Source organism: Homarus americanus, unplaced genomic scaffold, assembly GCF_018991925.1.
Source record: "Homarus americanus isolate GMGI-L3 unplaced genomic scaffold, GMGI_Hamer_2.0 scaffold45562, whole genome shotgun sequence".
NCBI classification, from domain to species: Eukaryota; Metazoa; Arthropoda; class Malacostraca; order Decapoda; family Nephropidae; genus Homarus; species Homarus americanus.
Window position 1 is genome coordinate 5060530 of NW_024744839.1, and position 144179 is coordinate 5204708.

Genomic DNA, 144179 nt, shown 5'->3' on the forward strand with positions numbered 1-144179 from the left:
CAGTCATTTGTATATTACTCTTATAATATATAGTATATTCAAATTTCCTCCACCGTTCTGTTCTTTCCAAACAATTCCTATATTCATATTATCATATCTGTTTTGATTTTTTTTTCATATCACAGCAAATCACCCTTGACAAACACTATTACCCTTCCCCATTTCCTGTGTTCTTTTACCAGTATGAAATAATTTGCACTCCTTAATTTGACATTCAATAGATATAACTTGTGAATCTGTTACTCAAATTTCGAGTAAAAGCTATTATATCCACCAGTGTACTGCACACTGCGTACATACAAGTGCTCTAATTTCTTTCATCTTATTTCTAATACTGTACTTCTAGTGCTCTGACTCTTCCCTCAGCCGAGTTTTGGGCTTCCTGACTAATTTCGCGTCTTTATCTTTCTTTTTTTTTCAGTTTGTTACCTTTACATAACACATTCCCGTACCCACTGCAGACTTTTCACCTAGAGTTCCTGTATAGAGTAGCGATGATTAATATATAATATATATATATATATATATATATATATATATATATATATATATATATATATATATATATATATATATATATATATATTCCTAAGTGTAAAATGTGACTCATGAACAGTGTGCTATATGACGTATTCAGGTAATAAAGACCTGTGAAAAAGGACTTTGTTTGTTGTCGGTACACACGTGGATATTGAGTTTAAGTATTTTTCTCTTAATATTTTCTCATCAGTTCTATATTATCACTGAAAAGTAAAATGCAAAGCGAAATACTGCACAGTATTATAATTTTCAATGTTGAGGAATTTTCAGCCACTGGATTTGAGAAACAAATGCAAATTTTAGGAACGTTTAGAGTTAGACCAATAGTGGTTAGAAAAATGACGTCTTAAACGCCAAGAAATGAAATTTATTGCTGTGCAATAAATTTCATGGAATGATAACAATAAAAGTTATACCTATTTCAGTAGTCCGTTATATTTTTAGGGCAATTCTTAAAACCCCCATAACTCAGAATCTGCAGTACAGTATATATAGGCTATTTTTGTTTCTCATTTTCCTAAGTATACCAAATGACACTTCATTTTTTTCGTTTGATTAAAATAGGCTTGGCTACCAAGATTAGGGTTGAACCCGTTACCAGAAATAAAATTTTGTTTTAGTTGAGGTTGCTGTGTGACTCAGAACACCTAATGCATAATACTGTAGTTCTTTCTCACATCTTTAGCCTTGCTATTATCCCAGGATGACTACACTATTAAGCAGGGCCGGATTAAGCTTAATAGGGACCTGAGGCACAGATCAACTTGGGGTCCCCTACCCTCAAGGTGTATATATATATATATATATATATATATATATATATATATATATATATATATATATATATATATATATATATATATATATATATATATATATATATATATATATATATATATACACTTCATTTTTAGTCCATATAATACGCGGACTTTGAACATATAATCAACGACCTCACCAGCCAGGAATCGAACCCTCGACCTACTGGATGGGACTAGGGAACGCTAATCCCATCCAGTAGGTCGAGGGTTCGATTCCTGGCTGGCGAGGTCGTTGATATATATATATATATATATATATATATATATATATATATATATATATATATATATATATATATATATATATCAAGAACAAAATATACCAAAATTTATCATGATTTCATCAATATTAAACTTCTGCAAAATAACACAATCAATGTTCATAAGAGACAGAAAATTGAGACGTTGCTAGGACATCGTTGAACGAAGTTCATGTTTTATATGCTTCAACTTCGAGAATGTTTGGATTTGGGGGCCCCTTAGAGTCGGGGGGGCTGAGGCCAGTGCCTCATGGTTAATCCGGCACTGCTATTAAGTTACGTTTATACCTGTGAGAAAAGTGTCGCAAGTTCTCTGTCGGACAGCAAACTCGCCAATGTAAACACTTCTGCAAGGACTGTTGCGAGTCCTGTCACAAGTTTTTGTGAAGTGCTCGCGCTCGCTGGTTTAAACGTGTTAGCAAGGTCTGGCGCAAGTGCTCGCAGGTGATCTAGACGTGGTAGATTTTTTGTGCAAGTTTAGTGGGAGCTAAGGTGTCCTACTACCAGGATGTCTTCCGGCGAAAAATGGTCTAATTGAGACACTAAAATGTTAATTTCCCTGTACGAGGAAAATGCATTGCTGCGGAACGTTAGATCGACGGACTACAGAAATAGGGTGAAGAAGCATGAGGTGTTCAAGCGCATAGGTGAAACAATGAATGTTGATGCAAATGAAGTCTCTAGGAAAATACATAACTTGCAGAGCCAGTTCAACCAATTATTGAAGAAACTAAAGCAGAAGAAAAGTGGTTCTGGAGCAGACGAAGTATATGTGTCAACCTGGTCAAACACCACCGATAATATGGTAAGTACATTTTTTTTATGAACGTTTGTGAAGTAAATGTTGATACAATAGTCACCCATCAGTTAATTTGCTTAAATCATTTCATTCTTTCATATGACACGTAACTTTATTACCTAAAAGCATAGATGCTTATATTAATTGTTGTAAGCATTAACCTAACTTAACCAACCAATAACAAAACCTTCAAGCACATTTACAGCTTTTTCTCTGTACCCTCACTGGCATGGTGCAAGGTAAGTGCAGCAGCACATCTCACAGCTCTGCACCCACGGCCGTGGCATACCCACTACAGACTGGAGAAAGAAAATTCCCAAACCAGAACTTGCGACACTACTTATACTCAGACAATGTAAACAAATCTGCGAGAACTTGCGCGCATTTAGCCGACAGTAAATCGCACGACAGTACTTGCGACATTTTTCGTGCTTTAAGGCTGCATTACACCAAGTCAATCAAGTCAAGTCAATCAAGTCATTTGACTTGACTTGACTCATGTCTTACTCATGTTTTAACTAAGGGATGTATCGCCCATTTTGGCAATAATTATATTTACCGACTAGACATGATACTGACAACTCTGTCGTCTTGTTTCAACCCATGTTGTATTGCTTCCCTCCCTTATCATATCTGTATATCAACGCCACTGTAAAAAAAGATTATATACAGTACTTCTAATATAAATGTAAGCAAATAAATAAAATAATAGCGAAGTGATAACCGTGGTAACATTCTGATATGTTCTTATTACCACTATGTTATGCGTACTATTCCAATTGATACTAAATGTTGCATAATAGTTCCTTGAGATAAATGTACAGTATACTGTATATCAGGTGCCTTCAAGAGAGCTCAGGCTCTCAACTGGCTCAGCCATGTTAATTCTGTTGTTATTACCGACTCTGTATCTATGTTTTTCTGGCTAAATAAAATGTTTTAATATCTGTTTCAACGACGTGACGAGAGTTTGTGTCAGAGGAGCTAACATTTCCACTTACACTTTTTACCTACTTGCTTGGCAATTATAATGCTCTTCAACATATTATTTATATATAAACCTAAAAATAAAATCGAATCTACTGCACAGTATCTTGTATAAATTAATCATATTTCTATCGGTCACCTCGTAATCATTGTAGTAACCATTATGCTGTACCCTCCTGTGTATTAGTTGAACGTGATGGAATGATTTTTACTCCCTCGAGCGCGATGACTTAATATTGTGTACGAGTCTGGCAGCGCCTGGTAGTAGCTGGTTCAATCTGAGTGATGGAGGGCCGTTACCACCATACTGGAACTCCATTGTCACCGCCCCTACAAACAACCACTTCGCACAGTGCTATCCCTCGTGTATGAATAAACATTATAAGAACGTAGTTTTACATTGTAGTTTCGTCTTTATGTCATCCACAGATGCATGTCATTGTAGATACATTCTGCTTTTTTATATATTTATCAGCAATGAACTTCAGCGAAACGCTTGGAAGAACCACAACAAAAGGTTGTCTCGTTCAAAGGCAATATATTTCAAATTACAGTTCAGACTCAAAAGTGGGTCTGAGAGCTTTTGTGTGCGCTTTAATATACATACGTAATGTGGTATTCAATTGTAACATTTGTTTATTGTTGTCTTATAGAAAGCAAAACCAACATCAGTTTACTTCATCTTATATGAAATAACCGAATGAACATTTCAACCACGGCGAGGAAGGTAAAACATTTAATTTCCAAATGTATCAGATTTTGAACTTAATTATTTTATTTATCAACAGCGTTCTTTTTGTCTCCACTGAAACACACCGAGTCTTCTTGTTAACTAAAGTAGCTAAAGCTGTCAAGGCATATATGAATCCAGACATATTATTAAAGAAACAAACACCAAATTTTTATAGTGTTTTTCAGTTAACATAAGAAAAGAGCAGCAACACCACCGTCACTTACCGGTACCTCTGGAAATAGCGGTAATATTAATGGTAATGAGAATAATTATCATATTAGTAACATGGTACTAAAGATACTAATACTGCAACTACCATTATCACTAATATATAATTAGAATGATATCGATGGTGTTACAGGTAATATTACAAACGATGAAAATAAAATAACAAAATTAATTAAACTTAATATTTTCCGTAATAATTTTTTTCTTTCTTGACAACTCTTAACACTTGATATTGACGCTGAACAATGCTGGCACATTTGGGTTATATTTCGTATATATAATCCAAATTCGCCGCCTTATTAATTACACAGCTCTCGCTTCCAGTTTCTCATCCTTTCATTATTGTCACGTGCTACCCGTGGAGAGGTGAACGCGTGTATTGTCCGTCTGTATCTGTATTCTCACCATTATCTTATGATCTGCCCTCCCGAATCCTTCACATTTGATGCAGAAACTCATTACATGGTTCATCAGAACTGATTAACATATTGACACGTTCCGGTGATTTGCTGCCTTCTCCCGAATTTTGATTGGTTGAGGCTCCTGAACATTATTGCGGCAGGCACATAGGCAGTCTCTGACAGTTCTGTTCTCCAAAGGGACAACATATTTTATGGCATTCATATTGAAACTATAACTGCCGTGAATGCGTGCTTTGGGTTTCACAAAAATGTCACAACATTACTGAAATTATTGAAAATATTGAAGTTACTTTTTCGTTTCTCGGTAGTGAAATAATTGACAATATAATATGTTTTATTAGGTTATAAAAGATTGAATTCTATTTTACTGAATGAAGTCAGTTTTGGTATTCTTTGAACGCTTTAACGGAAAATTCTAGAATCACGTACGCCACACCGTTCACTTCCATGGTATAGCCTCCTTGTGATCACAGAAGACAATGATCACCCTCCGTCTCCGTAAGATTTTGAGTGAGTACGATAGTATTCATCATCATCAGACAGAAAAAGCCGACGATTTAGCAGCTACTTTACAACATTTCTGTATACAGTTTCGGTACCACATACACTTTACAAGTTAATTAGCTAACTTCTTCAAAATTGTTAGGGTAGGGCAATCGATTGTGTGTTCACTTGTGGAGGGCAAACCACTAATCCTTCCCAAACATTAATAAACCCAAAATATACACAACCATATATAGTATAGCTGCAATTATTGTTGTTCGAAATAAATAATATACGAGTATTCTTTCATTATTATCATATTACCCCATTAGTAGGCCATCGATGGTCTCAGTGGTGTACAATTACTGATAAACGATAGCTGTAATTACTGTGTATTAAGACAAATGAATAACCCTATGATAACATTTAATGCACATTGATACATAATCTATAAAGGTGTGTAATTATTTAAAATAAGAAGTACATTAACCCCTTGTGTTCGGTGTCGCCTCTTAAGCTCAGTAAAGTCGTCTGGCGGTATGTACTGTACTAGGTAGCCACACACAGTATCAAAGGTGGCGTCCCAGTAGTGAAGTTATTATTATCGTAACGTAAAGACAGTTATTGGAGACAACTGACAAGGCAGACAGTAATAATTCTTTAATCATCACAAATAAGATAATTGGTTTAATATGTAATGTTGTTATACGTTATAAAGGAAAAACCTTTGTTATAGTAGTCACAGCTTTGTTAAACTAGGTAAATAATGTATACTGTATATTGCCGAGGAATGGGGGGAGGGGGTGGAAGAGCTCTCGTTCACTTGCAAATTTCAGTCACAAGTGTTTTGTTTGGTTCTACATATTACGAATTATTTAAGCTCTTAGTACTATGTGGATTTGCATAATGTATATCCGTTATATGGCCTCAAGGTATAGTTGTATATCCAGTATCTAGCCTCATGTATAGCCTGATATCTGATATACATGGATCCATTGAATTCAGCATCCGGTACATCTCGACAAAATATACGCCCAGACTACAAAATTTTCCTCTAAAACCTCCCAAAAGTCGCTGTGACAACCACTCCGTCCCCGAAGACTATTGTGATCCCAAGAGCACAGAATTCTCCCCAAGAAGCACCGAGCATACCACCAAAATACCCAATATATGGGGAGTCTTGATAGTGAGGTTCCTTGGGTTTGGCTACACTCATGACAAGCTCCTCGTCCTCTACTCCTTTATGATCAACATATAGAAAGTTTTGACCACTGTCCGGTCCTCCGCTCCGGGTGTCCAAAATATCAACAAAGCAGTGTACACAATGTTTCAGAAAATAAACAAATGGATGAGGATTCGCCAAGGTGTGGTGGTGGTGGTGTGTTCCTGGTCACTCGGGCATCGTGGGTTTCTTTATAACGGGAGTGGGAAAGAGTGTGAGTGGTCTTGGAATAAGAAGTAAATGGAGAGAGAGGACGAGATAAAGGAAAATAAAAGGGATAGACAGAGATGAAGAGGAAGAATTCAAGTGAAGGAGAACGGGAGAGAAAAAGAGAGGCGTAGGGGAAGAAGACACATAAGAGGAGGGGAAAAAGAAAGAGAAGTGAAGGAGAGAAGAGGAGAGATGTACGGGAAGAAGATCAACAAAAAAGAATAAGAAGGAAGAGAGAGAGAAATAAAGAGCGAGTATACACTAGTTTCTCACCAACTACAACACTGTTTACTTGGGGTAATTTCCAAGTCAAAGAGCAGGAGAGTTATGGCATGTCAGCTGTGAGACGGTAGTGTGTAATTCAGGTGAACACTAATGAGGGGGTGACAATTTAAAGGTATATTTTATTCATTATTAAGATGCTCGTGCCAGGGGCGAATATTTATGTCAGTACAAACCATTCTACGTTTTATTTTTTTACTTCAGATAAAATAAAACAGCTGCTATTTTTTCGTAGACGTTATTGTTACCATGAACTTTGATCGGTTTATATACTGTAAACATACGATGATCCCAGACTAGCAACACTGATAGGTTAATTAGAGGATAACATTGTTTAAACCCAAACGGGTGAAATTGAACCGGCAGAGCGGCCACTGGCAGGTAAAACTGGACCAACACCGCGGCACCAGGTGAGCGTTGCGATTAACCAACCAAACTATAAGCTGTAAAAGAGTCAGCTTGTGGGGTGAAGAGAAATGGTCTGGTAAGATTAAAACGTTTATTTTCGTGTTCCACTTCGGTGACGTAAAAGTGTTCTGGGATTTTTTTTTTATTTTTTTTATTTTTATTTTTTAAGTGAGAGGATATACAGTACTCTACTTTTTGTGATGAAAGGATACTCCAGTAAAGAAAACACACACACACACACACACACACACTCCCCTCCCCACACAGGTATCACGTTCACCTTCACTACAAAACACTCCCTGTAGTACGAGTTTACCGGCTTTGTTTGCGATTCGATCATTATTGCATTGCAGGTTTTGTTATTCATTAAATAAAAGCTATTTCCCAGCTATTGCGCAGGTGTGTTCATTTTGCAGGGTAATGACTAAAACAAAAATCATCCCAGAATCCCCTGAAAAACCTCCAACAGCTATTTGGAAACAATGTAGGGAAGGTGTGGAATGTATGCGTGAATCTCTACCTGCCTGTTACATGATCTGGCGCACCGTGCGGGTGTTATCATGACTGAAATACCACACCGTGTAGAGTTATCAATGTATAACCAGATCCATCATTCACCGGTGTGTGGCTTGGGTCGTGACCATATCTTTACAGTATTTTAAAATATTTGTTATTGACTTAATTGATTTTCAACATGGAGGTAGGTCGAACTTTTGGGCTACTCTGTAGACATTTGCGTTGATATTGATTTTTTTTGTGAAAGTGTTTGTATGTGTGCAGGTGTCAATGTATTTGCGTTTGCATGTGTGGGAGCGCATACAATGTGCGTTATATATACTATATTAGTATATTTGTGTTGATACATACATTTACTGGAGCGACTAGGCGCCTAGAGCGAATAAATCACCGTCATGCACGATTCCATTACCAATAATTTATTCTCGTGTAAAGTTAGGGTAGTAATGCCGAAAAACTCCCTCTACAGGGTTGAGGTCGAGGTGTGTGTGGGGGGGGAGGGGCTTGAGTGATCCAACATGAAGATAATAAGTTGAGGATGTAGTAAGGCCTTGACACACCACCGTCGTTACCAGCTGGTAAATAACTAGGAAGGAATAAGTGAGTTTCATTGGAAGAACAAAGTTAGTCACTACAAATCTGTACCGGTATTCAAGCATTTACAAGCTAATGTGAGCAAAGGGGAGAAATGAGAAAATGAAACCGCTCGTTACCGTGATCTTATTAGCTGAGTTGGTTGCCAACACAGCTGTGAATTTTAAGGAACGTAGATACTGAAAACCAGCTGTACAATATTTGTTATGCTACAATATCTTCACCCGGGTTGACAAACTGACTGACTTGTCAACTAAGTTACCTTCCCTTCTCCATGGGGAGGAGGCGGGATAATAATAATTTGACATCATGCCCGGATATCATTAACTCGAGATGATGCGCGAATCAAATTTATCCCTGTAATTAGTAAAGAAAAACTCTGAGTCTGTGAAACAAAGTAGAAACTAATTAACTTGTGACTCATCTCTGCTGTCCCCATATCTCTCAATACACGTTTAATTAACAATGATGCACATATACATATATATATATATATATATATATATATATATATATATATATATATATATGTATGTATGTACATGTATGTATGTATGTATATATTGTATATATATATATATATATATATATATATATATATATGTATGTATGTATGTACATATATATATATATATATGTGTGTGTGTATGTATGTATATATATATATATATATATATATATATATATATATATATATATATATATATTGTATATATATATATATATATATATATATATATATATATATATATATATATATATATATATATAATATATATATATATATATATATATATATATATATATATATATATATATATATATATATATATGTGTGTGTGTGTGTGTGTGTTTGTAATTATACTTATCAATAATATTAATGGAATGATCGAAGTATTATGAAAGCGATGTGCAAAAATCACGTGTGTATGAGTTTGGGAGTCCGTGTCAGCGGTTTATATATGTTAGGTTCAAAGGTCGAAAAACTGTGGATGTTTTCCAAATAACCAGAAAGCGAAATTTTGCACCGTGGGTTTTTTCCCAACAGCATTTTGAGCGATTTTTAAATTCCTCTAACCTAATGTAGTCTAACGAAACCTAATCTAACGTAACCTAACCTAATTGAACCTAGGGCGTGATCTAACCAAACCTGATTGAACCTAACCTAACCTAACCTATAGAGAATTTTCGCATTCTAGTTATGTTGAAAACGTCCATTTACTCATGGCTTTTCTTTTTTTTGTCTTTTAGCCTAACACATACATTTCGTACTCGTAATATCAAACTTGATTCATGACAATCATTAGAGGTAAGAGTTACATTCACTTTGTGTGTGAACTAAGTGTGATTAGTTTACCTTTACTGTATAACTTTTCACGGTCCCTCCCCTCCCACATGCCCCTAGGTCGACAAAGGATCACTTGTTTTAAGCTGACGATGTTGGAGGAGCGAACAAAACATTTATATCCACAATTTGTAGGTTATGATAACGAATTGGTAAAAAATGTTACTGACGGGCGAATTGGTTGTTTAACTCCAGTTTTCTCCTGAGTTCATCTGTCTTGATATAACCTTCACACCAATGGTCGGATATATTTCTATAAGAGTGGTCGCTTCAATACTGTAAACATCATTTATGTGTAAGAAAGAGCTAATGTCACCATAAGAGTGAGGCTCCTATACGATATTTTTTCATGTAGTATTCCCCACCACCGCCACCCCAACCTGTTTACATCCGTGTGTGTGTGTGTGTGTGTGTTTTACTGTCGTCCCCTGTGTAAACAAAGATGGAGCTGGAAAAAGAAAATAGTTGTGGGTTTTTTCTTTGACTTACTGTACATTAAACGTTAGATAGATGTAAGCTCAGCGTTAAGACCTAAAATAGTTATCAAGTCTTAACAACCGATAGACTTGATAAAATTAAAGAACACCTTCAGGGGTAATATTTAATTTCACTGTTACTCTATGCTCTTAATGTGGAGAGGATGTTGTGTGTAAGCTTTGTATAGATGACCCAGGGAAAAGTATTCACGGCAGTCGTTCTTGTGTGAAAGTGATGTGGGTGACATAGGAGAGAGTATTTATTGGAGAAAGTGGAGAGGATATTGTGTGTGGTGGCATTAATGAAAGTGTTCAGTGATGCTTTTAATGATATTGTGATGGAGATGACATGGGAATAAGACATCCAGTGACACACATTTTCAAACAAGACACGACAGGGCGAAGCTCATAGAGACATTCAAAATTCTATAAAAAACAGATGGAAAAAGGTAAACTCAGCTCACTTCACCAAGATATCAAGCGCTACAAACACAGGAGGTCATATTTACAAGTTCGCTAAACTATCATGCACAACGCCAAAAGGAAGTACTACTATACGTATAGACCCACGGAACAGTCTACTTACAGAAGCAATGGAAGCAAGAACAGACGTGGGCTTCAAAATAACCCTGAACAAGTGTATCAAGAGGTGCGGGGATCTACACCTACGCCGGAGGAAAATCTATACCTAGCTTTATAATAGACGACAATGTTACGAGAGACGGGCGCTGCTTGTTTGAAAGGGAGAGAGAGAGAGAGAGAGAGAAAGGTGGTGACGAGCTGTTTCTTTCAAAGGGAGACCCAGAGGGTGGAGCTGCTTGTATCAACAGGAATGAAAGAGAGAGAGAGCAAAATGAACTGCTTGCTTCAAAGGTAGAGAGAGCCAAATTAGCTGCTTGCTTCAAAGGGAGAGAGAGAGAAGCTGCTTGCTTCAAAGGACACTGAATACTACTGTTACACCAATCAACAACATGAAGGTGAAATTAGTGTAAGGAGAATGGAAACTGGTAAAAAACACAAATGTAAGCAAGAAAACTCCAATAATAAACAGGGATAATGTAAGCAAGAAAACAATTGCAATAAACAAGGATGATGCAAGAAAAAAAACACCTGTATAGTGTTACGCAGGACTAGCATAACGTCTTTCTCAAGTAGCTAAGTCATTAGGATGAGAACCAAGAACAAAGAAACCTAACAGTATTATCGGTCACCTCCTTGGGAAGATTATTTACGGGCGAAGCATCGGAGACATCAACCGCAAAATCGATGTTGAAATAGAGAAAAAACTGCAAACAAACTGATCTGTTATGAAGCTCAAAAAGATAAAATTTCTAGTTGGGGAAGAAAATGTTGAAATGTCACTTGGTCAATTATAACTATGCATGTGAAACACGGATGTTCACTGAGACGTCAGGGATGAAAACGAGGGATTTGACAGTGCGTTGTGTGAAAATGAAGGACTGGGAGCTGTTGAGAGGAGCTCAGACTACAGCCGAACAAATGGAGCTGCAGGAGGTGAAGCCGACCACTGTTTCCTTTATTCTTATGGTGTAGACGCAGCCACCAGGAAGGACATGTAGTGGAGAACGTCTGGGAGTGTTTGTGGCGGTTGTTAACAGGGAGGTGGGCGAGGCAGAGAGTATTTATTTACCTTTGATCGAAAGTATCAGACAAATAAGAAAACTAAGACCAAAATATTCTATTTGTTTACCGGTGTTACGATTGGCGTCACCTTACATACCTGGCTATATCCAAAACCAATGGAAACTTGGGTAAATAATGTATATATATCTTTGTACAGAACTACACTTGACGGGGGGTGGTATGGTGTAAATCATTTATGACACTAACCATCCACTCCTAGCCTACCTTAACGCAACCCTGATTTATTTGTTGGTTAGGAGAGTTAGGTTAAATTAGGTTGGTCCCTGTCGTCTTAAATGACTCAGTCGTAGCTTCCGCCTCTTGAGGTTTGTTGACACGCCTCCCACCCTTCATGTGGTGAATTTCACGTTATTTTTGGAAGTTTACAGTCATTTTGGATACGGTGCCTTATTACATGTCATGGAAATCAGTTCTTCTATCATAGGATTTATTTTTTAAATGTTTCAATGCTTTTGTGCTTTGTTGAGAACGAATATACCTCAACCAATGGATCAGTGTGTGTGTGTGTGTGTGTGTGTGTGTGTGTGTGTGTGTGTGTGTGTGTCAGCCCCAAAGTTCTTTCAGAGATTCAATTATTTAGTGCTTTACTAATTATATGTCTTATTATTTTTCAGGTGAGAAAGTCGAAGTTCAAGGAGGTAAAGACAACATGGTGTAGGTAAGTGTGTTATCTAGTTATTCTCTATGTTATTTTCACCCACTGTTTATGTTTATCGTCCTTCACTTGGTGTGGAGGGTTGGGGGAACTTCAGGAATGTAAGGTTTTCTTCCGTGCGCTTGGTGTGTCAGTAACTCCCGTCTAAAGCAGAATGAGTCACAGTCTTAAAGATATTAACTAACTCACAATGGGTCCAAGTCGTGATGATTAAGTTAGGACAGGGCCTCCTATTACGACCGGGGCCCATTATGACCAGCCGCCCCAACACTCACAAGCCAACGCCACCTCTGCGTCAAGTGCCTCCTAAACATTGTCCTCAGCATGTTACAATTTCCCCTTTGAAGAGACTTTTTGAGTAGTGTGAGGAAGAGAGGGAATGGATAAAGGAAATGTATTAGGAAGGAGCAAACACGAGGGGAAGGGATCAAGGAAGAGAGAGATTGAGGGAGTGGTATGGGGGAGTTAACAGGTGGAGTGGGAGGTGAAGATAATCCTGGTAGCTAATATTAAATTATGTAGTTTATGCGAGGAATGTAAACAGTTTTATAGTGTAAGTGAGGATATGATTTATGGACGACATGTATGTGTGTGTGTGTGTGTGTGTGTGTGTGTGTGTGTGTGTGTGTGTGTGTGTTCCCTCTCCACCTTTCATCCTTTACCTTTCCCTCTCTGGACTTCCTTCACCTGCTTCACTCTCATTAACATCTGACCCTTCTTTGATGATTCTCTAACCCCTTGATCTATCCCACACAAGAGTTAGAGAGAAGTAAAGGAAATAAGATAGCTAGCACGACCATGGCGAATAAAACGACATTAGATCCCTGTTGATTATTTCATTGGTTCAATTTGTACGTTTTTTTTAATGAATTTGACAAGAAAAATATCTGTAATGTTTTTTAATTAAGGACTTTGATAAAAACAGTAAACTTAACTATTTTTTCTTCAATATAAACGTGAGATCCAACTTGTGTACATTTAGTCTTATGATACTTAAAAGACTGTCCCCAAATAATGAGTCTCCCTCGCTATAACACGGTCTTGTGAGTTAATACCTCGCTATAACACGGTCTTGTGAGTTAATACCTCGCCATAACACGGTTGTGAGTTAATACCTCGCTATAATAACACGGTCTTGTGAGTTAATACCTCGCTATAACACGGTCTTGTGAGTTAATACCTCGCTATAACACGGTCTTGTGAGTTAATACCTCGCTATAACACGGTCTTGTGAGTTAATACCTCGCTATAACACGGTCTTGTGAGTTAATACCTCGCTATAACACGGTCTTGTGAGTTAATACCTCGCTATAACACGGTCTAAGGTATAGTTCAAAATATCAAACTTAGAAAATTATTTAGTAAGGGACAAAACTGCAAGGAAGCCAAGGCTTTAAATTGGCATATTGTAAAAAAACAAAAACAAAACCAGGAAATTTTCACAAGTTTATCCAACTTCATTAGCCAACAAAGCGAGGCACGAGGACTACCAGTATTGTTCAATGAATGGACATGTAGAATTATAGAAACTGGAGTAAGAATACATTTACTGAAACAAAAAAATGGTTTACATTGAAATTAGCGTTTGGTGAAAATAGTAACACCCAAGTTATTTATGACACTTTAATGTGTCAAAAATTGTTCATATAAATCATGATTTAAATGTTTCAAATCATTTGATTTACATCACTGCCAACCCTGGGTACATTACCGCCTCCTCCTCGCAGGTTTGAGAAGTAAATCTCTAACTCTAGTAATGAAAGGCAGGGAGAAATATTAAGTTATTGAAGAATTCACTGTTACGAAAAGTTGGTGGGTGATCGATAATAATTAATTAAGTAATCAGTGATAGAAATTATCAAATAAATTAACGAGAAACACGTAAACTCAGCACCTATGGCTTCAGTTCCCTATACCCGAATATTCCTCATGGCAGTCTGAAGTAGCGCTAGAATCTATCACTAACAGATGTTTCTCTTACTTGAAAATTAAATATATTACAGCAAACAAGACTATTTTAAGTGTGCGGATCCTATCTTGAAACACAATAGAGGTACGCCATGAGAACAAACCCTGGCCAACTTGTTCCTTGATTATTAGGAGTTCAACTACACGGAGAACAACACTCAAACACAATATGGGACAGGAAAAGGATATCGCTGACGTTATTTCTGCAGCAGTGACAAAATATTTCACAATCAAAAGTGATATCTACCGCGGCGAACTGACATTAAACAGAGACAATGACTAACACAAAAAGGCTTAATTTCTAGATACTCACAATTACGCAGGGTCAATGAGGTCCTCCTCCTTCTCCTCCCTCCACATATTCAACACGTAATGTCCTCCACGTTATCAATGAAGGGGAAGTGACCCCCCCCCCGTGTGCATCCTAAACAGTTTATACAGTGTCGCCTTATGTAAGGTTTAGTCGCCACCCTTGTTATTCTCTGGCAAACCTTCACCCGTGACAACCAAAAAACCAACACCCACTCCCAAGACTACCCTCATTCTCGTCCACAACTGTAACTGCTTAATTACAGGTCATATTTATAACGATTTGTAGATAAAAAATATACCGATATATAAACAAAAGCATACATATGTAATTGCAAATATGAGTATTAACACCATGTATATTTATATATTTTTTTCCGTCGTCGGGTGAGTGTGGTGTATACAGTGTCAGCCTCAGTATGTCATTAAGGTTTAGTCGCCACCCTTGTTATTCTCTGGCAAACCTTCACCCGTGACAACCAAAAAACCAACACCCACTCCCAAGACTACCCTCATTCTCGTCCACAACTGTAACTGCTTAATTACAGGTCATATTTATAACGATTTGTAGATAAAAAATATACCGATATATAAACAAAAGCATACATATGTAATTGCAAATATGAGTATTAACACCATGTATATTTATATATTTTTTTCCGTCGTCGGGTGAGTGTGGTGTCAAGGAAGTCAGTCAGTCAGGGAAGTCAGTCATTCAAGGAAGTTAGTCAGTCAGGGAGGTCGGTCATTCAGGGAGATCGGTCATTCAGGGATTCAGGGAGGTCGGTCATTCAGGGAGGTCGGTCATTCAGGGAGGTCGGTCATTCAGGGAGGTCGGTCATTCAGGAGAGTCGGTCATTCAGGGAAGTCAGGGAAGTCATTCAGGAAGTCAGTCATTCAGGGAGGTCAGTCATTCAGGGAGGTCAGTCATTCAGGGAGGTCAGTCATTCAGGGAGGTCAGTCATTCAGGGAGGTCAGTCATTCAGGGAAGGTCAGTCATTCAGGGAGGTCAGTCATTCAGGGTAGTCAGTCATTCAGGGTAGTCAGTCATTCAGGGAAGTCAGTCATTCAGGGAAGGTCAGTCATTCAGGGAAGTCAGTCATTCAGGGAAGTCAGTCATTCAGGGAAGTCAGTCATACAGGGAACAGACTGAAAACACTCTAGTCACAGAGTTTCCAAGCCAGTGTCATTAACATGTTTTGTATGCAAACTGCCTACATAACGGGGGACCACTATAGTAAAATGTGGTGAGGGTGGCGGCAAACTGGGGATGATCCCGGGCCCCAGCAGCCTGCAGGTGGCGGCAGTGTTGAGTTAAGTAGGTGGTCCTCACTCAGCCTACACCCCTCTGCTACCTCACGAACCCCGGCCTTCCTCCACCACCACCTCACCCCTCACTTGCTCACCCTCTCTCAGGACCACACACATACAGTACTTGTCTGGTTGAGTTTACTTCTGCAGTAGTTAGATGGTTGCAGCTTTATGTTGTATGGTAGTTGGCATTAAAGTGAGAAACTTTGACTCTTAGGTGCTATGTTGCTTAACTGAATTAGTTGAGTTGGTGTGTATGTCTTGGGGTGATTACGGCAGGTAAGGTGAGAAAGGTGTACACTTTGCAGCTCAGGTGAATCTCCCTCATTATTGCGTTATTGCTTTCCCAACTTGCTTTAGCCGAACTTTGACCTACTTGCTCTTTACTTCCTGGCTGACTTACCCGCCCGCACACCCACCCTTCAAATACAATGCAAAAAAATAATGTAAATACCTTTTAGATTGATTTGTGATTTTAACACAACGAAGCCTTGTATTTTACCTGACAAAGCCTCAGTATTGTGTTTAATTATTAAAATATTGTAAATATTTTGTGTTATTGTATTACATGACACGTTCTTAAAAGCAGGCGTATCGGGTTGAAAAATACCAGGTTAACTATAAGTGCAGGGCACATGAAACGTACGTACAGTACCTACAGTTGCCTCCACATAATGGTACCACAGCCCGGGAGTGTGTGAGGGCACAGGTACGAGATGCGGCAGTGCTGCGTCGTAGTCAGGAGCGTCAAACCGTGGATTACCTAGTCGCTCAGTCGTGGCAACACAACACTGCTCAATAACATAACAAATAAAGCAGCCATGTTATAAGTGCTCTTCAACATTGGTGTGTGGCCACACAGAGTAATATCACTGTTTCTCGCCCATTCCTTCAGCCTTGACTACGGCGCTGCGATGCCACATCTGGTACCCGAACCCTCATACACTCCCAGGGTGTGGTACGTTCATGTGGAGGCAACTAACATGTGTGTGTATGTGTGCGTGCGTGCTATCAACTTCAGGGACACGTCAGGTCACACCAGCCTCCCGAAGTGGAAAATATATCAGGCACTGGTCATTATACTGTGGGAGTATTCCTCGTAAAAATCTGTAAAAAAAAGAGTACTCCTAGACGCTGTTTACCGAGAGGAATCCAGGTGGCTGCCTGTAGATTGATACCCAGATACATCGTTAACACTTCATACTGTGAAATAAAATTGGGTATAATTTAATAATGACTGCAGACAATACGGAGAATTATAAGCGTTTTATTAGTACGTCAGTAATTATATTACTGCTTACTACAGAGGCTTCAGTGGATTATAATGAATGTTAAGCTAAGGGTTTTAGAGAAGGGTATTTTCGAATAGTAAGTATTATTAAGTAGCAGATTATAGTCAAACTGGACCTGGCCTCCTCACTGCTCTGGTCCTTGTTATTCTGTAATACTCTGCTTTAAAAAAAAATGACAAACATAAAGTCGTTCTTGTGGTCTTACGTGAACGTATTAAACGGCCTCAAGTTAAATTGTTTTACATAAACTTGTTCGAGAAAATTTAACTTTAGCCTGATTTAAGCTGCTAGTTTTTGAGGATAACAATAACGTAGATAATTTTCGTTGATAAGTTTTTGAGGAAGTTTGGAGGAATTAGAGGAAGCGCAGGAGGAGACAGACCTAAGCGGTACAGTACAGTATACACGTAGGATTAACAACACACTGATGGAGAAAATAAAAAGCTGAACCATTGTATTACTTCCACTGTGATTTCGAGGGACAAGTCTTATGCAGACGTTCACGCACCTCACCGCCTGTACATATAAATTACCTCAGTAATCTCCTGCCCACTTACTAGTTGTTGTGTTCAGCCACTCGAAAAAGCGGCTTATGCCTCTGAGTTAATGATCACAGGAGAGTGGAGGGAGAAGCGCCAACATTAAGTGCTCCATTACGCTGTAGGTGAGGAGTGGTGGTGAGGGGGGCTAAGAAGGTTAAGATAAAGGGGAACCAACATCAACAACATCATCTGAAGGGGAGGTTTGTAGGGATGGGGGGGGGGGTAAGGTTCAAGATGTAAAGGGATGTGTCTAGGAGAACGATATGGCAGATTTTTCGTGGGTTTTGAAGGTTATGGGTTGAATTTTGCAGGTGGAAGGTGTAGTGTACGTGTACGTTTCAACTTTTTTCTTCAAAAGACATTGGAACCTTCATATAGCTCCCACCAGCCCATCAAATATTTTCCTGACATTGAGACGGCCCAATCCATCCCAGTACAAGAAACTTTGTCCAGAGTTGCTAGGACGTGTTTCTGGAGGGACGGTGCTAGAGGGGGTTGCTAGGACGTGTTTCTGGAGGGACGGTGCTAGAGGGGGTTGCTAGGACGTGTGTTTCTGGAGGGACGGTGCTAGAGGGGTTGCTAGGACGTGTTTCTGGAGGGACGGTGCTAGAGGGGGTTGCTAGACGTAGCTTTCTGGAGGGGACGGTGCTAGAGGGGGTTGCTAGGGACGTGTTTCTGAAGGGACGGTGCTAGAGGGGTTGCTAGGACGTGTTTCTGAGTGGACGTGCTAGAGGGGGGTTGTTAGACGTGTTTCTGGAGGGACGGTGCTGGGGAGGGGTTTGCTAGGACGTGCTTCTGAAGGGACGGTGCTAGGGGGTTGCTAGGGTGTTTCTGGAGGGACGGTGCTAGAGGGGGTTAAGGGACGTGTTTCTGAGGGACGGTGCTAGGGGGGTTGCTAGGACGTGCTTCTGGTGCTAGAGGGGGTTGCTAGGGTGCTCTGGAGGACGGTGCTAGAGGGGGTCTGTTGTGACGTGTTTCTGGAGGGACGGTGCTAGGGGGTTGCTAGGACGTGTTTCTGGAGGGACGGTGCTAGAGGGGGTTGCTAGGACGTGTTTCTGGAGGACGGTGCTAGAGGGGTTGCTAGGACGTGTTTCTGGAGGACGGTGCTTTAAGCCTGAGGGACGGTGCTAGAGGGGGTTGCTAGGACGTGTTTCTGGAGGACGGTGCTAGAGGGGGTTGCTAGGACGTGTTTCTGAAGGGACGGTGCTAGAGGGGGTTGCTAGGACGTGTTTCTGGAGGACGGTGCTAGAGGGGTTGCTAGGACGTGTTTCTGGAGGGACGGTGCTAGAGGGGTTGCTAGGACGTGTTTCTGAGGACGGTGCTAGAGGGGGGCTGTTAGGACGTGTTTCTGGAGGGACGGTGCTGAGGGGGGGCTGTTAGGACGTGTTTCTGAAGGTGTTAGAGGGGTTGTTAGGACGTAAGCTTCTGGGGGTGCTAGAGGAGACGTGTTTCTGAAGGGACGGTGCTAGAGGGGTTGCTAAGGACGTAAGCTTCTGGAGGGACGGTGCTAGAGGGGTTGCTAGGACGTGTTTCTGGAAGGGACGGTGCTAGAGGGGTTGAAGGACGTAAAGTTTCTGGAGGACGGTGCTAGAGGGGGTTGCTAGGACGTGTTTCTGGAGGACGGTGCTAGAGGGGGTTGCTAGGACGTGTTTCTGAAGGGACGGTTAGAGGGGTTGCTAGGACGTGTGTTTCTGAGGACGGTGCTAGAGGGGTTGCTAGGACATGTTTCTGGAGGACCTGTGCTAGAGGGGGTTGCTAGGACGTGCTTCTGAGGGACTGGAGGGGGGTTGCTACGGTGCTAGAGGGGTTGCTAGGACGTGTTTGAAGGGACGGTGCTAGAGGGGTTAAGGGGACGTGTTTCTGAAGGGACGGTGCTAGAGGGGGTTAGGACGTAGCTTGACGGTGCTGGGAGGGGGTTGCTGGACGGTTTCTGACGGTGCTAGAGGGGTTGCTAGGGACGTGTTTCTGAAGGGGACGGTGCTAGAGGGGGGGGTTGCTAGGACGTGTTTCTGGAGGGACGGTGCTGAGGGGTTGCTAGGACGTGTTTCTGGAGGGCGGTGCTAGAGGGGGTTGCTAGGACGTGTTTCTGAAGGGACGGTGCTAGAGGGGTTGCTAGGGACGTGTTTCTGGAGGGACGGTGCTAGAGGTTGCTAGGACGTGTTTCTGGAGGGACGGTGCTAGAGGGGGTTGCTAGGACGTGTTTCTGAAGGGACGGTGCTAGAGGGGGTTGCTAGGACGTGTTTCTGAAGGACGGTGCTAGAGGGGGGACGTGTTTCTGGAGGATTTATGCTAGAGGGTTGCTAGGACGTGTTTCGAAGGGACGGGGGCTAGAGGTTGCTAGGACGTGTGTTTCTGAGGGACGGTGCTAGAGGGGGTTGCTAGACGTGCTTCTGAAGGGACGGTGCTAGAGGGGGTTGCTAGACGTAAGTTTCTGAAGGGACGGTGCTAGGGGGTTGCTAGGACGTGTTTCTGGAGGGACGGTGCTAGAGGGGTTGCTAGGACGTGTTTCTGAAGGACGGTGCTAGAGGGGGGTTGCTAGGACGTGTTTCTGAAGGGACGGTGCTACGTGTTTCTGAGGACGGTTGCTAGGACGTGTTTCTGGAGGGGACGGTGCTAGAGGGGGCTAAGCTAGGACGTGTTTCTGAAGGGACGGTGCTAGAGGGGGTTGCTAGGACGTGTTTCTGAGGGACGGTGCTAGAGGGGGTTGCTAGGACGTGCTTCGGAGGGACAGGCTGCTGGGGTTGTTAGGACGTAAGCTTGGAGGGGGCTAGTTAGGACGTGTTTCTGAAGGACGGTGCTAGAGGGGTTGCTAGGTGTTTGAAGGACTGCTAGAGGGTTGTTAGGTTTCTGGGGGTTGCTAGGACGTGTTTCTGGAGGGGACGGTGCTAGAGGGGGTTGCTAGGACGTGTTTCTGAGGGACGGTGCTAGAGGGGGTTGCTAGGACGTGTTTCTGAGGACGGTGCTAGAGGGGGTTGCTAGGACGTGTTTGGAAGGGACGGTGCTAGAGGGGGTTGCTAGGACGTGTTTCTGGAGGGACGGTGCTAGAGGGGGTTTAGGACGTGTTTCTGGAGGACGGTGCTAGAGGGGCTGCTAGGACGTGTTTCTGAGGGACGGTGCTAGGGGGTTGCTAGGACGTGTTTCTGGAGGGACGGTGCTAGAGGGGGTTGCTAGGACGTGTTTCTGGAGGGACGGTGCTAGAGGGGGTTGCTAGACGTGTTTCTGGAGGGACGGTGCTAGAGGGGGTTGCTAGGACGTGTTTCTGAAGGGACGGTGCTAGAAAGGACGTAAGCTTGAGGACAGGGACGTGTTTCTGAAGGGATCGGTGCTAGAGGGGTTGCTAGGACGTGTTTGGAGGGACGGTGCTAGAGGGGTGCTAGGACGTGTTTCTGGAGGGACGGTGCTGCCAGGGGTTGCTAGGACGTGTTTCTGAAGGACGGTTAGAGGGGTTGTTACGACGTGTTTCTGGAGGGACGGTGCTAGAGGGGGTTGCTAGGACGTGTTTCTGAAGGGACGGTGCTAGAGGGGGTTGCTAGGACGTGTTTCTGAAGGGACGGTGCTAGAGGGGGGTTGCTAGGACGTGTTTCTTGAGGGACGGTGCTGGGGAGGGGGGTTGCTAGGACGTGTTTCTGGAGGACGGTGCTAGAGGGGGTTGCTAGGACGTGTTTCTGGAGGGGACGGTGCTAGAGGGGTTGCTCGGACGTGTTTGAAGGACGGTGCTAGAGGTTGCTAGGACGTGTTTCTGAAGGACGGTGCTAGAGGGGGTTGCTAGGGACGTGTTTCTGGAGGGACGGTGCTAGAGGGGTTGCTCGGACGGACGTGTTTCTGGAGGGACGGTGCTAGAGGGGTTGCAAGGACGTGTTTCTGAAGGGACGGTGCTAGAGGGGTTGCTAGGACGTGTTTCTGAAGGGGACGGTGCTAGAGGTAGTTGAGGTGGTTGCTAGGACGTGTTTCTTAAAGGGACGGTGCTAGAGGGGGTTTGTTAGGACGTGTTTCTGAGGGACGGTGCTAGAGGTGAAGGACGAAAGCAGAGGGGGTTGCCTTAGGACGTGTTTCTGAAGGATCTTGGTGCTTGAGGGGCTGCTAGGACGTGTTTCTGGAGGGATCTTGGTGCCAGAGGGGGCTCGGACGTGTTTCTGGAGGGACGGTGCTAGAGGGGGTTGTTAGGACGTGTTTCTGGAGGACGGTGCTAGAGGGGGTTGCCAGGGACGTGTTTCTGAAGGGCCTGTGCTAGAGGGTTGCTAAGGGCTAATGTAATTTAGTATTTTTAGGTTAGATAACGTTACCAGGAAGCGTTGGGAAGGTATGTTTCAATGGGGACGATATTAGTAGCAGAGACAAGCGGTAGTGGACAGTAGACAACAATTTAGCATTGGTAATGGGCGGGTGCAAGGCAGTGTGGGGGTGAGTGACGGCGGACACAACAGATCTTAATTATCAAGTTTAAAGTAAGAAGGGAAAATTACCTGGCACCAACTACCAAATAGACCAACTCCATCACGCACTGTGTTGATGCAGCGAGATGCTCTCTTTGGGATTATTCTCCTTCTGTCTCTGTTTCTCGTTCTAAATTTGCCATCCATTCTTCCTTACTTTAATCACACTTCTCCTTATCTCTAGTTATTTTTACATCACGTCGGCCGTCCCCCTCCCCCGTTGGTTGTGTTTGGGTTGGTTACGTCACAGTCACTACTGATAAGGGTGGTAGCTTTTCTTATTCTGGCGCAATCAACAGACACTCATGCACGCACTTTATATATATATATATATATATATATGCAAGTAAATCACTGTAGGTGCGCGTGATATATATATATATATATATATATATATATATATATATATATATATATATATATATATGTTATATATATATATATATATATATAAGCAATGGACTTGTTACACGAAAGCGTAGTTTCACAACGAAGAGGAGAACCAGGGAAAACACAAACATCTTGACTAAGTTGGGTTTCTATAATCGCGAACGTTTCGGAAAATAATTTTCCATCATCAGTCTAGAAAACAAAAGTTTTTAAAAGTTTTAAAATACAGGTGATATACAATAAAAGCGTAACATTATACCAAAAATTAACCTTCCAATAAAATTTATAGAAATTAAAAACCTTCCACAAAGATTTATAGAAACCTGAAAGAGGCACTCCAATTTAAAACGGACAAAAACACGGGTTAGACGGAGAACTGCACAGGCCCAGCAAATCGGCCAGGCAAGATCTTCTCTGCTCCGAGGTACTACGTGAACCTGACGATGAGGCTGACCTTGTGACCAGACGAAGGTCGTAAGGCTGTATCCAGTCACATGCCCTTAGCGCAAGCAACTAATTCTCCATGTCCTAAGTTTGTTTTTTGACTCCTTAGGAATCAGGGGGTGACACGGGTCGTCCGCAGACCAGTGAGTGGTGTTCTTATCGTCACCTTCGCTGAATGGGGACAGGCCCAGCAAATAGCCAACATAACATAAATTAACGGGATCAAGATACTAGTGGAAGCTCACACAGAGGACAACTTGGTGTTGGGAGTCATCTCCCACACCTAGATAGAACACCTTGACAAAGAAGAACTGGCCGAGCTGATCGGAGACCAGCTCTCAATATTACGGAAGCTGACCAGCGCAACTGCACTGGTTGGATACCCAAAGAATCTACCAAGCACCGTATTGCTGGGGTGGGAGAACATCCCAGTACGACCATATGAAAGAAGACCAACAAGATGTTACAAATACCGGAGGTATGGCCATCTGGCAGGGAAGTGTCGCTCGGGAGGTCTGTTGCAGTTGCGGGACACCCGGGCACCAGCACACCAACTGCTCGGCGGCAGCTTGTGGTGGCCCTCACTCCTCCTCCGACCTGGAGTGTCCCAAGTGGGGGGAGGAGTGTAGGGTGGATAAGCTGCGAAGCAAGAAAAACTGAGTTACAAGGAGGCTCTCCTTGTAGTGAAGACCGAAAAAAGAATCAAGACCACAGAAAACAAGCCAAAATTAAACAAGACCGAAGAAAAGGATTTAGTAACATTAAAATCATCAGCGTTTTTAGACTTACGAGAATATACCAGAACAAGACCAAGAAGAAGAATGGAAATTGAAAAGCAAAAAGATCAAAAGAAGAAGTCCAAAGAAAACGACTCAGAAAAAAGAAACATTCGGCAGAAATAGCCTAAAGGCGAAGTGGCCAGTAATCCCCAAAACAAGTACAAAACATAAATGGCGAGAGACCTACGTACAAAGCTAAAATCAGGAAAAATATGTGAAATAAAAATATACAGGGGGTATTACCTTAATTTAGACAAGCCTTAGTGCGAAAAACACAACAATCCACAGGAAGCCATATGACAAATGGATGGCTTTACTTTATACTGATGCAAGGCTTCCATAATGAGGAGGTCCGTCTCACAGTTGCTCCTTTACTAAGAACTGAGAAATCAGACGGCGAAAACGGGTGGTCATGTTGGTAGGCGTGGTTACGGATAGCTGAATGTGGTGGTTGTGTGATTAACTGGCCTGTTCGGACGGAACGGCCCAAGTGTTCTGTGCTATTTAAAGATTAGTAGGGTCATTACCTAATACCTGACCATTGTGGACCTGGTCTCACCCTCCTCTGTATATATACACCTTGATTTGTATTTCTTTCCCTAGTCTGTACTCACCCCTGAAGATGTGAATTACACGAAAGCGCTTGGGAACTTCGTGTTTTCTTCTTTCCTTGTGGTTATCAGCATATATATATATATATATATATATATATATATATATATATATATATATATATATATATATATATATATATATATATATATATATATCCAGGAATTCCCGTAGTCGGTACATTAGTGATTTTTTATGGGGAGGAGGGAAGCATCTTGAGTGAGAATATTAGTGAAGCTCTGTTAGGCCGTAATGAAGGGTAGTGTATTTATGAGGATGGTGGTGTGAGTTTTGTGAACACCACCACCAACACAGGAGACCCGAATAGCGGTTCTGGAGGCTGGATTTTGTTAGGTTACATTAGGTTGGACTGGTGATGTTAATCAGAGAGATAGCTGGTACGAGCCGAGGGAAGTCCATTTAAATTGTTGTTTAACTCTGTTAGCAGCCTTTAATTGTGTCTGCTACACTTACTACAACTGGTGCTGTAGTAAGGGGGGGGGGCGATTCTACGTCTGGATGACGGGGGAGTCGGACATTACTGTAGGTACACTTTCTGTGTCTGTCTATGCGGAATTTCTTCTTAAATTAAGACATACACTAAATACATAATATGAATATATTACTGGATATCCTAAGTTAAATTCTGTATTGCGTGGATGGTTACAGCAAGAAAAATACATTTCTTGCCCAAATAATTTAATTGCACACTGTAATTTGTGCTCCGAGAGCACAAAGAGTGTATTGTGTATTATTACAAAACTCGATGGAATTCCCCATAGCTAATGTTGAGGTCGTTTTAAACAGACAAGTGTGGGAAGGGGACGTAAGTCATTATGACTTCATTTGACAAACAAATTTAACCCAGATTAATAAAAATAAAAAATATACCAGACCGTTGGGTCAGGTGAGGTTGGGTCATATTTTATACATCCATATTTTACTTACACCCGTACCAACTAACTGCTCACTTGAGATCTTGGTAACTTTACGCTCATGTGAGATACGGTACAATATCTCCACTCACAGAAAACAACTCAAGAACGCCTCTGGGTTCTTTGTTAAGTTAATCCTTTAGTTTTATGCTATAATAACCCAGCGACCATACAACGGATCTTCACCCAAATAAGACTTAACTTGTACTTACTTAAAGATAGAGATGATACACTTGAATTCCTCTAGTTTTGTACACACAACAATTAAACGGCTGCATCACTGTTCCAAGCCAGACATTGTAAGGTCCGCGGGTACTCGTGGGATTCAAGAGATGAGGAACGAAGAGTGAGGGTGTAGGTGAAGGGAGTTATCTGTCACTACTGGCTTCTGGTGACACTTTTCATGCTGTCCAGTTTATGGTAATGGTGAACTTTACATACAGTTTCTTAATACAACAGAAAATACTATAATGTTCTTACCAAAATGCACTACATGCTCCCTTGAGTTTATTTCCGTGTTGACCAGTAATATATGTACCATTTTCAGTATATTTAAAGTTTGAAGTTTGTAAGCGGACAGAGCCTTGAAGCAGAGGGAAATTACGGTTTCTAAATATAGGAAAGAACCACATAAACTTCATAAATAGTAAAAAAAAAGTCGTAATCTCTATAAAAATACCCAACACAGAAGGTGATTATGGAACATGTTTTGATTCCTTGTGCAGAAACTCATTTGTTCGTTTAAATCGCCATGGTGAAAGTGAACGAAGAACGTCATAAGGTGCTTCTCGTCGATCAGCCTTTACAATGTGTCGTTCACCGGTCCTACGGAAATATTTTCATCACTTCACTGTCGCTCCTGACGCTTTTACACCTTAAATCCTGTCGTAGGTTAGATTCCCGTAACGGTAAGGTTTGTGCGCCCAGTAAGGTTTTTTACCTATATTATTGCAGTTTCGACCAATACACGGCCGACTGTTTTAACCATTCTCAACCTTTAGATCTCCTTATTTGGAGTATTTCTAACCCCTATTTCAACCAGGGGGCAAAGAATAGTAACGTCGGAAATTGGTGGGGGGGGGGGGCAAAAACGGGTACTTTCCCACGGAAATAAAGGTCAAATTTGATTAAATCACAGAAATACACAGGATAAACTAATTTCTAAAGTACTAGGGCATATTGGCCGAAACTGCAATTTTACCTTTTTTTTGTAATGTAATGTATAGAAGAAGATAAATCTGGTGGAAAAAGAATGAAAAATCACGTTGAATTTGAGCAAGACGCGACAAGCTGGGTGGGGCCACAGTGCCTTCTGCGCCTCGGTAAATTATCAACCAAATCACTGAACAAAACCTGATTTTAAGCACTAAAGAACGACTTAGTGTTAAAGACAACTGGTAGTCACAAATAATAGTCTAGGAAATATTACCGAAACAAACTGAACAAACCACATCTCTGGCGGTGTTCCTGGGGGCGTGGCCTATACTTGCTGCATCTTTAAGTTGTTTTCCCTCGCACCGCAGTCACAGTGGTTATATGTACAATTACACTAGAACAAAGCTTTTAATGAAAATCGCGACGAAGAAACAAAATAACATCATCAAGCGTGCGAGCCAAACACCTGTATCTCCTCTACCGAAATGCGAGGCGAGGTGAGCCATTCCATACCTACATTACTTTTATTTGGACAAAAATGAACCAGTGAACGAATCCGAAAAAAAAATTGAAGTGATTATAAATTGTAGTTCGTTCTCTCTGTGGTGATCGAGGCCATCGTTGATTTTTGTTCTCGTCTACCTGCTGAACAGTACCTCGATAGATACGTAATTTATGCATAGTACACGCTTCGGAAGTGATGTATCGAGTACTTGTAGATTTTGTTGGTGTAGAAATTCATGCTTCATGTTGTATTGAGAGACTGCACATACACTGATCCATGACCTAATTCGTACACTCTTTCGACAGTTAACATCACTCGAAAGCAACTTATCCAATATCAGTAACGTCCTTATGTTCTGTATAACGCACTGTTTTATCACTGGGTTGACTTGTTGGGTAGATATCTCATTGTATCAACACACACACTGTTTTAACTCCTCCTGTTGTCACCTGAGATCTGAACTGACGAAAGAAACACAGGGTCGACCAATCCAGTGTTTTCCCTGTATCACGTGACCTATTCAGACCAATTAGAGCATATATTCGTCGACACAACTCGCTGGATCACCTCTTGTAAGCTAAGCCACTCAAAGCCATATATCCTCATGCGTTAAGGGTTGCTCTGCGGTTACTGATGTCGAATTTATACAGTTCAGTTTAGTTATTATGCCGATTTCCCTTACAATCTGAAGATTCCTGTAATAGGCAATGACACCGCTCCAGGTATATGACATTAATGAACACGTTGCTCACATGGATGTTACCTCATCGTGTCTCTCGGCATGTCTTTAGACCCTTTCGTAAACTGTATAGTACACTACATTTTTTCTACGATGTGAGTTATCAGTGCTTTTCACGAAGCAAATTTTTGTGTATTGATATCTCGGTAAAGTAATTCCTTAAATTAAACATTTTCTACAAATAGTCGCCTCTTTATATTAATTTGAGGAAGGATTGCCTCATGTTACTGGAAATTATATTTAGTTTACAATCTATCCTTATTACTCATTGTTTATCACACCGTAGAGTAAATAGAAGAGCCAACAGCATCAGCTAATACGTAGGTGTATATGACACACACTACCGTATCGTGGTAATGAGCTTGCTGTCAGGTAATATCCGTGGTTACATTATTCAAGTTGAGTTACGGTACCGCCTCCAGGGCAAGCGTCAGTGTATCCATTTACAGCCAAGCATTACTACCTGGCGAGTGGCAGCTGAACCTACTGTAATTAAATATACCTTGCCAGTATAATACATTAATTTGAATACCAATAAACAGATAGGTAGTAATCGGTGTATATTGGTACTTTATGGTATTTTATGTATTGCTCGCTTCTAGTCGTATCGGGACACTTTCCTCTTTATAAAATGTTGTAAAATTATTGCAAACTATGACAAGAATAATATAATTATGGTATAAACACAACTGCAGCTAATTCTATTTCCAAGGAGGGTTCTAGGAATAATTATCCCTGAAATAATCGAGTATTACCAGGGATCTGTACGTTCATATGCAAGCTGAAGTGACCACACACACACACACACACACAGTTTAGTATCAAACTGTGAATTAAACGCAAACTAAGACTTTCAGAGTGAATTTAATTTATGCAATAATCCCGTTATGGATTACACAAGTTGTAGCAGAGGCAGGCAGCCGTTCTACACCATTTAATAAAATAATAACTCGGTAACATCTCTTCATTCTATGTGTCTTTGTTTTCCCTACCCTTTCTACCCTTAACTGACATTTCTTTTATTTTTCTCAGTGCTCTTTCTTCTCTCCTCCTCAGAATATTTAATCTTCGTGTGTATTGTACAGTACAGCCACCTGCACCTGGTACAGTGGCTGGCAGGTGTTCTGGGAGTTAGCGTCGCAGAATATTGAGGTGAATTGGCAGAAGCAACCTCCATAGGGGTCAGGTAACGGTGTTTAGAGAGGATTTAGCCTCTATATAAGAATAATGATACTTCCTGTATAACGTCATTACCTACTGTCTGATACATGTTGGATGGCGGTGGTGTGACGTAAGGGGTGGGGGAGGAGGAAGGTTGAACCAACTTATTTTGTGAAGGTATCCACATCACCATATTATCGTCTTATTTACACTATCCTCCTCGGTCTGTCAATTATGATATTTCCTATTTAATTTCAATTAACATATAGAACAACATATATGACGTTACTGCCTCTTATATGCTGTATTATGTAGTCAGTATATTCTTAACAATTGTGTAGCTGGAGACGTTTTATGGGGGAAGAAATGCTGTCCACATGCGTGTGTCGTATGCCAACACAATATTATATATGAGTTGTATAAATAATACTGTACTCATCAGAGGCGATGCAATTTGTCGTCGCGAAAGTTAAATTTTACAGAGACAGGTGGTGTGGTATTTGTTCAGTCTCTCTAAGGCCTCTTAAAGCTGACCCTTGACGACCTATAACAGTGATGACATGAATTAGTGTTCCTACAACACCTTTACGGAGTTATTCTAAGGATGATACATTATACAATTCTCCATTGGACATTCTCTTTATGAAATGGTCTGACTTACTTAGGTTTGTTGACGGTATGAAAGTTTATTGCGACATTTTAGATAGCCATCAGAGCCAACTATCTACCATATTTACGAGTAATTAATGGCTCTGCAACTAGGGATCGCAAATAATGTTTGCCTCTCTCGCCCACCAATTGAGGAAAAAACGACTGTAAAAATGTTAGCCAAGGATATTCATCAAAATGATTTTGTGAGATTTTTTCCTCTTCTAGATACATAAGGTAGTTGGTAACTGTGTGCAGGACGCCGGGTATTCAGCAGTAGATCATATTACATGCTGTCTCTGCTGTGAATGACGACACACTTCCGCTAGCATATACACTGGCAGGAACAAACGGAAAAGCTGTAGTTCAGTTTTAAAGTTCGAAGTTCACGCTGCATTTTGATTGATTGATTGTATTGATGATTGGTTTTTATTTATGTGTATTTTATGTACATACACAACTGCTTATACTATATAGGAGAAAGTTTCGTACAAGTACAGATAATAGTAATATATTATGAACAACTGGAGGAGGGGCGTGTGTCCAGCTGTCGCCCCCCAGCGGCGTATTGTATTTCCTGTAAATTGTTATTCTTGATGAGATAGATGATTTATAAATAGTATATATGTTTCGCCCATTGGTTGGAAATTTGGGGTCCCCTGCACCAAAATATCCTCCCCATTCTACTGTCAGGCGGGTGTTGGATCTTGTCACAGACTCATAAGCACAGTATAGTTATGATAAACCCGCTCTGCATGTGCACCTGTTGCTTTCGGCCTCTGTACATTATAGAAGCACACACACACACACACACACACACACACACACACACACACACACACACATTTTACGTGGTTCACTGTGGCGGCATTAGTTACAGTATATCTAGGCGGCTGGTCGCGAGTGTTGGGTTCTGATCGTACTTTGGTGTTTTAGATTATTATCGTTCTTCCCGCTTTATACATTTTTTTCTGTACTGTTGTTTGAGTGACATTGGAATGTTATGACACACTACTCACGTTGGTGTAAGTCCTGTACTGGGGGAGATATACAGACTTTCTTCTATATATTATTGTACATTAAGTAACATCAAAGGTAATTTAGAATGTTTGTGTTTAATATTCACACACAAACATACAAGTTCGATGTACTCAACAAGAGGACCTTGTTCTTCACCCCGCACCAACACGCTCAAGTTATCACTGAGAAACGTCATGTGGTGTAGATTGTTACCTGTTGGTATAAACTCTGGCATGATATCTTCAGGTGTGTTAATTAAGAGGGAGATACGCTACTTATCAGAAATTGAGTAGGTCGTTAAAATAATTATTAATTAAGAATATAACTTATTTTAATACATTTGCAGTTCCTGGACAAAATTATTTAATAAATATGTTGATCTCACAAAAAATTCCCCAAAAATATACCGCTGGTGGCTACGAAAATGTTTAAATGAGAATGAACCTAGAAATTTGTGGTTAAAGTCAGTCCTCGGTGAGTCTTTATTTTTTCTTTCTTTTAAAATATTTTCCCACAGAACTGAAGATTATACACATTCTGGCTTCACATTAAATCCAATACCCAATGTGAAGATCTGTTAGTGTGCCTTCTAGTACTCACATTTTTTTCTTCTTAAGTGTGTGTGTGTGTGTGTGCTTGTTAACCCCTTGAGTACGATAACTTACCCCCTGAGTACGATGATTTAACTCTTTCAGTCAATAGTCATCATATTAAAAGGGTTATGCCTATGAGTACTAATAAATGTTTATAACTGGGCTAATTCGTTGTACTCAGGGGGTTAGCATCGTACTCAAGGATTAAAGAAATCTTACTCACTGGACTAATGCATTGTACTCTGGAACTCTGGAGGTTAGCATCGTACTCATGGTGTTGCGAAATCTTATTCACTGGGCTAATTCATTGTACTCTGGAGGATGACATCGTACTCAAAGAATTAAAAAACTTATGTTTACAAAAAAGTAGAAATTTAAAACTTATAATATTGTGTTGTTATCGTTATTGGTTTGTGCCATTGGTGTTCAAAATTGGCAGCACGGTTATCTCTATAAATATCTTCAGGGGTAACCATATATGACCAGACTGTGTTAACCCGTAGCAGATATACCACCACCCATCACCCATCACCCACCATCCCCCACCACCACCACCACCACCACCACCACCACCACCACCACCACCACCATCACCCACCATCCATCACCCACCACCACCCATCACCACCACCACCACCACCACCATCACCACCACCACCACCACCACCACCACCTCACCACCACCACCACCACCCACCACCACCACCACCACCACCACCACCAACAAATAGCTTTTATGAACTTTATCTAATTTACTACAAAGGTCTTGTCGATAGCAGCGGTATTGCTCCTAAACGCTAAAAAGATAACCAGTTAATGAAGATATCGGCAAAGATAATTACACCTGGAGTCTTATTTAATTAATATGTAAGAGAATAAAAAAACAGTGTTTGACCCTCTTGTTTAAGGTCAGAGGTCAGGCAGGGGTGTAGTTATTAGATACTAACACGATATTTTTTCTTCTGGGAGTTCCTTCTCGGCCCGTCTCTCTCTCTCTCTCTCTCTCCTTACCTTCGTCTTCTAAAGGGGAGACTGATAAAAGCCTTAAGAAGAGAAAACAGCAGCAGAAGAAGTGTAGGGGACTTAGCAGGCCATCTATATTGTGTGTGTGTGTGTGTGTGTGTGTGTGTGTGTGTGTGTGTGTGTGTGTGTGTGCAGCAAGTATCATTACCCAACACAGCACAGCATTGCCATCACAGCACAACCAGTCGATGTCATGTAGCAGGTGCTGAATCACCACTGACACCATTATCATTACACCACTGCCACCACATTGACATCACTGATACAGATGCTTCTCTCTACTGACACCTTCATCACCACCACCACCACCACAGATACCACCACTGACACCATCACTGGCATCACTGGCGTCACTGACACCACCACTGACACTACACTGACACCATCACTGATACCACAGAGACTGCCTCTGACAACACACTGACACCACACTGACACCATAACTGACACCACACTGACACCATCATTGACACCATCACTAACACCATCACTGACACCACAAGTATCGAGAATAGCACTCGCACAAGGAACCTGATGAGCTATGCCGTTACTGTCCTTTGACTCAACAGCAACGGCAGCAGCAGCAGCAGCAGCAGCAGCAGCAGCAGCAGCAGGAGACGGGGCGAGACAGAAGAGCTATTGCTCCGCCACGCCTGGGTTCGCCCGTTCAGAGGGTCATGGCTCTAATGCTCCTTCGACAGCAGCCAACTGAACACATTTATAAGACTTTGTTGCCCTCGATACAAGCTTTAGCCTTCACCCTCCACCCCAGACACCCGTTCCAAAGTGTCGCTAAATGTCTTAAATAGTGTTCGAAAGACCTATAGGAATTCTTGATGTCAATACTTTTATGCTGGAATTGGCTGTAATTGCATTCTAAATAATATATATATATATATATATATATATATATATATATATATATATATATATATATATATATTATATAGACAAACTGAATATCATATTGTGGTGTAACTTGGTATGATAGCAGAAGAGAATGGCGGATGATGCCATTAAATTTTTGTTTCAGCGGTCACATACCATCGGTGATCAGCAGGTTCTGTCCCTCCTCCGTCAAGTAATGACCCTTGCACTGAAGACTCCACTCTGCGTTTATCTATTCCTTTCATTTCCACTCCATCTTCTCTTGCCTGATCTCCTCTCGCCTCGTTTCTATCACTACCTTAAATTCAGAACTGGAAAGTCTTCCCCGGGGAGGTGGACGTAACCTGGCGAATCTTATGGCTTGTAAGGTTCAATTTCTTCCCATTTTTCTTGTAAAACTCCTCATGACTTATCTTGGAAGTCTCGCTTAAATAAAATTGTTAAATCTGCCTTAAAATTACTGGGAATTTTGTTCAGCCGTTGAAGAATGTTTTTACGTAACCTATAACAGGACTGATTCACCCCTATTTGAAGTTCTCTAGCTTTGGGTCCTCATACCTACTTAGCAAAAGTTCATTCTGAGGCAGTTCACCTTGTTATCTTTCTCCTTCTGACTTCAATTACGGTGTCTGCTCAAAATGTGGCCTCTGCTGTCCCACCGCTGCTCAGTAATGCATGAAAGTCCTCTGTAAGCAACTCGAGAATGGATCATTGGGAAACTTTTTTCCCAGCGGCTACTAAACTGTGGCGCTCTACCTCCTCACATCTTGGCAATTAATCATCACCCGTTCCTCTTAAAACGCAAAACTTCCTCCATCTGAGAAGTCTGGTACTCGTTCTTCTTTTCCCCTCCACTTTATCCTGCAAGGACAGGCATTGATGAGGACTTCAGCCCGTGACTGAAGATATATTATAATAAAAACTGCTGCCAGGTTAGTGCTTTGAGAACATAAACGACACTGAGAGACACACGGTAGAGTATACCTTCATTATCAGGCAGTCCTCACACAATCACTACCCACATGCAGCACCACTCATATTTTTATTTGGTTCTTTATGGTTTCTGCCTGTGTACTGTACAGCCATTAATGCATAATTGACTTGTTTAGTATATACCTGAAATCACACACCAAAGACACATATACATAATATGAATATCACTTACGATTACACTAAAAGTAGCGTAAAAGATGAAGCAATGTTATTATTTGTATCGTGACTAGGAAAATTACTTACACGATAATCCAACATAACAGAATATGGAACACGACTGCCTGTAATGATCCTGTTCATGCCAGTACACACACACACACACACACACACACACACAACTGTCTCTCTGTCTATCACACTGTCTATCTCACTGTCTGTCTGTGTCTCTTAAACCGAGACATCATCAAATCGTTGCACGTCTCCTGTTTCTCGGTTATACTTGTGTCAACTTCCCGGATTCATTAGTAACTTTGGCACTCACCAAATGTCGACGTCAGGGATGTGGGGCTGGCTTTTTTTTTTATTATTGTGTGTCCAACTTTTAATGCTATATCAGTTTACGGATGATGGAGGAACGTCTTACTTGAGGTGTTATAATTTCCTGTTAATGTTATGTGAATGGGATGACGGGAGAGTTAACTTTGATTATAGGTGGTGTTGAATTGATGACAGGTGGTGTTGAATTGATGACAGGTGGTGTTGAATTAATGACAGGTGGTGTTAATTTAATGATAGGTGGTATTAAGTTAAACAAAAGTGGTGTTAATTTAATGATAGGTGGTGCTAATTTAATGATAGGTGGTGCTAATTTAATGATAGGTGGTGCTAATTTAATGATAGGTGGTGTTAAGTTATAGATAGGTGTTGTTAAATTCATGATAGGTGGTGTTATTTTAATGATAGGATTGTAAAAAAAAATGAAGGGCCAATATTATGGAAAAAAGGACATTGATTTGATATTACTTGTTTATTTATTGTAGTGGGGGATAGTAGGGAAGGGGGAGAGGCAGATCGTATAGTGGGGGAGGCAGATCGATAGTGGGAGGGAAAGGCAGACTGAGTTAGTGGAGGGGGGCCGGGCAGACTGGGATGGTGGGAGGCAGGACTTGGGATAATAGGAAGGATAGAGTGTTAGGATCAATAGTGGGGAGAGGGGTGAGACTGGGATAGGGGGAGAGGGGTGAGACTGATAGTGGGGAGAGGGTGAGACTGGGGATTACTGGGGGAGAGTGTTAGACTGGGATAGTGGGGAGAGTAAGAGACTGGATAGTGGGGAGAGGGGTGATCCTGGGATACTGGGGAGAGTGGTGAGACTGGGATGGTAAGGAGAGAGGTGACCACTTGAGGGGGGGGGTATGAACGGGGCTTAGGGGACTACACCATTGGTACTACAGTGTTTTTAAGTGTTGACTCCACCTGGTACCTCCGACCCTAAGATCCACCAGGTGAGCGTAAATAATGTGTCTTCCCCCTGACTTCTCTCCTGGAGCAACACGAGGTAAGGCAGTTCTTGTAGTTTGTTTATATTTGTCATTTTTTTTTCTTTTACGGTTAGGTTAAACATAATAGATTATTGATAGAACGTCTCTAGAGGATTTTTTTTTTTTTTTTTGCGAGGTGCCTAGTGTCGATAGGGATGCTTATGGGTCTTGTCTGTCTGTGTCCAGTGTTGATAGGATGCTTGTGGATCTGATTGCCTGTCTGCCTGTCTGTCTGTCTGTCTGTCTGTCTGTCTGTCTGTCTGTCTGCTGTGTCCAGTGTTGATAGGATGCTTATAAGTTATTTATCTTAACCTGTAATGAGCCACAAGTAAGACCGCCTCGCTTACAGCTCCTCGATAGGTTATACGTGGGATAACTCGCCTACCTGTAGAGTCAGGTGAGTATTAATTAACCTTTATATACGTGATGGATGACAACTGGTGATCATTATACTAAAATATCTGTTCCAAGTTACGGTGACGATTAATTCATTTACCAGAAGATATAATGAGTTTGATTGGTTTTGTTATTTTTGTTTTCCTTCTGTGGTGTATCTGTTGAAGAGTAGTAGTAGTAGTAGTAGTAGTAGTAGTAGTAATAGTAGTAGTAGTAGTAGTAGTAGTAGTAGTAGTAGTAGTAGTAGTAGTAGTAGTAGTAGTAGTAGTAGTAGTTTGTGTTAATTTCGTTTTATTTGTTTATCGGTTTCGCTCCTTTTGTTTCCTAAGAGCTCACTGTAATATTTGGTGTGTGGTAGTTTGTCGTCCAATAGTGTCCGACCCTATGAGCACACACCACCTATAGCTGAGTGTGTCCCGGGACCAACGAAGCCATGTAGCCGCCAATGGTCACGTTAGGTTCAGTAATGCTATTTGGCTGAGTGGACGGTGGTGGGTGTTGGGAGGGTGGTGGGTGTGGGGTGGGTGGGGTCACGAGCGAGGTGTTACAAGGCTGGGGGGGTGGGTGGGTGGGGCAAGATGGGTGGGTTGAGGTGGGTGGAGGTTGAGTTTTGGTTAAACAGTTATAAGGCGGGTAGTACGGGTGAGGATGGGGGATGGGTAGAGATGTGGGTGAGGATGGATGGCGATGTGGGTAAGGATGGATGACGATGTGAGTAAGGACGGATGACGATGTGGGTGAGATTAGATAGTGACGGGATGAGATGGATGAAACTGTGGATGAGGATGGGTGTAGATGGGTGAGTTAGGTGGTGTGGACACATTTTTTTATTTTTTATTTATTATTATTATTATAATATTTTTTTTAACGGGGATTAGCCCACCCGGGCACAGGTCACTGACCCACTTCAGGGCCCGGAGGGACGAAAATGTAATAATAATAATAATAATAATAATAATAATAATAATAATAATAATAATAATAATAATAATAATAGTAATAATAATAATAATAAAAAGAATTAATAAAAATTATAATAAATAAAATAATATTAATAATAATAAAAATAATAACCATAAATAATTAAAGAAAAAATCAATCATGAGTGAGAAACGACATACATTATGTATGTTGTGTTGTCGACAGTAAGAGAAACAATTGAGACCCTGCAGTTGTGTGTAAATGAGGCAGAAAGTCAGATCAGCAACCTGGGACTTGGTCACAATTTTTGTGATGCCATATGGCAGCAGGGTCTACCAGTAGACAACACATTATGCTTCCAATATCTTCTCAGGCGGTAGTACCTCCCTGTTTGATAGCTGCCTACTACCTACTACCTGGCCAGTTGTCTATGTCTTTGATGGTACGGCCACACACACACACACACACACACACACACACACACACACACACACACACACACTTACACTCACACTTCTCTCTTTCCCTCCCTCCCTCCCTCCCTCTGTTACTGTAAATTACATCCTCTTGCCTCCCTCGTTTGATTAACTTTTTTTTCCCGCTGTAATTGACCCTTTTAAGATGTAACAAATAAAATACGGTTAATGTATTTATATATATTTTATACATGTGCGTGCTTATGTACTGTACAGTGTACTTGTAGATACATATTTTAGTTTAATAAATGAGAGCAATTGATTAACCTTCCATCAGATAAATATTCGAGCTGTTTCACGAGATCTTGACGAACGGAAATGAGTTGGACAATTTTCACAAACACTAACATTTTGTATCATTTATATTTTCCATAGTTATCATTATCTTTCGTTTGATCTCATATTATAGGTGTTGTTGATGTCGTCTTATGAGGGGGCAGGTCGTACACGACGGCATACGACGTAAAACACCATTTGTTAAGAGGGAGAAACCGAGCTGTAGTGTAGTTTGTATGATGATATGCCTTATATATACGAGTGTAACAATGTGAGGACTGGGGAAGATGTTAAAGGGCAGAGGTTTGCTATCGAGAGGTAGAAATAGTATGATAATTAGGAGATAACTATTATTTTATAGTTGTGTTGTTAATGGAAGAGAAACATTAGTGGGGTGTAGGGACGTGGCGTAGTCCCAAGAGAAAGTGGTGACATAACCAAGGATGTTCAGTTAAACTTCTGGTGACTATTACATTTAGCTTAGTTTGTTTCCTCTTTGGCTGATGAGTAGAGGGAGGACAGCTCTGACGAGAAGTTTGAGGTAGGATGCCGTGATGGTATGGAGGTTGGAACAACTTCCAGGGAACATGGCAGGTGAAGTTTACCTTGTTTGTGAGGCAGCCAGGCAGGATTGCTGGATCTCTGGACTGTACTTGACGAAGATTGTTTACAACTAACTAACACGCTGCCTGTATCTAGCATCTGAAGGAACGAAAACCTCGGCCTACTTGTATGTTTTGTTTCTTATATATATATACGGCGTGTGTGGGTGGTGTGATGTGTTCCCTCCGAGGGCCATAGGTCACAAAGCGGAAACCGGAAGAGTCTGTAAGATCGCTACGTAAACTTGTGTTAATTTGAAGGCAGATAAGCATTTTTCTCAATTCATTAATGACAATCTGAGCGTGACGGGCGGAGGGAATACAATACAGTGTCATTCTCCTGCCCTCAAGGTCTTGGTTCGGGCCTGAGGTCTCCCCAGTAGCCCCATCTGTGAGTCGGGTACCATGCTTTATACATGAAGAAGCAAGGGCGGTCGAGTACTGTGCCGGCCTCACTGCCTCCTCGTGTACAGATGCTTAGTATTCAGTGAATGTATCCGTCCTGTCCCTAACAAGCCGAACTCTCAGGCCTTTGGGACTCTCACAAAGTTCTTACCAACACAGCCGTTTGGGGGACATGAATAGGTGTTACAGAGAACTGTTTATTACCTTCATTGAGCAGCACTTGATAAAATGTTCCTCATCCTCGAAACATTGTCAGTTTGATAAAGAAAGGCGACATTGGGATGACTAAACAGATCCAAAAGGCTTTATCTTGGGATGAAGGACCAATATGGTAGGAGAAGCTCACGGTGTAAATAATGCCACATCATCTTACTGCACCAGCCTTTGAGTGAATGGAGAGCTATAATGACTACGCCTCATTTAATATCAGACTGTACCGTCTCAAGCCTTCACCAGCGAGATGTTTTTGGCTGCAGTGTGTGTGTGTGAGATGGTTATATATCCTCTAAACTCGAGGTATACAAGCCTCCCTTTTATTAGGGTTTCCACCATAACGACAGACATCGTACAATAAAGTTTTATGGAGGAGTTAATTAGGATCCTTTGGGTGTGCGGTACTCAAGCCACCGCCATCACGTCATCATCTCTAAAGAATCCTTGTGTTGCTCCTTGGTGCATGTCAGTAATCTACGAGGACGTCTTAAATACTAAGCTACAGAGAATAAAGTAATATTTATCTTTTTCATGAATATATATATATATATATATTTTTTTCTTTTACATTGACACCAGAACCAATAATTAGTTTATTCACATTTTGGAATATTTGTTCATGTTGTGTTTTGCTTTTGGTTGTCCTGTGTGAGTAGTGGCTCTCCTCAGTTTAGTCACGTCAGTCTAGAGAGGTAACCTTTATGTTATCACTTTTCACTGATAATACTCGATGTGTATTCTTGATAAATAACTCGCTATGTTTAAGTCACATAATTATATTCTCACTTCAGACCCATTACCAGTAGTTAGCCCCCTCTCACTACTTAACCCTTCTAAAAATATGTTTGACACCTTGACTTGACTCAGTGGGATTATCTTTGAATTTTATTTTCTCTACTTGTTTCGATCGCCTTGTACAGGTGATCACGGCAGGTGTGGAGGTACACCCACTAAAAAATTATTCCGCACCCTTGGCTCTGATACACCCCCCGCAACGATCACTGGTACAGAAGCCGTGATTACGTGGTATGGTTGGTACCCCTGTCTTTCTCTCTCTCTCTCTCTCTCTCTGTATGTGTGTGCGTGTGAAAGTAATATGATGGTTTCTGTAGCCACGTGTAGTATTTAACGGATAATAAACGGGAATACATAACGTGTTAGTACGAAAGTCTCTAAACGGCATAGCATTACCCCACTGTAATATAATAGTCAAACCCACAATCTGTATCAATGTGTGCATGGCAACCAACGAATCGGGGTGACATTTATGGATTTCTTACATTGAGAGAGGCAACGACTTAAACCCACATCATTACAAAGTGTAGATGATGGAAAGTATGTAAACGATCTGTAATATAAGACCACGTGCATAAAGAACACAGAATATTTGTGTATCGTAGTGGTGATATAACATTAAGCGCAGTGCTGACATGATTATGAAGTAAGGAATGGGTCACGAAACGAGGTATGATATTTCTTTAGTCTGCCAAACATGATAAGATTAGTAGGTCCACCAGGGGGGGGGGGGTGATTCGTAGTGAAATTCATGTGAGACAAACATTGTTAGTGTTAGCGTAGACTTTTGCCACAGTAGGTTCGTTATCTGAATACAATGTATTGAATATGTTGGAAACGAAACTGGTTCAACCTACATTGATTTGAGCTTCGGAGCGAACAGTAGGAATCGTAATGTTTATTTTGAATCATAACTATGTCCGACGAGATGAAAACCTCGGAGAAGACACGCGCAGCAATCATTGCACTACACGGTGTGGGCCTCAGCAATGGTGAAATTGCTAGGCGGGTTGGCGTGTCCAAGCACACCGTAGCCCAGTGGATGCAGTGTCGAAACTGGGGAGCGGGCAGGCCTCGGTGCACAACTCAGCAGGCCAGGGAAACCAACCATACACAGTACCTCAGGAGTTTTTAAAAAATTCTCGTGTGGTTTGTCATATTGTATCACGCCGTAAGGGTGCCGAATAATTTTTTATTGGGCGTACACATTCCATTCTCACTCTCCAACTCTCGGTCCTCTCACTGGCCAGCCGTAGGTTTGGATTTACTTCGAAGCAGAAACTATACACAGGCTGTGGTAAGACTGACTTTGAGTATAGCCCATCACCTGTCTGCACTGCCTCTAACACAGTTGTTTTCATAATTTTTTTCGGCGTTTGTGGGTTTCTCTTTACCACTACGAGTCTGTCAGTTGTTGTTGTTATCATTCTTTATAGTTACCCAGAGGCACCACATAGGCTTCATCACTGTTATAGCTGTCATCCATTATACACAGCCAGGACCATTAGACAGTTTCTTCGGTGTTTATTAAGTTATTTAGCGATCATCCTTTAGACAGACCCCGAAGTATTAGACAGATTTATTACTACAATAAACAACTTCGTGGGAACATTGTACAAACAGCGACATTTTTTTTCTTTAATTTCGAAAGCTCTTAAGGGGATTTCACCAGATCACCTGAAGATAAGCCTCCCAGTTTATTTCACTAGATGCTTAAACACCCTGATCTACCTAAGATGGTTATATTATTGTTAGCTTAGGTTAGGTTAGGTTAGGTTATTGTTCGCTTAGGTTAGAATTAGGTTGGTTTACTCTTAAGGTGAAGTAAGCTGGGGGCTAATCTTCAGGTGGTACAGTCCTCATGACCTAATGCTGTCACTCTCCATCAACAGTTGTGAAACGCAAGGTCTGGACTAGTGCCAAGAGACACTTGATAAAACAGGTCGTTAACTCTTCTTCTGTTCTGGTGTAATATCTTGGACACACACACACACACACACACACACACACACACACACACACACACACACACACACACACACACACACACACACACACACACACACACACACAGTCACCACCTGATAACAACTTCACACCCTTCCCCCTTACACATATCTCCCTAATACTCTGATTCAATTTGACCGAATTAAGAGCGAGATCCTGTGTATAAGCCATTGGTGTCTCGTTTTATCCGTTTCTAATTAACTCTGGCTAGGGGACGGCGTGGCAGTCAACCTTGTAGACAGTACTGAAGAACAGGCAGTTAAAAATGACGTCTTGGAGGAGGACTGACAGTAAAATCTTTCAACTTGTGAGAAATATTGAGGAACTGACAGTCATAAGTACTTCTTGGGAGGACTATTAAACCAGTGACAGTAAATCTCTCTCTCTCTCTCTCTCTCTCTCTCTCTCTCTCTCTCTCTCTCTCTCTCTCTCTCTCTCAGCCAAGATAACACTATTAAACTAAGCCTCAATCTCATTTTTCTCTCACTCTCTTTCTCTCCATCACACCTCAGAAGCCAGGGGACGCTAAGACACCTCAACACTGCTTGACTGAGGAGTAAATGCCTATAGAAGGTGACGTTGTTGATGTTATAATGTACGAGTACAAATATGCTGTAATAACTGTGGTTTCTGTGTGCAGGTTCTAGGTTAGCACATAACAGTAGTGATGTAACTTTGTGATGGTGGAGCCGATGATAATGGTGATGACTTAATGATAGTATTGATGAGGTGATGACGTGGTGGTGATGGTGGTGGTATGAGTGCAGGAGTAGGTTCTTGTTTTAACACCTGGCCATTTCTTGTAATAGTTCGTCCCTCTGTTTCCAATTTGTGATCATACGTCAATATGGTGACCAGAAGTGTTTTTTTTTTAATTATAGTTGGGGCACTAACAAAAATAAAGTAAAATTAGATAAAAGATTGGAAAACATATATATTCACATGGAAAGTACCTTTAAAGTACTGTCCTGTATTATAATCAAAAAATTTAATTGAAGATAAACTTTAAACACCATATTGACAAGCGCCTTTCAATTCATGCTAACACACTATGACATAAAGTCAACAAAAATTTGTCAACTATCCTCATTGGCTTGTGGAGTTTTGTGTCCAGCTCTTGAAGGTGTCCGCTGTGGGCACACTGGACAGCTGGCGTGAAGTAATTTATTATTGGGATGAACAAAAGAAAATAAATATTGAGATGATTTGCTGATATGAGTTCTTGCATGACCAGTATTATAATACACCATTAACCAGTACTGACTTGGTCACTGTAAGACAGATCTACAGTGAAGTATTTTCCCTTTCATTTTACCTGCTAAATCCTTATGTCGTATTTTCTATATTTCTCAATGAACTTTTTTCTCTGTTACGTTTATTCTTTTCACTCAACATCCAGGTCTCGTGAAACCACTCCGCTGTTCCGTTTCTTCTCTTCCAGTATTCCTCTCTTTGTCGCTTTCAATTTTGTAATGTTGTTCTTAAAGTGCCATCCAGTACAGCATAATTATGAACAACCATTTGTGCTTTTGATTTCAGTACCGTATTTTTATATTATTTTGCTCGCATAATTAGACCATGTCTCGCTTTGTTAACTTTTCTTGTTCATACAAGACAGTTTTTATGTTAATTCAGACCTGCGCGCGCACACACACACACACACACACACACACACACACACACACACACACACACACATACACACACACACACACACACACACACACACACATTAAACGTGAACTCATTCTTACTTAATTGTAATGAGGAAAGAGAAAACACGTGTTATCCAGCCTGAGAAAATTTATTGTGATAACTAATTGGGAGAGAGAGAACAGTGTACGGTGCAGCCTACAAGAGTGAGCAGCAGCGTGCAGCTGAATGTAGCAGCCGACACAGCCTTCTACACCTGCCGCGGGAGATAGTGTGAAGCTTCCTTCAGAGGAAGTGTCACACCGTAACTCCTGAAGCAGGGTGTGAAGTATGGCACCTGCTACACGTGTACACGACATCAACAGGAAACATCTTTAAAGGACACTGGATGGCTTATGTTTGACTGTACATAATACAACGTCCCATTACCTGCATGATACCGTGGAGAGCCAGCCAGCCTACCTGCTGACCTGGCTCATGCTCGCTCCCCACAACCAAGGAGGGAGAAAAATATATTCTTATCATTACATATACTTTTATTTTAACATTCACTGATAATTCCCTTGCAGCTCCTTCACTCATGATGTTTTTTAAATACAGCTGTTATCATTCTTTGAGTTACGTTTAGGTGGGTCTTTGGCAGGTGAACAGAAGGGTAGGAGTTCTGGTAGTGAGTAGTGATATTGTGAGGGTTCCGTACGGCGGCGGACCTCGCTATCAAGGAACTGCAATGAAGCTGTGAAGGTCAAGGTAAACATAGTGGGTCGCCCGCAGTGCCTCTATATGATCATGGACTTTATGTGGTTGAAAAAAGTACATTTTTATTACTGCTCTAGACGTAGATATCTTAGAGACACAGATGACAGTCAAGAAGCAACACCAGAATATAATACGTATAATATTATATTCACATATCATTATATTTATTAAAATATCAACACAAACAGATATAGTAAATGAGGCAGTCGCTCACTGTCCCAGGAGAAGGGGAGTTACAGGAGTGCATATTAACAGATTCTATTTGTTGTGAAAGCTTCCTCAAGGCCCAGTAGGTAGGGTGAGAGTGGCGTGGGACCTTACAGGCGTAGCTCCAGCAAGGTCACATGGTAAAGGTGAAAACCCAGGTGACGTCAGTTTCCTCGTGTCGTCTGCTCTATAATGAAACAGTTTACACATGTTTGAATCAGGAGACTTATTTTTGTGGTATTTTTATCGGTGTTGAAACCACTTGGCGTTCGTAAAGTACCTGACCGGGGTGAGAGAAAAACATAGAAGATAAGGATGAGGGAGAGGATGGAACTAAGGAGGAAAGGGAGGTGAGAGAATCAGACAGGAATGGATGTACAGACTTGGGATAAAGGAGAAATGCAGAAATACAGAGAGGAGGAGGAAGAGGAAGGCGGGGCGCACCGTCGCTGTAAAGACTCAACGGGGTCATCCTTCACAGGGGGGGACTTGGGATTTTGAGGAGCTAATGGTTGTTGAGGACGGGAGGGGAAACGTTTATTTGAGTGAGTAATAAAGTTAAAGAGCTGAACACAGAATTCGGTATACCTGCCAGGTTGTCTACACACATACTTGTGATTCTGAATAAATTAATGTGTTACAAAAACTCCAATTTATCTAGTTACATATTTCTTTGTCTATGAACACAAGTTTCATTTGGTATTGGTGGCTGAGAGAACAAATAAAAGCTTTAAGGTTTTGTTAATGAGGCCGTTGTGGATTGGTGTATCTCGTTGAGAGGTGAGCGGGGTTGACGAGTGAGGAGAGTTACTGTGGGAGGTTGAGGGCAGGCTGCACCATCTCGGCTGCGCCTTCTTCGGGGACTGATCGCTTGTACATGAACCGCTTGTCGTAACCGGAGCCGCTGATCCTGCTGTTGGCTCCTTCAGCTGTGCGCTCCAGCATCTGCAGGTAGATAGAGAGGGCGTCAGGGAATGTATGGACGAGATGACTTTGAGTATAGATGAACTCCATACAGGAACACACACACACACACACACACACACACACACACACAGCATCAATGAATAAACAAGAGGGATTATCCTGTTTGTGTACCTGTATATATGAACTCTGTACAAGATTACCAAAGGTGGGGCATGAATCAAGAAACCTGACTTGTGTGTGTGTGTGTGTGTGTGGGTGTGTGTGTGGAACAATCTCTTGGTTGGACTTGGTTCATAGAAGGGGGAAAAGTTGTAAAATAGAAGAAAAAATACGGTTGGCGGAATTTGATATATATATATATATATATATATATATATATATATATATATATATATATATATATATATATATATATATATATATATATATATTAAAGTCAGGTAGTTTTCATTTGTTATTAAACTCGATAAAAGCTGAGTTTTCTCCCTTTCTGAATTTTATATTTACCACGCGAAAGTCTGAAATAAAACGTACTCAGTAAATAAGTCAATACTCTGTACACAAGAAGCAGCAGCAGAGAGAGAGAGAGAGAGAGAGAGAGAGAGAGAGAGGGATACCACTACTCATTTGGCAAAGGTCTGGTAGGTTTTGGCTCCCCTCACCGTTAATTTGTATTCTTGGCTGATCAAACACCAAAACTTAGATTGTATTATCAAACTCCACATAACACAGGTGATGATACGCTGGTCTGCCACATTTTATTATTCGGTCCGACCATTTTGGGTTCGTTCTCATAACTTTGTCTGTAATATCATTTTTGGTTTTATCTGCTCACTTGTTATATATTTTTCACATTTGTTTTAAATTGTTTTGCGTGAAGGTTCTGTCAAAATTGTTGGTCTCGTTGCCTCCTGCATTATAAGATGTTTGTCACAAAACTTTAAAGAAATATTAGATCTGTGTGTGTGTGTGTGTGTGTGTGTGTGTGTGTGTGTGTGTGTGTGTGTGTGTGTGTGTGTGTGTGACTACTCTCCCCATATTATCAGTGACGATGTGAAAGTAGAGAATAAATTTAAAGTTCTGTTAGCCAACTACACACTCCCCAGTACCTCATATAGTACATATAGTTAAGAGAGACACAGCGAGGCTAAGGTGTCCTCGCTCCACCACCCACACGTGGAAATAATGAAAATGGTAAGGCCTTGTGGGTGATACATGTACCAAACAATATTTATTGAGGCCTTTGTGCACGTCGCTTCAAGGTTCTTATGAAAAAGTAAAACCTCTCTTGTTTACCTCCCGGACATGGCCACGCTATTGCCGTGTTCACTCTGGCATTCTGGAAATTTTACGCGCCTTCTTCACTAGGTGTGTTATCACGCCAGCACAGTGGACGCCGCTCAGTAAACAACTTCTCCAGTGGTTTCGTAAAAGAGGCCAGTTTTGAGTGGACGGCCGAGTCAGTAAAGGTGAGGTGGGGGGCTGACGTGGCCTGGTTCAACTAGTTACACCATACTCTGATCATCTCATACCGCTGAATGATCACGCCAGGATTTCGTTATTACCTGAAGAGCTGTTTAACCCAAATTTACTACTTTACAACCTAAAACATTACTTTACTTCACTTCAGACATTAAAGCATTTTTGTCCCTATCACGTGTGGCATTTGTACTTAACATGGGTGTAATGTTTAATGAAGTTTTGTTCATTTTGATAAACTGTATTTAGTAGTATTTATTTTTCGTAAGTAGTGTTTATAAATATTTAACGTAAATTCTATCGATAGTTTTCTAATAATTGTTGTGGTTAAACTAAGAAATATTTGCCAGTTCAGTAGTGTGCAGAGAGTCTGTGTGGAGAAGCTTAAGTTATAGCACTGTAACCATGAGTATGTAGCCTCATAGTGCACCATCTGGTCGTGTCATCGTGATAATTAGAACTCAACCTCCACATTCATAAATTATTTTAATCTTTCTATTATTATTATTATTATTATTATTATTATTATTATTATTATTATTATTTATTCCACTATTTGGTACAAAACATGGCATTAAATAGATACACATGCATATTGCCCCTGACTCAGTATAGGTGTGTCGACTGCTGTTCACTTCCTCACCGTTTGCCTCACTAAAAACAAGAGGACAAGTTATGGTGATGTGTGTATATTGCTGGCGGGTGATCAGATGAAGTGTGGTACAGTATATGACTTTCATGACACTCGTGGGATTCGGTTATGTTAGCTGCATGTTGAGTGGTGAGTTCGTTAGTGTCACCTGTTTTCTCCTGTGAATTCCTTGATATCAGTACGATTGTTTTTTCTGTCTTGTTGCCATTTATACACTAGTGAAATATAAAGGGTTATGTATTGAATATTTTTCGTTAAAGATAAGTGAATAAGTAGATATATGAATAAATGATATGTGGTAAAAACTAGTTAGGGTTAAGCTGATTCCCGGGGTCTGCTAGACTCAGGCTTCTCAAGAGTTGGTCTCATTTAGTTTCAAGTGGCGACACCAGTACTGAGACAACACTCATGGTTATATTTTAACAGACACTAGTGAGAGTAAAATAAGCTAGCTACGAGAGGGTCGGTCCATAGAACACCGTCATTAGAGTTTCATCTCTATCTAATGCAGCTGATCATATTCAGGCTGAAGCTGTAGTACTCTTACAGTAATGTTATAATACTTCGCAATAATCTCTTGGAAGACACAATATGAAGGAACTGTTTAAAAGGCAGAAGTTAGGTGAGACACAGTGTGGTAATGGCTGGGAGGTAGAGAGTTGCCGGGGCACGGAGGTGGATCACTGTGGCCACACTCGTACACACTCCACTCTGGCGCCACACCTCGGTATCTCACCTTATTGTTAGATTCAATAACTGGGACAACTGTTCACTGTCCACCTCGGGAGTTTATTTAAATGTTCTTAACTGATTCATTTGTCAGGAAAATAGTCAATAGTACAGTTTAATGATGCCCCAGTGTCGACTATATACTACAGTATATTATGTTGGCGATAGTTATTGAAAATTGGAAGGTTAGTTTCGCTCTTATTTTGTCTCACGCCAAATTAATTGCGTGACATTATAATAGACTGGCGTGAAGAAATTGGTAGATGAGGGGCCACAGAGCCACGATCTGCCTGTTAAGGGCTTTGGGGGGACTCAGGTTGGCTTAATGGGTGAGCGGGTGTGTGAGAGCCAGCTTACACAACGAGGGGCGCCGCGTCTCTCATCCTTTGATTTAAATTTTGATCTTCTCTTTTGTCTTAGTCCTCCATTTGTTTATCAATTAGAATTTTAATAATTTCTCCAGAGGGATATTTTTATATCTTATTTTAAAACTCTTAAGGAAACTGAGGTGGACACAGTTACCGTCAGCTGTTCTTATGATAACAAACTGTTACTGGATCTGACTTGTATTCAGTCCAGAAATAGAGACACATTCTCGTATATACCAAGACAATACTGCACATTTTGATAACCGAGTGTAAAAGTTTATCCTAAATGCCAAACAATCAGCCGGTACAATTTTTAAAAGTTAGCGCCGTGTATTGTAAAAGTGGACAATCTCACGAGGCTGCGGGCATGTCAGGGGTGTAGGCCAAGTCCCGGACACCACACATGATGGACATAATTTCTGGATCATGTTCTGTGTCGATTTTTTTATTTGTCAGTTTAAATAAGAAAATACATCAGTTGTGAAAAATAATTTAAATTACGCGGAACATTTCATTATATTTAAGGCTTCTACGCTAATGGTTCCACACACCATTAACACAAGCAGTGACTATCTGAAACCATATATAATTCTCAGAGGTGTTCTCAATTACGTTCCTAGAGACACTGTTAAACGTTTATTTGATTCTGTTTTAATGTATTTTTTTTTAATACTACTGAAATATGGTACCGGTAACAGAAGTAACATCGCCCAATGGAGGAGTCAACCAATCCAGTTTGATCCTCTCCACACCATGGCCTACCTTCTCTGTGGCTGAAACTGAAAGATTTATTTTTCCCCTTAACTTGTAATAAGAAGATGCATCGAGCCGAATAAGTTCAGCTACGACAAAAGGTAACGGTTAAAATGATATTGAAAGTGGACTAGAAATCAACAGGTGTCTTATACCCAGTACAGTATAGGAAAAAAATATTAAGTGTCTGAGTCAAGATCTGATGGAGGTCGATCGCATCTGGTAAAGTATATTTGCTATCGATTCTTTATCCAAGTATTCAGGATTAATTAATTTTAGAATGAAGCTTCGAACATAGTAACGCAGTTGATTTTTTTTTAATTGAATCTCTAAAATAGTTTCAGAACGGTTACACGTTAAGGTATCACTCCTATCACCCGTAGTTGAGACAATAAGTAATTAGGTAATCTTCTTGTTTACTTTCAACTCTCCAGGATGAAATACGTAAGAGAGCGCTGGTACCAAATTAACACTAGGTCCTGGGTTCTCTTAATATATGGTGTTTTGTCTCCTCCAGGGTGTCCAGCCAATGTAAAGACGGGAGAGAAGCCTGCTGGAGGTGTGGTGGGTGAGCACAATAAGGGCACGCAGACAGGAATGCAGCAGGAGGCGACTGAAGAGTGCAGACGTGTAGTGTGGTGGCGACGTCCGACACAAACAATGCGAAAACTCAACTCACATGAACCTTACCCTCTCCACCCTCACGTAAGCTGAATCTTCACTATTTATTTTTTCTCCTCCAATGTCAAGGGCTCGTAGAAGGGAAGCTCGAGTGTGTGTGTGTGTTGATATCATTAATACCTAACTTAGGGGGAATTATAGTAAAGCCATAGACCTAAAACGGGGGATTAGAATTAGCTTACAGAGGCTCTCCAACACCATTCTGTCTTTTCCTTCTTCCCTTATGAGTAGAGGGAGGAACCTGGCACTGTTAAAAGACATCACAGAACTGAAAACTGGAGATAAATAAAACAATGATAAGTGGGAATGGGAAATGTGGATAAAGTGAGAGAGAACAAGGATGGGAATTTATCACAACGGAAAGGTAATTTGTTATAACCAGTTGAGTACAATGTTATCGCACTGCAGGGAAGGGTTAAGACTTGATGTTCAGGGGATGAGGCCATAGTACTCAAGAGGTTAAGCCATCGTATTCAAGAGGTCAAGTCATCAGGTTCTTACTGAATGGGTTGAATTCTCTTATTGGTTAAATCCTTCTCATCAAGGGGTTAATGGTAACAAACCACTTCCTAGCGAAATGTGTCGTAATTATATGTGTGGTAAAGAAGCACCCGAGTCAAAAATTAAGATAAATTTACTAAAGACAGAATATAGTTACCAGTCATAAGGTTAATGTTGTGGTTAACTTATAGGAATTTAACAATGACTTGAGGTGGTGGGTGTTGCATGTGACGTGACACTATCTCTACTGTAGGAACTAGTCAGTGTGTGTGTGTGTGTGTGTGTGTGTGTGTGTGTGTGTGTGTGTGTGTGTGTGTGACTTACCTCTCTGAGCAGTTCTCTGATTTCGTCAAGGCGGGTGTCGTCTGCCCTGGTGGGGAGGTAGCGAGCTTGGGTGAGCGCGGCCGCCAGTACTACCAGCGCCACCACTACGACCAACCCAGTCCTCGTCATCTGTCCAAACAAAAACACCATGTATATTCCGTTGGGGACACCAATTTATTTTACACAAAAAATTATTATGATGAATATTTGCATGTTCTATCTATGTTCTTCTCATTACACACACACACACACACACACACACACACACACACACACACACACACACACACACACACACACACACACACACACACACACACACACACTCTTCATCTTGTAAAAAAATCCTATACAAATCTTGGGTTGGAGACAGCAGATTAATCCGTTTTCGGTATATGAGAAGCAGATTCCGGCACTGCACTCGACCACTCCTATGTATTTATTATATCTCCCTCCACTCTCCCTCATCCCTCTCACTCTGTTCCTTCTCCTCTCATCCCTCTCACTCTGTTCCTTCTCCTCTCATCCCTCTCACTCTGTTCCTTCTCCTCATTCCCCTCACTCTGTCCACTCCTTATCCCCTCTTCATTATTCTCATTCTTCGCACTCTTCCTCTTCTGTTGTTTCTCCATCTCTCACTCTTCCACTCCCTTATTCCTCCCACTCTGTCCACTCCCTCATCCCTCTCACTCTTTTCCTTGCCCCCCCTCTCACTCTCACTCGTAAATAGCGAGAGCCCTTAGACCATCAACAAGAAACACAATTCCCTGGTCCGTCTCTCTCCCTCCCTCCTCCCTCCCTCCTCCCTCCTTCTTCCTTCCTTCCATTGACCTTCTGTTTCCTTTTCTCCCCCCTTCCGTTACCCTCCTCTAGTCTCCCTCTCTTCCTTCCAATCTCCTAGTTCCTCTTATCCTTCTTCTTCCCTACTTCCTCCCCACTCCATAAAGTCACATCCCACTATTTCCTCCTCCTCCTCCTCCCTCTCTTTCCTCCATCTGCTTCCCTTTTCCCCTCTTTTTACCATCCCTCTACACTCCATTACCCTCCCCCATCTTCCTCTACTTTCATATATCTCCTCTCCTCTACTGCCTACTCCCACACCTTCTCTCCCTCCGCTCTTCTCTCTTCATTTTCCCCTCTCCTTCTCCCCCTTTCCTTCACCCTCCATTTCACTCCACTTCTCTCCTGCTCCATTTCTCCCCTTTCCTCTTCTTTCCTTCACTCCCCTTTCCCACTCCTCCCCTCCCCTCCTCTCCTGCTCCGCTTCTACTTCCTTTCCTCTCTCTCCTACCCCCTACCACCAGACAGTGGAGGGAAGCCACACGCCTAGTTTGGTCCATCGTCAACTCGAGAACCAGGTTATGGTGGAGTCTTTTCTCTTATGGAGTTTTGTGTGTGTGTGTGTCAGTCTGTCTGTCTGTCTGTCTGTTTGTATGTCTGTCTGTTTGTGTGTATGTGTGTTTATTTATGTGTGTATGTTTAATTGTTTGTTTGTCTACCCAGCAGTAAATTGGGAACCTGGATGTTAATCGATTTGCGGATCGTGTTCCGGGGTAATGGTTAGCCAGTGCAGTTGGCGAGTTGTCTGGTCTTCTCGGATTATACTTTGGCATTGGGTCATACAGCTCGTTAAGTTAGGGTGTGGTTGTTGTGTTGGCGGCAGCTTCTACACTTAAACAAATTCACGCTTAGGTGGCCCTTGGGCCGGCCAACCTTGGACACAAGGGGCAACCATTATTATTTATTTATGTGTGTGTGTGTGTGTGTGTGTGTGTGTGTGTGTGTGTGTGTGTGTGTGTTTGGTTTGCGGCTATGTTTGTTTGTGTGTAAATAAATGCACGCGTACATATGAGAATATAGGAGTAATATATATTATTACAGGGTGGATTCGGGATTAAACAACCGCACTGATGAAATGCTGGACGTGAGAGAGTCGGTCAGGGTCTGTAAACACGAAGGTTCTGCAACGTTAAAATTTAAGGCGTAATTTTAACACCATTGAGGACGTTGTTGCATTACATTATAGCTTAAAATCCGGTAATTCGATGCGTTCTTACATCTCCATATACAAGGATAATTTAACTCACGAACTCACGAGACTCTAACAACCACAATTGGGAAGAGTTGAGCATGGAAGAAGGGAACCAGCGTATGGGTTTAGTTATACATAGGGTGACCCACAGTCTCTGGTGCTCTCTTGTTTATCTTTCATCAGTAACAGAGAGGGGGAGAAGCCAAACTGAGAACACTGACGATTACATAGATTTACTGCCTAAAAAATGTCAAGAATATACATGAGAATACAGTTCGCGAGTCTTGTAATATATATAAAAAAAACATTGGTACAGTAAACTCGTCTTTTAATACATGAGAAGAGTCTAATTAAATATGAACACAGTAAACGAGTCTTGTAATAAAAACAAGACCTTATTATAACATGAAGAAAAGTTTATCCTCATTGGTGTATATACAGACAAAGCAAAGTTTTCACCCAACCAACTGTATAATTATGTATGAGAACGTGTATAGGGTGGGAAGTTAATTCATTCATGCCGCCTCTATACCCCTTGTTCATTTCCTGACCTAAACACCGGCCCATTTGCATCAACATCCATAAAAAACCCTACATGGACAGTCAGCATTTTATTATCGCTATGATCTCTCTCAGCCCTTGCTTGTAATTTTAAACTCTTCTGAGAATCATTGGCAATTTCGAGTTTTGTTTAGTGACGTGGTTCTTCAGTCAACATCAGGGTTGATTTTTAAGTAAACTGGAAACTGGACGAATAAACAGCTACACATTGTATCCGCGGTCTGTGTCATTCATTTATACGAAGTTTGCAAGTGGCTGAGCTAAAAGGCACGACAAAAGAAAAACAAAGACTGGACCTTCAGAATGACACACAGTTGATACCAAATTGTGTCCTGTTTTGTGTGCTTATTTAAGGAATGTCTCGTGTGTGTGTGTGTGTGTGTGTGTGTGTGTGTGTGTTTTAGGCCCAAATTGAACGCTTTTGATTTTCTCGCCTAGTCCAGCGTTCAATACTTCATATCCGTCTCCTACGTTGTCCAGCAGATGTGTAAACTGACTACCGTTAACCCAGGCTATACACGCTGACCTACTCCTCACCTCTTGAACAGCTACTTGCTCATCACCAGACACATTCCTTCACCAGACACAGACCTTCACCAGACACACATTCCTTCACAAAACACAGACAGACAGAATAAACCCGACAATGATGCCTCGTGAGTAAGTTTTTTTGTGGTCATAATATAGTCCAGTTCCCAGCCTTTGTTTACCTGTCATCTGTCTTCCCGTCATTGTGGTGGAGTTCCTATTGGGGAAATCTTGTTGCAGCCACATACTTCACCAGGTAATGTTGCGCGGCTTACGGAGGGACACACCTGGGTAGAGAGTCGGTGTTTCTGAAGCAGTTCGAATTCATTTCCAGTTCTACTCAGTTCACTTCACGAGATTAGTGTTGTTGTGGCTCAGGCGTGTTGTTTTTATTCCTGTTTATAATGTAATAGAGAGGAGACCGATACTGCAGTGATAGATAAGTGAACCTGTGTGACCGAGTATTATTGTTCATATTTACAAAGGTTAAATCCAGATCCCCTCTTGGCATTATTCCAAGGACGTCTTTATAATGTTTCTGTGATAAATCAGTGTTTCTTACGGTCGAGTGAAGATGAAGAGATGAGTTATGGATATTGCTTTTGACTCCCAGCCTCACCCTCGTGAACCTCTGTCAGGAATTTTATCTCACATTCTTGTATGAAAGATTAAATTTTTCTTAAGGGAATCTACCTGCAGTTGAGTGGTCACGTACAGTGTGTAAGACTAGTCTGTGCCATAAACACAAACATTACAACACAGGAAATACCAGTATATGAAATCCTAAAAACCTGTCGCTCTCTGTCAGACTTTATATCCCGTTAATTAACACACTCATATAATACGTTCCTTCTCCCTGTTAACACACCCATACAGTTACCCTCAGCACTGCGCTCTTGTTCATCACTATCAGACTACCCACACTGTACGATACTATCACCAGAGCCACATCCCTGATAGCCACCAGAGCCACATCCCTGATAGCCACCACAGCCACACCCCTAACAGCCACCACAGCCACACCATTGGCGAGCCTTCACAGCCTCTCTTCTTATGATGAAAAGCAAATCCGAGTTCCACTTCCTCTCTGGCCCGTCAGCGGCGGAGGAGGTGATGGTGGGAGGCGGCTCTTTGCTGTGTTGTATTGCTGTCACCTCTGAAGGGTCGGCTGTCACGCTGAGGTGTGTGGTGAGGCTGAGTAAGAACGCTTGAAGTTTGAGTGTGTGTGTGTGTGTGTGTGTGTCAGCGCTGCGGTGGGTGGTGGTGGTGGTGGTGGGTGGTGGTGTGGTGTGTGTGGTGTGGATTGGTGGTGGTGTAAGTGAGGTGTGGTCAGTGCAATAGCTTGTAGTAAGGGTGTGGTCAATGTGATAGCTTGTAATGAGGGTGTGGTCAATGTGATAGCTTATAATGAGGGTGTGATCAATGTGATAGCTTGTAGTAAGGGTGTGGTCAATGTGATAGCTTATAATGAGGGTGTGGTCAATGTGATAGCTTGTAGTAAGGGTGTGGTCAGTGTGATAGCTTATAATGAGGATGTGGTCAATGTGATAGCTTATAATGAGGATGTGGTCAATGTGATAGCTTGTAGTGAGGGTGTGGCGACAAGTCCTCCACCTCCTTCACTATCACTCATCACACGTTCCTCCCAACACTGTAACATAATCTACGTCTTAATTCAATATAATGACACAGAAACGTAATACTTCTGTAAATGTGTGTTATGGAATACGTAAATAACAACCTCCCTATACCCTGGGGGACGTCATCAGGGTATTGTCGTCAAGATGAGAGGCGGAGCAACACACAGGTGGTAGTTATGGCGTCGAAGAGAAACCAGATACACACTCCTCTATCATTACCACCGGCGTCTTGATGGTGGGGGGCTGTACTGTACGTATGGTCCCCCCCACCCCTATACACACACACACACACACACACACACACACACACACACACACACACACACACACACACGCACACACACACACACACTCACACACTTTAAAGCCAATTATTTCTGTATTGTTTATGTATATTATTTTTTTCTTTCGACTTGTTACTCTCGGGAGGTTAACGAGAAATAACCTAATATGCATATTTTATTTTCGTTCCCGAATGTAACTCTGCAACGAATATTTTTACTTTCTTATTATTTCTTAGGTAATGAAGAAAGGTTTAATGGTTAGGATCTCGTCATATTGTTGTACTTGTAAGACTCGTGTATCGTCCTAATTATCATCACTGATCTTACCTCTGAATCTTTACTCTGGTGTTATATTTTAAGATTAATATAGCATATCCTTTTAGTATATTCAGCATATTTGTTGTATATTAAGTCCCGTTTGGGTAAGGAAATTATGTGTTAATCCCGTATTAGACAACCAGATTTTTTTTTTCAGTTAAAAGTATCGTAAATTATGTGGTTTAGTGTGAGCATGTTTATATAGTAGCAAATTGTAGTGTGATGTTTTACTGGTGTACTCAGAGGAGGGAGGAAGAAGCATGGGTTATATAACTCTACTCCCCGTGCAGTACAGCCACCGACCAACGTGTTCAAGTCACTCTCTGAAGGCTTGTTGACCATTGGCTTTGAAGTCAGAAATAAAAAGGGCGATATAATATTGTGCTTAGGTTGTGATGTGAGAGAGAGAGAGAGAGAGAGAGAGAGAGAGAGAGAGAGAGAGAGAGAGAGAGGTCACCACACCATAATCTAAGTACAGGCCTCATGCTCTGGACAGTAGTTCCGATTTATTGTGGAGTAAATCAACAGCTCGCCACCTCCTTTAACCCCACTCATCCTCTCCCTCACCTTACAATCTGATTTTAGAGTCACTTATAAATTTACCTCTAATGAACCGTTCGTAAATCAATGTTCACTTTGATAGCACATAATGGATTGCAGTAAATCACATTAATAAACTTAAAAATGTAATAAATATCTAGGAGAAAATATCCACATCCACAGTTAATCCACTAAGAATACTCTCCAGTTCCCAGTGACCCGCCTCCTCACCCACACATTCCTTCTCATCTGGTGTAATTCTTGGTGGGTGGTGAAGAGTAAGTAACAAAAGAGTGGTGATGGTTCCCGTGCCACAGCTGACTGAGGGATTACCCCGGGCCACCTCCACATAAATCTAAAAGTTAATCCCAGAAGAAGCAGTTGTGGCAGAGCAGTTCCTGAGCCATGAGCCGCAGCGTTACGTACTACTCTGGCTCCTGAAGGCGTTCGTAGACCCAACCACTTGATGATGGGTATAATCTCGAAGGAAATTTTGGCAAAGTATTAAATTATCTTTGGTTTGTAAGACGGATTTTTTTATATAGTTCCTTGTAAAATGATAAATAAATAAATAAATAAATAAATAAATAAATGAATAAATAAATAAATAAATAAATAAATGTATAGGTATATAAAAACAGACAAACAATAAAAAACAAATCGAATTACGAGGAACAGGAAGACATTAACTAAGTCTTTAAGTCGCCAATCACCGATCCTTGGAAACTTCTCAGTATATCAATCATTATCCACCCCTGTTGAATCACCCTGAACTATCAGTCATCATACATCCCTGTTGAATCACCACCCTAACTACCAGTCTTCAGCTGCCGTAGTTTTATCCTAACTAACAAAGACTTGTTAGTTCAATATGATGTAATTATTGTAATGTATAAATAAATAAAATAAATTACATAGCATCAAAAAATATTGGTAAAAAATCCTGTGTAAAATTATTTCTCCAATTAAATTTAAAAAAAAAATATTGATACGATTTAGAATAGAAAATAACTACTTCATTAGATACGACACGAGAGATGGAGATGTATGGAGAGGGAGGAAGAGGAGGAAGGATGCTTGTTATATAAATCAGTTTGTAGAGTCATAATTTATACCGTATATTTCAGGCAACATTGTTCAAGAAGGCCGCGTTACGTGCCACGGCGAATTTCATGAAAATAAGAGATTTTTGTGTAATTCAGGTGATCATTGTGATTCACGGTGGTGTTACTGGGAGGCGGAGGAACACGAGGGAAGAAAATTAATATAATGTGTGTGTGTGTGTGTATTGCGAATTAGAGTTTTGTCTGTGTGTGTGTGTGTGTGTGTGTGTGTGTGTGTGTGTGTTGTGTGTGTGTGTGTGTGTGATAATTTGATAAACACACACATTTCACTCTGACAGGTTCCTTTCATTTGTAACTGCTCCATATAAAGCACTGGGCGTGAGATAGCCGGACGTATTGTGATGGTCGTTGTCGTGCCCCTATTAATAACACAAGACGCTGCCCTGACTCTTGCTGGTGAGGTGCGCCCAAAACAGACAACTCATCTTTCATAAGTAGATACTAACGTGGCAGCGCCTTCACCAGATACCTGACGTGTACGCCACAGCCTCCAGAAATCAAGTCAGCTAGGACATAAAAACAGAATTTGAATGTGTTATGATATGATGGTCACTGATTGATGGCCCACGGGACGGTCCTCTAACTTATTGGCTACGAATTTGAGGAACTACCAAGGGCGGGGATGGAGGACTCGCCGGAGATGTGTCTAACTCGCCAACGTCTACGGTGCTGTTTTTATGCCTCTTGATTTGTTTTGCTTCATGATATTAAGGCAATGGCTTCCTTCCCTCCTCGTCTCCCCATTTCCCCTTCCCGTTTAATACCATGTTTTTTTTGTTTTTGTTTTTTTTAGTCATCACTTATCAGTTAGGAAACCCCCTATAGTAAGTTCTTCTCACGTCTGAGGATAATACCACGCCATAAAGATGTTGAGACATATCCTGTTTTTATGATATTCTTCCAGGCCGTTTGTTTCCCCACACCTGCCAACATGTTCTTAGAAATAGTTTTATTGGTAAGTTTATAGTCCGTATTATGGAGGAGGTCTCTTGTGGCCCGAGCACCAATATTTGACAAGCCGTATCACGGAAAAATTAGTTTGGTGAACGCTGCGCCATTATGACCCTCTCTATAAGCCGATTATTATTGAAGGAGGATCCCATAAAGCTACATCTGGAATTCTCTGACTATTGAAACTCAAAATTGTATGAATAAATCCACGTCCTCTTGATATATGTTATTCAAAATATTGGCCCTCGATATGTGGCGGTTGTGGCGGCCAACAGTTCCGTGAGGGTTACTATATTATCAACAGTAGTGAGGAAGGGTTAGTCATAATTTACAATTTCCCGGAATGATCAAAATCTTATCTCAGCAAAGTGAGAAACAGTCACTCAGTCCGTCACTCAATATTGGTATCATTGGAACTGACTGACGCAGGCAAAAATATGCTTCCATTGGTGGACGCCCCAACCCACACACACACCTGTACAAATCTCCCGCCGAGGAATTGAAAGGGTATGTGTGTGAGCGTAGAATAGAGAGTTTGAGTGCAACTATGTGGAGAATACTTCACGAGCTCACCATTAAGGGAGAAAATTTCATCAGTTGAACTATTATTAGAGAGCGGTAGAAAGTCTGTCGTCGGAAAGAATAATTTACAACACAAACGGACGCTTTTTATCATCCTGAATATTGGATTTACCGATGAATATGTTATGTGTCAGTCCACTGAGAACTTCACTTTTCAGACCCATCACTGTTTATTTAACCCAGAAGAGCATTATTGTTCCACACACACACACACACACACGCGCGCGCGCAACAATTAAATCAACACCTACACAATATAAATATAGTTACACTTTAAAGATTACTTCTTCCTCTGAAGCTAAGGTGAGTCGCCCACCGTTAATTGGAAACTGTTCCAAATATTATTTGCAAGAAAGATTTTGTTCCTCACGATATTGACTTGAATTCATCATCCACTCATGAATATCACCATTTAGCAAACGCCTACAAGATATATTCACCTTGATAGGTATGACCTCTGTCCTCCCGCGGTTAAGCGGTGTGGCCAGGTGCCGGAGATGAGCACAGGTTTACCGTGAGAGTTATTCTTTGTTCTTGGCAAGTGAGGCGAAGCCCATAGTGTTGATACGTTGGCTGAGAGGCATCAAGAACATTAGCACACTTGGATTGTTCATCAAAGTTCTGTAACTATAGTGAAAAGGTAAAGCGTAGTTGAGTTGTCCATCACCTGAGCACTTGAGGCCTTTCACATACGCCCGCCTCCCTAGATGGTGAGTCTTAGATATAAGACTAGAGGCGGAAAGTAGTGCCACCTGCGTGATGGTGTCTCTCTCTCTCTCTCTCTCTCTCTCTCTCTCTCTCTCTCTCTCTCTCTCTCTCTCTCTCTCTCTCTCTCTCTCTCAGCCCAAATCCTTCACCATATATACCAGTGAGATTATCAGAGGGTAAAGGGAACATCACACGATGACTTTCCACGTTTTTTAGTCTTTATTTCCCCAGAGATGTGGAGAGGCAGGTATTAAGAGTGATGCCCCTCGTCCACTGCCTGGCCCAGTCCTCGCCCTCTTTGTGTGACAAGATAAAGCCATCCTCTGACCTGCCACCTCTTTCTTTTACTCGTGTATTGAGATGAAGTAAAGGTTATTGTGCTTTGAAGATGGCGGCTTTACCCCCTCACAGTAGTCTCCACTAAGTTACTCTGTATCTGTCAGTTTTCTTTCTTCCACTCCCACGTGTCGGTGGATCAAGGGAAACAAAAAGCTCAAGACTGAGAAGAAACGGCAAAGGAAAAAGGTGTAAGACTACTGTAAAACGAGGGGGAGATGGCTTGAACACTACATAACAATACTTTACATACGCTTCTCGGTATTTACAGTGCTTCATATGTCTTCACTAGGCATACTAGGGTGAGTTGGGTTCTGCGTGCTGGACAGTTCTTGAGAATTGCTCTACATTTACTAATATATTCATATGTACTGACAATACACTATTATGTCACACTTTTGTATTGTGGAGTTAATTTTAACAACAAAACAAAATATAAAAACGCCAACTGGCATGTTCTTGGTGGTGGTGGTGATGCCGTGTGTGGCTGAATAATACCAGTAACTGTTACTGTGGAGTGAGGCACCGCACCGCCGCCAACTGGCATTCTCGAATAGGGTTAATCAAGTGGCCGTCAGTGTTAATCCTTCCTTGACAGGTGGACTGTCTGGCCCGGGGTTCACTGTGGACCATGGAAGGCCACACACCACAAGGGAGCCGAGTGGGGAGGGCCAAGAGCGTCAAGTAAGAAGAAATAAGGAAATAGAGAGAGAGTCTAGGAAGTACCGAGAGAGAGGTGTGAGAGGGAAAGAAAGAGTTGGTGGGAGGAAAACAAATATTGGTGTGGTCAAACGCCGACGTGTATTACATTACCAGAGTCCCGCCTCCTCCTCCCTCTCCACAACACCCTGATGCTTCATACTCAGTGGCGTCAGCACACACACACACACACACACACACACACACACACACACACACACACAATAGTTTGATAATAATGAAGTGTCGGGATCATTGACAAGAACTGAGAAGTTCCTCAGACTTTGTATTATAGTGGGAATACTAAAAGCTCTTGGGGACTCTGCCATCCCCTTAACGCTGTAGTCGTTATTGTATAGTGGATGGTCACAATCCACTGTGTGACGCTCACTGTACTATATCCAGGACACGAGGCTTATAGCACGATACTCGCTATATACAGTCTATGAAGTATATGGTTGGGGATAATAGGTTGAAATACAATAACATAGAAGGATCTTCTCTAATTTGTCTCCCAGAGTGAGGCTCTTTCTCTATCTGAGAGTTAAGGGTGAGGGAGAGTGTTCCTCTAGTGTAGTAACTGGAGGGTGAGGGAGGGTGTTGCTCCTCCTCCACCAGTATACAACTGGAGGGTGAGGGAGGGTGTTGTCCTCCACCAGTATGGTAAATCAGCACCACCGGCAGCAGTGTTCATCATTACACGCTGTCACAGTAGCTGTCACCGCCGGTAACATTCTAACAAACTTTCACGTCATATTATCTTGCCTTGTATGGTTATTACCACCGAGGGAAGCTGGAAACTTGTTTTTGGCCGCGCGTGTGTGTGCAGCGTTGTGTAGTTGTCATGTTTGTGTTTCTTTTGGTTAAGTATAATAATTTCTACAGCTGTATGACGATGTACTGCATATATAGTTTGACTCTCGCCACTTTTCGATTTAACTAAATTTTGTTGAGGAAACATTACCTCGTCACGACACCTGGAGCTGAGCAGACTCCCCGCGCCGCCCTCAATAATTATATTATTTTCTTTTCAAATTAAAAAAAAAGAAATCGTAAAGCAAAATAATGAAGTTTGGCTCATGAAAGAGTTTCCTAATATACATTTTAATTTCTAGTTTTGAAGTTTTGTGTCTTTTTGGTAATTCTAAATATTTGTTAACGTATACTGTTGCTGATTTCGCATTTTACTGTACTAGTTTTTCGAGACATCCCGTAAGTTATTTAGGAGAGAAATTGAATATGTACATTATGTAAATATAAAACACTATTACATATTTTACTGTTAAAATTACGTTGTGTCAATCACCCTAAGATGCACTTAGGCGAGCTGTGATATTGACAGTTTTTATGTGTAAATTAAGAACAACTTAAACCTATTAGTGGTATAATTGACTATAATATCAGAATATTTATTATTTGGCTTATTAGTCGATAATTTTTTTACGTTTTTATAAGTGAATTGCCTGTTGCCGATATGCATAAGGACAAGAATACCCAGATTTGCTGGTGTGTGTGTGTGTGTGTGTGTGTGTGTGTGTGTGTGTGTGTGTGTGTGTGTGTGTGTGTGTGTGTGTGTGTGTGTGTATGTGTGTGTGTGTGTGTGTGTGTGTGTGTGTGTGTGTGTGTGTGTGTGATGCTTTACTTAACAAAGTCCATTAAGTCTGTGAGTTGCGAGATCAGTTATTAATTTAATTCACGCTACAGGAACCTTTGATGGTAAAATCGTTGCCTTGAGCCTAAGTCATTATCACTAGTTTTACCCAGCAGCCATCCTCCACCTGGCCAACACAACAACCATGAAAGACTCGTTCATGTGTTGTGGTGTTGTGACTTGCCAGCCTTTGTTTATGAAGTTTACTATAGTGGTCGCTGTATGTACATATGTTTATGGTTCTTCAGCATACCACACACGATATATTCACCAATGGTTATTACATGATGCCTCGTTTCAAAGTAAGAGGAAAGCTAGGCGATAGCTTTTGTAGTTCATTATGTGTCCAGTCTGGCTATATCAGCAGTGAGGCGATGATTCCTTGATAATGTAATATTTATGTTTTATAGTGGCGGAAATCAAACCACAGACTAGACGTTGGGAAATCTCAGTGTTAATTATATCCCAGAGTGCATTCGTGAGATATAGGATAGCGTGAGACCTGGTGTTCGTGTCTGTGTACGACTTCTATCCTCCATTTGAACGGTACAACTTACGAAGGACTGGACGGATTCACTTAAACTTGGCAGCGGCATTACAGCTCGTAAAAGCTTGTATATAATATATTTGATCCGATCATCTTTAACCAAGTGAATGAGAGAGAAACATAAGATAACAGTCATGAGGTGATCTCCTTCATTGACAATACCCTCTCTCGCTGATCATAGGAACTGTGTACCAAAGACATGGCTGTAATGCATCACTTATTATAGAATAATAAGTCACGTCACACCCTCAGTAACTGGGCTATAGGCTTGTGGTTTAGTAGATCGAAAGACAATGATCGAGAGTACTGTATGTTATAACCCTAGACCTACATCTATATAAGAATATGTGTATACGTTTTAATGCCTATTTATACCTCGCATAGACCAAGAATGTAGCTCGTATTTCTTGTAACTGAAAAAAAATTACGAGTTTTTATGTCCTGATGTGATATTTGAACGAGTCCTTAGTCTACGTAGCTGTACCAGGTGTTACATTTAACACACTATTTGTAATGACAGTTATGTAAGTGCAACCCTGTGATGACTTAACATTATTGAGGGAGAAAGTGGAACATTGAACTGTAGTTTAAGGTTTCTACACGACTTCTAATGAAAAAAAGAAGTTTAGCGTCTTTACTATACAGAAATATACTAGGATTTGCCCATGGTTCCTGTTAGGCTCAATAATCTTCTAACCTAACCAAGAATATGAGAGATAATTGTAAACATAAAAGGTAGTTTTAGTACTATAAAAATGTACTAATGTTACTAATGTACCTCTTTCAAAAATAATATTCTTATAGAGTTAATAAATGAATTAGTGTGAGTGTGTATGGTGGCCGGTGCACCTCCAAGCGGCGGGAGTGTGCATTTCATCCCTCCATTATAAAAGCTTTTGAGCTTGTGTCTGGTAATCCTCTTGCTTCTCACTCTCACACACAAGTTTTAAGACTTAAAGTACAACAAAGACGGTACGAGTGGTTGTTTGAAGTCTTTGGCAGCAAGTGTTAGGAAGAATGTCTTAAATAAGATTTTTTTTTAAGTTTTGAATAACACTGGAACACTATGTACCTGCATGTTGCCCCAAAGTTTCGATTACGGATTAAATATAACAATTTATATATTTTTTTGGTATCTGAGGAATTCTGGTTATAAATATGATAGTTATTTATTTATGGCAACAGTAAGATACTAAAAAAAATCAATTAAAGAAATCAAGGCTTTCTTTAATTTAACGTAAGATACCGAAAGAAGATATCAAGTTCTTGTGAAACATCTCTTAATAACATTGGTTCCGGTTTTTCTTATAAGACTACAGAATTTCTTGCCAAATTTACCCCAGGATAAGTAGGGAGCCGAGAGGCATTGGTTCAGAAATGTTCGAGGAGTAAGTTAAAAGATGAGGCTATATATTGGTCGAGTGGTAGTGCTTTTGTGCAGGGGGGGTGGGGAGAGTTGAGGGGTGGGGTGGATGAAGAAGGGTGAGTTGAGGGGTGGTGTGGATGAAGAAGGGTGAGTTGAGGGGTGGGGTGGATGAAGAAGGGTGAGTTGAGGGTTGAGATGGATGGAGGATGGTGAGTTGAGGGGTGGGGTGGATGAAGAAGGGTGAGTTGAGGGGTGGGGTGGATGAAGAAGGGTGAGTTGAGGGGTGGGGTGGATGAAGAAGGGTGAGTTGAGGGGTGGGGTGGATGAAGAAGGGTGAGTTGAGGGGTGGGGTGGATGAAGAAGGGTGAGTTGAGGGTTGAGATGGATGGAGGATGGTGAGTTTAGGGGGAGGTTGAGTTGAGGGGGGTGGGTGGGAGAGGTTGATGGAGGGAGGTGATGGAAGAGGGAGGGAGAAAAGAGTTCACAAGACGTTTCCCTCTGCCATCATGACACGAACTAATGAGTACAGTACAGTCCTTGTGTACTGAGTAGTCTTCCTCCATCACATGTCATATTCTTTTACTCTTCCCACTCTTTTCCCTTCATTTATATTTCTCCTGTACTCTCTTCTTCTTTCTTCTCCTCCTGTTCTCTTCTTTCTCATCTCTCCATGACGTCTCCCACTCGGCCTCGGTAAGCAGCGTCCCCACATCGTCACAGCGGCGCCACGTTCATAATAATGAGTGAACCTGTTATCTCTGGTAACTCCGCCACAGGCAGTAGTCTCCCCAGACAGACTTCTTCACCTCCTCCTCCATCTATTCTTCACGCGTCCCCATTATCTCCTCCTCAATCTATTCTTCACGCGTCCACATCATCTGTACCTCGATCTATTCTTCACGCCTCCTCTTCCAAGTTTAAGCTTCTCTCCTGTCTATACCTTCCTTCGCTTTCATCAGCCAGGAGCGTCAAAATTTTAAGCATTAACACTTTCGAATAATTATAAACGAGCTAGATCCCTTAGTTACAGTAGAGTCTCAGTACACATTCGACGTTATTTTAGACGCCATGTTTCTGTCGTTGCTAAAGATGGACGGTTAGATACTTTCTTACATCACCAAACGGAGGATAAATCAAACGCTGGAATTTAATAACCCATCCAAGTCCCTGTGTTCCCCGCCGCCCTCTCTAACCAGGACTGAGGCCACCTCCCACCACAATAGCCAGGAGGCCATCTCGGATCCTTCTTCACATTTCCTCACAAAGCTCGGTCACGTTTCGTCGCCACTCCCTGCAGCAACGGGTCCCGGTTGTCCCTCCTCCCCCCCCGTCAGGATATTGTAAGAGGCTGGAGAAACAGGATATCGGACTGGATGCTACCATGCTGGTCTCCCAAGGGCGGTGTTTATATTAGGTTTGTTGTGAACTCTTGATTTTTTTGTCTTTAGTTGGTCTCGGGCGGGATCAAAGGAAGGCTCCGGCGGCATTAACTTGGTCCACACATTATTGGTTGTATTTCCTGAATCCTGGTTTGTTTTTCTTTTGAGTGACAGTAAGATTGATTGAAGTGCTGGAGGTTTGTTTTGTAAGGTACGTTATTAAGTATAGACGCCCTAGTATCATGTATAGTTTATGTCTCCTGTGACTGATAAAAATACTCATAGGTTTAATTTGAACCAAAGTATAAAATTACGAATGTTAGCACCAACATTTCAATCTCCAGTATACTCTCAAAGTGGCCTCAAATGTTCTTTCTCATCAAGGCTCAACCACATTCAACTTTCTCTGTATCAGCAAACTTCCTTTATCATTGTTAGTTGTTAAATTAAAGATCTGGTCTCTTGTACCTCGCTGTGAGACTGACAAATGTGCAGTATGAGTGTTAAGACCCTGGCGTTTATCTCAGTGACAGACACCGTCTTTGAAATTCACCACGTCCTCCCCGCTGCTATCACTACCACGCAATCATGGCAATATCTTCAACTGCCATTCCCTCCTCAATAGAGTTTCTCAGTCGCACTTCACATATATATATATTATCGCGTCGTTCTGGGCCACTTGTCACCCCCAGCCGCCTACGCTGTGACGTCATCGACTGTGATGTGGGCTGGACGTGACACAGACAGACTTGGCAAGGACCTGGATTTCACAGTTTCTTGCGTGAGAGAATTAAAAATGTTTCGTTTTAATTAATGGCTTGTCGTATACTCCCTGAAGTGCACTATTGTTTCAGCGCTCTCTGCCCAGTTAACATCTTTTAGGCTATCATGAATTCTATCAAAATAAGATTTATAAAGTATTTTCTTGTATCGTCTATATACCACTAAACACCACATTACTTCTATAAACACCCACGGAAAGTCTCTTAAATTTGTTAATCACTGAATTTTTTGTTGTTATAATTCGTACTTGTTTATTAGCTCCGGGTAAGAGTTCCCCTCCTCTTCACCCTCGAGACAGTCATTATATCTGTTTGTTGGTCATATCTGTCGCCTGAGTTAGTACCCACCCACAACATTATCGAACTTGTGTGTGATAAATGATGTTGGTGTTGTATGGTGGAAGGGGGAGGGAGGTTAGGGGAGTAGTTAACCTCATGTAGTAAAGACTCGATCATGACAACATAAAGGTGAACATTTTCCTCTAACACACTTCGCCACGCACCAGCCAACACACTCACCACCCTAAACTTTACTCCACCATTAGCTGTATAGGGGATAAACTCTCCTCACAAGACTTCACTCTCTTACTCTCACACATTTTGTGTGTGCGTGTGTGTGTGTGTGTGTGTGTGTGTGTGAGTCCCTGTAAACATGTCAGTTCTGTTTTGTTTTTATTTGTTTTGTTGTTTTATTGGATAAGTTGCTGTTCATCGTTAATAATTCTCTCTCTCTCTCTCTCTCTCTCTCTCTCTCTCTCTCTCTCTCTCTCATACTCCAGAACAGAATATTATTATATTATAGCGAGACCAATTTTAATTTAGACATCACAGTGCGAGGAACTTGAAGCACCAATTAGTCGGTAAGTCTGCAGAAGAGATAACGTTGGTGGAGGGTTTGTTAACGGTGGTGAACGTGTAGCGTGTTGCCCGGGGCACATTAAGAGACACTTTTACCACTCAAGGGTCTTTGGGACACACTCGAATTAGAGAATTATCACAGCGCTTGGGGGGGTCACCGTGAGGACAGCACTCATAAGGGCGTGGTGACTCAGAACAACACAGAAATAAACATGAGGGTAACACACACACACACACACACACACACACACACACACACACACACACACACACACACACACACACACACACATACACACAGACACAAAAATTATTCTACGTAACATAGATGTGACCTGGGCGCTCGAGTTGATGACCTCCAAGATGAACTGTGACCTTCGTGACCATGGGGAGGCGGTGTGGAAAGGTCAGGATAAAATATAATGCCTCTTTCTCATCTACAACTCTTAGTCCATCGGTTTTTACTGGGCAGAATTTACCGTGTGTTAGTTGTCGACGTGGCGGATACACGGAGTACCCTGAAATTTAATACTGTAAATGCGAAGTTTTATAATTTTCTTAATGTGTGACTTTTTATCGTCAGAGGGCAGGAAGGAAATACAGACAAAAACAGGAAGATGGAGAAGAGATACACAAAGATGGAGAAAAGGAGAGGACACACAAAGAAAGATGGAGGAGAAGAGCTAGGGAGAAATGGAGATAGGAAGAGAGGGAATGAGAAGAAAGATAATTGAAGAGAAAGTTAGATATAAAGTTCACCTCTGTGGCAGTAGATTGGTACAGTACTTAGCCTGATGGTAGTTATTACATAGTGTTCCCAGGCTGGCCAGGAGTACCTCACTACCCTCCTCACTTCTCTACCTCCTCACCTCACTCACCTCCCTCACCTCACTACCCCTCCTCACCCCACCACCTCCTCACCTCACCACCTCCCTCACCTCACCACCTCCCCACCTCACTCACCTCCCTCACCTCACCACTCCTCCCTCACCCCACCACTCCCTCCACCACTACCTCCCCCCACCTCACCACCTCCCTCACCTCACTCACCTCACCTTACTACCCTCCCTCACCTCTACCTCCCTCACCTCACCACCTCACCCTCACCACCTCCCCACCTTACTACTCCTTCACTACCTCCTCACCTTACTCACCTCCCCACCTCACTACCTCCTCACCTCTACCTCACCTCACCACCTCCCTCACCACTACTCCTCCTCACCTCACTACCCTCTCACCTCACTCACTCTCCTCACCTCACTACCCTCACTCCACACCCTCACCTCCACCTCCTCCTCTACCTCCTCACCACCACCACCTCCTCACCACCACCTCCTCACCCTACTACCTCCTCCATTACCTCCTCACCTACTACCTCCTCACCACTACCTCCTCACTTTCACCTCACCTCACTACCTCCTCACCTCACTACTCCTCCTCACCTCACTACCTCACTTCTACTCCCTCTCCTCACTTCTCTACTCTCCCTGACTTCTACCTATCATTGGAGATGTTCACGAGCTCTTTTATCATACATGGATGAGTGTGTGTGTGTGTGTGTGTGTGTAGGTGTGTGTGTAGGTGTGTGTGTGTGTGTGTGTGTGTGTGTGTGTGTGTGTGTGTGTGTGTGTGTGTGTGTGTGTGTGTGTGTGTGTGTGTGTGTGTGTGTGTGTGTGTGTGGTGTGTGTGTAGGTGTGTGTGTGTGTGTGTGTGTGTGTGTGTAGGTGTGTGTGTGTGTGTGTGTGTGTGTGTGTGTGTAGGTGTGTGTGTGTGGTGTGTGTGTGTAGGTGTGTGTGTGTGTGTGTGTGTGTGTGTGGTGTGTGTAGGTGTGTGTGTGTGTATGTGTGTGTGTATGTGTGTGTGTGTGTGTGTGTGTGTGTGTGTGTGTGTGTGTAGGTGTGTAATCAGGAGTTGTCTGAAATTAAAACGGTGGTACTATTGGTGTATAATAATGGAGTGAAAAGTGTGCACGAGAATGGAGCCAATGATGTGCACGAGAATGGGGTGATGTGCACGAGATATCTTTTGTTTTTGTTGTATAATGAGGCACATCCCGGCGGGTAACGATGTTTTTGTCTTGATAACTTTTATTTTTGTGAGCCTCATTATTTTGTCCTTTCTTCCTTATTGTTCTATCAACTCTTTCGCTTTCACGTTATTATTTTCTTTCGTCAACTTTTTGTCATTCTTCTCTTTCGTCAACTTTCTTGTCGTTCTTCTCTTTCAACAGGTTTTTCGTCATTCCTTTCTTTCGTCTGTTTTCTCATTCCTTTCTTTCGTCCATTTTCTCGTCATTTTTCTCATCTGTCCGCTTTTTCGTCCATCTTCTCTTCCGCTTTCTCGTCATTTCTTTCGTCCGTTTTCTTGTCATTGTTTTCTTTCGTCCGCTTTCTCGTCATTATTGTTCACATTCTTCTTGTTTATTCTCTCCGTTTTTCTATCTTCCTCTGTTCTTCCTTTATCTTGGTGGTTTTTATTCCTTCTCTTATCCTTCGTTCATTACATTTGTCCTTCTGATTCACCTCCGTCTTTTATACGAGACCTAGCAATGCAAGGATAGATAGATAGATAGATAGATAGATCGATAGATAGATAGATAGATAGATAGATAGACAAACAGATAGATAGATAGATAGATTCTGTTATCTCCGTTGAAACAAGTATTGTCTATCGATCAAGTTCATTTCACCTTCATTGATCGTAAATTACCTTCATTGAGAGGTGATTTACTTTTGTTTAAACTGGTTTGACCTTTGGTGAGTCTTCGTTAAGAATAAGTTACCTCGGTTAACTCTTAACTGATGCCCATCACCGTTAATGAAGCTCGTTAAGGCTAGTTTACTCCAGTTAAGACTGTATTGTATCAGTAAAAGTTAAATTAAAAGGATATTCTCATTAAGAAAACTAATACGTAAGTTTTGGAAGTTAATTTAACAATAAGTTGCTCTCCTAAGGCAAATTTAATCAGGCTTATAAAGTTTACCTCATGTGAGACTTAACCCTTTGAGTCCGATGATACCCCCTTGAGTATAATAAATTAACCCATTGAGTATGATATTCTAACATCTTGAGTACGATGCCTTGATTCTGAGGAGGACATTGGGGCTCAGTGGGGCACAGCATCATACTCAAGAGGTTAATTTATTTGCTATTAAACACATTATTTAACCAGGGACGACCGGTAATCACGATGTTGTGGTCGTGTGTAATTGGTTTAAGTCGTACCAGCCATAGTAGTACAGGTAAATTTTTTAACTATGAGAATAATATTAATAATGATAATGATAATATGTTAATAGTCATTATTATTATTGTGATTATTATTAGTGGTGGTATTAGTATTGGATTATTATTGTTATTATTTTTATTTATTCTTATAACTATTTCTTTTAATTGTAATATCGGTATAAAGTTGGAAAAGTTGTAGTAGAGAAGTAAATGTAGTTGTTGTAGTAGTTGGATGGAAATTGTTGTTGTGGTAGTAGTAGTAGTAGTAGTAGTAGTAGTAGTAGTAGTAGTGCTCGAGGATTCTGGACGCGACGACGAGCCTTCATCGACATCAGGATTTGATCCCATGGCGCATGTCACCGTAACTTAGCTCTAGATGCTGCACACGAGGAACGAGAACGACAAGATAAGGGCATACGGGGAGAGAATTCAGAACGTTGATCAAGGCAGATTCACCTCTGGTGTTCACAACCCTGGTGGATGGGACCAGTGCACGATGCTTCTACGCCATACTCGTGGAGGTGCTATCCGAGCAGAAGCAGCAGCCCAGAAGTTATGTTACAGCCTGGATGAGATGTCGACTGTCCTTCTGTATCCTTAGGTCTGCTTTGCTCTGCCTCAGGGAACGAGAGAGCATCGGCCCCAAAGCCAACAACAGTTGCAGATATTGACTATGAGGTAACAGTCACTGAATGCCGCATAGATCTGCGGCTCAACTAACTCAACACAGTTAGAATAGCTACTTATGTATTAGGATATTTAAGTTTAAGGTAATAAAATGGCGGCGAAGGTGTGGCTATTGGGGGAGGATGAGCCATTAAAATAAGTAATAGTAGTAGTAGTAATAATAGTAATAGTAGTAAGAAAACAAACTAGTAAATATAATAAAGTTAATGACATCGGCCGAGAGATTCAAATACACATGATAAGTTGTCATAAGTATCATAACTCTGGTCCAGGTGATCCACTCTCCCGAGACGCTCACATAAGCACCTGGTAAAACAAAGTCAAAACATTATGAAAAGTTGGTCGTAACTAATGGATACGTTTCTACCATTTGTTTCTGAATTAGCACCAGGGAATGTTCTTGTTTGTTTCATCTGGATATGAAGGTGTTGGTGGTAGTACAGTGGCGTGGAGGACCAGCCAGCCGTGTTAGGTTGTAAGGGCGTGGTGGTGGTGGTGGTGTCTAGTTCAAGTCACTACTCAACACCCCTAGAAGGAATGTTTCATGTCGTAACTCTGGTTTTATAGTTACTGGGTGGAGCAACGCCTTGCCTACCACTCCCCCTGATGACTCGCCTACCTCCTTTATACACACCAAACTTACTTCCTCCGGATTTTTTCATTAACTTTGGTTATGCCAACACCTGTGAGGTTTGTGTTGCACTTAGGTATTTTATTCTATCTAACGCTAGACGATTTTATGCAGCCCGTGTTAAGTATATGTGTCAGACCTTGTCAAGCTTGTGTCAGCCCTTGTCAAGCTTGTGTCAGCCATTGTCAAGCTTAGTCAGCCCTTGTCAAACTTGTGTCGGCCCGTATTTAAGACTTGTGTTAACACGTCTAAAGACTGTTTCAGCTCATATCAATGTTTTATTAATTTTGCCATTGGCAGCCTAGAGACATTGAACAACGCGTACCAAATTCGTCGTTCCACATGTCAACTTTATGCCAAAGTGTATAGATACTGAGTTAGCTCCATGCGACGGACAAACTTTGTCATCTTGTTATCAAATCCCGGACGATGTTTGCTAATCCTTGTTATTTCCGTGTTTTATACACAGACCAGTGTAAATTTTTTGCCGGGTCATGTCAGCTTAAAACAGACCCGTCAACAGATATTTGCCATAACTATTTCACAAAACATTTTTATATCACACCTAAACAAATCCTTACAGGGCTGCACCAGTACTTACCATGTTCATCCGTGTCCACTAGGCTGTGTCAACGCCGCTCCATCTCCCGGCTCGCTGACTTCCGGACAGTAATTCTGAGCGATGGGTTTTATCGCTGGTGTTACGAGAGGCAACATATATAATTCCTCTGTCAAACACTGAATTAGATGTGCGACCTGTTATTTTAACCATTTTCCGGTGCGTGCCTCGCAAACACCTCGCCAAACATTGAATTGACAGCGTGTGTGGATGTGTGTGTGTGTGTGTCTGCATATGTAGTTGTGACCAAACTTCGCAAGATACACAATCGGACGTTCCCCTTGATTACTGCACAAACTTGGTTGTTCAACAACATTCTTGGGGAAATTTTGCGCTGCTGAGTGTTGGGCATTATTATTATTATTATTATTATTATTATTATTATTATTATTATTATTATTATTATTATTATTATTATTATTATTATTATTATTATTTGCTTTAAGTATTTTTATTATTGTTGTTATTATTTTTACTATATTACTGTCTCACCATTCCTTCATTTCTGTGCTTTGAATAAAAATATATTTGTTAAACAATAATACATACGGCATGCACTTTAAAGTTGGTTTCCGTGAGGGTAAATACTGTAATGTTAAGTTCAGGAGAAACTGAAAGAAGCGGAGACTACTGGAGTAAATAAGTTATGACAACAGTTGACGTGAACCAACCTAACCTTATCTCACCTAACCTAATATTCTAGGCTTGTTTTTAGTGAGACCTTTGTTGACCGAGGTCGCGGTGTTTTCTGTAGAGAATTAGGTCAAATTGAGTAAGTTCACGATCTTTTTATAAATAAAAAGTAAATTACTTTCTCAGAAGGAAATCAAGGAAATCAACTAAAGATTATTTTGATAAAAAGGATCATGTGTTTCGATTTGGGAGTGTATTAGGAGAGGTTGGTGCTACATCACCTTTTGGTTTACATCATTCATAAGTCTGTCTTCTACTTCTAGCACAGGAATTTAATATTTTGGGACTTAAGTTAACAGTCTACTTAAAAGTAGCTAAACATTTAACTGTAAGATATGTGTGTGTGTGTGTGTGTGTGTGTGTGTGTGTGTGTGTGTGTTTCAGAAGTCAACTCTTTGTTTATTTGGGTAAATAAAGACACCCTGCGACAATCCTCACACTAAAGGAAAATCTATGTTGATCTTTGTCCATTTTATTAACGGACACGAGTCAGAGGCGAGAAACTGTTAGAAACATCAAAAATCTTCCTGCCGTTATCTATTGTTCTGTTCAATCTAGACAAAACTGTACACAGACATTCGCTGAAAACTTGAGATACCTGGTGCTCTCTTGTTTAGGGTATACATAACGAGCGGATAACATACGCCTGAGAATGTGGGCGTTTGAAGGTCAAATTTTAATTTCGAGAATACGAGGACAAAACGTCAGATACCAGTATTTGTCTTTTCACCCAGTAGAGATTATGATGGCATTCTGGCCGTGTGTGTGTGTGTGTGTGTGTGTGTGTGTGTGTGTGTGTGTGTGTGTGTGTGTGTGGTGTGTCCCGGGATGCCGTCAGTATTATGTTCACGTCCGGAGGTGGAAGAGATGAGCAGGGTACAACTTCCTGGCGGTGCTGGAGAGGCAAATTCATCCCCTCTGCGTCACTGGCTCTCCTACCTCCTGCTCCCCCCACGACTACCATCACCAACAACAACTCCCCCCTCCCTCCCCTCCCTTATATTTCACCCTTCCGCTCTGGGATCTCATGTTCCTTCCATAAATCTCTAGTCTCCACCCTATCTTATGGAAGGAGGGAAGGAGGAGAGGGAAGGCTTCAAGGTGTGGCAGATAGTGGTGCCCAGCAGTGGTTGGTCTTTTTCTGAGTTAAATTAAAGTTTTAGTTGACCTTTGGAGAGAAAGAGAGAGAAAGTTGTGTTTTCTTGGCTTGTGGCTCACTCAAGACGTAGTGTAGCTTTTGATGTTGAGGGACAACTTTTTACCCGTGGCTCTGAAGATATTTTGAACGAGTGTTTTTTTTTTTCTTTTCTGCGGTGTGTCATGAGGAAAGATATCTTCTCCACTTCTCTTTGGGCAAGGCAATTTACATATGAGGTATTAAGGCTAATGGGCCTGAGATGTAGTGGGTTGCCTCAGAACTTTGCAGGGGAGTGTGTGGAGGTGGGTAATGAAGGTAGTGATGAGAGGGGGGAGGTGTGGAGGTGGCGTAATGAAGGTAGTGATGAGGAGGGGAGGTGGAGGTGGGTAATGAAGGTAGTGATGAGGTGTGGAGGTGGGTGTGGTGATGAGAGAGGTGTGGGTGGAGAGTGGGGTAGTGATGAGGAGGGAGGTGTGGGTGGAGTGTGGGGAGTGGTGGGGAGGTGTGGGTGGGTGTGGGGTGGTGTGGAGGTGTGGGTGGCGTGTGGGGTGGTGTGGGGGGGAGGGTGTGGGTGGTGTAATGGTGGTGGGGTGTGGTGTGTGGGGTGGTGGGGGTGTGGGTGGCATGTGGGAGGTGGTGTGGGAGGGGGTGTGGGTGGCGTGGTGGGGTGGAGGGGAGAGGTGTGGGTGGCGTAGAGGTAGTGATGGGAGGTGTGGAGGTGGGTAATGAGGTAGTGATGGGAGGTGTGGAGGTGGCATGTGGGTAGTGATGAGGGGAGGTGTGGAGGTGGCGTGTGGAGGTGTGAGTGATGAGAGTGTGAGGTGCATATGGAGGTGGTGATGAGAGGGGGGTGTGGGTGTGAGGGGTGGTGGGAGGAGGTGTGGGTGGCGTGGGGTGGTGGGGTGTGGGGGTAGCGTAATGAGGTGGTGATGAGAGGTGGTGTAATGAAGGTAGTGATGGGAGGTGTGGGTGGCGTAATGAAGTGGTAGTGATGAGGGGGTGTGGAGGTGGGTAATAGGTAGTGATGGAGGTGGGTGTGTGTGGGGAGGTGTGGAGGTGGCATGTGGTGGGGTGTGGGTGGCGTGTGGTGATGGGGAGGGGGTGTGGGTGGGTGTGGGGTGGTGTGGGGGGGTGGTGGGAGGTGGCGTAATGAGGTAGTGATGAGAGGTGTGGAGGTGGCTGTGGTGGTGATGGGGTGTGGTGGCGTAATGGGGTGATGGGGAGGTGTGGGTGTGTGGAGGTGGTGATGGGGGTGTGGGTGGCGTGGGGGTGTGGGGTGTGGGTGGTGGGTGGGGAGGTGTGGAGGTGGCGTGGTGGTGATGGGAGGTGTGAGGTGGCGTAATAAGAGGTGGTGATGAGAGGAGGGGTGGCGTGGAAGGTGGTAGTGGGGGGGTGTGGGTGTGTGGAGTGGTGTGGAGGGTGTGGGTGTGTGTGGTGGGGGAGTGTGGGTGGATGGCAGGGTATGAGGTCTGACGTGAGTGTTGTGTGTTGTGTTTCATGGAGTGGATTATGGTGTGGTATTAGTCATGAAAATTAATAAATAAAAGCCAGAAGATTGTAGCTGCTTGTGTGTGTGTGGAAAAGATGATGCAGAGAAGTGGGGAATAAGTGTGTGGAGGATTGGAGGGGAGAGTTGGAGGTGGTGGGATAGATGAGGAAAGAATGGTCAGATTAGTACTTTTACTTCTCCTCAGGCAAGAAATCACTTTCTGTTTTGCGAGGAACTCTGGGGGCTGACCTGTATAGAATATTAGAAGCGAGCTTAACCACTGCGCCACTCAGAGATGTGTGACTCTCGGAACTTTTTTTCATTATGTATCTAAACTAGACAAAGTGTGACCAAAATAATAATGTTCATAATACGATGATAAACTGTGAATTTGGTGATGAGTTATAAGAAGAAGAAATGAAAAGAAAACAGTGGTTCGTTGTTCAATGTGTATAGCACTGTACAATTAGTAAGTTTGTTTGGTTATTTTGGTTTGGTTACAATAAGTATAAGATGAGATTTTTTGAGCGTTATATGCTCAAATTTTCTGTCAATAAAAATGATTGGTATTCCTATATCTTAAAGTACTGTATTACCATGTTTATACACAATGGCTGACGTGTTATAGATTATAGCTACGTAATTATTAATAGGCCTTTGTTTACTAAATGAGTAAAGATGAGGTGGTGATACAGATTCACTCAGCCAGGCCGAGTTAGATGTGTGTGTGTGTGTGTGTGTGTGTGTGTGTGTGTGTGTGTGTGTGTTATCTCTCATCGTATTCTGTGTCACGATAACTGGTAAGACAGCGAGGGATAAACTTGGTATGTTTTGTCTGTACCGCTTGACACACACACACACACACACACACTCCTACCTCCTTACAAACCAGACAAATAACTATATAAATATGTTAATTCCTTTGAGTATGTACGATATATACACCAACTAACATACATACATAAACACAACACATAATTCAAGTAAATTCACATATACGTGTTTGTTTGTGTGTGTATTCAAAAATATCTTGTCAACCTCACTAAAATTCTCTTAAACAGCGACAAGTTTCGGAAAAAAAAATTGAATTATCAGGTGTTTGTGCGCTAACTCCTATTAGTGATGGGTATCGAGGGTGAAATTCCTCTGGTGATATACCTAATGATAGTTATGGGGAGAAGGGAGGCTCGTGGCTCTGACAAAGTGTTGACTGCTGCCAGTGGGCGCTCCAGGCTCCTAGCTCCTCCTCTTCCTCTTTCTACCTCTTCTTCCTTGCTGTCTCATCCTCCTTCATTCTTCATCCTTCATCCTCTCCTCCTACTCGTCATTCTTCATCCTCCTCTCATCATTCTTCATCCCCATCATCTTCTCTCTTGTTTTCATCCACCTCCCTCTCTTCATCCTTATCCATCCTCCTCTTCCATATCATCCTCCTTCTCTTCTCCTTCTCCTCCTCCTCTCTACATTATTAGGGAGGAAGGTAGGAGATGTTGGCAGTCAGTCTCTCTTAGGTCTGACCACTCGACGTTCACTCTCCATCTACCTAGGTTTCAGCCACCCACTATTTGGGATAGTGGGTGGCACTAGTGGGAAGGCTGTGTAGGCTGAGGCAGGGTGGAGGATCTCTGTTAGGGTGAGGCAGGGGTGGAGGAGGCTCTGTTAGGCTGAGGCAGGGGTGGAGGAGCTCTGTTATGGGTAAGGCAGGGTGGAGGCTCTGTTAGGATGAGGGGCACAATTAGGGCTGTTAAATCATGAGATGGAGATTGGATGTGTTTGGACTTGAGTAGGAGGGGTATTAGGATGGAGTGTTGTAGTAAGGCAGGTGGTGGGGAGATGGCGTGGTGATTGGTGTTGTGTGTGTGTGTGTGTGTGTGTGTGTGTGTGTGTGTGTGTGTGTGTGTGTGTGTTGGTGGGGGACGTGGTGGCAAGGGGCGTTCAGCACTAGAGGAACAGAAGGAGGAGGGTGTCTGTTAGTAATGGTCTTGTGGTGTGATGGGGTTTTGTGGTGGGCTAACCCCAGAAGTGATGATGGCAGTAGAGGTGGGGAGGGGGTTAGGAGTTGAGAAATATTGTGCAGATCTTGAATTATCTGAAACTCCTATCGTCCTATCTCCCCTCAGGAATTTCCCACGCCCTCGTTCCTCACTCTTCTCCTCCATGATCTTTCTGAACCTGATGTAAATTTGATTGCATATCTGCCATTTCATCCAACGAAAGAACTAGGATCAGGCAAATCATTATCTACTTAAAGTTTGAGGTTGAGATGTGTTGATGAAAGGCGGCTTAGGTGTTGTAATCCGGATAAAACCACTATTCAGATAAAATTCGTTATGTCATCTGATGTAATTGTTATCGTCTGCGTCTGATAAGATGAAGATGATCATTTTTTATAGAGATTTACATTTTGTTTAGGTCAAGATATGTGGGTAATGTGAATATTCTGCTGTTGTGTGTGTTGTTATTATGGATATCGGTCTTTGTCAACGATTTAAGTGTTTAATAATATATGTATTTTAAAACTTTGTTGTTGAATATCGTAGCAACATATAAAGGTTTTGGCCTTCAACTGATAAAATTTGATCCTTTTTCATTCTTTGTAGTCCCCTGAGCAGTTTGTGTTGATCACTGTTTGTGTGTGTGTGTGTTTGTGTGTGTGTGTGTATACTGTCTCTCTTACTGGAGGTCTTCGTCTTTATAAGGCTAGGTTGTGAATCGACGCTTTGCCGAATGTTCCTCTTGGGTGAGTCCAAAACCGACAGGCTCTCTAAAGGCCATTATATAATTCACATACGAGATTATTATATCGGATCAATAGAATCGATGTACACCTTAAATGTCATCTTTCCTAGTGTAACTCTTCTTAAAGCCAAACTCAGCTAGATTTTTGTCGTATTCGGTTACCGCTTTTGCCTTTCGTACGCTTTAAATTGTTTTTGGCTGAGATATTAGTTTTTGTCTATTCTTTGTTCTCGTCTTCCTGTGGTTCAAGTTAGATATTAGTGCCTGTATGACTCTAACCACTGCGACACCTAATAGTACATTGCCTGATCTTACTTGTGTTCTCTACCTCTGATCCTTATATTATTTATACGAATTTTTATTTAAAAACAATAATTTATTTAGATTTTTTAATTTTCTGTAATCCATATTTACTCCATGATAATTTTCGCTCCCATATAGTAATGAGTTGATGTCTTGAATGGGTGTGTACGTGTGTCACCTGACTGACCAATGTTAGTGATTGTTATGGCGCATTACTAATCAATGTTGTTATATCTGAGTTTATAATACGAATTTGGCATATACAGGTGTGTGTGTGTGTGTGTGTGTGTGTGTGTGTGTGTGTGTGTGTGTGTGTGTGTGTGTTCCTTTATCGTTTTGTATTTCCCTTGTCGTTGGGCGTGGGACGAGTGTAAGATATGTTGGTGTTTTTGTTGTCGAGCACTTCGACGGTCGACAAGAGCCATGGACCTCGCGCTATGTTTAGTAACTGACGGTTTTATAAACCATCGATTTTTCTATTAGGTTTGGAGGTCCCATTTCTCGTGGGCTTTTATTCCCTATAAAGGTTTTCTTGATGTAGTGAGGTGTAAATTTATTGGTTCTTATTAGGTCTTAGTATTCATTGAAGTTAATATTTGTCCTGAAGTTTCATTTTCTTAAATGATTCCTTTATGCTATAAGTGACAGGTTTTGTTGTTCTAAATTCTTGATATAACTCAGTGATTGTGTTTCACCTTCAGAGGTGATCTTGCTGGAAGTTCTTTCAGTAATCGTTCTCACTGCTACTGGGTTCCGTTCTATGCAGTGATCATTGAGGTGAGGGATCCATTAGAGCTGGTGAGCGTGACTGTTGCTGAGGTGTATATGGAGTTTTGTAGCTGTCATATTTTATTTTACTCGACGCATGGGAAGAGGCTTCCTCAAACTATCGGGCTTAAATATTTTGCTGAAACCCAGGTTGTGAACGTAGGCCAGTGTTGTATGTCACGTTTGGTGAGACAAGTTAAATTAATTGTGGTGATTAGTTTATGGCCCATAAGTTCTGACAATTTGTATTTTAGTTTAAATCTTTCCTGGACCACCGAAACCTCTCTTCTGGACCCACGCGCTTGTAGTATTCTAAGCTTCTATTAAGTGTGGGCGGTTATTTAGGTCAGTCCGTTGTTTATGGTTCTAACAGTCTCCGTCAACTGTGTGTAGTTGTTTTAGTACCAGCGTGTCTCAGCCGGCATAAGGGAGACCTAGAGGATAGTGACAGTTCCTAATGGACTGTTAAAGTAAATTTTTGTTTTATTACAACGAGAAATTATCATGGAAAACTTTTTATTTGATTTATTGAAGTTGATAACAAGCCAGCAAGTCTTTTCAGTGCTTGCTTTCTTTGACATAAGTCATTGTCTCATAATCTTAGATATGGGTGCCAGTCCAGTATAACAGTGTTTTCTCTCATATATAATTAGTTTATCGGTTTACTCCTATAGGCGCGTGTTAGCCAGTATGGTGGGGAGGAAGCGATGGTATTGATGCACAATTTGGGGATAGATCGGATCGTACTGAAACACGTTGCATCTCTGGCTTTTACGTAGTCAACATGTCAATATTTGGTGTGCGAGTGTGGACGAGGATTGTGCTTACTACCAGACTGCCTTAGCCCTTACACCTGTCAGTGTGTGTGTTGTTAAATGCATTTAAAGTAGTTGGACCTGATGGCTCAAGAAAATATAGTTATTCGGTCTGTGTCAGTCAGTGTTTAGATGTTTGTTTGTTTTTTTTATAATATGACGGCGAAAGACGGTGGTTGTATTTTTTTAGACAACATGTAATTATTGCAGACTCGGTTTTTACCTGAGGCTTTGCAACAGTTCCAGTATATTCTGTTGTCAGTAGTCGTTTACGAACTTGTATGTCTAAAGTGTGGTTCAATTGCGATGTGGGCATGTTTTCTATCATTGATTCCTGTGGGCACATCTTTATCTTCAGTGGCTGATTGAAGAACTTTGGTGTGTATGTAGGTAATACTCTTATAGTGCTCTCTCTGACGTGACCACAATGGGTGATGTCAGGACTTCTGCGATTCATGGGAAGGTAAATGACGATTAGCTATGGCAACAGTGAGCAAACATGGAGTTGTCTGTGAGGAGGAGAGTGGTGGTTGTTGATAATTGCTCGAGGCCAAAACAGCTGTGTTTTGTGGTTTTACTGTTAAACAAATGTATTACCTTGTTGCTTTGTCATGCCAACAGCTGCTGACGTTTTTTCTACCGAAGGAAGAGCGTGTTCTCGATATCATGGTTTGCTCAAAACGTCTTGTCTTTTGTTCTGGTGCCCTGTGCAGGTCGAGTGAAATAACCTCGATTGAAGCAGTTTAAGTGAGTCAACAAAACTTATGTGCTGACAACTTGTGAGGTCACGATAGAGTGAAATATATAAACGCTAGACAATAGTGGTTGATCGCTATCACTGAACGTGTTAACCCTTTGGCTGCGGGAGGTTACCCTAAGCTGAATAAAATCGTCTGGCGGTAGCCAGAGTAAAATGGCAAGTGCGGGAATTGCAGCGAAAGGGGACACCGGGGTTGATATGTAGATTTTCTCCATCATGATTGTGTAAATATACGAGACAAGGAAAGTCATCAACAGACCACAGACACCCGCTCGACCATGAGTTGGTGTAAGAACCTTCGCTTCTTGAGCTGCCTTCCTTCAAAAAACCTGATTATTTGGCATGTGAATTGTCCCTTGAGAATGATAATAATAATAAAAATATAGAACAAGCAACAACAATAATGATAATAATAAATAAACTACTACTATAATAATAATGATAATAACACTAATAATCATTAGAATAAATACTGAAAATAGTTTGTTGAAGATAATCACTATACCATAACACAGCATTACAGGACTCAGGAGTATCAAATTTTGACCATCTAAACCGTATTTGTGATAACCTGAGATGAAAGTCACACAGGCTAATAAGACTTACATGATGATAAACACTCGACTGAGGTGAATAAAGTCGAGCACGTATGAATGACCCACGAAGCTCTCTCCCCTTTTAGAGACCAGATAGTGCAGACACATTATCTCAACCATAGAAACTTATTGGCTCATGATGCTGGAGGCTCTTTTCCCTTTCCACCACCAATTGAAATTCAGGCTTTATTGACATCTTACGTAAGGTGGCATTTCTGAGGCTTCGCTCCTGACGCCATTCACGGGATAGAAGGGACAGTTATGGTTATTCCTTGTATATATCACGCCTCAGAAACTGTAGCCTTTTATTACATTCCTAGACAGCTGAAGTTGGTTGTCGGGGTTTAATGAGAAGTTGGAACATCCTTAACTGGAATTATGTATAACTGGGAATATTGAGAAAGAGCCAGGGATAGCGCTGACTGTCTCATGACACCCCAGTTAAAAATTAAGGGGTTTTAAAAGGCAGTCAGAGTTATGGTTCACTCTTAACTGGAATGGGGTAGAGATGATGATCAGGTTGTGGTTCACTCTTAACTGGGGTGGTAGAGATGATCAGGTTATGGTTCACTCTTAACTGGGATGGCAAGACAGTCAGGTTGTGGTTCACTCTTAACTGGGGTGGTAGAGACAGTCAGGGTTGGTTCCTCTTAACTGGTGGTAGAGACAGTTAGGGTTGTAGTTCACTCTTAACTGGGGTGGTAGGAGACAGTCAGGGTTGTGGTTCACATAACTGGGGTGGTAGAGATGGTCAGGGTTATGGTTCACTCTTAACTGGGGTGGTAGAGACAGTCAGGGGTTATGGTTGCTCTTAACTGGGGTGGTAGGAGACAGTCAGTTATGGTTCACTCTTAACTGGGGTGGTAGAGACAGTTAGGGTTATGGTTCACTCTTAACTAGGTTGGTAGAGACAGTCAGGTTGTGGTTCACGCTTATGGGTGGTAGAGACAGTCAGGGTTATGGTTCCTCTTAACGCTAGGGGTGGTACAGAGCAGTCAGGGTTATGGTTCCTCTTAACTGTAGTGGTAGAGACAGTCAGGGTTATGGTTCCTCTTAACTAGGGTTGTGAGACAGTCAGGTTATGGTTCACTCTTAACTGGGGTGGTAGAGACAGTCAGGGTTATGGTTCACTCTTTTTAAATTGGTAGAGACAGTCAGGGTTAGTTCCTTCTTAACTGGGGTGGTAGAGACAGTCAGGGTTATAGTTCCTCTTTAACTGGGGTGGTAGAGACAGTCAGGGTTATGGTTCACTCTTAACTTGGGGTTGGTAGAGACAGTCAGGTTATGGTTCATCCTCTTAACTTGGTAGAAACAGTTAGGGTTATAGTTCACTCTTAACTGGGGTGGTAGAAACGTGGGGTAAAACGGGCGGTGACACCAAAACACCTAGTAGCTCAGCCCACCAGGATAGTTTGAACAAATACTAAGTGATAAGGAAAGAAATTTGAGAATATATACTAAAAATAAAGTGATGTACCCATTGGTTATGTTCTGTAATACTTGATAAAACATCCCCCAGGCTCTAAAAATCTTATCAATCTGGTCAGAAAAGGCGGGTGCGTGTTTGTGCTATCTAACAAAGAAATGACGTGGCCAGTCGCTAAACCTCTCGTGCATTAAATATCAGAGTATTATATTGAACCTGGGTGATGGGAGTAAAGTTATTACGCCATTAAACCAGTGTTCATCATAGGTCCTTATCATGTGGAACTTGTCTTGGCCAGAGACAAAGTTGACTAACCGATTGAGTGGTGGTCGACGTACAATACTAATAAAAGTCGAATTGTTGGAATATTGTAAAGCAGTGAGATTAATTGACTATTTTCAGTTACCTCTTTGTATGTAAGGCTAGCAGTATGTTTAGTAATTGTAATGGATAGTGTATAAAAGGCTAGCAGTGTGTCTAGTAATTGTAATGGATAGTGTATGGGAATAGCAGTATGTCTAGTAATTGTAATGGATAGTGTATGGAAGGCTAGCAGTGTGTTTAGTAATTGTAATGGATGAGTAGTGTATGAGGAGGCTATGATATGTCTAGTAATTGCAATGGATAGTGAATAGAAGGCTACCAGTGTCTCTAGTGAATGTAATGGACAGTAATTACATTCGGATAGATATTTGTCTATTGAGTAATAACACGTATCGTTTTGCGTGGATGTAACGACCATTATTTATTGCAGCCTCACTTAATACTGGGCAACTGTGAAGTGGTGAGTGGTGGATGGTGAGTGGGAGTGGTGGGTGGTGAGTGGGGTGGTGGGTGGTGAGTGGGAGTGGTGGGTGGTGAGGTGGGGAGTGGTGGGTGGTGGGTGGGGAGTTGGGTGGTGGTGAGTGGTGGATGGTGAGTGGTGAGTGGGGTGGTGGATGGTGGTGGGGTGGTGAGGTGGTGGATGGTGAGTGGGGTGGTGAGGTGGTGGATGGTGGTGGGGTGAGGTGGTGGGTGGTGGTGGTGGTGGGTGTGGTGACAGGTTGAGGAGCAGCAATTCTTGTCTCAGGTTAGTCTTACTGGAGATTATGACCCAGTGGAGAGGTAGAGTGGGTGGAGGGTGGGGAGGTGGGTGGGGGAGTAGGGGGTGGGTGGGGGAGGTGGGGTGGGGGAGGGGGTGGGGGGGGAGGGTGGAGTAGAGGGAGGGGGGGGGGGGGGGAAGTGGGGTGGGAGTGGGTGGAGAGAGAGTGGGTGGGAGAGTGGAGTGAAGGAGAGTAGAGTGGGGAAGAAGTGGATGCATAGTAGATTGGTCTTATCAGTTAACTACATCACTACAGCCTTCTCTCTGGTACTCAGGCTGTGGACCCAAAGGACGATGCATGTGAGAATACAAAGCCTGTAAGCACATGAAGAAGGCGACAGGTGTGTTACCTATGGACCTCTTCACGGGATGGTGGTGAGTACCTTAGATGGTATTTAAGTAACATCCATGGGGTACAGGGGTCGTATATAAAACTATTCTATGTAAGTAATTCGACTTCATGCAGGAGAACAGAAGGTAAGTCCCATGAGGAAATAATTTATCCGAATATAAATTTGAGATCAGCTGCTGGACGCGTGACATCCTTCATCGCTCTCGTATATATCAGTGTTATGTGGGGGAAGTCTGGATGGATGACCCGGTTTATTATGAGTGGTGGGTTAGGTTGTCCTCGACGCCGGGTGGTAGGAAGTTATCACGTGTTTACTAGGTGTCATTAAGGGCCCTTGGAGTGCTGTGTTTCCACCAGTGTTTCTCTCGTAAGGTCCAGGGACTCGGTTATACAGGTTTTCGCCCTTAAAACGGTAGAAATTTCGCTTCAGGCTCTGGATACAATTCCACCTCACTATTTATTAATCTGTTTTATATAACAGGAAACTTTTAAGGTTATATTGAGGAAGAAAGTTTAGATTAAAAACAATGGTAGTGCGATTAATGGGTTGGGGTGACGCCAGAAATTAATAGATCTAAAAGGAATTTTTACCTAATTAATTGAAAGTTAGCTCTAACCTCGAGTTAAAATGGGCCTAGTGTGTCGTGATGTACAGTATATCCTCCTGTGATACTGTTTGTGATGAACTAATTACACCGGCTTATTTTACGACACACACACACACACACAGATGAATATATAGACAAACAAAATTTATACGCTAGAGTTGTGACATGAAACAGAATATACTCTCGTAGAAAAAGAAGGTACTGTGTGTGTGTGTGTGTGTGTGTGTGTGTGTGTGTGTGTGTGTGTGTGTGTGTGTGTGTGTGTGTGTGTGTTGTAGTTTAAATAATAATACTCAGGACGCGTGGGTTGCTGAGAGGTGCACGACGCATTGTACCATGAACTATAATTGTTTCTCCAAATATTCCAGCTCAAGACACAGATACTTCCAGCACAGGTTTATTTTAACTGTGACTCAAGTATTCCGCTTTTGTGTTCCAAAGTCGTTAGCTACACTTAATACTGGTTAATATGTTTAGCCGTATTATGTAGTTTAGATTGTGTAGATTATTTTTATTTCATACACCTTATCGATATAATTTAAAGTGAGGAAGTTAAGACCCGGCAGTACAACTCTACGGGGATTTCAGCCATTGTTTCCCTTGTTATTGTTAAGTATTCTTTGTGCTTTGGAGCAGGATCCGACCCAGCACTATATAGGGAGCTCCGTGATGCCTAACCCACCACTAATACATGCACAAAGTAACATCGCTGTGAATTGATCGTATTTAGAATCATTTTTCTGTCTGTCTCTGAGCTCTGTCAATATGCATTTCTGTCTGTCTCAGCTCTGTCTTACATAAAATATCTGTTTCAACTTGGTACATCGTTCGTGTGTCAGAGACAGTACCTCACACCGGACGCCATATTTCCCCGAGTCTGCCTAAAGTTACAGTTTTTTCCCGGAGCCGCCCTGGACTCGGTGCTGGTGAGGCGGTGTTGTGTCTGTAGTAATGTTGGTCTGTTCCCTCAGGTCTCTAGCACCGAGTCCTGTCTTCTGTGGTATCTTGTATCATGGAACCCTTTGTGTGTGTGTGTGTGTGTGTGTGTGTGTGTGTGTGGTGTGTGTGTGTGTGTGTGTGTGTGTTGTGGATTCCCAGAGCCAACTACCGCCTTTTATCTCCTCCGGTATTCTGTATATATCGGAATGGCTCGTGTATTTGTGTTTTGTTTGTTTATGTAGGTTTTGTGTGCATGCGTGTGTGTGTGTGCGTACGTATGTTTTACATGAGTTTAATATTCCTGTGTTTGTGCGCGTGTATGCTGTATGTATATTCACCTCGGTGTTGTGTAAGCGTGAGTGTTTTGCAGTATACGTGTGTTAGGGTGTGAATTGAACGTCCTCGGCCGACTGTAAATAATTAAGCACATTTATAAAACGGATTAATGTTGTAATAATTTCCCTTTTAAATTTATAATGACAGAAAATATATGCATATATAAATTATCAAGTGGAATAGGCGTACGGGATAGTCAACTGTGGTATATTTTGTCCGTAGACTTATTCTCTCTCTCTCTCTCTCTCTCTCTCTCTCCTCTTGTACTCCTTACCTTTCTTCAGTTCAGAAGACGATGTAAAGACGTCTACTTCCCACAAGAAAGTCAGTAACAACCCTTAAGATGTTACAACCGGGCATTATTACGCTGAATTTTGGGGGGGTTTATTACTCTCGTCTTTATCAATAATTTCCACCTTATTAATATTTGCTTTATTGATCTTTATGGTGGATGACCTCTTATGTGCATCGTGGTAAAGTGAGTGTATTGCCTTGTAGTAACATTGATGATATGATCAGTGTAGCTGGTGTGTGAGAGAAAAGTGGAGGAGAAAAATTGTGTTTTGCCTAAAACTTTCTATTGCCTTGTATTTTTAAAGTTGGACGCTGAAAACTAAAGTGTGTGTGTGTGTGTGTGTGTGTGTGGACCTTGGTGACTGAGACTTGGCGCCTAAATTTGAAGCAACAACGAAATAATTGACTCACGTTATGTCATATATCAGCAATAATGAATTCCAGTTCTTAAAAGGCGTTAATAAATATGTTATTATTATTATTATTATTTTATTATTATTATTATTATTATTATTATTATTATTGTTGTTGTTGTTGTTTCTTATTATTTAGAAATGCTTAATAATAATCATACTTTTGTACCTTATAATTTTTTTTAGCTGTCAGGGTCGTATTAGAAGATGTGGGCCTAATAATTATTACTTTAACATTACGACAATAGAGTTTAATAAGAATAGACTTCATATTAAAGTTAGACCCCTCACAAGATTCACCACAATTTAGAATTATCCTGGTGGTGAGTGGCACTGATATAAAGATTTGCCCATTGTAAGTCTCGGACTTGACTACACTTGGGAACTTTGTGGTCACACTTTTAAAACTTGGAGGCCTCGACATAAAACGTGGAGTCGATGTTTAAACTTATTGGTAAAAAAAAATATGAGTCGTCCCCCCATGTTAATAAGTGATCACGGAGACGTGTGTTCACCTGACTAACGCTGGTACTGCTTGTCCCACCTGCTGTCACCATCCGTCACCTTCACTACACCCAGCACCACCATCATCACTATTTTGTTCTTATTATTTTTAGTGTGTGTTTGTGGGGGTACATTTAGAGCTTAAGGAAGGCTTTTTGTTCTTGCCCGGGCCACGGTGCACAACCTTGAGACCCATGTAATATATGTGTAAAGTTTCAGGCCTTTAACTGCTTCCTTTTAGGAGCTATGGCTGGAACAGTCGCAAATCCTTTTATTATTATATATAATTATGGATGTTGTATGTCCGATGTCGTGTGGCCAACTTTAGAAGGGAGGTAACAGGCTGCTGCAGGAGGTATTATGTGGTGGTGTACTAGGCTACCTGGGCCAGGTGTGGCTGTCACTAATGACACTAATGAATACTAATTTCTTTCTTTATATATCGATATAATGTATCAACTGAGCTGAAAATGCAAATATAATACCGGTATGTTCTCAATAACACGACGACTGGGCTATGAGGGGAGGTAAAAAAGGCGGAATGCATTAGAGGTGATTGACAAACTGATAAAGTAGTATAGAACAATTACATACATGTCAAAGTATTAACTTAAACGTTCTGTATTATAATCTCATTAGTTTTCCTAATACGGTATGCAGTAAGTCCATACCCCCTAACCATAGAGAAGTATAGGTACGTTATCAGTGAAGGTACAGTCCAATTGTATTACGGATACTGTTAGAGCAGCGTGAGAAGTGGCAGGAGGTGTAAGGCTTGTGTGAGTGTAGTCTGTGTCGTGTGGTGGGGTGTGTGAGTCTGTGTGAGGTAGTCTGTGTCGTGTGGTGGGGTGTGTGGTCTGTAGTGTAGTCTGTGTCGTGTGGTGGGGTGTGTGAGAAGACCAAGGCAGCCATCACCGCCCACACAAAATGCATAACATAAATATAAGTTGTGTCTTTATAAATTTTCTATCCATGTATCTCCCCGTATACTTTAGTTCATCAGACCGTCGTTAACTACTTATAAAGAGAATAGAAAAATATTGTATATATTTCTAGTCATAAAAACAGCAGTATGAGCTATCAATGAATACTTTGATGACCGTACACTAAGTTTTTATTTTTATTAATGAGTATCACCAATTAGCACATGAGGTGTTTAAAGGTAAGTTATAAACCGTATGAATCCTTGATGAACCTGACCAGTAATATCCCCTCGACCCACCACAATTTCTCCACCTATTGTGTAATATTTATTCACACACAAATTTATATCCTGAAATTGCTCAATATATTTTGTATTAAAAGCTTATCATTAGAGCAAGGGAGGTGGGTGAGGGAGAGAGGAATATAAATAAAGTGTTGGGGTAATTATTATCAACTTTCCAGATAGTTGATAGATGTTACTATTACGCCCAACCACGAAAGAGAAAGAATAAATTAAAAATAGAATGAACGTGAAAGGGGCTGCTGGTGGCGTGGAAAGGAGTGGCGTAGTACATGGGACACACACACACACACACACACACTCAGTAACAAGATAAACTCACCCAGCTGTACCTCACCACTTACTCAACTATACTCTTTTCGACCTCAACTCCTCCCTCTCCCCCCCCCCTCCCAGTCTCTACTTCCCAAATTACTTTACTGAACCACCGAGACGATCTGAATTTGTGTCATTATGGATTACTATGAATGAAAACTTGTGTTAGTCTACGGTGTTAAAACTATGTCTGTTTCCCACTAACTCCCTCTTCCCCCCTCTTCACCCCACTATCATCACCCTTCCCCCCCACCACCACCATCATCTTGTCATCTTCAGTGTTGTGTATGGGAGAAATTGTTAAGACTTCTGTATATTATGTCATTGAGAACACTTGAGTGAATGGTCCGTGCAGCTCTCTCTTAACACAGGTAATATATTCACCCAAAAAATCAAGAAAGAACTATATTTTGTGTGTCTAGACTAAATTCACACATACACACACACACACACACACACACACACACACACACACACACACACTAGCATCCTTGTATAAATGGGCTGGCCTCTCTACCTCCTCCTCCTCCCCACACACACATTAACACACCCGCGGCGCTGTATAAGTTAATACACATAGTCCGCCTTCCTCGGCCCAGTATCATCATGTAGAGGGAAAAAAAATGGGAGTTTTGTGGAAGGAATAATGAAGTGAGTTAGTTCTTTATATGGGATAGGGAATGAGGTGGAGGAGTGAGAGGTATAAAGTGAGGTATGGAGGAGTGAGGGGAAGGAGGGAGAGGTATAAAGTGAGGTATGGAGGAGTGAGGGGAAGGAGGGAGAGGTATAAAGTGAGGTATGGAGGAATGAGGGGAAGGAGAGAGAGAGGTATATAGCTAAGAATTTATTTAACGAGAGCCGTAACGTGAAGAAGTTTCGTAATGAGAGACATCAGGTGAATTGCTCAGTTAGTGTCAGGTGAGGCCAAAGGAAAACATAGTGTGATTCCGGTAACGCTCTGACCAAAAGAATAGGTAGGGTAGGTCCCGACTCTCATTCTCTCTCTCTCTCTCTCTCTCTCTCTCTCTCTCTCTCTCTCTCTCTCTCTCTCTCTCTCTCTCTCTCTCTCTCTCTCTCTCTCTCTCCAATGACCAAGGCAACTTACAGGTCTAGATAGATTTTTTTTTCACCAGTAAAATAAAAATCATCATAATTTTTTTTAATATCAGATAAAATGGTTTGGTTAGGTTAGGTTAGGTTAGGTTAGGTAAGGTTAGGTAAGGTTAGGTTAGGTTAGGGTAGGGTCTTGAGTTTACCGTAGAACCATGATTTCTTTTTCTCTTTTCCTAATGTGGGATTTAAATAATAAGTAGTTAAGGTATTTTGGTGGGATAGTATGAGTTATATGTCTAAATAAAGAGACGTAGAATTAGATCATAAATTATGGGATATGAAGATTATTTCTATATATGTGTGTAAGATAAAATAAAAGGAGTTAGACCAAAAATATATATATATAGTAGAAATTTAGATATTGTTTAGAAATGTGAGGCGAGACACAAGTTAATGAGGGATGGTAAGGGGAAGTGAGGGGCGGTATTAGGGAGGATAGTGAGAAAGATGGATGAGGATAGTGGGGAAGATGTGTGGGGATAGTGGGGAAGATGTGTGAGGATAGTGAGGAAGATGGGTGAGGATAGTGGGGAAGATGGGTGAGGATAGTGGGGAAGATGGGTGAGGATAGTGGGGAAGATGGGTGAGGATAGTGGGGAAGATGGGTGAGGATAGTGGGGAAGATGGGTGAGGATAGTGAGGAAGATGGGTGAGGATAGTGAGGAAGATGGGTGAGACATTGATAAGGTTACCCATTGTATTTTTATGGTGTGTGTGTATGTGTGTGTGTGTGTGTGAATGTGACGGTGTTCGTTTTTGTTTGTGTGTGAATGTGTTTCTCTGTGTTTACGTTTCGTGTATGTTTCTTTGTCTGTGTTTGTGCATGTATGTATTTGTAAACAAGTATGTGTTGGACTATATACGACGAGCTATCTTTCATGCTAGATACTGCCAAGTGTCCAGGGTGTTTTGTCCGCTACTGTACGCCGGGCACATATACTGGCTGGACGGAGAGACGTTTGAAATTATTTAAGCTGGACAACTCTGAGAGCGAGTCATTGTGTGAGGAGGAAACAGCCGTGAAAATGTTGATGGGTGGCGGGGTCGACCAGCCTGTTATTGCCCGCACTTTCCTCTCCTCTCTCTCTCTCTCTCTCTCATGTCATCACCATTGATCTGACGGCCTAACCTAACCTAACCTAACCTGACCTAACCTAACCTAACCTGACCTAACCTGACCTGACCTAACCTAACCTCAACAAACATCCCGACACTCCACACACTGAACAAGAATTTCTCGTGTGGTGTTGTAAATTTGATGGATGTTAAGATGGCAGCAAGTGGACGCTACAGTACTGTGTAAATATGTCTCTTGGACTTAAATTCTTGTTCGGTTATGTCAACACACGGGGGGAAGAGGCAGTAACAGGCAACACAAACAGGAAAACAAAATATCGATCATTCAAAATATAGCTACTTGGATAGTGTGACCTCGTAGTTTATACTGTATAGTGAACTTGGGATAAGCTTAATATAATGTATTACTATAGATGTCCAGGGGAGGAAGCAGAGGAGGAGACAGGCCGCAACGTATACTCTTCAGGGGCAACAGATATTTGGTTTTATATAAATACGCAAACACTTTAATATGGGTCGTGTGGAGTATTGTGCTAAAACAGGCGGTAACTAACATATTTAGTTTGGGTTGAAACATTAAGAAGCAAGACAGAGAGCTAGTTAGTGTTGTAAGCAGAGACCAATTACTTAGCTGACATAATATATACATTAATAAGCACATGTTCTAACACCTTTGTAAATCTTGAGTTCTTTCACTTATCAGTCTCTTGTAGTAACTGAGCGTGCGGTGTTCCATAAGTCTTCTTCTATATGTTGAGACACAAAGGCAAATATTCAACTACATCATATTACTGCCCTTTTATCCTGATTCAAACATACAGTATATTTCACGGTTTTTTGAGGATTAATTTGGGTTCATGTTTGAGAAAGTTATCATCATGTTGACGTAATAAGCTACAGTGCCTCTTGTGTATCGTCTTCAAGTTCAGTTAACAGAATGAAAGTTACACAGTAATTTCAGTAAACTAGATACAGAGTTGCATTTATTCCTCATATGAAGATTTTGTTTTTTTTGCGTTTTTTTGGTCTTAGCGATTTTTGGTTTCACGAATCATATACAATTAAATGGGCTTTTTATAGCGAATGCCACACGTATATTTAAATTTATATATCAAAGAATTCTATAAAAAATAGGATGAACGTAGTTACTGTTCCTTAAAATAAATTCACAACAGCGTGAGTGTCAGATATGGAATTTCATCTCACATTACGAGACAGAATTAAGCATTGAAACAAAGTACTGCAAAAGACACTAACCACAAACCAATCACTGGTAGTAATGGCTGGTAAAAAAAAAGAAAAAAAGTGACATCAATAACTCTAAAGTTAAAACAAGGTGCTATTATTAACTCCAATAGAAGAAAAGCCCTATTAATAAACACTAACAAAACCCAAACGCTGTGATAACCTTTACGACCACTAACAAAAATATCCACGAAGTACAATGGTGTCACCTCAGATGGACCAGGGTAAAGACAGGCCTAGGTGCAGGGTGTGAGAGTGTGTAGGGGTGTGACGAAGCCCTTGTCCGGCATCCTGATTACTCCGTCACTGGCCGCCAAACGAGCTATCTGAGGGATAGATTGCCCCTTAGCGCCAGTGAACGGTAGAGGAAGTTCCCGACAAAATGTGATTTATAACCCTAGAGGTCATTCAGAAAGGGTCGTCTCGCCAACAGGTAGGTAGGTAGAGTGTGCCCTGCCCCGCCCTGCCCCTCCCCGCCCCGCCCCGCCTTATCTCGCTTGCTGGACGGTGTTGATTTACTGAAAAGCTTCACCTTTGATACTATCCTATATAATCTCTCCTTCTCTCCCCGTCTCTGTTTCTCTGTCTTTCAGTGTGTCTGTGTGTCTCCTTCCCCTTCTCTCAACCTTCCTAAATTGATTTTTCACTCATCTGAAGATGTAATAACGCCCCCCCCCCTCCCCCTCCCGCCAACAGGCTCTCTTAAGCACTGTGACGTTTGCAGTTGAAATGCCTTTGAAATTGTATTGAGCCTCTAACAACAATGGCTACCTTCTTTCATCCCCGAGTTACGGAAAAAAACAGGTATTGAGGGAAAAGTGTGAAGTGTGTTGGAGATAGTTAGCGAAAAGTGTGAAGTGTGATGGAGATGGTGAACGAAAAGTGTGAAGTGTGTTGGAGGTGGTGAACGAAAAGTGTGAAGTGTGATGGAGGTAGTGAACGAAAAGTGTGAAGTGTGATGGAGGTAGTGAACGAAAAGTGTGAAGTGTGATGGAGGTAGTGAACGAAAAGTGTGAAGTGTGATGGAGGTGGTGAACGAAAAGTGTGAAGTGTGATGGAGGTAGTGAACGAAAAGTGTGAAGTGTGTTGGAGGTAGTGAACGAAAAGTGTGAAGTGTGTTGGAGGTAGTAACGGAAGCAGTGCCGTAAGTAACATTGATGGTACAGTCTACGTGGTAATGGGAGGCAGTGGTGGAGCGGTGTTGGTGATGGTGAAGGAAGAAGAGGAGGAGGAGGAGGAGGAGTGTTGGTGATGGCAATGGAGGAGAAGGAACTGCCATAGATTTTGTTTTTGGTTTTCCTTATGAATTAAATCAGAATACTGGACAGGGTTTGGTAATTAGCTGGGCTCCTCGATCAACTTTTTTAATGGTTGAGGAAAAACTAGACTAATAAAGCATGGAAAGTAAACAACCTGCGACAGTAATTTTCCTGCTGTGGTATAACTCATCAGTCTCGCCTGACATGTTTACGTATATATGAGGGAGAAAATCAGCCACTGAATTATGTAAAGAGATCGTCACGTCAGTCTTTGGGCCCCGACGCTGGCCAGAATCTGCCACTTAGCTCACCAAGTGGCGATTTATAAAATTTAAGAGAGTAATTAATTGTGTCAGCTTGTGCGTGCTTTACTAACCTGCACAAATTTTGTTTAGATTAGTGACTTGCGGCCGCCACACACGGTGAGGTTCACACGCTGCTTTACTGTAGGGAAGCCTTTAATAAATAAACGATGCCCTTTTCATCCCCCAGATGGCGCCTTGTAATTGAAGGAAATATTGTACCAAAAATATTCTCAAAAATGCTCTATAAAATCAGATATTACCAGTCAAGTTCTTTTTTGCAAGAAAGATGACGAGCTGGTGTTGACTCTGGCACCAAAAGCTGGTGTAGAGGGCAGCACTACTTTGTATTGAGTCCTATCATGAAGTGTTACCATGTTAGTACTCTATGGCGCAGCAGGCTTGTGTGTGTGTGTGTGTGTGTGTGTGTGTGTGTGTGTGTGTGTGTGTTGTAACGACAGGTTTTTATCATTTAACACAGTCTATGCAGGTATAACCTAATCAGCCCTGGTGATATAACCAACACAGGCGCGTCCATAATGTTACAGTTTTTGAGTCACTAATGAAATACCGTAAACACATAGGCGGTGCATCTACATAATGGCATAGTTCTTCTTTCAAGTTCACCGTATATATTAATAATCAACACGCGATACCAGCCACTTTCTATATTTTCTTTTTCGCATGACACACGACCATAGAAAAAAAATGAGTGCAGTTAGTGGACCCCTCTCCCTCTCCACTCTTCCCTCCTAACCCCTCCCCCTCGCCCCACCAAGGCACGAGGCTGGTGGTGGGTTCCGTAAAACTACAGTACAGTTCTTACCTCGGTGTTCACTATAAATCATTGAGCTCTGTGTATTATAAAGCGCTTACTTCCTCATGTCCCAAAGTGTTTATCATTCTTGTACGCTATTACAGAGCGCTTACCTCCCTGTATTATAAATAGTTTAGTTCCTAATATTTGCAAAAAACAGACACACACGATCCTAAATTATATATATGGATCAAGACACACTCACGTAATAACAACGAATAATCCTTAAACTTCAACTTCTGAAGGGTGGAAACGCAAAACATACCTTAGGCCCAAAGTTAAAGAAAATCCTCCGTCATTATTGGTGTAGCGATGATGTACGGGGTGGAAGGGGGGGGCAGTATCTCCCAGGAGCCATGATATATTGGGGGAATTAGCATATTCAGGAGGGACGGACATGGTCATTTAATGTGGTGTGAAGGCCTCCGCTGCCCCACAGCCTCCGTGAGTCAGTCAAGTTTACTGTATCTCCTCCCCTCACCACGCCCCAGGCTCACCACTAACAGTTATATCCTCACCACATTCCTCACTTACCACTACTAGGTACCAAGTATACCTACACCTGCACCAATACCAGGTTTAGCGCTTTGAGGACGATGGTTTAGTCGTTTGAGGATGATGGCTTAATACCTTGAGGGGTGAAAAGTGACATGACTGCTCGTTAGGAACCATGACCGGAACTGCACTTCCCCCACATACAGCTGGGTGAACTGGGAGTGCCCGGGGGATCAACCACCGACCCATGGAACAGGAGGCGAGTGCTGTATCCAATCGACCGCCACACTCCCCTCCAAGGGTAAATATCGATAAATACTTCTTTTCTTTTTAATCGTTCAGGCAATGTGTCCGGAACGAAGAGTGCGCGCGTACACACACACATAATTTAATTTGAGGAACGGGGAAGAGATTAAAAAAAAAAGAGGAAGAACGAGGGAGGGAAGGACTAAAAAAATGACAGAGAAGAAGGAAGGAAGAAGTAAGGAAGAGCGAGGGAGGGTCGGAATATAAAATAAAGAGGAGGGAAGGAAGGCAGGAAGGAGTGAGGGCGAGGGAATAAGTAACACGGGTTAACAACTCCCCCGGGGGACTCAGTTCACCTCCTGATGGTGTCCAGACGATACTTGGGTGACCCCCGGCCGTATCTCCTTCACCTGCAGGTCTCTCTCTCTCTCTCTCTCTCAGACTTCAGTGACCAAATATGAACGTACGGCTCAGGTCACAGGTCATAAGGCGAGGAAGGAGGAAAACGAGAGAGAGAGAGAGAGAGAGAGACGCATTTTACAACACATTGCACCTCACGTAACCACTTTTCCCCGGCATTTAGCACGGTAGAGGAAACAAGTGGCTGGTGAGTCAGATTACGACACAACCAAGAGTAAACCACACACACAGACACACAGACACACACACACACACACACACACTGTCAATTTTCCCATAACTCGATTTGTAGGTCATAAATACTGCATGTTCTTGTAGTGTAGATGATTGAGGCGCCCCTGGTCGACCAACTTGATGTTTTGCGTCGGGTTGTAATGTGAGATGTGAGAATTATAATGAGTTATGGGGAGAAATGGGTGATGAGGGGTGGTGATGGTGGTGGTGAGGTGGTGTGAGGGTGGTGGTGGTGAGGTGGTGAGGTGGTGTGGTGGTGGTGGTGGTGGTGGTGAGGGGTGGTGGTGATGTGGTGGTTGGTGAGGAGATTTGATGGTAATGGATGTGTGATTGTGGTGATCTGTGATGATGATGTGGTATGGGGGTGAGGGAGTTGTTATAGTGGTGATGGTGATGATAGTGTGTGTATGATGAATGATGCCTGATGATGTGTTGTGGTGGTAGTGTGGTGATGTGTGGTGGTGGCGATGATGATATATATGGTGACTGACGTATTGGTGACAGTGAATAGCAATAAACAGTGAGGTATGGTGAATGGTGGAAGACCAGGTGAGGCGTATGGTGACAAAGTGTTGACATGATGTTATCTAACCTACTAAAGATTCTTTTATGACCTTCACTCCTTCTCTCATTCCTTCTTGCAGTTTTCCTTCCTATCATTCCCTCACTCCCTACTTCATTCTTTTGTTTCCTCTCATTATTCCGTCATTTCAATCATTTCTCCCTCCTCCTGCTCCTCCCTCCCCTCTCCCTTCTGCTCCTCCTCCTCTTCTCCTGCTCCTCTTCTTCTCCCCCTCCTACTCCTCTAGTTTCCTCTTTCATTTTCCCTTACTCCTAAAATCTCTCCATCCTCTTCCTTCTCCCATTTCCTCTCTCATTTGTCCCTCACTTCTTTATCCTCTCTCTCTCTCTTCCTCCTCCAAGCGTCCCCTTATCCTGTTTCCTATTATCATTTTTCCCTCCATGCATACATCCTCTGCTTCCTCTACCTCCCTTTCCATTCAGGTCTTTTTCCTGTCCATTCTTGACCTTCCTCGCTTTAACTTGTCTTCTCCTCTTCCATTCTCTCTTCCTCCTTCCGCTTAATATGTTTTTCCGGGTGAAAATTGGTGAGGAATGATATAATTCAGGTAGGTTTCTCCTCTCTCATTTGTCCCTCGATCACAGGGCTGTGTATATTGATTCTGAGAGAGAGACACACCCCAATGTCCACTTTCTCTGTACTGCAAATATATCTATGTAGTGCCGTGTAGCCCTCTGTGTTGCTTATAACGCACACACACACACACACGCACGCACACACACACACACACACACACACACACACACACACACAGTCCAACAAATGGCTATGTTGTCATCATACAGAAAACCAACATCTTTCCTCCCTGTCCCTCTCCTGGAAGAATGTGCTCTCTACTCTGGGGAGTCACGGTAATCAGTACACACACACACACACACACACACACACACACACACACACACACACACACACACACACACACACACACACACACACACTTTAGCGTTTCTTATATATTATTACGTTAGCTACATTCATGAAAGCGTTTGTGTGGTAATTGGCTTATTTTTATTTTTACTTAATTGTGCAAAATATAAATACAAAACAATTTATATAAGGCATAAAATTTGCATAGTTTCCATAACCCAACTTAATCGTGAATATTTGATTGTCTTTTCCCGTCTTCATACAGAACACCTCCTTAACTCATGGGCCTTGTTGAGGGTAATCTCTTGCTGTAGTTTAATGTATGCTGGCCGCCATATAAAGGAGAATGTCTGTACGTACTGTTGTAGGAAGTGAGGATAAAGGATTCACGGAAACAATTATGCCACTAACTGTATGTGTTGTGAAAAAAGAAACCAGGGCTATTTTTTTTTATTTCTGTCTCATTCTTGTAACGGTAGTGGTGGAGTATTATCGTGTGTGTGTGTGTGGGTGGACGGTGACGGCGACGCCATTGTCCAGACTAGTGTGGATCTAACCCCTATTGCAGTGTCCAGCCAGCGGAGCAAGTATGTAAATGAGTGATGCACATATCGTCAGCTGGTTCCGCTACCCCCCCCCTGTCTCGAGTACTCCTGGTGGTCGAGGATGCCTTTAGAGTCTGACCAAACCTTCTTTATTTCCTTCAGGTAGTGTGTCCTTCGTCAGTTGGCCGTCCCAAATTGGCTAACTCCCAGTAACGATCTCTGGTAGCTCCTCCGGGTCATGATTGAATGCTTCCTAAGTCACGCATATTAAGCATCCTCCAACTCGGTCGATACAACAGCCGAAGAAGAGCAGCAATATACTCCCATGAATTTTCTTTTTTATGCCTTTGTTATAAAATCTCTGGTGAAACATAACACATTATCACTCTCTGTCAAACATCCGTCAATTATATAATACAATCCTGAAGTGGTCGAGTTTTGTGTGTATCCGGCAAAACATACAAGATAACGTAGAAGTTTACGATAACAAGTTTTTACGGAAGATTGGTTCCCGAACAGAGCAGAAGTGAACGATGTCGGGAGGAAGGGAGGAAGGGAAGGAGGCGGGAGGGAAGAGGCAAGGAGTGGCGAGGGAGGATGGAGGGGTTAAGACTTAAGTTGCCCTCCTCTGCCTGGCTAACTTCTGGTGAAGATGTAATTTTCCATTGTAACGACCAGGAAAATGTCTCTCATTTCACGCCACCGTCGCCTGGCTGAGCGTCGTGTCGGAGGAGCGATGAGAAACGTCAATCTGGGGTCACCTGTTGGAGTTACTGCCCCCCCCCCCTTTCCCAGCATGTAGGGGGATGGGAGGGGGGGATCAATGTTCGTATGTGAGTATGTATGGGGTGGTCAGGTGATGTTTGAGTGCAAGTGAGTGTGTATGTGTGTTTATGTGTGCGCGCGTTTGAGTACGTGTGTGTCTGTGTATATGTTATGCATATATGTGTGTGTGTTTATGTTATGTATATATATATATATATATATATATATATATATATATATATATATATATATATATATATATATATATATATATATATATATATGTGTGTGTGTGTGTGTGTGTGTGTGTGTGTGTGTGTGTGTGTGTGTGTGTGTGTGTGCGCGCGCGGTAAAAAGAGCGAAGATAAAAGGAGACATTAAGATGACAGTCAAGGCACAACGAGGCAGCCCGGAAATATTGTTGATAAATCGGCAGGTAAACGAGCAGAAAGAAAAAGAGTGGAAAGTCGGAAACAGACACACACACACACACACACACACACACACACACACACACACACACACACACATTCGGTAAAATAAAAAACTGTGCATCCTGGTCGAGCCTCATCAGTTTTGCTATCAACACAAACTTCGGCAGTAGTGTTCCCCAAACTTGGCCTGGGTGTTGAACAGTGGTGTGTGTGTGTGTGTGTGTGTGTGTGTGTGTGTGTGTGTGTGTGTGTGTGTGTGTGTGTGTGACGGCGCCACTCCTACACCGCTGCTGCCCCTCTCACATATTACATAATGTAGCCTCTCTCGAAGTTATTTGGCTCGTATGCACACAAGAAAGTTCGTGGTTCCTCTGCTAAAACCTTTGACTGGTCGACTGGTTGATGTTGTATCGTGGTACAAGTTTATCAAATCTCCTATGTGATAATGGAGACGTTTTGAACTAGATATACTGAATCTCTTATGGTATAATGGAGACGTTGTGATAATGGAGACGTTCGGAGCTGGATATGACAAAATCTCTAATGTAGTGGAGATAACTTGTTTTAATGAGAGTATTAGCGAAATCTTAAAATCTCCTCTGTGATAAAGACCTTATCTTCTCGTACAAGAAGCAGCAGCAGCAACAGTAACGGAACCCACCAACGGGATAAATAAATATTTCCTATATGAATAATGAAGAGACAACATTTCCTACAAGATGGTGGACACCGTTATTATCTCTTTGTATACAGTGAAGAAATGAATAAAAAATAATCCCATATATGCTACAGACACTTGAATGGTTTCTACAATGAATGATGAAAAGATGGATTTCCCCCCCCCCCCTCCCCCACACACAAGGACGAGGGTAAACATTATTCTGAGCTAAGGGGAAAAATAAATAATACACCAGGTCACATTTAGGGAGATGAAGGGATGGATGTGGAAGTTGTAAAGGGGAGGGGAAGGGAAGGGGGAGGGGATTGGGGAGGACCTGACAGACCTGGGGAAGAAATGGGGAGAGTAGAAAGAAAAGGGGAGAGGATGAACTGAGAATCGCCACATAATTATTTCTGCCGGAACTGCCGAGGAAAAAGTTATGAGGAAATGACTATAGTGGGATACAGACTAGGAGAAGCATTGTGTGTGTGTGTGTGTGTTTTGCGAGAAATTTATAAGACAGCTAGAGCTTTAATAGACGGGTGGGATGAAGTTAGGTTAGTTTAGTGTTAGGGTGATTAATATTCAGCTGAAATAAGGGGGGGGGGTATTCAGGTAATTAGAAAATAGTTTAGTTGTGTGAGAGTTTAGTAATTTGTTAAGAGGACACAGGCAGGGCAAGAGGTTACATGGTAATAGAAGAATGTGTCCAGATTATGTTGACCTGAGACTCATGGCACTAGAAGTACAGGAGCGTTTATAACAATATTGTGAAGACTTTATAGATGTCGACACAATTTTGATGGTATTACCTTGTGTGCTTTACTGTAAGCAAACCGCCAAGCAGAGGTTGGTCCACACAGTTAAATATTTATAACACGTGTGTTTCCAATAGTCAGAGTTATGGCCTAAAGACTAAACTGTTAGATGAGACTCAAGTAAAAAAATATAGAAAATCTATAACCAGCCCTCGCCAGGCTGCCTCAGGTCACACACCTGGTTGCTGGCTGCAAAAAACAACAAACCGGCAGCTGACGTTCTAAAACCAAGGTGTTGACCACAACCTGACGTGGAAGAAAAACACACCACTGAAAGTGTTTATGAATTTTTGCCAAACGTTTGTGCATCACCAGAGGAAGAATTTTTATTTGGAAACTGTAGGGAATGAGAGGGAGAGGAAGAAAACATTATACAAGAGAAAAATGAAAGGATAAAGACATGAAATGTCTTGGTGATAAAGTAAGAAGAGGGTGGAGTTAACAGAGAAGTGAGGCAGAAGGATGAAGGCAGTGCTGGATGCTATAGCCCACCATGGTAATTGGCCAAGTACATTGGTGGTAATCGACTAAATGGACAGGTAGTAATGGAGACGCAACCTGGAGGAGGTAGGCGGAGGCCAGGCGAGCATAGGGTCGCGGCATGTCACTGGGAGTCTGCCAGGTAACAAGATGACCGTCGGTTCATTGACAAGATTAATGTAGTGATGGGACATAGCGGGGCCTCAGTGATGTGTTGTGACGTGGGAGGTGAGCCTAGCGTAGGCCACCACCAGGGAAGTCTTGAGAGAAGATGAGATGGCATGTGACATGGGAGGTAATCCTAGCGAGGACCTCCACCATGGCTCTTGCAGGAGGGCGGGATGTGATGTGATATGATGTGATGTGATATGATGTGAAGTAGCTTGCGAATCATTTTTGTGGTGACTTGCCAAGTCCTCGTGTACAGTATACGTGTTTTAAGTGGTGTGCCGCAAGGTAGTGTACGGGGACTGGTGCAGTACTGTCCAGCTCTTCCGGGTATGCCGTAACAGATGTTACCACTCATTTATACAAGTGTTTGCTGGTGACCCAAAGTTATTTAGATATATTTAAAATATTAACTGTTTGTGAAAACTTCCAGAAGGATCTCTATCAGGATGGTCACAAGACGTGTAGGGGAGGCGTCTTGGCCGTTATGGTAAGAAAACTGTACTGGGATGAGTATGTCAACTCACTTGAAACTATTTGTATAAAAGATCTTGGTGTTTATGTTGTTGATGAACTGAAGTTGTCAGATCAGTGTGAGAAAGAGTGAACCTTGTTAACAGAATACTTGCATTAATTTGAGGGACCTATCGAGAACGTGCCAGCAGTGAGCGGCTACCAAACCGAAGTAAAAAATAATAATAATATATAATCGTCTATAAGTAAAATAAAATAATAACAATAGAAGTATATTATTGGGGATAACAACAGATAGGAGGATGGGGACGAGGGAATGAGATAATGTCTGTACAGTATATCACGATGAAGGGATGGTGGCGGGGTGAGGTGGAGGGAGGAGATAAATGATGTGCTGTACTGGGCAGATTGTTGTGGGATCATTTGAGGATTCTCCCCCTTATCTTATTTCACGTTAAATTAACCTAACTATACCTTAACTAACTTAACCCCCTCCAGGTAGCGTCAGGGTGTATCTAAAGGTGAAATAAGCTGGAGGTGATTTGTGATATACAGATGATGTCACATTGTACAGTCGTTGGGTGTACTGTAGGTAGCACATACAGAGAGAGGGCGGCGGAAGACCAGGAGATGTTACTGTATACAGGCAGAACACCCTGGACAATTACCTCACTGTGTGTAGGTCTTTCATATCCAGGTCGCCACTCAGGTCTACTGCACCCAGAATTAACGTTACACCCAGAAGAGGGAACGTTTGTGTTGGCTGTTTGATGAGTTGACCAGACAAGAAACTCTCAGACGACGCTCATCTTAATCACCAGGTTAGCTTTGCGCCCACGTGCCGGGATCTATTGCTGACCTGTGATACGAAACTGACAAAACCAACTACACAACATAGCGACAATATGTGACTTGTGCGAGTTAGGTTGTCGCCTTATAGGACATTGTGGAATAGCACTATATTACTCCTGCCCGGGATGAGGAGAGGCGTGTTTCATATATGAGGAATGCTTTGACCTTATCTAACCTCTGAGACTTATTAGTGCGATCCTGGCGAGGGAGGGGGGGGGGCGCCTCTCATGTACTCATACGCAGGAACCTTAATAAAAAAACAATATTGTGCGTGATAATCTGTTGAACTACGTCAGATAAGTTAATGGACGCGTACCATAGTGTTAGTAATATATAAATGTTTCGATATTGGAGAGAAAAATGGAAACCTGACGTAACACTACCAAGTCTCTGGCAGGGATTAATCCAGACAAACCGTAGTAGACACCTGGGCGAATTAATATTTTATTAACGATAAAACTGAGAAGGTCGCGCTGGTCAACCCGCCTAGACACGAGTGAGTTGCCCATCACATGTAGAGTACGAAGGGGAGGAGAGGGCTACACCCCACCCCCAAAATTCTACCTTACAATTTACAGTTAGTAATTAAGATTTACCTGAGCTGTAGGTCATGTCCCCGCCCACCTTAGAGTTGCAATATAGTCTAACACACCCACCATCAGCTAACCTACCTTCCCTCTCAACTCACACTGTCCAACACCGACCATACAACACACACACACACACACACACACACACCGCTACCCCACGAACGCCTCACATTCTCATCTCTACGTATTCTAGTCATGCATGGGTGGTGTCATTTGTGTACACGGAGAGGGTAATAAGTGTAAATTGAGGGAGCCTAGCGAGTGTGGTGGAGGCAGCAACAACACCCTCAGGAAGGTGGTTGGTTGGTATTGGTCCACCGTCAGGAGGACCAGCGGGGCGCCCCTTCAGGAGTAATGACCACCTGAGGCCTGATGTTCATTTCACCTAGGACGCCCTGCTTGTTATTGTCTACCAGCTGCTGGGGTAGAGTGTGTATGTGTGTGTGTGTGTGTGTGTGTGTGTGTGTGTGTGTGTGTGTGTGTCTTTATTGTTAAGAAAAGATAGATGGTTAGATACTTGCATAGTTCTCTTTCTCCATTCATTACTCTCTCTCTCTCTCTCTCTAAAACACACACACCTTTGGGCACCTGCGATAATATACTCCTCAATTTTACCAGGTTTTAGTGTAGGCTGGGGGAGGGAGAGGCCTCAAGGTACCCACTACGCCATTAAAAATTCATTAATTCCACCTAATTACTGATACACGGGGTGAGAGGCGGCCCTGTTTCTTAATACACTACATCCACATTGAGATATATAATTAACGCTCTTTTAATTTTCTAATGCAGGTGGGTGGGTTATGTAAGTGAGTGGGTCATGTAGGTGAGTGGGCTATGTAGGTGAGTGGGTTATGTAAGTGAGTGGGTCATGTAGGTGAGTGGGTTATGTAGGTGAGTGGGTTATGTAGGTGAGTGGATTATGTAACTGAGTGGGCTATGTAGGTGAGTGGGTCATGTAGGTGAGTGGGTTATGTAAGTGAGTGGGTTATGTAGGTGGGTGGGTTGTGTAATAGGTGCGTTGTGTAGGTGGGTGGGTTATGTAGGTGGGTGGATGAAAGTGGAAATTTTTATGTTAAATATGAGTTTAATTTTTTTTATTACTATTGTTATTGTTGTTTGTTATAAAAGGGTGTACGTGCAGTGTGTGTGTGTGTGTGTGTGTGTGTGTCATTTGTCCTTGTTTATATTCCAGTCTGTGAGAATTGTCATTATCTTTATCCCAGGCTTCAATATCTCATTTTTTTTCCCTCAAGTCACTGCCGCCACCAGGAAAAAAAACCTCCTACGCGTGTATTTTAATTCGCAGGAGAACCCGGAATTGATGTAGGTGGTGGTGAAGGGGTGCTGTAGTGTTGTCTGGACTGAGGCCGCGAGAAACCATGGTGGTTGGTTAACAGTCAGCCTTTGTTGTCAGAAAGACGACCAATTTCACGAGAGTTAAATTAACAACCAGTAAACACAGCGGCCACACTGCCAGCTGATTCACACATTGGACTCAGTTATGACCCGTATTGGCTGTTCTCGTTACACTGTTTTCTGACTTTTAATTAGTGTTTTTTTTTTCATTTATATTACATTAAAAATCATGAAATAATCACGTATCATATTTTATCGTTTGTTCTTTCCTTCAGAGTAAAAGTTATGTAGAGATGAAAGGAGATGCTGTAAGTGTTGAAAGTTGTGGGTCGTGAGAACTAGACGGTGAGGGGGCCAGGCTGACGAACGACACCAACTGAAATTTCGTTGTTCATTAAAAGTGACAAAATGAACGATATGGACGAAACTCTTTGATTGGAACTAGTTTTCTTCTCGCGTGAAAGTGAGTCCCAGTGTGTGGGCTGTCTGCAGGGGAGTGGAGGTGGCTATCTGTAGGGGGAGGTGTGTGGTGTGGCTATCTTGTAGGGGAGTGTGTGGTGTCACAGCCTAATGTGATCACACCCAATTTTGTTCAGGTCTCTGAGATCCACAGAATTCCAGGTTACATCCGCATACCACTCCCAGCCCCCCTGGCCTCACATTACCTGACACCCCTGCTTATTTGATTCCCTCTTATATTTCCTGTCATGAACCTGACTGGAGACTGAGGGGGAGGAGGTCAGGGGTGTGTAGTGTTGGAGGTCAGCTCACCCCTCTTAATTACACTGGTTAAATGGTGATAAATTCCTTGAGTTGACCACATAACGACGTGTTTTATTAAATGTGTGTATTGGAGAGGTGGAAGGTGAGAGAGGAGAGGGAGAGACAGGGAAACGTCGAGAAAGAGAGAAAGATGGGAAAATGAAGAGAGAGAGAGAGAGAGAGAGAGAGAGAGAGAGAGAGAGAGAGAGATTTGTAATTTAACAGAGGTAAGAATCTGAAACCCTCTTTATTAGTACCAAAATGATAATGATATTGTTGGTATTAATGGTAATAATAATGATCATAATAATGACAACGACGGTAATAACAATAATGAATTACTTAAGAATTGAAAATAGTATTAGAAAAGGAAATTTAAAGTGATGATAGTGGAATCAATACACGATCAAACCTAATACTGTACACATCAACGTGGTCCATATAGGGTAGATTGGGTTAGGTCAGGTCAATTAGGTTACGTTGGGTTAGGTTAGGTTAGCATATGTTGGGTTAGATTAGATTAGGTTAGTGTATGTTTGGCTAGGTTAGTTTAGGTTAAGTTTGGTCAGGTCAGGTAAGGTTAGGTTAGGTTAGGTGTGTAAGTTATTCTCTGAAGCCGGGAGATGTTGATAGGGACTTTTAGTGAGCAACAACAAACTTGCCCAGCAGGTAACAGTCACCTTGGCAGCGTCGGCAAATATCATCGACTTGGGCGATTGAGCAATGCCATTACTGAAACCCAGGTAATGTTGCCTCGTGACTCCGTGATGACTGTCAACACGGTGTAGGAGAAACGGAGTGGTGAGGAGAGAGAGGTGAGAAGTGGGGAGAGGGAGAAGTGAGGGGTGGGGGAGAGGGAAGGATGAAGAATAGGGAAAGGGGAGAAGTGACGAATGGAGGTGAGGGAGAATTGAAAAGTGAGAGAGAAGAAGAAGTGAGGAGTGGAGCGAGGAAGAAGTAAGAAGAAGTGGGGGAGAGAAGTTAAGCTCTTATTCCCTCGTATTAGTTGAAGTCGTATGCTCTCTCTCTCTCTCTCTCTCTCTCTCTCTCTCTCTCTCTCTCTCTCTCTCTCTCTCTCTCTCTGATACCGAACAATAAATAGAAAACACAACCAGAGGTCATCCGGTGGTCATTTGTTCAACCTTTGCCTGAACAACTGAAAAGCCCTATAGAGAATTATGTTGTGGCTAAGATATTCCTTGGCTGAAGATCGTCTGAAGTTAGGTTGTTTGGTTTTCAGATTAATATAAGAAGAATATTCGAGGTCAAGATAAAATTCAGAGTCACTTTTCGTCCTTGATTGAAGAGGGGGAGGTGGGTGAGGGTTGGTTGGCGGGGCAGGAACTTGAGGTTTTTGAGTTGCTGTAAAAATCTTCTTCTTCGTCGTGTAATGGTGATAAGTATGGCGGCGAGAAGGACGTATTTATAAGTAACTACTATCCTTTCCTCCTCTACTTTATCTCCTTGTTTGGTAATTACAAGATTCATTGGTTTTATATTTACATGTTTCTCTCATCAGGAAGGGGGGGAGGGGGGGGGGCACAGCAACACCCTCCTCGTCTCTTGTGTAGAAGGTAAATTATACAATGTCTCTCTGTTAGTGTATTCCTTGACCGTCTCGTCGCCCTCAACATATATACTGGTGGACCACGCATCCTGCCCGACCCTGTGTGTACGAGTATACTCCATCTACCTTCTTGTCTTCCAATCATCTCACTTGAACTCCTTTTCCTCATCCTGTACTTAATTTAATCTTCATATATTATTGTTGCGTCTTTAATTTAGTTACATTCTCTTAGTATTTATAACAACGCCATTTCATTGTTTCCGGCTGTTAAATCTAAGGAAGGTCAAAACGTAACAGTCTGATTAGCTCTCCCTCCCTCACAGGCCGTTAACAGTCACTAACAACGCTAACTTGCTGGGTGAAGTTGTCCCTGTCAGCCAGTTCCTCGAGGTGACCAGACCAGGTTGTGTGTGGGAGAGTGTGAGGAGGAGGAGGAGGAGGAGGCTAAGAACAAAGTAACAATAAAATTTAAGGTAATATTATTATAGTGTCATACTGTATATCCCCGTCACGAGACAAAAATATACATATGAATCAAACTTAAAACTTGATTATGTACATTTCTCAGCACATGTGTGTGTGTACCGGGCATGAATTCTATTGTGTTGGTTAATAGAAAGTGTGTTAGGAAATTCCCCTTGTTAAGTGGTGTTGGATAACGAGGAGCCGGAACACGCACGTCTCAGGGTCATGGGAGAGGGACTAATTTTCACACTGGGTAAAATATATAGTCTCGTTGTCATTAGGTGTCGTGTATTACCGTGTATATGTAACCAGTAATACAGGTAAAATAATTATTCACTTATATAGGTTAAAAAAAATAATAAAAATATGCAACGTATCTTCCCCTATCGGTCAGTGACTGCGTAATGAGGCGGATCCGGCAAAGGTAAAGGTACTCGTTGTACTGTACGGTGTATGAACTGTCAGTGGTTGTAATGTTTTGGTAGACAGAGGTGTTACATGATGGGTTATTAACAGAAGAGACAGAGACTCTCCTAGTTGCATCATCAGTGACCGTAGAAGTGTCTTAGTTATATCATGTTATATCTTATTCCTCTTAGTGTTTTAAAGTTGTTGTTATTCAGCTGCCATTATAATACTAGTCACTAATGCTAATCAAGAGGTTTTTAGCGAGGATTTGTATAAACTTCAACTACTGTACATGGGAAAACACTTTATTTCCCCCCTCAGTATTATTTTCCGTCTTTTCTATTTCCCAATAAGTCTGTTAGTTCTCGTGGAGTATTTAACTTACTTCCCTTTAACAAATATTATAAAGTATGATACAAATATTAATGATGGGGCTGGTAGTGCCGTGAAGCTGTCAACCATCGTCCTCACTCACCAACATCATCGCGGTGTACAGTATTTGGTCCCCTAACTTGTGCTTAGTGGCCGTGTCTGGTAAATATAACGCCTGTGTAATTTTAATGCCGCAATGGATGTTATCTTTTGGTGCAGCCTCGGTCAGTCAGTCAGTATTCATACACCTTCACAAGTAAACGTGCGATTCTTTGGGATGCCAAGAACGTTCACACTAAACCGGGAAAGCTAAACCATTTTCACGAGCTCCTGTGGTGGAGGTAATTTAATTGGACGCCAAATGGGCCATGGTCGTAATAGGCCCCAGCCTAACTTAGGCTAACCAAATTATTAGAATTAGGTCCCATAAGGTCTGGACGCCAACCTAATGGTTAGATTAAGTTAAGTTAGGGCCTGTTATCCTGATGTTAGTTTGACCACTCATCACACTATTTCTAATTTATTATTATGATCTTAACCAAAAATTTGGGCAACGTTGTTACCTTAACGTTGTGTTCACTACTAAATATTAGTACATGTAACGGCTGAGACCAACACGGAACGATACAGTTTCTACATTTCTTAATATTATCCTCGAGTCGTGACTCATGTGAGCCAGTCAGATGCCCCTTCAGGTCTCTCTCTCCAGTTCGGGAAAAAATTAACGTTGACGAATTAAAAGTTGCCAACACCTTCAGTAGGTGGAAACATAAACTGTGTATGCGGGAGTTAATGGTGAAATGAGTTCATAATGTGGTGGGAGGCTGAGAGCATGAGTGACGTCAGGTGATCATCAAGACACACCGCCACTCGCCAGTGTGTGGAGACGTTCCCGTTCGTTTGCTGCCGAGTGATGAAGTTACACAGAATACTCGAGGCGGTTATTATCCAGCCGTGGGAGGGAAGGAGGGAGGATGGGTGGGAGGAACTGTGGCGACGTGGTCTAAGCTCTCCCAGACACCACTAAGAGGTGAATTAAGGTGCTATTATTGATGTTTTATCTGTATTCTACCGTGGCACGAATTTATTCCATAACCTACAAAGAAAAAGCTTGTTAACTATGCCATAAAACAGACAAAAAAATTCAATATTCTTAATAAAGGTGTTAGTGTGAGGGCCACGGTATCTCCTAGTCTCCCTGATTTACACCCAAGTTAACTTAATCCCATTATACATAAACACATTATGTCCACCAGAGATAACTTCAAATCCTCTCCTGGAAAAGTGGGGCGCTAACTTACCTTAATTTTACGTTGCGCGGAAAGTGTCCACAATCTTGGGAAAATTATGAAGAATTCAGAACATGGCAAGGTTATAATTCAATCAGGGGGACATTTGACTCATCTGCTCATATCACATTTAATTGAACTTCCATTTTTTGGGTTAATGCTGGGGTGTCATTCAGCTAGAGTGGTTACGTGACCTGGGTTGAAATAAACTTAGCTCCGTCGTTGATGCATGTTGCATAGCACTAACTTGATTAAAAATATTAGCAATAGAAGCAGTGGGCGGGTGTCTGGAGGAGCCTGTAGCAGCGGCGGTAACAGTATGTGTATGTGGCAGCATGACTATCGTAACAGAATAGATAAATATTTCTACAAGGTTGTTAACCTGCCTGCCGTGTCTTGAGAACGATGCAGGGGCGCGGGTGTGTCCGGGTGCTGTACAAAATTTTCAGGAGGATATGGGCGTTTCCATAACTATTGTTTTTGTAATGTGAATGTTAGCGGTGAATAGCTTTGGGGGAACGTTAAACATGAGCGACTGTTTACTGATGATGACAGTCAAAGGTTATTGTTCCTGTCAAGCGGATTTGCATATTCAGATATATATGTCAGAGAATGTACACAACATGTTCGTATATTAACACACAAGTGACCTGTCTCACAAATATAATCACCTGCCACCCGCTGTCACGTAGTCTACCATGTTGTGTGTTTCACAAAAATATCGTGACCATAATTATGAGTGTTATGTTTTCTATACCTTTCTTAGTGGTTGAACGTACATTAATTTTCATATGAAAGTGAGACCCATAGACGTAACGACCCGCTAAAGGCAATGTAGATGCACCAGACTGTTGAGTCTCAACTCTAGACCAAGCAGTTTTTGACTACATGTACACAATGAGGAAGTGTGACCAGGAGTTGCAGTCGACCGCCTTCTCTTTCCCCAACTGTAAGATTGGATACCCTTTCACAGCGGGGTGGACTCGGGGTGCCGTAGGGGCGAATCAATGACCTTTAGGACAGGACACGAAACACTGTTATCCACTAGGCCGCCGTGTTTCCAAGGAGTTAGCAACATATAAAGATAATGTGTATTACATAGTGTTTCGTGTTTTATCTACAGTATGACTTATCATTATTTTCCCCCCTAATGTTAATCAGTGACAAACAAAAGGAACATAAACTTGGTGTTGAATACAAGTGTTTATCAACCATCGAGGGGCTTTGGTGTTGTTGATGTTGGTAATAGTGACGTTGTTGTTGTTGTTGGTTTTGTTTCATTAGGTGAGGCTATTAAGCGCACGCACACACACACACACACACACACACACTACAAAATCTAATTGCGATTTTTCTCTCTCTCTCATTTTCTACATCGGTGAGGGACTTCAGGACGCCGTCGGTGGCATTACCCTCAAATTGCTTCTTTTCTTAACACCGAAGGAACGAATCTGTCAATTTCTCTCGCGTTTACCTGAATTACCTGACAATTGAATCAGAAAGTTGAATTTTGCTGTGCAGTGTGTGTGTGTGTGTGTGTGTGGAAAGTTCTTTGTAAGGGATGTGATTCTTGTAAGTTAAAGGGAGGAGACTTTATAATGATCCCTGTAGGTATATGTGTTGGAAAAAGAGGAATATACCCCGTGTAAATGATAAGGATTCTTGATAACGTAACATGTAAACATTGAAAAATATTGCTCATGGAAATTTTCTTAATTTTTTTTTTACAAACTGATATAAATAATGAACGATGTTATTCAAAGAGAACCTAATTTGTGTAAACGTTTTTTATTTTGTTTTGTGTGAAAATTAACCAATATTCCTGGGCGACCGTTGTTGATGTAGGTGTTAAAGATTGTGTGATGGTAACCTCGTGGGTGTAAGTATTGGAGAATCGGAGTGCCTGGGTAAATAACTGATAGTGTTGCAAATGAGTAGATGAGTGAATATTATTAAGCTGATGGGTGAATAATATTAAGAAAAGAAGTGAATATTATTAAGATAAGTGACTATTATTAAGAAGATGGATGAATACTATAAAGGAGATGAGTGAATGTTAAGACTATGAGTAACTTATACGAAGGTTGAGGCAGCGAGACAACATTACTTCTGATATGTGACCCTGAAATCACTGTGTCGTTGTGTGAGGCAGCCCCCCCCCCCCCGGGAGTATACAGTAGATCACCTCAATGGATGTGTTGGTGATGGAGGGTCGTCTGGTTCAAGTGTGGGTCATTCTAACATGCAAAACAGCAATTCCCAAATTAGTGGTTGGAGGGAGAGCCTCGACCTCCTCCCGTGAAGATATTAATACAATATTGCCAGTTGGTGTCATTCTGGTGAAACTTTTAATGGGTTTTGCATAATAATCTGCATGTATGTATATATTACACATTAATTTCACCTGTGTTGACCTGAGCTGATTTATTCTTACTACTTGTTTAATCATGCTACAGTGTTAGTGCCACCTCCATGTTGGTGTTATAAAATTCTATCAATCTAGAGTGTCCATTTTCCTTTAATAAACTCTGCACTTCTGGATGTCTCGCTACATTTTAAGTCGACGTTTTAGGTTTTAGATAAAACAGATTAAAATTTTGGGTGATTATGGCTTGTGCAGCCAATCGCTGATCTAAAATTTGCTGTTCAGTGTTTATTAACTTGACCACCAAAACTTAGTGTGGAGAACATTGACCAAAGTTCATCTAGATTAAGTATCTTGCTTAGTACTTAAAAACAAATGAAAGACCATTTTGTTGAGACCAGCTAGTGATGGTGAACTGAGGATGTTCAAGTTCCAGCTGCAGAAACAAGGAAAGGATGAGTAAGACAGTCCTTTATTGGGAAGCGAAGGAGAGTCCAAGTGTTGGGAACAGTTTTCAGTGTTTTTACGAGAGACAACAAACGACGGAAACATTTGTACACGTATGAGTGGTAGACCTTCACGGTGAAGCTTATACGGAAGGAAAGTCTTCGAGGTATTGAGAGTGTGTATGTATTCACCATCATCTCTGTGACTTGTGGAGCGAGGAGCGGCGAAAAACAATGGATGGCGGTATACTATGATAGGGTGTACTCAGACAATGATTAACACATACTCTACCCGGTGCTTGTTTTATATTATATGTGGTGGTGGTGGTGGTAGCAAGTTTATTTCACCATTGATTTTATTTACAGATGTTATTTATTTATTTTTATTTTTTTTTGTATTTGTAATTTTTTTTATTTTTATTTTTTAATTCCACGTTTACAAGTTTCTGGCATATCCGAGGATTGAACCTGATCAAAAACTCACAAGTCCCTGGTATTAGTACGATTAGTACCAGACGTCGGGCGTGGTACTGCACATGTGGTGTGTGGGAGCCTAACGTGGCCTACAGTATATGGGACCATCCTGCTGCTGGCGGGACACCAGCCTTCAGTGTCGCGGGTCATTCACTTCTCTCTACCTCACATGTAAAAGTTAGTTCTGTACTGAAACTTATATTTGATCACCTGAAGATTTGACCCCCTCTTTATTTCACCTGATGATTAAACACACTAACGCTACCTAGGGGTTAGGTTAGGTTAGCGTTGTTAATTTTAAAGTGAAATAAACTGGGGGGACTAATTTTCAGATGATTCCTTTGTTGTTTATTGAAGAAAGTTGGTCAAATTCTCTCACATCACGGCGGAGACTACCTCATGTGTGCCAGGTGCAGGTCACTGGTGCCGTGGGCTGTGTCATTACTAGAGGTTGGAGTGTTTGTGTGGGTGGTTGTTGAGCTGTCACTCGTGACCTTTTATGGCGGAAAAACACACAAAAAAGCTGAACCCCAAGTGCGTTGTACACAGTTACCAGTCCGGTGCTTTATTAATAATTCCACGTTATTCTGCTGTTGTGAAAATAGTCCTATATACAATGGCTTTTCATGTACACAGTACACAAATATACATAGATATTTATAGAGGGATGTATTATTTTAAAGTTAAATATGAGGAAGTGAGACGATCTTATGAAAGTTAAGTCGTCACTTATCTCGAGGAGTAAATTTCTGAGTAAAAATTAATCCCAGTCCCCCACTCTACCCCCCCTCCCCCACCCTCCGCCCTCCTCTCCTGCATTTACCAGAGTCTCTTGAGTCATTAACAACCCTATTAACCCCTCCTTCTCTCACCTCCCCACACAACCACGCATCATCTCTCTCTTCCCCCACACTCCCTCCCACACATCATCTCTCTCTCTCTCCCAACACACCTCCCCTCCCACATCATCTCTCTCTCTCTCCCCCCTCCCTCCCCACATCTCTCTCCCCACACACCCTCCCTTCCACCACACATCACCTCTCCCCCACAACACCCCATTGATCACTATAAGGTCTTAATTGAAATCTTGCGACTATGAAAACGAAATCAGGTGTAAGTGTCCATAGAGTTTTATGTGCCGCCGTAAACCCCGCAGTAAGATAGAGTGATAAGAAAGGTGGTAGTCTCGGTACAGGCTTCTCAGAATTTAATATCCCACTGAAAATGATCCTAGCTGCTTTACTTCACAGAAAACGGACTCTGAATCTTGAGGAACGTAACAGCGACACTACTTGAGAATCACACCTAGATAACCATTACTTCTCTATTATTATTATTATTATTATTATTATTATTATTTATTATTTATTATTATTATTACTGTTATTATTATTGTTGATCTTTTTGTTAGTGTCGTTGGTAATAGGCTTCGTTTCGTTTAGTTCTTAGAAAAGATTAGATTCTGTTACTGTGCCCAGAACTGTATTACCAAATGGCCAGTTAACGTAGATCCTGGGGCTTATTGTGAGTCTTGTACCGTTAGGATCAGAGCTCAGGTTACCAAAGCTTCCTACAGTGAAGTGTAGTTATAAGAATGCATTAACTGATTGACTCGAGCTAAAACACAGTTTGAACGTATAGAAATAGCCTTAAGAATACACTGAGACTAAACTTGAACACTATACCATCACCACCAACACGATACTGTGAGGTTATCGTCGATGTATACTGAGTGAGCTGCTATGGACAACAGGACCTTTACATTATTGTGGGGTCGCTTTGTCTTCTCCTACACTGCCATTATTAAAACTTTCTGAGGAAAACTGTGTGTGTGTGTGTGTGTGTGTGGGTGTGTGGGTGTGTGTGTGTGTGTATGTGTGTGTGGGTGGGTGTCTCGAGTACTGTGACAGAACTCAAGGTAGATCACACACTGGCGATGCACTGTACACTCACTGCATTATTCACACTTAATGTCCAAGATCTTGATGGTTATGTGTGGAAATTCACTAGTGCTAAATTTTACCCATGTTATATTGCTCTGGACACAAGTACTCCTTCACTGATAATTATATGGAGAAAAAAAATATATTGGAAAAAAAGAAGAAGAAACTTTACGACATAACCCGAATACCAACAGATATATTATTTGAAATATACTCAATTGTGTGAACTTGACTGTGGTGAAAGGTAAAAATCATGTTGCAAAATTACGCCATTTCTTTTTTATCTCCTGCAATTCCTTTAAGTTTAGTACAGCCATTTAGAGATCTACGGTAGCTCCCACCATTATGACCAAACAAATGTGGAATATCTTACGCTTTTGTTATTGTTGCCAGCAGATTCAAAGATCGTAAATAATGGAGGTTGGTGGGAGGAGACATATTGTATCTGCCCACATAATGTTGCCTTTTGTAGCTATATTGATTTCTTCTTCTTTTTTACGTACAATACATGGGCTGGGTTCTCTGTCACCACTGAACGAATAACGAGTATTTGTGAATCACTGGATCGAACTAGGGACGGATTTACCAAGATATAGAACATCACGTTAACTCTATAACCACGACAACACTATCACCATCACAACACTATAACCACGACAACACTATCACCATCACAACACTTTCACCACGACAACACTGTCACCATCACAACATTATCATCGTCATAGCAATATCACCATCACAACCCTTTCACAACATTATCTTAATAGCAACACTTGCAACACTATAACCATTACAACACTACCACCATCGTCGCACTATCGCCCATCACATCATTGTCACCGTCACATCACTTTCACAACACTATCACTATCACAACCATTATCACCACCAAAACACTTCCATCATCACAGCATTATCACTATCAGAACACTGTTACAACACTACCACCAGCGCATTACCGCAATACTATCACCTTCAAAACACTGTCACAACAATATCACCATCACAACACTGTTACAACACTACCACCATCACACCACTCACTATCACAATACTACCACCATTACACCACCACCATCATTACACTCACTATCACAACACTACCACCATTACATCACTAGCACCGTCACAACTCCTTTAGATCCACACATCATCACAACACTACAGCCCATCATTACCATAGAGCTACAGTCCACTACTGCTACAATACTACCACAACAACCCCGCACTACCTCTGTACTACAACCTTCCGCCACTTCTTTTAATGTGCACTACAAGCCACCATTACTACTACTACTACAACATTACTACCCTTCCCAATGTAATACTCCACTACAACCCACAACCACAACCTAAAACTATAACTTAAGATTTACAATACTGATATTATTTTTTTAGCCCTAAGCTTTTAAATAACTCTAGTATTAATAACTATCTCCTTGCCTGTATCACCGTTAACTCTCTCATGTCTTACACGCACTCCATGTCAAGACGTTTATGATAAGCGAACATTATTATCCTGCCTTCAAGAGTGACACACTTCAATGGTGCAAAGAGTCTCCACCTCCACTTGTGGTATTATGCTTTACTTAACCTTCCTCGGTGGTACTTATCTTGACGTCTACTTCAGTACTTAACGCCCAAACTTGGTCTCAATCCCTGCCTCCCACCCACCCACAGTTAGGTAACTAACGTGAATGAACAGCCCGGTAGTAACACTTACCTTTGAAGAAGTTGGTTGTGTGGAGAGAGAGGTAGGTTGTTGAGGGAGGCTGGCTCGACGCGTGGAGACGAGGGCACAGGGAGCGCGAGGATGGACCGACCAAGCGGTGTGGAGGTTGGCGAGCGTTTGCGGGATCGGGTGAGATGGCCGGGGTTGGCAGACAGACAGGCAGGCAGGGGGTATAGCGAGCGGTTCAGACGTTCTTGTGGCACCAGACTCTACTGACGGCGGGACCTGGCTGTTACGGTGTTACGTCTTCCATGTTGAGGCTCCACCGCGCCTCTTATACTCCTCCAGCTCCACCCATACCCGCGCTCCGCCACCATTCCCACTCGGTTTCGTTCTTTTCTGGTTTGTTTAGTTTCGACGATGAGAGTTCGGGCTGATCCCTCACTTATGTTCTAAAATGCTGTAGGTAAAGCCTTTATTATACCACCTCTTGTGCCTATATCGCTGAAGGGTTTAAGGTAGATTATTATCGATTATTTCTTGTAAATTAAAACTAAAAGGTGTTTTAGAGTTCCGTCTATGACCTGTTTGCGTCATCTCACATAAGAATGAAAAGACCAATAGGCAGCGACGTTGCTCATGACGTCATTCCCTAGGCGGCCGGATGACCAATCCGCTATCGCGTTTGAATGTTTCGTCATAAGATGCTTGGCGATAACCAATAGTGTTGTGGAGAACAGTGATGAGCATAGAACGATATGGACGATGGCACATGGGCGTGTGGGCGTGGGTGGAGGGCGTGGGAGAAGCGAGGAGGATTTAGACTAAAGGCTTAATAAAATAAGTCCCCCTCTTGTGCTAAAACTAAAACATTTATGGGTTTGTGAAACAGGTTGTTGTGCATTCATATATAAAAAAGCTGCACAATTTCCATCTCACGTAAAGGCAGCTGCATAAACTCAGTCTTCGGGAATCCTGTGAATATTATGTAACGTGTGGAAAATGTTCTCAAGGTTAGTGGAGAGGTGTAATGGCTAATTAATTTGGTGCTGGAGGGTAGAGACGGCCGAGAAACACAATGCTGGAAATATCTATTGGAAAGCATAAGCCACATTGTGCTGGAAGAAATGTCAGTATACTTTTTTTCATATAATAATATTTTTTTTTGTATATAGGCGCAGTAGAGGAGCTGTTTTTCCATTGTTTTATTTCTACTTCAAAATATTTCACCGTCTTAAAGTGAACCTCGTAACAATGAACCTTTGTAGTTATTATGTAGGTACAGAAGTTGGTTCTCTTGTGGGAGTAATGTAGGGGAAGAAGTCTCATTACCTCAAGGGTGTGAGAGAAGGAGTAGGCGTAGAAGGAGTTAGAGTAGGAGGAGAGGATGATACTGAGGTGAATGAGTGCACAATTAGGCCCCTAAGGTTATTATGAGCTCTGGTCCTGATGGCTTAAATTGGGCCGCCATAAAGGACTATAGCTTATTTGACCCGCAGTCCATGTGAGTAATAGGATTAGCAACCAGGAGTGACAGGTTATGTAATGCTTCAAGACACAGTGACCAGCCAGGACCCGGGACATGAAGCATATGGGGAGGACACCCTTGGTATAGAACTCAGCTGTTTATTGCGAGGAAAAATAAATACGAAAGAACTTAAGATTTGAGGTAAAGGTGTGTGTGTATCTGCGTGTGTGTGTGTATCTGCGTGCATTCGTGCGTGAGACAGACAGACAGACAGGCAGGTAGGAGACAGAATAATGGAAATGAGTTACGTTAAAGAGCTATATTGGATATTTCAGTCAAAGACATTGTTTGTGAGGAAATGGTCGAAGAAAAAGGTAAAGCGTAAAAGTGAAAGAACAAAAATAGGAAAATGGCGATAAAGACAGTCGAAAAGGGAGGAAGGAAGGAAAGAAGTGGGGGAGGGAGGGAGATGTTAGTCAGGAAACACAGGAGTAAATAAGTGTATATAGATAGTGGTAAGTTATTGAGAAAGAGGAAGAGGAGTTATTGAGGAAAGAGAGGAGGAGGAGGAGGAGGGGAAGTGCTTGAGGAGATGGAGGGTGGGGAAAACACAAGATTAAATGGAAATATAGTAAAAGGAGAATCAAGAAAAGTAGATAAAAGAGTATCAGAAGAAGGTAGAAAGATAAACAAAATATGTAAAAAAGAAAAAAATAGAGAATCAAAAGGAATAGAAAGATAAACAAAAGAAGAAACAATCAAGATAATCAGAAGATAAAGATAAGATAACCGATAAGATAGATAAAATAATCGATAACGTATAGAGAATCATTAATTATGATAGACAATTAATTTTACAAGGGTTGTTTTGGAAGGTTGTAAAGAATAATTTCATAAAAAATATTTCAAGAAAATGTCTCCTTTGGGGAATTAATTATTTCTCAAGGTTTTATTAGAATTAGGTACAGTGGTGTTGTCAGAAGTACATTGGTGTTGTCAGAAGTACATTGGTGTTATATCACTGGCACCATCTACTATATCACTGGCACCATCTACTATGTCAGAGAAATACTTGATATGACCAGAAAAAGAAAACTGAGATGCCTTGGTCACATAATTAGGGATGGGGAGATGATAACAGATATTAATGGGCAAAGTTGAGGGCCAGGGAAGGCAGCGGTGAGGTTAGGCTAGGTTACTATAGCAAAAAAAAGGCGATAAAGTGACGTCATACAGGCTGTGTTGTTGACTTATTTCGAGAACTATACAAGGCGGTGCAGTGGCGTCATACAGGCTGTGTTGTTGACTTATTTCGAGAACTATACAAGGCGGTGCAGTGACGTCATACAGGGTGTGTGTTCTTAACTTATTTCGAGAACTAAACAAGGCGGCACGGGACGCTTAACACAGAGGACTATTGAGCGTGAATGTGTGTGAAGGAGTTGGATTAATTTGTTAAGTGGTGAGGTGGGAGTGTTGTCATTAGTGGGAAAGGAAAATAATGACAATAGTTATAATAATAATAATAATAATAATGGCTAGGTGTAACAAAAGGTATCATTAATAATAGTAACAGATGGACTGATAATAATAATAATGATGATGATAATAATAATGAAATTAACAATAATGGTTCAAATAATAATAATAATAATAATAATAATAATAATAATAATAATAATAATAATAAATACGAAGAACAAGAAGAAAAACAACAACATCAACATGGGTTAAAATAATAGTAACAGTATTTCAAGAGTGAGGTCTTTATATGGTATACAATTACAGACATATAAAAAATATATTACAGATTCTAATAACTATACACGAGACATAAGCCCTTGATAGCAGCTGTACCTTGGAGCCGCTACGAGTTCGAGACCTAGTTAGGACCACCAGCACGTAGTACGGTTGAAAAATAAGGCATTACTTGCCAGCGATAAGCGAGGTGCCCGAGTCTTGTGGAAACTGAAGGCTATGGAACTCTCAAGGCTTAAGAACCATTGTTTATTATGTTTGTACGAGAAGTTGTTGTTGTTATTATTATTATTATTATTATTATTATTATTATTATTATTATTATTATTATCATCATTGTTGTTGTTGTTACTGTTATTATTATTATCATCATCATTGTTGTTGTTGTTCCTGTTATTATTGTTGCTATTATTACTATTATTATTATTATTATTATTATTATTATTATTATTATTATTATCATTATTAGTATTATTATTATTATTATTATTATTATTATTATTATTATTATTATTATTATTATTATTATTATTATTATTATTATGAGTACAGAATTGGTGTACTGTAATACTGTGACCAGAACTGAACTGCGTAATCCAGGTGTGGTCTCACAAGCGCAAGATACAGTTTTAGGATGACCTCGCTAGTCTTGTAACTAACACTCCTTTGTATGAACCCAAGTACTTTATTAGCCTTGTTACGAGCAAAAACACATTGTTTACTTGGCTTAAGGTTCCTACTTATCATTACTCCTAAATCTCTCTCGCAGTCGGATTTCTCTATGGCATCGTTGTTCATCTGGTATCTGGTTTCCCTGTTTACATCTCCTATACTGAGTACTTTACATTTGTCGACGTTGAATTTCATCTGCCATTTTTCAGACCATTCGAAAAATTTGTTTAGATCTTCCTGTAGTTTTGCTGAGTCCTCGTCAGATTTAATAACACGTCCTATTTTAGTGTCATCAGCAAATTTACTTATGTTGCTGTCTATGCCGATATCTATGTCGTTTATGTATATAATAAATAATAATGGTCCAAGCACTGAGCCTTGGGGAACTCCACTTGTGACGTTGCTCCAATGGGACTTAGTGCCGTTAATGCTCACTCGCTGTTTCCTGTCCTGTAACCACGCCCTAATCCATTTAAGGATGTTACCTTTGATGCCATGTGCTTCTACCTTTCTAATTAGTCTTTCGTGGGGGACTCTGTCGAAGGCTTTGCTAAAGTCGAGATATACCACATCATAATTGTGCCCCTCGTCCACCGATTCGAAAACTGATGAAAAGAATGTTAATGGATTAGTTAGACAAGAACGTCCGCTTGTGAAGCCATGCTGGGAATCATTGATCAATCGGTGCAAATGCACTACAGGAGGATTTAAATAAACTGCAGGGGTGGTCTGAAAAATGGCAAATGAAATTCAACACCAGCAAGTGCAGCGTACTTAATATTGGAAGAACAAATACTGTCAATGTATACAGCCTTAACAACATCAACCTAGAGAAGTCGACTTGTGAAAGAGACTTTGGGGGTATTTGTAAGCCCGGATCTATGGCCTAGAAAACAGCGCGTTAATGTTCGAAATAAGGCAAACAGTGTAAGTAATAAGAGTGCAGAGGTCTTACTGCAACTATATCTTGCGCTAGTCAGGCGGTTCAGTTCTGGTGCCCTTATTATATATAGAATGGATATCAATTCACTAGAGTCGGTGCAGCGAAGAATGACGAAAATGATTCCGGGACATAGAAACCTTCCATATCAAGTTAGGTTAAAGAAACTAAACTTGCATTCCCTAGAAAGACGAAGAGTGCGGGGAGATATGATAGAAGTATTTAAGTGGGTGAAAGGAATCAATAAAGGGGATATAGATAAAGTTCTTATAATATCCGAGCAAGATAGGACTCGGAGCAACGGATTTAAGTTGGATAAGTTTAGGTTTAGGAGGGAGATAGGAAGGAACTGGTTCACAAATGGGGTGGTGGCCGAGTGGAACAAGCTTAGCAAATTTGTAGTAAGTGCTGGAACGCTGGAAAGTTTCAAAAGGAGGCTGGATAGATTCATGGATGATAGAGAGTGGTAGTAACTCTCGACAGGAGCTGCCATGCACAGGCCAACCGGCCTATTGCAGACTCCTTATTTTCTTATGTTCTTATGAAATTGCCTGTGTGTAGGGGGGGGGTCCTAAATACCGAGTTAATTCCACTACTTCTTACAAGAGATTCATTTAGTGATTCAAATGTCAGAATATACCACAGAAAATAAAAGTTTGTTCAAGTTGCCTTTCCCCCCTTCTTTCTTCTTTTACTCTATTCTTTCATCATCTATCCTATTATTTCATTTTCTACCCCATTCTTCATTTTCTACCCTATTCTTTCAAGTACGCAATTCTTCTTGATCATCTCTCCCTTCCTTTCTTGGAGTGTCTCATGTCTCTGAGGAAGCCCCTGCGCTCGTGTGTGTGTGTGTGTGTGTTAACCGAGTGAAGTTTATAGATAGATAGAAATCATTTTCCTGGATTACCACGCATAAAATGTGATGTGTTTCTGTGTTTCTACAAAGCGACCGATCTGTTGAGACTGATGTTCGCTGTGTGTGTGTGTGTGTGTGTGTGTGTGTGTGTGTGTGTGTGTGTGTACTAGTATCACAAGGTAGATTTATTACTAGTTGCCCCTCGTGCTATAGCCTAACCTTGATAGAGATAGGCAGGTAAAGGTAAATAGATGAATGACTAGATAAACCGAGGTGCGGTGGCCGAGTGGATACAGAGCTCATCTACAGCACTAAATGACGTTAGTTCACTTCTATGTCACCTTCACAGTTTAGTAAATGGAAGGCGGTCGTGTTCAGTGCTGACATACTGCTAACAACAACAACACCGATGTTTTGTATATGAACCAAAATAATCGTAACTAGGGTGAATATTATAAATGATCCCAGAAAATAGGTTCAGTTTCTTGAAATATGACTCCATTAGGGCTGGGCTCCTGTACAGTTCACCTGGACACTGCGGTAAACACAGCTTCTCAGTCATGTATGTAACCAGATATTTGGGTTTTACAGTACATGTTATATGACTGAACATCGAATCTGTTGACTATTGGAAAGTAATGTGCGGGATAATTATCTTTCTTTTCTTCACCTCATATACACAAAGAAATAAATTAAGAACTTAATCTTATGTAGAAAAATAACTTAAGGTGCTTCATTATTTAACATAAATTACAGTTGTTTATTTAAGAGCTTCAACCACCTCATTTAGCACCGTTCACTTTACCTTAGTTTCGACAGTAGACAATTGTTAGTGTTGTAGCAGATTATGAATTTGTTTTCTTAATTGAAGGCTTGTACTGGTATCTACCTTAAATACATCACCTGGTCCTTTACACTGTAACTGTAGTTTGATATATTTTGAATCAAGCTACAGAATTAACAACAAAGTGAATAACAAATATATATCACATGGGCGAAATTCGAAACATTCTGGCCTTAGTAACTTGTATTCGCTATTTATTAAGAACAGTCAAGTTCATTAGTTAGATGTCGTAGCAGAGTGGATACGGCACTCGTCTCTTATCATAAGAGTCGCTGGTTCGATTATGGGGCATGCATAGTCCACCCAACTATAAGTGAGTGCCTAACATTACAGTTGGTGGAAGTGAAGACAGTCGAGTGCAGTGCCGGCCATGTTGCCTCATTGTGTCCCGAACGGGTAGTCATGCCTATAGGACCCATTTTCACATTAAGTTCTACAGAGGTTAAACAAACACGTTGTTTGGTGCTTTGACACAGATCTATCTCTCACAATTGTTTATTGTTGTTGGACGCGTGTAACACTAACCTTGTTACACGCTTAAGGACCTTAGTTGTTAAAGAGTAGTAATAACATTATAACAACTACAAATTGGTGCCAGTTTCCAGTTTAAAATAAATCACAGTGTTGTCTTGTGAAGGCCCTTACATGTATAAAAACTAAGAGGAAACTTGGCCGCCTTACTGGCACCAATCTGCTCCTAACTTTTGACGAACCATGAAAAATCATAAAAATATCCGCTGCAGTCACACAGATGAGACAGTTTCACAGTAAGTCTTCTCGTCAAAACTTTTGTGGAAACGATTGGCATCATGTGAATGAATGGCTGGGTGTGGTGGTCGTCTGCTGACCTGTAGGGCGGGAGAAGTGAGGTGTCGGCCTCAGTCTTCACGGCTCGGATTTACGAAGGTTCCTACATTAAATTTCCCCATAAATGGTGGAAGCATATTTTTTTTAACTCCCTCACTTAAGCTACAGTATAAAAAAATAAATCCTAACTTACCACATAAATTATATTCACAGAATCTACCATAACCAATTTCCCATAACACCGGAATTAATCTACAGAATCTTGGTTATAGACATTGCTTCAAGCTTATTACTAATAAGTTATTAGCAATGAGCTGTGACAGAAAAAAATAAATACTTGAAAAAAATGATCACCTGAAGATTAGTACCCCAGCTTATTTAACCTAACCTAACCTTTAGCCTTTCTTGTTACTAATTTACATATTTTTCCTGTTTATCTTTCCTTGTGTTTAGGTTTCTCCTTATTTTCCCATAATTACTGTTTTGTTTTCTTTTCTTAATGCATGTTTATTTTCTTTTAATTCTGGCTTAACTTTCCATCGTTTAATTTTCTTCTTTTCCTGTTTTATTGTTTTTTCTTGTGTTTATTTAATTGTTTTCTTGTCTCTTTGTTTTCCTTTTCTTATACGCGTATTTGTTTGTTGTTTTACTGATGATTTTTTTTCTCCCATTTTAATGTGTAATATTTCCTGTTATTTTTATTTTGTTTTTGAACTCGTGGTTATATTTTCCTTTATTTCCTGTTATTGTTCTGTTTCCCTGTTGTAGTGTTTTCTGTTTTCCAGTTTCGGTGTTCCTTCGTTTCCTGTAACAATGTAACAGGGAAACAGTACGTTTCCATGTTACATTGCTACCATTTAGTGTTCTGTTTATTGATATCCTTCTTTGTTTCCTGTTTTTCTATCATGTTTCCTGTTATTATCCTTTTCCCTGTTATATTATTCTTGTTCTACTGTTCTTTGTGTGTGTGTGTGTGTGTGTGCGTGTGGTCAACGTAACTCTAAACACCTCTTCTCTCTTCATTCGGTCAGTAGTGCACCTCAGTTAATCATTGTGTACCTGTAAGTCCGCCATGTTGACTAGTGTGTGATCTTCTGGGTCTTTGAAGTGTGAGTTATTGATCGGCTTCTCTCTTGGGCGAGTTCCAGAAAAATCGTGACTATTCCCTTTACTCTCAGCCAGAAGTTCCACCCATAGTATCAACTTAAGGGGAGTATGGGGGGGGGGGGGCTTCTGTCTCTTAAAACAATGGTCAAAATTGTGTCTTATTTCCAATACCGTAGCTGCAACATCCCGAGTTTTCCTCCAAGTGAATAACATCACAATTAAATACATACAATACATACTGTTTTAATGATCTGCAAAAATTTACGCATCCACATCTGCATCTGCAGTAGAAAATGATGATGTTGCGGATTTGTAGAGCTTAATTGGGTTTTTTTGTAATATTTATATAATATAGATATTTCTATAATATATATAAACATTTTATCACACTCACACACACACACAAGAGTGACACCTGGTTAACGACAACCATGGGTCTCAAGGCTATGTATGTATGTACGTATTATATATGTATGCATTATGTTTATTTGTATGTATGTATGTATGTATGTATGTATGTATTATATATATGTACATTATGTATGTATGTGTTATGCATGTACGGGCTATATTCTAGGTACAAATGGTTCCTTTACCCCCTGTGATGACGTTGGTGTACACGTGGCACCGTCGCATTACTAGAGAAAACATAAGAATGACTCCGTAGTGGTCTTGTAAAAAGATTCCTCGACGTTATTTCGCTTGGCAATAATGATAAATAGATATATAGATATAATATAAACTCATTATAATAATATACACACAGATGTCTCTTACAAGGAATAATACCAATATGAGTTATAAGACTTTTAAAATAAAACGTATATAAGGAAATTTGTGTAATTCATGATTGTTATCAACCAGGAAGCTTCTTCACACAGGGACACTGGCGCCTTGGTAAATCGCACAATGGATCACACAATGGTTTAAAGTGAACCTTCAGAAGTCATATGTGGACGTTGATTCATGCATGGTACGTATTATAATATTAGATAACAACGTAACGGTGAAAGGAATGATATATTATGGGTCAGAGGAGACTTAGCTTAGATATGAGTTCAGCTGGGTTCGTCATCCCACCCCTCACGCCCCTCACTCCAACCTCATTCTGCTGTCCATGTAACTCTGGTCATTGGTTAAAACAACTGACTCAAGTCTATATAAATCGTCTTCTAATATTTGTGACTCACTTTTTAAATCAGTACGTAGATATTCTCCTTTTACCTTTGATATCTAATAATCCTGGAAACGACAGCATACGTAGACGGCCCAATAAATAAAACATAGGCATTATGTTGGCAGTATTAATGTATAATAAATTGCAGTGAATGTGTCCCGCGGCTCTGCATTGGAGGTAAACATAATGTCAATCAGTAGAGAGTTCTCATTGATACATTAAAAGACATGTAAAACTATATCGGAACTTGTCCACCAATCAGCTCCATTGTTACAAGACTACTATCCATTCATTCATAAATTTGGCAATAAGACGTTCTCTCTCTCTCTCTCTCTCTCTCTCTCTCTCTCTCTCTCTCTGTCTCCCTTTCCCTGTCTCCCTCCTTCCGGATGTCAAAAATCTGACATCCGATCCATCACTCTACACTATATACTTCCTTTACTTGTGCAACATTAAGGCGAAAATTTCACCATCACGAAGTATTAAATCCTAGAAGCAAACGTGTCAATAAACGTGTCTCTACTTACTGCCATGATCACCGGCGTACATGACGACTCACAGTCAGGTAACGAGACGCTCCCATAAACAACCTGCGACATCTATACTCACACACACACACACACACACACACACACACATGATGACAGATCCCAAACACGTCACCATCACCCACTTAAGAGATGAAGGATAAAGCCCTCGACCGGGAATCCTGGAGGAAATTAAGTGACCAACTCGTGACCTGCCAGAGGGAAGGTGACGGAGGGTGAAGACTTTCTCGGAAGACCTCTTGTTGACGACGTGAATTCACAAGCTTGGTTCGCTGTGTGTGTGTGTGTGTGTGTGTGTGTGTGTGTGTGTGTGTGTGTGAGGTTCCTGCAGAAGAATTCTTAGTTTGCCTGTACATAGTTGAAGGGCTTTGGATACAATATATTAATTCTCTAGAAATCCTTTCACGAGGGTTAAGGAGGGAGACAAATGGAGAGAAAGAGGGAGGGAAGAATAAAGGTGGAGAGAGAGGAAGGGAAGCATAAAGATAGAGAGAGAGGGAGGGAAGAATAAAGCTGGAGAGAGAGGGAGGGAAGCATAAAGGTAGAGAGAGAGGGAAGAGAGAATGAATGTAGAGCAGGGGGTGGATTAGTTAGAAAAGAATAAAGGTGGGTAGAGAAAGGGAAGGAGAAATAAAGTCAAAGAGAGAGAGGGGGAGGGGGATAAAGGTAGAGAAAGAGGGAGGGAGGAATAGAGAAAGAGAGACAGAGTGAGGGAAAATAAAGGTAGAAATGAAGGAAGGGAGAAATAATGGCACAGATAGAGAGAGACAGAAGAGGGAGAAATAAAGTTTGAGGAATGGGAAGGGAAAATAAAGATAAATATATATTAAGTCAAGAAGTAGGTAAGGGCAAGAGAGATGCAATAGGTCGAAGATTGGTATAAAATTTCCTCCCCGTTATCAATTTTCCGGGATGTTGCCTTTCAACTTAACGTGACCTGAGCTTCTGAAAGGGTCATGGGACAGGTAAGATAGCGACACTTCCAGTAATCACGGAGGTTACAACACTAGTGAAAAGGAAAAAGAATGCGATGTCTTCTGAATAAATAAACCAGCAGACAGACATACATACATTATGACTAGACGAATTGTATGTGAGATTGTATATGTAGTATATACTCGGAGAAATGTATAAATGTACAGAAAATACGTTTGAATATAATATGTTAAAATTGTATGGATATGTTTGCCTCGTGTGTAGACTCGTGAAGCCAACACAACCAAAGAAACACTCAAACAAATGAGTTTTGACATTAAATGTATAAAAAAATACAAATAAAAAATAAACTCACCTATGATAAACATTCAAGAGGAAATACATTGATTATTTAAGGTTTATTATTATTATTATTATTATTATTATTATTATTATTATTATTATTATTATTATTATTGGAACAACGAGGCAGGTGAGGGCCACAGGTGTGTTCATTCACCCGGTAAGGCTGCAGTCTGGTGGGAATTACGAACATTACCTTTGATGTTCTTATCTTACGAATCCCACGTTCTTGTACACGTCTGCCATTCTCAGTAATGGTTGGACTTTATTTGAGGAACAGGTATTATTATTATGAAGAGAGTCTGTATCCTGTGTCAATATGTTTTGTGTTTTGTGATAAATAAACAAACATGTGTGTGTATTAAGCTCTGAGTTGACCTTTATTGTCATCCATCGTAGTGTTGAAGTAGATGAGGAAGGTTGGGTGTATTGTGTCATCTCTTAGTGTAGGCTATGAAGGTATTAAAGTAAGTGAGGCAGCAAGAGTGTACTGACTCCTGGTATGGTGAGGTGAGGTGAGGCCGGGACTCTACAAGACAGGCTCTGGTTCTTACCCTGGAGGTCATTACAAGGGTCCAGGGAGAAACTCGTTTTATTCCAACATCTCGTTTGGGTAAATGAAACCACATTCATCCAGGGTTACAATGCGGCTATATTGTCTTGCAGTGTGTTCCTCCGTTCTCCTTCCTTCCTCAGTGTTGTTCTTGTACTGGCAAGTGTTGCAGGCCAGTAGTGTCTTAGCTGGCCACTGTGGTATAGTTAACTTTGCGGTAGAATATTAAAGATTGAGATAATAAAGTATTCCAATATAAAAATATGTTCCTTGTTATTGTTTAAGATCAAAGTTATGATTACAAACACTTTCGTGGACAAAGAAGTTCACTTTGTAGTAGCTGTACCGCACGTGACCCACCGAACGTTCCTTTCTGAAGTGACTCCCGCAACTCACCCGGCGATCTTTTATTTTTTTTTACTCTTGCTGATCTTGAAGCATTTAGCGAGAGAAAGACAAAGAGACAGACATTCAGAGAGAAAAAAAAAGCTGGCTCATTTCTCCTGATCCTTCCAGTTTCCTAAAATTTTATTTAAACGGGATTTAGACTTTTGTCGCACGTATGTAAACTGTAGCGTGAGACCCTGGCTGGTGGTGGAGACTATGTTTACTGTTGCAAGTTCTCTTTGATGCTTCCCCACACACACCTTACTTGTGTATGAACCACACAGCGCCATCATCAGGGATTTACCAGCCCTTATATAAAGATTATTAGGGTCTGGTGGCTGAGTATAAAAAGCTCTCGCATTTGGCGGTCGAGTGTAGTACTGGCCACGCTACCTCCCTGCGTAGTGCGTACTGTACCCAAGGCTTAGTATGTAGTGTAGTGTGCTGTATCTTCAGTGCCCCTAATGGACCGCCATGCCTCTGGAATTCATATTTTCTAGTAGAGATTATTGAAAGTAAGTTATCACTGTGAATATTGAATATTGCATGTGTGTGTGTGTGTGTGTGTGTGTGTGTGTGTGTGTCTGTGTGTGTGTGTGTGTGTGTGTGTGTAAAAAGATGTTGATAGTGTGTCTATGGGTCCCAAAATCAGTGTTAAGGCAACTCGTGAAAAGAACATTTTAGTCAGTAACTCGTGGTTGACGATGTGGCACCTTAAAGCCTCTTGGTTAAATATGTTAAACATCTTTCTTTTATTAATGGAGACATTGACATTTTATGCTCAAGTGGCGGTTTTTATCAGTGGTCTTGACCTCGCCTCTATAACGTCATTCTTCTCCGGCAAATGACGTCAACGAGGACTATTTTTCGACAAATATGAAGTGGACGTCAAAAAATATGGACCACAATTCAAACCTGTTATAAGAATTAAGTGTGGAGACCCTTGGAGTGTCACTAACAAAACCGTAATGTGTCGAAGTCATGGTGACAATAATGTGGACATTTTCTGATGATCGTATCTCAGAAACTTCATATATGGTGTGGAAACTCTTGTAGGACCTTCAGTGTTTCATGAAATAAAAACCAACCAAGCGAACAGTGAAATGAAATCTTGAGCATGGGGCCTCCCGGTCCTGTGGCCAACTGTGGTGTGCTTGAGGTACTGGGAACTTGGTTCAGGTGAAATTAAACCTTAAGCTGATTTTTTTTTGGGGGGGGGGGGTGTATCCATATTTTTCAGTAACATACAAACAAGTGGCTGGACCTTAAGTGGTAGGTTCAATACCTATGACCTTTAGTGTGCCACAGTTTTGAATGAAACGTGTGTGAGATTAAGCTAGAGGTTCACCTTTTTGACATGAAGCATAAAGTCAAATTTAATATATAATGTTGAGAACAGTAGAACATTTTAATCTCATATTTCTGAGTTTATTTTTTTGTCATTAATGCGATATTAAACGACATGAAGGAGTTAAATAAAATTTGCTTGATGCTGAACGTCAAAGGCTTAAGTAAGTCTGGAAAAATCGCGATTTGGGAGTTATGATCCCGGGGATGGCAGCAGACTGGAGGTCGGGGAGCACCGAGCTCTCTCTCTTTTCCCTAAACTCGGATATGCACTTCAATGTGACGCTGTCCCTGCAGGCTTACGTCCCTCCGCCTCCCTCTCCTGCACCTGTACAGTATAGTTATAATTATTATTTATTCTTAGTGTTCATCAAGACAACAATGTTTCCTGATGGTCTGGTAGTACAACTATATGTAACTTTATTTATATTTAATAATCCTTTTACGAGTGATATAATAATATGCTAATCATCTTGGCATTTAATTATTTGATCTAATATAAATCACTTTCGTCCCTCAACTTTGCCGACTAATTTCCTTCACGCTGCTCCATTGAACCGAAGGGGGTGGGGAGGGGGAGGGGGTCTTGGGAGGTAGACAGTTACAGCCTCCTCGTCTTCCTTTATCTTCATATTTCTCCTCAGAAGATATAGGAGTAACAACCACGTGAAGCAGCACCAGTAACATCGGGTACTGTGGCAGACACGCCAACTTATTCCACTGTAGTAATACTTAGTAAACTAATAATTTGTCTTCACTTTTCGAGCCGTGTCCCGTTATAAAACACTGTTGCCAGAATAAAGAGCACACAAAGACTCTGGCATTCATTATGTCACACTACTGTAAGAGATATGTTTTAACTTTTATTATAGTGTTGCTTTTACACAACAAGGCTCCAAATATCGGTAATAAAAACAAATTATGTTTATTTTCCGACAACTGCTACACCTGCCATTGTATCTTAGAATATATTGCAGTATACAATGAATGGTTATCTAAGTATTTCAAAGTTATAATTTCACAAGGATCTTCCACCACCCGTGTAAAGGTTCCCGCTGTAGGAAGAACCAAAAGTAGGGAAAGATTATCACCCTACAGTACTACAGCAAGTTAGGTGTTGTCAGTCTCCTTCCTGCAGGTGTGTTTAGTGTTCTTGACGCCCCAAGATAATTTTTACTTATTCAGTAGTACAGTCCTATGTATAAGTTAGTTTAATTATTCCGAAAATATGGAATATTTGCAACGTATGGAGTAATAAATAAATAAATAATAATAATAATAAACGGTTTATTAATAGAGTGGCTGAAAATATACAAACTTACATGTGATTTAGACATAATAATATACGTTCAATACATTTACAGGGCTGTACAGTACATAAATCAGTAGTGTGTGTGTGTGTGTGTGTTGATGGTCAGTACTCATCACACGCTACTGCCTCTTTCCTGTGATCTGGTAATTTACTCTTTTACCAAGTTAAAGTATTTTAAATATTACTATCTTACTTTAATAACTCACTGCCATATCTGGGGGACTTTATTACTACGCGTGATGAACAAGCGTTCGCCTGATCCCAATTATCACCGAACATAATACTAACAGTCAAATATTGTCTTTTAAGCAAGTACGGACATTCTTGAATAATCTGGGGATAAAAAAACCTCTTTACAAAGTTTAACAAGAGTGTTATGGATGAGAACTAAGGGGAGACGGCCAGTGGCAGCAGGCCGTGGCAGGAATAACAGCACCATTTGCTTCCAGTGTTCTCCAGGGACAAGTTCAACTAGCATAGTTCCCCCAACACACATAAATATTACAGCTCAAGAGTGTGCTGGCGGACGACAAGCTCCCCAGAGGTAGGTGTGTGTGTGTGTGCGTGTGTGTGTTTTAGTGTTTTTGGTGTAATAATAATAATAATGATAATAATAATAATAATAATAATAATAACAATAATAATTAACGGTTTATTGAAAAAGATCTGCAGCCCGTAGGCTGAAAATATACATTGGACACAAACGACTTATTACATACATTGGTGGTTTAACAAAAGCCTTCATTAGAGAAAGGTAAAGGAACATACAGTAAATATACAGATTAATGTAGGTGTTGAACAGCAAACACGTAGTGTAGTAACTCCCTCCCAGATGATGTTAGGAGGGACCTCACGTGGTGTAGTAATTCTCTCACAGATGGTGTCATGAGGGGCATCACGTGGTGTACGAATTCCCTCACAGATGGTGTTATGAGGGGCCTGACGTGGTGTAGTAATTACCTCACAGATGGTGTTATGAGGGGCCTGACGTGGTGTAGTAATTACCTCACAGATGGTGTTATGAGGGGCCTGACGTGGTGTAGTAATTACCTCACAGATGGTGTTATGAGGGGCCTGACGTGGTGTAGTAATTCCCTCACAGATGGTGTTATGAGAGGACTGACGTGGTGTAGTAATTCCCTCACAGATGGTGTTATTAGGGACCTCACGTGGTGTAGTAATTCCCTCACAGATGGTGTTATTAGGGACCTCACGTGGTGTAGTAATTCCCTTACAGATGGTGTTATTAGGGACCTCACGTGGTGTAGTTATTCCCTCACAGATGGTGTTATGAGAGGACTACGGTTTAGTAATTCCCCTCACAGATGGTGTTATGAGAGGACTGACGTGGTGTAGTAATTCCCTCACAGATGGTGTTATGAGGGCCTGACGTGGTGTAGTAATTCCTCACAGATGGTGTTATGAGAGGACTGGACGTGGTGTAGTAATTCTCACAGATTGTGTTATGGTGAGGACTGACGTGGTGTAGTAATTACCTCACAGATTGTGTTATGAGAGGACTGACGTGTAGTAATTCCCCACAGATTGTGTTATGAGAGGACTGACGTGGTGTAGTTATTCCCTCACAGTATATGTGTTATGAGAGACTGACGTGGTGTAGTAATTCCTCACAGATGGTGTTATGAGGACTGACGTGGTGTGGTACCCTCACAGATTGTGTTATGAGAGGACTGACGTGTTTAGTAATTCCTCACAGATGGTGTTATGAGAGGACTGGACGTGGTGTAGCACTTCACAGATGGTGTTAAGGAGGGGCCTGACGTGGTGTAGTAATTCCTCACAGAGTGTAAGTTATGAGAGGACCGGACGTGGTAGTAATTCCCCACAGATTGTGTTATGAGAGTGACCTGACGTGGTGTAGTTATTCCCTCACAGATGGTGCTATGAGAGACTGACGTGGTGTAGTAATTCCTCACAGATTGTGGCAAGTTAAGTGAGAGGACTGACGTGGTGTAGTAATTCCTCACAGATGGTGTTATGAGAGGACTGACGTGGTGTAGCAATTCCTCACAGATGGTGTTGCGAGAGGACTGACGTGGTGTAGTAATTCCTCACAGATGGTGTTATGAGAGGACTGACGTGGTAGTAATTTCACAGATGGTGTTATGAGAGACGCATCGGTGTAGTAATTCCTCACAGATGGTGTTATGAGGGGCCTGACGTGGTGTAGTAATTACCTCACAGATGGTGTTATGAGGGGCCTGACGTGGTGTAGTAATTCCCTCACAGATGGTGTTATGAGAGGACTGACGTGGTGTAGTAATTCCCTCACAGATGGTGTTATTAGGGACCTCACGTGGTGTAGTAATTCCCTCACAGATGGTGTTATTAGGGACCTCACGTGGTGTAGTAATTCCCTTACAGATGGTGTTATTAGGGACCTCACGTGGTGTAGTTATTCCCTCACAGATGGTGTTATATGAGTGAGGTGTGGTCCCAGGCCTTTCCATCGTAGACTGATTAACACATCGCTGGTTGTTGGGTCTCACGGGCAGTTATCACTGGGTACCTGGAACCTCACTGTGTGAAGGTTAACTTGTGTACGACTCGGCTGTTACTGTTGAGTTGTTCTCACTAACTTAAGCACTGTTCACCACTGTTCACCTCTGTTCAACATTGGTTCCATTCCTTTCCTAAATGAAATTGTAACTTCTGGCGAGAACTTGTTGATATTCCGGTGGGGAGGAGGGTTCAGGGGAGGGAGTTGGTATGGGCCAACTTAACAGCTGACCTGGCTGTTCCCAGAGGAGCGCCAGGTACGTCTTGACCCTTCTGTGTGTGTGTGTGTGTGTGTGAGAGTGCGTGCGTGCATTAAGCCACACTTTACCTATCCAAAAAACATTATCGGTTCGGTCATTCAAATCAGATACTGGAGTGTTTGAAAACGTGTCTCATGGGCGTGATGGTCAGTTTGGATATAGCACACTGCATGTCACGTGTTCGGTATACTGTACAAGGAAGCTGTGCACACTCAACTATGCCTTTACTACTCTAATTACATAGTTATCACCTCCACATGCCCCTCTATCCACACAGCAGTTTATCTATTGTGCTCTTGTTATTCTGCTTGTGTCAGTGTGGCGTTCATGTGTCGTCTACTTGTACCTCTGTGTCGTTCATGTGTCGTCTACTTGTACCTCTGTGTCGTTCATGTGTCGTCTACTTGTACCTCTGTGTCGTTCATGTGTCGTCTACTTGTACCTCTGTGTCGTTCATGTGTCGGCTACTTGTACCTCTGTGTCGTTCATGTGTCATCTACTTGTACCTCTGTGTCGTTCATGTGTCGGCTACTTCTACCTCTGTGTCGTTCATGTGTCGTCTACTTGTGTCTCTGTGTCGTTCATGTGTCATTTTCACCCTGTGTCGTTCATGTGTCGGCTACTTCTACCTCTGTGTCGTTCATGTGTCGTCTACTTCTACCTCTGTGTCGTTCATGTGTCGTCTACTTGTACCTCTGTGTCGTTCATGTGTAGTCTTGCCGTTGTTGTTATTTCCTTGTTGTAATTACTGTACTTCAAAACCATTCAGTGTTGTTAGTACGTATTGTAAGTAGCTATTAGTAAAGTGTGATAATGTAGTAGTGGTGGGGGAAATATGTTGTTTATGTTTATATTTTTCAACCCTGTAATGGAAAGAGAACCGTCCCTTCACAAATATATCCGTGTGTCTTTCAGTAAATATGACATTTGAATTGCGTAGAAATATACGAGTGTGTTTGTGTGTATGTTTGTTTGGCATCCATTGTTGTGTTTATCGTAGGAGGTGTAGGGAAGGGCACATCCCCCAGTTATTGAGAGAGAACATCAGCCTTATGGCCTGGAGGTACAAGGACCAGGATACAGCGGCTGGTGGGAGAGGAGGCGGACCAGCTCCTGAGACACTCGGCTTATACAGAAAGAGGCAACTGCACAACTTAGGTGGTTCACTAAATTAAACTTGTAAGGAAAATAATAAAACAGGAGAGGAAAGTTAACCCGGTCACTAGTGTAGGAGACCAAGATATTGTACAGGGAAGACTGGGGAGATTGTAACAATGTTTTTTATTAGTGAATATAAGTAGAACATTGGTACACTGTTCTTGAGATCTTTGTTGACCTAATTTTCCCAAACTGTTCTTTGTTATTGGACTACAATAACGAGGGCGCTGTATCATGGTAGTGGCGGTACAGACCTGGTGAAAACGATTTAAGTAATAACAGTTATTTACCGTGTGAGTGATCCATGCAACCATTATATTCCCTCACAGGCTTGTCCACCAGAGGGATAAAGGTAATTACTGTCAACAAGAGCTGTTAATTAGTATTATTAATATATGAAACTGACCCAGGGAGGAGTGGCATGACTCAGGGCATGAGCAGAGTAGTGATGGTGAAGAACAATGGTGGATATTTGTAGTCATTTATATACAAGACTCAGGAACCATTTTATGTACAAGATTCCTCAAGCGTTAATGGTTGGATATTAATTATTCCAATACACATGAAGTTCTGGACCTCATTAGGTTTTGATGAACTTACTGTAGGTATCTAAATGTGGCTTATAGGGCACGTAACAGCAGGGCGGCTATACTGGTTCACGTTCAACTGTCATCACTGAACAAAATACCCTTATACCATTACCTCACTGAGACAACCCTATTGGTGGTCTTAACTCCCAGCCATCTTCACCCCCCCCCCCACACACACACACATGCGTCCTTGTACAATAGAGACACAAAGGTAATCACTGCTGAAGCCTGTGTGTGGGCGTGTATGTGTGTGCCAGAGAGAGAGGGGACTAATGTGAGGTTCTTCTGCTTAGTGACTCAAGCTGTTGGCGTCTGCTTAATTAACGAGCTCATGTTACTCTTACAAGTGATAGTAGTGGAGGTGTTCACGGAGGAGAGGTGGGGGAGGTGTTCACGGGGGACAGGGTGGGGAGGTGAGAGGGTGAGGGAGGTGTTCACGGGGGAGAGGGTGAGGAGGTGTTCACGGAGGAGAGGGTGAGGAGGTGTTCACGGGGGAGAGGGTGAGGAGGTGTTCACGGGGGAGAGGGTGGAGGGAGATGTTCACGGGGGAGAGGGTGGAGGGAAGTGTTCACGGAAGAGGGGGGAGGTGTTCACGGAATAGGGGGTGGGGGAGAGAGAGAGATTCATTCCAGCGATGGTGCAGAAAACAATTTAAATGAACACAGAACATGTACCGCGACTCACACTGGGAATTTTAATGAATTTCATCGCCAAAACATTCGCCAAAATTTTGCCCCAAAAAGTACGGAACAATTGTCTTTATATTTTTATTCGCCAAATACGGTTAAATGTTACAGGGTGGAAAGTAAGGTCATTATGTTTAACGAATGTGAATACCGTGTTGAATTAAGGTATTACTTAGTCTGGTATGGAAAGTGAAAAAAAGTTACCAAAGGTTTTCTCACCTTTTCCATGAAGAGAAATTCACAGGGGGCGTAAATATTGCCTGGCAGTGGGAGAACGTTTGTTAAGAATTCATAATGGGACACACACACACACACACACACACACACACACACACACACACACACACACACACACAGTTCTAGGTCACTGTATTTAAATAGCTGCACCAAGTACAGGTTCATTTACACAGACAAAAGTAGACCTGGTGCTGGCGGAGTTCCTGTGAAGGCGGTAGAGTAGGAGCCAAGAGGATGTGAGGGACAGATCCTCTTCCTGTGTCAGTGTGAGAGTGGATGCGGCCAGGGAGACACACCCGGCAACACCTTCCTGTAGTGGAACAGATGAGTTTCCGGGGCCTCCACTCCTGCTGGCTGGTTGTGTGATCCTATGCAGTATAGAAGTACACTTATTACACTTATTCAAGAGATCACTTTTAACACTCTGAAATTATAATATTTTAACAATAAAAATTATCACAATAATATATATATATATATATATATATATATATATATATATATATATATATATATATATATATATATTAATACTTAGAGTGGTAATAATAATAATAATAATAATAATCATTGGTTTACATCAAGGTCATAAAAATTAATTCCTAAATTTATTTAATCAATGAGTGAAAGCTTTTGTATCGAAATAAAAGGTGAATAAAATTGCTACATAATAAGAAGGTAAGCATTACAATAGGTGTACTGTACTGTACTCACAAGCCCGCCACGTTAGCCAGGGGAAGCGAGGCGTCGTCATGATAATTTGGTGAACCATAACAATACTATTGACCAGGTGCTTATATCCTCCCACCACAACAGATAAGGAAGAGCAATATTTAATCTCAGTAAAAAATCGTCTCTCAGTTGACTCAGGGTTTGTTGAATGTCAACCCAAGTCCTCAACTTAGCCTAGGGCGCACTCACATACCCTAAAACTTCTCAGAGAAGCGCGCCATCTTTTGGTAAACAGAACAACAACTTTACAAAGCTTCAGATTCAAAGGATCAGAGATTCAGTGTTTATATACCTCTAAGTACCTGTTATTATACACCTATTTAATCTGACAGTTCCCATCTTTAAAGTCTCTCACGTTTCCTGAAGTGCAGAATATTTTTAAAGCATCAATAGTTGGTGGAAAATTCATCTTAAACCCTTCAATAGTTTACTGGTGTGCACAATATCGACTTTCAATGTTCTAATCACCTGTAACAGTGGCCATTTTGTATTTGTGTTGCTCGTCCGTCCGTCTGTCCGTCGAGACCATTTAAAATCTTTCACCCAAGTGGGAACAACAAACATTACCTTGTTTAATATACACATATATATAAAACACTATCTTCTATTTTTATTTAATTTTTTTTTTGGGGGGGTAACGTTTAAAGTGTTTCTGTGAGATCATCTTGGAGGCGTTTATGTCTTTCATATTGCCCACACGGAAGGCAGATGCAATTTACCGTGAATTCAGTGTGAGGGATGGCCGAGTGTGGGCCCCAAGGAAATCTAAGTGTAGTCATGTATCATGTCAAGAGGGAGACTCACCGGGAAAGGAATTATTGTCCCTAGTCATGCATTACAAACATATAAAACAGCCTCACCTGTTTATATTAGTGTGCATGAGAGGTCAGTCTTACCTGTAGTGATGGCTGTTTATATTAGAGTGCATGAATAGGTCAGTCTTACCTGTAGTGGAGGCTGTTTATATTAGTGTGCATGAGAGGTCACTCTTACCTGTAGTGGAGGCTGTTTATATTAGTGTGCATGAGAGGTCACTCTTACCTGTAGTGGAGGCTGTTTATATTAGTGTGCATGAGAGGTCAGTCTTACCTGTAGTGGAGGCTGTTTATATTAGTGTGCATGAGAGGTCAGTCTTACCTGTAGTGGAGGCTGTTTATATTAGTGTGCATGAGAGGTCAGTCTTACCTGTAGTGGTGGCTGTTTATATTAGTGTGCATGAGAGGTCAGTCTTACCTGCTGTAGTGGTGGCTGTTTATATTGGAGTGTGCATGAGAGGTCAGTCTTACCTGTAGTGGGGCTGTTTATATTGGTGTGCATGAGAGGTCAGTCTTACCTGTAGTGGAGGCTGTTTATATTGAGTGTGCATGAGAGGTCAGTCTTACCTGTAGTGGTGGCTGTTTATATTGAGTGTGCATGAGAGGTCAGTCTTACCTGTGAGTGGAGCTGTTTATATTAGTGTGCATGAGGTCAGTCTTACCTGTAGTGGAGGCTGTTTTATATTAGAGTGCATGAGAGGTCAGTCTTACCTGTAGTGGAGGCTGTTTATATTAGTGTGCATGAGGTCAGTCTTACCTGTAGTGGAGGCTGTTTATATTAGTGTGCATGAGAGGTCAGTCTTACCTGTAGTGGAGGCTGTTTATATTAGTGTACATGAGAGGTCAGTCTTACCTGTAGTGATGGCTGTTTATATTAGTGTACATGAGAGGTCAGTCTTACCTGTAGTGATGGCTGTTTATATTAGTGTACATGAGAGGTCAGTCTTACCTGTAGTGATGGCTGTTCATATTAGTGTGCATGAGAGGTCAGTCTTACCTGGAGTTTATGTGAGTGTTTGAGGGATTCGACAAGTACGGTAGACCTGTGACCTGTGTGACAGCCTCTTGTACTGCTTTCTGTTGTTTGGAGGTCATGTACACCGCTGGTATTCGTGTCTGTGTGTGTGTGTGTGTGTGTGTGTGTGAAGGGTCAAGGTTATACCAGGTCATGGGTACTAAAATCGTACTAAATGCTTTTGTAAACAATATCCGATCACTCATTATATGGATATTAACTAAGCATATAATCAAGGGTCAAAGGTCAGGGTTATAGAGGATACACAGATACATGATGAGTGAATATATGTTTTACAAGCATGTTTTCTTTGTCATTTTATTTTCACTTTTGTGAGACTGAGATTCGTTATTTCCCGCAGGTGAGAAGGCCAGCGGGCACCACCAGACACCAACCAGTCACCATCACATAGGTAAGTACAGCTGTTGTATGTGTCCTTACCTTGTGGTTAACGTTACGGTATTGGAATGTTTTGATCCATAAATTGAAATACCATTAAGTAACAACACCATTTTGTCTCCAGTTAAATCGTTAATGTTCTGATATGGTAACGTTATTCCCTGCCTGTGAACTATGGGCCGAGCTAACTTCTGGCTATGGACTGGGGTCGAGTCACCCTACACATGATGTATTGAGTGGCAAGTAGTCGGGTCTTGTTCTGTAGTTTGGGATCACAAGGTTTATGTATTATGATCACGTTACTTTCACTCCAACACAGCGGCCTCTGTAGTGTTGTGTGTGTGTGTGCACGCGCTCAGAGGCCGCAGTGCTGAGGTAAAAATTTATTATATGCATAAATGTGAAGGGGCGGGTGTTACATCTGGAGAAGTTAATGCCCAGGTCAGTGGAATCCGACTTCCACGAGTAAACCATTTGTCTGGCGTTTTAGAGGAGTCAGACCCGCTAAGGTTTACCAGGATAAAGTCATTTACTATGGTGACAGCACCGACGTCCTCACACCACTAAAAATGGTGATGGTCCTCGACACAGCGTTGAGTCTTCCTCATCTTGTACCTTTAAGAAGCGCCTTGTGTCTGTCACTGTCTGCCTTGATGGAAGTCTTACAACAATGTATTATTAATTGTGTTTATTATGCTCTCTCGCTTAGTTTAGTGTACATCGAGGGGCAGCGAATCCTCAACAAAAGGCTGGGAGTGAATGGTGCATGAGTGGGTGGTGGACAGTGTATAGTGATAGGTGTGAGTGATGGTGGACAGTGTATAGTGATAGATGCGAGTGGTGGACAGTGTATAGTGATAGGTGTGAGTGATGGTGGACAGTGTATAGTGATAGATGCGAGTGGTGGACAGTGTATAGTGATAGGTGTGAGTGATGGTGGACAGTGTATAGTGATAGATGCGAGTGGTGGACGACAGTGTATAGTGATAGGCGTGAGTGATGGTGGACAGTGTATATTGATAGATGCGAGTGGTGGACGACAGTGTATAGTGATAGGCGTGAGTGATGGTGGACAGTGTAGAAAGCGATGGAAAAAGGCTAAGATAATAATAAGAATTAACCTTACATATTTGCTAATGTCTTCATATTATTTCCCTCAGAAGTAGTTTGTTGGCGCCGTACTGGTGACCAGGGGTGATTTATGGAGCCATTAGCTTCGTGGAACTTCTCGTAGATTTACCGTGCGAGTAAGGAGATGAGAGATGAGAGTAACAAAAGAGGAAGCGAAGGACCGGTATCTGTGGAGGCGGATGGGTGTGCGGGGTCACGGCAGGAGGTTTAAGGGGATTGTGTCGTCCGATAGCTAATTAGTCATTGTGTAGTTAGTGTTAGCGTGGTTAATTAATCTGAAGTTTTTTTAATCTTCACGTGACCCGAACTTTGTATCCTAATTGGTGAAGTCAGAGAGCTTATTGACACTAGGTTGGTGAAGTGCTGTGGTACATGACAGAACAGCTTTGTGTTACCTGTGTGTTGAAGACAAGGTGGAGGGAGGATTCCGTCATCAGACCCACGAGGTAATAAGCTTCTCTTCAACACTAGGTATGATCTTGGTTGTCTCATTGGTGATAACTGTGATATTTGTCTTGTGTTATTGATCCACAAGTAGTGCGATTTCTAATTTTAAAATGAATGCGGAATACTGACATTCAGCTGATTACTCTATAGACATTTAACACTGCCATGCCAAACTAACAGAGACACAGCGAAGTTTGTGTCTTCTGACTGGTCAAACGCTGGTCATCTGTCACTGACGGGAAAGTATCAGACGGTACACAAGTTAGGATGAGTGCCGCTAGTTCCTGGAGCCAGAAGTCAGTCGGAGCTTGCCTGCCTCTTTCGTCCGAGAAAAGTTATTTGGCTTCAAGTTAATTTAAAAAGAAACTTAACGTCAAGAGGAGGAGGAAGAGAAGCTTCTGGAAGTTTACTGAGAGCGGAGAGAACCTGTGGGTACTGTACTTCCCCCTCCACTCTCAGCCACTGTTGTGATTTTAACGTCTCTGGAATCAACTAACTTCTTCTTCTTCTTCTTCAAATTGTTTATTACACCATTTATGTAATTTTTTGTGTCTTTCACGTATACCAAACAGGAAAGCTCCTATACATGACCAAAACACAGTACCTCCATCTACCGCTGACAGACTGCCGTGTAATTTTTTCACGTGCGTCAGTCTTACCACGGCAAAAGAACGTCTGTGTTGATCTTAGTACCCACAGACTCCCAGCCAACACCTTACCAACGACCACGTGCATTGGATTCTCCCTTGCGCGAACTAGACACTGATGTTGTGACAATGTACTTTTAGTCACAGAGACAACGAACGAAATTACAACGAAGTCAGAGTGTGTGCACTTGAGATAACATGAACAGGTCGGGATCACCTCTAGTTGGCTCAGTATGTTAATTCCATTGCCATTGTCTTGGTTATAAATTTTGATGGACGGTGCTGTGTTGACAATGGAGGAATGTTTTGGTGCCCTTTTGTTGTTGACAGAAGTTTTGCCGCCTCCTCCAGGGTAGGTGTGTGTGTGTGTGTGTGTGTGTGTAGTGGCACGTGACTCCACTTGACTGTAGTATATCTCCGTCACTTCCCCGTCACACTTCACTGCTCTCTGTCCCTCCCACCTTCCCCTTTCTTCCGTCTCCTTCTTCTCCTTGTCCTCATTGACCCCTTTTTATTTCCCTCGTCTATTTCTCTGTTCTTTTCCTCACTAATTTCTCTCTCCCTTTCTCCTCATCTCTATTCTCCTCCTCCCCCCCCCTTCTCTCTCTCTCCAACATTCCTGATACCAGAAAGTAACACAAAGTTCGAAATTTTTCCCTTTTCTTATCCAATCCACAAGAAAGGTGAAGGACAGAGCAGTATGGGAGATCCTGCCTTTTCAACCTTGACATTAAGTTTAGTCTCAGCAACAGTGAGCGACTTGTTCACAAAAAAAGTAGATGCGATGTGATAAAACACAAATGGGATTGTAAATGAAGGGTGGGGGAGTCGGCACGAGACGTCAAGGTTAGTAAACTGGTCTCGGGTGTTGCTGACGTAGGGAAATATGAATCGGTGTGTAGCGAGCGGGGGGTCGTGTACCATGTCTTCTCTACGTGTCTGTGAGGGATTTTAGTCTGGGCTCCTTCGTCCTACTGAGGTTTTTTTTTCTATCCAGAGAGAGAGAGAGAGAGAGAGAGAGACTGTTAATATTCATTCCTTAGGCAGCAAAATAAAATTGACCGTCATTTATATGGTTATAC

General features: G+C 41.6%; 1 protein-coding gene across 1 annotated transcript; it reads right to left on the bottom strand.

Moving 5' to 3' along the window:
* Positions 1–43743: 43743 nt before the first annotated feature.
* Positions 43744–117722, bottom strand: LOC121878128. Its single transcript, XM_042384129.1, has 3 exons — positions 117455–117722; positions 50992–51120; positions 43744–45522 (listed from the first exon to the last, which is right to left on the bottom strand). The coding sequence occupies exons 2-3, from the start codon at positions 51118–51120 to the stop codon at positions 45385–45387; spliced, it is 267 nt and encodes an 88-aa protein (XP_042240063.1). The 5' UTR covers positions 117455–117722; the 3' UTR covers positions 43744–45384.
* Positions 117723–144179: the final 26457 nt, after the last annotated feature.

Coding starts and splice junctions, on each gene's coding strand:
- LOC121878128 (XM_042384129.1), bottom strand. CDS start 51,120: ATGACGAGGACTGGGTTGGTCGTAGTGGTGGCGCTGGTAGTACTGGCG. Junction 45,523..50,991: donor TCAGAGAACTGCTCAGAGAG/GTAAGTCACACA, acceptor ATCTACCTGCAG/ATGCTGGAGCGCACAGCTGA.